The sequence below is a fragment of the Amaranthus tricolor genome, chromosome 9, assembly GCF_026212465.1.
Source record: "Amaranthus tricolor cultivar Red isolate AtriRed21 chromosome 9, ASM2621246v1, whole genome shotgun sequence".
Classification (NCBI taxonomy): Eukaryota; Viridiplantae; Streptophyta; class Magnoliopsida; order Caryophyllales; family Amaranthaceae; genus Amaranthus; species Amaranthus tricolor.
The window spans coordinates 21,088,325-21,220,600 of record NC_080055.1 but is presented as its reverse complement, the minus strand read 5'-3'; the positions used below and the strand labels follow the sequence as shown (position 1 = coordinate 21,220,600).

Here is a 132,276-nt window from a genome sequence, read left to right as displayed (position 1 = left end):
GTTTTTAACAATTTTTCTTTTTCTTATTTACAACAATGCTAAAGTATTTATTCCAAAAGATTGACGTCAACTTGATGAATCCATAGAGATCATTTCAAGTAGTCCTCCACATGAATTATTCTTCTCTGTTTATTTTTCTTTTATATCATCTTAACCTATAAGTCTTAATCTTTCATTGAAGTATTATTTTCCTCTCATACCCTCTAGGGCATCTTCGATCTTCTTCGCTCTCTTGTAATGTCCTTCGAGCTCCAACTTTTTATCTACTTATCTGTTCACTAATATTTCATCTTTACACATGTCCAAACCATAATAAACGATTCTATTTCTAATTTCCTCAAAATAAATTTTTGATTAAGTGACTAAATTTTACTGAGTTAGTTGTCACAAACCTATCAATCACCCTGCTTTTTTGTTGGGCTAGGGATAGGTATTGAGAGATCATATATCATATACTTCTATTAAATCAAGTATCAAAAGATTTGGATCAAACTTGATAAGATAACCAAAAGAAAAAGAGAGATTTTTATAAGAATGTGATAATAAATAAAAAGAGAGAATGAATTGTGTTGATGAAATTAAAAGAGAGTTAAAGTGTAGGGATGAGATTAAAAGAAAGTGGTGAACCATCATTCAAAAATAAAAATAATGCAAATTAAGTGGAACAGTTTAAAATGAAAAATGCTACAAATTCAATGGGACGGAGGGAGTAGTTATGTTTATTAGATATATTGATATTAATGTTATCAATAATTATTTATACTTCCTCCGTTCCAAATTAGTTACAACATTGGTAAAAATGTCACTATTCATTCATCAATCTTAATTTGTGATTAGTTTTTAATCTATAGGTTAAAATATAGTCAAATGAGATCTTGTTTTATTCGTCTCATTGCAAAGATTATTAATATCAAATTTTCATAATTTTTTGTTATACACAATTAGAAATACTAAGGATTGAATTAGTGCATTAGACTGCGTGAAAAAGCAAATATTACAAGTAAATTGGAACACATGAAGTATAACTCAGCTATAATTATCTATATTTGTCAGGTAAAATTGTACTCCCTCCATTCTTTAAATTTTTCTACTTTGGGTTTTTCACACATATTAAGAAAAAGAAAATCTTTGGTTATAGTGAGTATTATTTTAATTAAATACCAGTGTAAAGTAATGATTGTATTGAAAGTATGAGAGAAAAAATAATTATATATAAAGAAAATGGGTACATTAAAAGAAAATGGGAGGTTTTAAGGGGTAAAAGTGGGATAAAAACTTTCTAAAAATAGAAAGTATTCTAAAATGGAAGAACTTATAAAACTATCCGTTATAGTAAGGTGGAAGAATTTAAAAGAACGGAGAGAGTAATAAAATAATTTTTGAGTTGTATCAATTTGGGATTCGATAATGTTAAAGATCGATTAACTAAACGTGTAATCTCACAAAAAAATTAATGAAAATCGTAGTTTTAGTTACTACTTCGTATGGTTAACCCCAACTTTAAAATAAATTTTAGTAGAAAATAGATATCAAATGAGGATTCTAATATCATTAATTACGGCTACTCTTAAATATATGATATAAATATAGTAGTGTAATATATTTTATGTATTACACTTTAATATAGATATATATCAAGCTAATAGATAATATTTATCTACTTTTTATTGAGACCAAACCAATAATTTACAAGATTATGTTTTTTTTATTAAAGAGGATTTATTGAAAATCCCACATACTTATAATTTTTGTTGAAACTGTTTATTAATCGAGACGAGTCTTTAATATTGACATTGTATATAAATTAATCTTTAATATTGACATTATATATTGAAGGCAAATCTAAACAAAATGATATATGATTATATTTTTTGTTAAGGCAATTCATTAAAAATATTAAAATATAAATATAAATAATGTAAAAGTTAAAATGTAACAAGGAAAAGAAAATGAAAAAATGTAACTTATTGGCAATGGCAAAATTTCAACCAAATATTGAGAGGGGCGAAATTGAGATAAAAAAAGGGGCAGTGTTTGAACCCATAACCGTATTTCTTTGTTATTATTATAATAAAAATTTTACCACTAAGCTAATCAATCTTACTTGAATTTAGATAGTGTACGTCATTATGTATATATTATTTTGAGTGAAACTTAGTTACAATTGATGTTATGTGAGGAAAAAGAATTGTCTATTGTTGAATATTGTATATTTTATATATATATATTGCTTTGTAATTTTGGTAATTTTCATTTTCATAATACAAAAGAAAGTAAAAGAGCTTTTCTCTCTCTTCTCTGGATCCTTCCTCTTCTTCTTTGTTCTCTTCTTTTCCCTTTTCCATGGCTGCGTCATGGCTTCTGCATCTTCCTCTTTGATTGCTTTCCTTGCATATTTTCATGGTATCAGAGCCACGATTTCTCTAAGATCGATAACTGATTTTTTTTTTCTCTTGATAAACATGGAATCTGAAAATTCCCCAACTTTCATCCCAGATTACAATCACGAATTATTTCTAGGTCATGGTGATAATACCAACCATTCTCTCTCTACCAAACCTTTGAATGGTTTGAACTTTGAACAACGGGAACGCTCCGTTCAGATCTCTTTAGTGGCGAAGAATAAAATGGGCTTTGCTGATGGTTCTTGCAGAAAATCGACAGATCCTACAATGGCAAAGCAATGGGAAAGATGCGATAAAATGGTAATTTCTTGGCTTCTACATTCTTGTGAAGAAAACATTAGTTCAAGTGTTCTTTACTGCAATTCCGCTGCTGATATATGGAATGAATTAAAGAATAGGTTCTCTCAATCAAATGGACCTAAAATTTTACAAATTGATAAAGAATTAAATTCCTTTGAACAAGGAAATTTGTCTATTGCTGAATACTTTACCAAATTAAAGAGTTTATGGGATGCATATGACAGTCTTGTGAAAATCCCCAAATGTTCTTGTGGTTTTTGTACTTGTGACGTTAATGGATCGATTGTTGAGTTGATTAAGAATCAAAGATTATATAAGTTCTTAATGGGTTTGAATGGAGCATATAAAAATGTTAGAGGCAATATTCTCATGATCAAACCTTTACCAGATGTAAACACTGCCTACAGTATCTTAATTCAAGATGAAACCCAGAGGGAGTTTTCTGATAATTTGTCTTCTGTAAATGAACACTCTGCTTTTGCTGTAAATAGATATCAATTCAATTCCAATGGAAACAGGAATTCCTTTCAACATCTGAATAATTATCAGAATAAAGGGAGATCTGGGTCTATTCCATATCAATCTACATCCAATAATAGTTCTGCTTCTAACAAGACACATCGAAGCAATTATTATTGTGACCATTGTAAAATGCAAGGTCACAGTATAGATAGATGCTTCAAACTTCATCCTGAATTGAGGAACAAGCCAAGAAGAGTTACTATGTTCTCTGAAAGACAGCTTCCATCCCCAGATTTTGATAACAATTCAACAATCAAGCCAGACATTTCTATCACACCTGAAATATATCAACAATTTGTCAACATGCTGGCACAACAATTTGCTCCAAATAAAGACTCTGATACTTCTCCTCCATCCAAATCCACTCTTCTAGCAGGTAACAATTTTTGTTTTTTATCATCTACAAAGAATTCTTCTTGGATTCTTGACAGTGGTGCTACTGACCACATTTCTCCTTCTTTGGATCTTTTTCTACACTATGAACCTCTTCATAAGCCATATTTCATCACTCAACCAAATGGTCAACAAGCCAAAGTCATGAACATAGGCTCTGTCCAAATATCAGAAGATTTAATTCTTGATAATGTGCTTCATGTTCCTGTTTTTCAATTCAATCTCATTTCAATCTATAAATTAATCACTCAGTTTCATAAATATGTTCTATTCACACCAATAAATTGCTTACTCATTCCCTTTACCTCTCTTTCTCAGGACCATTTGATGAAGCATGCTCAGGTCCTTGGTAATGCTCACACCAGTCTGTACCATGTTAACAATTCTCTCACATACAATCAATTTTTCTCTCCTACTTCTGCTTCATCAAAAGAATGCTTGACATCTTCAAATTCCAGCAACACTCTCTATCAACTATGGCACTGCAGACTTGGTCATTTTCCTTTTATGCAAATGAAACATCTTCAAATTCCTTTTTGTAATTCTTTTCATTTAGTTGATTGCATTTGTCATATATGTCCCCAAGCTCGACAAAACTATAATTCTTTTCCTCTTAGCAACAACAGAGCAAATAAACTTTTTGAATTGCTTCATGTAGACTTATGGGGTCCATATGCTACTCCCACATATAATGGGCACAAATATTTTCTTACCATTGTTGATGATTTCTCTAGAGCTACTTGGACTTACCTTTTGAGCACTAAATCTAATGCTTTTCCAATCTTAGCAAATCACATAAAATTACTCCATACACAATTTCACACATCTGTTCAAATTGTTAGATCTGATAATGGCATGGAGTTTTGTGATGCAAATGCCATTCAATTTTATAAAGACATGGGCATTATTCATCAGACCAGCCTTGTTGCTACACCCCAACAAAATGGGAGAGTTAAACGAAAACATAGACATTTATTGGAAATAGCAAGATCTCTGTTTTTTCAATCCAAAATTCCTCTCAAATATTGGGGTGAATGCATTTTACATGCCACTTTTCTTATTAACAGACTTCCCTTATCTGTTTTACATTACAAAACACCCTATGAATTACTTTACAACAAATTACCTGATTATGATGCCTTAAAATGTTTTGGAAGTCTCTGTTTTGTAGCAACAAGCAAAAGAAACAGAGATAAATTTGCTCCCAGATCACATCCTTCCATCTTCTTGGGTTTCTCTCCAACACAGAAAGGCTACAAAATTCTCGATCTTCACTCTAACAAGGTTCTTCTTACTAGAAACATTCATTTTCATGAGCATATTTTTCCTTTTCATCATATTTCTTCTTCAAACACTCAATCTGTTCTTCCTTCTTCTATATCTGATTTCAATACTTTCTTTTCTTACCCATCTTCTTCTACCCAAAACTCTTCTATATCCACCATCTCAAATACTCAATGCTCTACTTCTAATAATACTCCATCTTACAATACTATTACAGACACAGACTTACTCTCCAATATATCTCCTTCTCCTCCTCTACCTTCCACTGATCTCAGAAGATCCTAGACAAACTAAACCACCTATTCATCTACAGGATTATGTTTTACACACCACTACTCAATCTCCTTTATCTCAACAACCCCATTCTTGCAATCTTGTCACTTTCTCTTCCTTACCCTTTTCCCAACAACAAACTCTTGCTTTACAAGCCACATATACCGAACCACAAACATATTATGAAGCTATTCTTGACCCTGGCTGGACAGAAGCCATGAAGAAAGAAATTTCAGCTCTGTTGCAAAATGAAACATGGGAATACACTGATCTTCCACAAGGTAAAAAGGCTATTGGTTCCAAATGGGTTTACAAAGCAAAATACAATAAAGATGGTTCTTTAGAACGACTTAAAGCAAGACTTGTCATTCAAGGTAATCACCAAAAATATGGGATAGATTACTTAGAAACTTTCAGCCCTGTAGTCAAGATGACTACCATAAGAACTGTTATAGCTTTAGCAGCAGCAAGAAAATGGCCTATTTACCAACTTGATATAAACAATGCTTTTTTACATGGCAATTTAACAGAAGATGTATATATGAAAGTTCCTTTGGGTATTCCAAATCCTCACAATAAAGTTTGCAAAATCAAAAAATCCCTTTATGGTTTAAAACAAGCATCTAGACAATGGTTTCAAAAGCTTGCTGGTTTTTTGCACTCCAGGAATTATCAACAATCAAAACATGATCCATCTTTATTTTTAAAGAAGTCTGCTTTAGATATTACTATTCTTGCTATATATGTTGATGATATTTTGCTAACTGGTTCCAATTCCATTAAAATACATAGCATTAAACAGCATCTTGATAATGAATTCACCATTAAGGATCTTGGTTTGCTTCATTTTTTTCTTGGCATGGAGGTTTCTTATGTAAATGCAGGAATTGTTCTCACTCAGCATAAGTTCACCAAGGAGTTATTGCAGATACAACATTTCTCTAATAAGGAAGTTCACACTCCTTTGCCTCTACACTGTAAGCTAAGTACTGAAGACCCTCATGTTTTTTCTGATCCCACTTTGTACAGAACTTTGGTAGGAAAGTTGAATTTCTTGTCTCATACAAGACCTGATTTAGCCTTTGCTACTCAACTTCTCAGTCAGTTTATGCAAAACCCAAAACAATCTCACTTTGATGCTCTTCTTCATGTTCTTCAGTATATTAATACCACTGCAGGTCAAGGTATTCTTTTAAAAGGAGAAGCTAACATAACTCTTCAAGCCTTCTCAGACTCAGATTGGGCTTCTTGCCCTTTTTCACGAAGATCAGTCACTGGATACATTATCTTGTTGGGCAACTCTCCAATTAGCTGGAAAAGCAAGAAGCAATCAACTATATCCAAATCATCTTCTGAAGCAGAATATAGAGCAATGCAGCAGGCTACATCAGAAATCACCTGGCTTGTCAACTTGCTTGAAGAACTCAATGTCACTACTTTAAAGCCAGTTACCCTTCACTGTAATAATCAATCTGCAATTCAAATAGCCAAAAATCCAGTCTATCATGAACGGACAAAGCACATTGAGATCGATTGCCATTTCACAAGAGAAAAGCTAATGGAAGGGCTTATTCAATTGACTTACTTACCTACTCAAAACCAATTGGCTGATGTGCTCACCAAGATTTTGCCTCCAACACATTTCAAGTCTCTTTTATTCAAGCTGTGAATGATTCCACCTCCAGCTTGAGGGGGGTGTCGAATATTGTATATTTTATATATATATATTGCTTTGTAATTTTGGTAATTTTCATTTTCATAATACAAAAGAAAGTAAAAGAGCTTTTCTCTCTCTTCTCTGGATCCTTCCTCTTCTTCTTTGTTCTCTTCTTTTCCCTTTTCCATGGCTGCGTCATGGCTTCTGCATCTTCCTCTTTGATTGCTTTCCTTGCATATTTTCATCTATTATATGTCCAAGTAAAAGGTTCGCTCAATCTAGTTCCTTGAGCTTGATTGCCGGCAATTGAAGATGATCACAGGAGGTTCAATTATATTTAATTATATTTAATTCATGTTTCTTTTGGTTTGTATCACAACTTTAGGTGCTTTTATTCTGCTTTATTAAATAGATGAAGAAACTCCGGTAGCCAACTAAGATCCTTGGCATGATCTTGCATTGGGTAGTCCATAGTGACTACGAATTCATCATCATTATCATTCGTATCAAGTATAAATCATTCATAGAAACTATGATCGGATTCTTGAGAGGGATGGAAGACAGCAGCCCAAATCTATAAAGGAGAATGCAGTTAAAAAATCCATCAACTGGAGAAAAAATGATATAGTTGAGAAGCTATTATGATATTGCTACTGTTTAACATTGTGGGGACGAGTTTCAGAAAATTTTCAGTGGTTGAATAGTAGTACTCGGATCCATGTGCGGTGCAGTAAAAGAGCTGAATTAGTGAACCGCAATGAAATTGTACGTTTATACAAGTACTTAGTTTTTTGATCAGAAATTGTGGTGATGGGGTCCTCTTGAGTCTTGACCGCATTTTGAGCAGAGTACTAAGTACTAACTCATTCATTTAGTTTGATTTGATATATGGCATCATTACTTACCTCAATTTGGTCATGTGGGGTTGAACTTGAACCCACCTAAACTCGTCAGATACTCGGAATTCTAGCACTTTATAGGTGCCCAAAACTACGCCTAAAAATACAAATTTTTGTAAGAGACGGTTTCTCTATGAGATGCTCTTTATACATCGGCACCTAAGAATAGCATATCTATTATTTTCACTATGAAAACTCATACAATATATGAATTTATTATTGTGAAATATATAAAAATATAACTTCTATGAATAATGTAAGTATATATATTATCATGATTAAATTTATCGAATACATGATTTTTAACAAAAATTAAATACAGACTTTTTTAAAAATTAATCTAATATTGAATAAATCACTTTTTCAAACGTATCAAATTCTAGGTTAGGAATATAGAATTGTTATAATAAATTATATTAATATTTTACCTAATTTAGCTTCAATTCAAATTTTAAATTAGGTAAATATTTTCATATAATAAATTATTATTCACTAAAATAATTTTATTTGTCAAGGCTCCTAAAAATGATATTTGTTATTTTTCAACATATTTATTAGTATGTGTGATGTGATTGAGATCACTACAATTGATCTAAAAATCACCCATATAAAAAGTCAATTGTAGTTGATGGTTTTGCATTTGGACATACTCTTTTCATCCTTGCAACACTAATAATTGGTACAAATATTTAGAAATTACTAGGGACTATTAATAATTTGATTTTAAATTATCGCCCTTAATTCATTTCATTTCTCTATTTCTCTGGCTTTTCTCTAAAAGAATGCTCTCAACTAAAACTCAATATTAAAACAAGTATGACTAATGAATTTCATCCCTAATATATTAAGCAACACTCTCATCTAAAATATAAATTATTAATGTTAAAGTAAAAAAAAATCGAAAAATAGACCCAATCGCTCGCACGTTTTGTGCAACTGGGTCTATTTTCCGATATTTTAAAATCAATATTTATTTGATTAATTTTTATGTTTTTATTTCATTAAATTTTGAATTTTAGCTCGGTTGAAGATATTTTACAAAAAAGAGAAGCAAAAGAGAAGAAAAGTGTTTATAATGCAAAAGTTTTGTGCTAAAGTTTTATATATGTTCACTCTTTTGACCATAACTTTTGATAGGAAAATCTCATCAATGCAACATTTGTGGCATAGAAAACTAGACGTCAAGATCTTTCCAATGATATATTATATGCGCAATTCAACGAAAAATGACGATTGTTTAATGTTTGTTGCGATTTTCAATACACGAGTAAATGGACTCAGTCACACAAAATGTGCTTTGTGTATAGTAATACTCCACTTGCTCATCCTCATTTGATTAAGATACTTATTAATTGATTTTAGTTTTTTTTTTTGTGTATTTTTTTGAATTATAATTGTTGATGGTGATTGTAATGGTTCATGATTTTAGTACTTCCAATTAGTTTTGTTTAGTGAATTAGAACTTAATGCTTATGTTAAATGTACTTGTTTTTGGCCGTCAACTTAATAATGATGTTGATTTTATATGTACTTTTGTAGAAAATTGGACAACCATTGAGACATGTTGGTGGTGGTGCTAATGCTCCACCACAACAACCACCACTAGAGGCCCTTTATTGAGTGAGTTGGGGCTTCACAAAACGTAAATGGACTCACACCGAATGAGGTGTGGGATTCTTTAGTGACTAGCTAGATCTACTTTAACCCGACTTGATATATAATTTCCACTTGATCCTCATTAAAGTATTCTATTATCTTGAATACTATACCGATTTTTAATCATTTTGTAGTTTCTTTGGGACCCATAAATACCCTACCAAGGCATATATTGTGTTGCCTTAACACACGATTATACAAACAGGTGGGTGGAGCGTATCTGTAGTACTCATATGCTTTGAAATAGAATTCAATTGAAGAGGTATTGCAATACCTTAGTATTCAACTGAACGAACCTTGATTGTAACAATAACAAATCATGGCAATTTGGTCACCTTTTATGTAACCGCCTCGAATTATGAAGGCCAACACTAACTGGAATTAGTATTATTCAAGCGGAAGCTTAATTTTGCCAAAACAATTAAGGGGTTACTTAAAGGGTAAACCAATGTCCAAGTTGAATACTTGAACCAAAACCAAAGCAATATAACAGAAGTCTTAACTGTTTAAAATAAAGGAAAATTACAATCAAATCGAAATAAGTTCAAATTACATCCTTAAAATATTCCAACCCTAAACAACTAAACTATTAGTCTCTCAAATACAATAAAGAGATCTAAACAAAAGGGGAGTCATACTCCAACTTGGGTTCATCTTCCGCTCGCATATCCATTCTCCGTCGAGGTGCTATATGGGTTTACAACAATAACAAAACCATTGGAAAAACATACAAAGCATAGTATCAGCAAAAAGGCTGAGTATAAACACGTTAGTGTCCGTCAAACAAGTTATTAAAACCTTTTTGATTTGAGTAAATTCATTTTGAAATATGCTTTTTCATATGATAAATCATATTATCATTCAAACCCAGTTCAATGGTTCTATAGTCATTTCAAATTCTCATTTTTCATCATAAATCATGAGATCTCAATGGATCCAAATCAATTTCAAACTCATATCATAAGTTTACATGGGTAACCTGTGAGTCATCCTGTGACTCGTTTAGTAGTCGGTCTACCGTCCACAACATGTCCGGTAAGTGTAACACAATGGTATTGTGAACAATACGCGCTCAGCATTGGTGAATTGTTTAATTATGCACACAACATTTGTTGTGGCATATGTACCCGCCATTTAGACTAAAACATTTTTGTATATAATATATATCTTGTAATTTCAATAGCATTTGAAAAGTCAAAAGTATTAACTTTTTTCATATGATAAACATATTTTATTTACAACATAGCAAAATATACTTTATTTGTAACATAGCAAATTTAAATCATAATCTTTCCCACATGGGTAAATCATACTTTAGCATAATCATATCATCAAACATAACCTTTGTATTATATTGGGGCTTCACTAACATGTATGAAAATGTTTCTTTTGAAATCTTAAAATTCAATATGATTTTTCAAGGAAACCACTAAAATGTTTCGTTTCAATCCTTCTTAAAGTAAATATAACTTAAAAGAGTTTTGAAATTTATTCAAAACAACTAGAATATAGTTCATAAGTCTATAAAATCATTATCACAAAAGATTTCATAAAACACTATTTTCTTAAATACGAGATAGTTTTGCCGGTAATAAAATCGATAATTGGTTTACAAAATACATATTAATTCTCCAACAAGGCCCAAATTAATCAAGCCATTATAATACCTTATTTAAAATAAATTTAAGGTTGTCCCATCAGATTATAATTGGTTATGCCAATTTATAACGATTTTTACGATTATTTTCGACAATTAAGGTACTTACCATTATTTAAATGATCTCTTAAATTCGTAAAATTTATAAACCATCTAAATTAAACTTATTTTATACTACGAGGCAGTAGGTTATTAATGCATTTATAAATTTTTGATATAGGTTTATTTTTACTCAAATTTAATTAACAATATTACACCTTTTAAAAAATAAACAATTTCTATTAATTTGATAAATTAGTAAATAATTAATAATTAGCTTTTCAAAATTATACAAAAAGTTCTAGAAGTAATATAACACTTTTATTAGCCCATTTAAACTTATTTACGATATTTTATTATTTTGTATAGGCATTTTATCGATAAATAAAATAAAATTGGTTTAAAATTAATAACGTCTGAATAAAATAATATAAAAATTCTATAACATTCCAAAAACTATTGTAAGGGATATAAAATTTTAAATAACCATTAAAAATCACTTGGGGTATTTTTAGTAATTAATTTCGCTATTTTACCGATAAAACAAATAGAATTTATTTAAGTCCATATTTGGTGACGAAAATCTATATAAATTTTTGTACATGTATCTAATGCTTATATAAGTGTCTTTTAAAATTTTTATTTCCAAAAGACATCATTTAGTATTTATTTTATATTTTACCGTTTTATAACTTACCGATTATTAATAAGTGAGTAAAAATTATTAAGGTCTTTAAACGTCAATAAAATCTTCCCAAAATTTTACCAATTTTACTTAGTATTCATATGAGTATATGATAAAAATTTCAAGTCCATATGTCTTTATTTGGTAATTATTTTATATTTTACCATTTTACAATTTACCGATAAACAATTTAATAATTACTCAAAAATCATGAAAAATTCCAAACTAAATATATTCTGGCCAAATCTTGTTTGATACATTATAATATGTTTTTATTAATTATTTTTGATGATGAAGAGTTTATCTAATACCATGTTTTATAATAAAAGTATTTAACACCTTAAAATCCATTAAAATATCAATTCAATGAATAATTTCAATAAAAAATATCCAAGAGATTTTCTTAACATATAGCTACTGGAAATTACTTTTAAAATGAATTTCAAATATTTTCAAAGTTCATATAATCATTTCCATCACAATAATTTTCACAAAGTAGTGTTAAACATGCCTTTAAACATACAACAATTCATAAAATCAACATGCATGATGCCCACAATAATAATACATGTAATAAATTATTTCATACTCAAAATTATCATTTTGATATCATTTTCCAAGATTTAAGAACTTCTCTTTAGGAATTTTATTTTTAAAAACAAGTTTATACACAAACTTTCCCAACTTCTTCTTAAATCCGTTAAAAATCACACCATGTGACATACCTCGACTCCAAGCTTATATAAATATTCCGTAAGCTCCCACGTAAGCTCCTACACGTTCTTAGAAGTGGTTCCAACTTCGGGTCCTTGCCCTTCAAGTCTCAACTCCAACTCTTCAATTACTCTATACTTGATTAATTTCTTCAAGTTTGGTGTCTATGGAAAGCTCTTGAAATGAAGATTATTTTTTTGGGAGATTTGAGTTTATAAACATAAATTTTCAGAAGTTTTAGATGGATTTTTGAAAAAGATTTGTTGAGAAAAGAAGGTGTTTTAGTAGTTGAAAGTTTGAAGAATTCTAGTATTTGTTCATGGATGAACTTGGAAGCAATTTGTTGGGGATTATGGCTGAATAAAATGGTCTGAAAATGATATGTTTTTGCTTCCAATATTTGCCTCTTGCATGCTTGTAATGATGCACAAGCTTTGGGTAAAACAAAGGGGATTTTGAATAGAACAATTTGCTTGAGTATGTAAGTGTACAAAGAGCTAAAAGGGGGTAGGTGACAGCCATATGAGGCTGATTTGAGGTGGTTTTTGTCCTCAATTTAGTCTATTATGGTGTAAGAAAGGTTTATCTAAGATAGTTTAAGGTTTGCGTAAAAATTATTGTACATGTAACAAGTTATCTAACTTGTACTTCATGTTTAAAACTCATTTGTATATGTGTATGAATATTTAATTTATTTTCAACATGGGTAAATAAAGTTTTCGGGTAAGTATTATAATTATCCCGAAACGTTATGGGTAGTTGCTCAACTTTAAGTTTTACCTCCAAAGTTTACGTTACTTGTTACACTTAATAACTACGTTACGAGTTGACAAGTTTCTAATTATTGTAGAAAATTTTCAAATTACTACCATTACTAATTAAATTTTGATTAGTAATGAACAAATACATAAAAAAATTAGGCGCTAAAAACGACTAATGAAATCTCATTAATAATGCGGCTGTTTCATTTTATAAAGTCGAGAATATGCATGGTTGAGGTCAATCAGTGAAATTTACAAGGGTGTGGAATAAATTTAATTACAAATTAACTATAATAAATGAAGATAATACTATTTGCATTGCATAAAGGGCAATAAAATTAGCATTAGATGTTGTAACTCTTTGATTTTAAGGAAGCAGAATAGATCAACGTTAAACAAATTCAATCTAACGAAATCTTACAAGCTAATCAAAACTCTTCCATCAAAGAAATTTTTACAACTATTGTAAAATGTTAGTGCAAGTGCCAAAATTCATAACTTTGAACATATAGTCGAGCATGCTTTATCATGTACTAATTTGGAGAAGGATGGTGAGGATGTCTCAAGTGGTGATATTTTAAGGTTTGGAACGTTATATGAAGTGATTAATGAGGGGACAAATGAAGCTTTACTGAGCCTTGATTTTGATTAATCGGCGTGACTCAACTGGATTTATGTCCAGTTGATTTAGTAGTCCCCTAGGTGAGATCCGACGAGAACACCGTATGGGGGGTATGAGCATACTTTTGTCATTGGGCGCCAGGTGGCCGATACCGCCCCTTGACCGAGGTGTTACCATGTGGGCCTTGCAAACCCCAGTATGGTGGTCTCTTCACTGGTTTAGTACCCCCAGTGTGTTAGTTTTTCCCGAAGGTAGGACCCGAGAGGGTCAGCTGGAGGGGGTATGAGCTCATACTTTGCCATGGGCGCCGGGTGGCCGATAATGCCCTTGGCCGTATCGTTATTCCATGAATAGAGAAAAGATTCACTACCTTTGAATATAATTTGAGGGATTAGTAGTTTGAAAGAGAAATCATGAGTAAATAGAGGTGTTTACACAGATGAGTAGATTCGTTATTGTTGTGCTATGTCGTTGTCTATCCCTTTGTTCTATGGTTCTAATTGTTGTAAGTTCATTGATTACTGACGTGTATGTGTTTGTCGTTGTTTGTTCATGACTCTCTATGATGTTCTTGCTATGATACATTTGACTATGGTCATTATGTTGAGCACCAGAAGGATTATAGTTTGACATAACAGGTATAGGAGCTTCTTTTGCATTGCATTGGGGGAAAGAGCAGAGTACGATCGTAGCAATTATTTTACTAGTAGCCAATGCTTTGTGACTCTTATATTACTTGTAAAGTTTTTGGATGTATAATTCCCTTGTGTGGAGCCATGTGACTCCTTGTATGGTTTATAGTTCCGCTGCATGATTTTTAGATGTACGGTCGTAGGTATACTTCTTTTATTGCTATTAAACCGAAGCGTTAACACTAGAACCACGATCTGTGTTAGAATTGATGAATTGATGGGCCGACGATGATTCATTCCGTCGTGACATATTCAGGAGGGCTTTGATGCCTTCGATTAGTTTAGTTGAATTACTCTATTTATCGATCTACATTATATCCTCAATTTCAGTAGAGATGCTGCTGAAACTTTCCCCTCACTCATCCTTTTTAGCTAGTCATTAACGTTTATTTAAATTCTTTTCCCTTTCTTTTTATGTAACACCCGAATTTCCTCCCGTCCTTTACGATTTTGGTTTCGTTTAAGGGGTTGAAAATTCAGGGGTGTTACACTATGGGCGAGAAACCATGCCTTGAACAAGGCAAGGTAAAGGAAAGGTATTTCTCGAACAAGGCAACATGAAGAGAACAAACCGAAGGCAGCAGGAGGAGCTGCTCGTTTTGAGTAATATCTTGTTCGTCCAAGCAAAATGTTTAGACGCAGGCAGAAGGTTGGAAACATGGGCTGCTCGAACGAGCAGATGGGTGGCTCAAATGAGCAACCAACTTTGGATTCCTTTCTGGTCAGTTTTGGTATGTTGATGGCACTGAAAGGTTGCATTATTTTTTGTTTTGATTACTATGTTAATTGTATGGTATTAATGTGTATTGAATTATGAGTTAAGAAGGGTTCTAGAATGTTGTAGAAGTCTTTATATAAAGAATACATCATTCATAGAACCAACACCATAACAAGACATAAACTTTGTAATAAGGGCTAATTCAATAGTGAAAGCTAAGGTGTTTACTAAGAGAGTTTCTTACTTTGTTTTTAGTATTTGTGATCTTGAGAGGTTGTTCTCAAGTTAAGAAGAGTTATTTATATTGTATTATTGAATCATTATAAATAAATCATTGTTGAGGGATAGGTATCCAAGATACCTGATAAATCATTGTGTTTTTTCTTCCATTGTTTTTGTTTTTATTTCTCATCTTGTTTTTTTTATTGATATAACCTCTTCAAGCTTTCAATTTACACAAAATTAGGATGCATCGTCTTCAACACTTAAGTAGTTGTGTTTAAACCAAGAAAGAAATATACACAATACACTTTTTTTTCCTTCACTTAGATTTTTATTTCACTTGATTTTTTTATGAAAAAGGTTTAATGAGGCTATATAAAAAGATTTTATAGATTATATTATAATAGTTATACTTTTTCTGTAGCTATGAATTTTATCCCACTTGTTTATTTTCCTCAATATAGTTATATTCTACTCCCTCTTATTCTCTTTGGCACATTTGTCAATGCACGTTTTCAATCTTAAATATCTCTAGTTGTACTTGAGTAAAAATTTTAAAAGTTGATATTAATAAAATTTACGATAAAACGAATTAAACAAGATCCCACATGACTATGTTGTAACTTATAAATTAAGAACAAATCACATAATAAGAGTGATTAATGAACATTGTTGAAAAACCAAATGTAAAGCGAATATAAGGAAGTATTAAAGTAAGACATTCAAGATGGAAGGTTGAGAGTTATACATGAGAATGTCATGTTGAAAGTTAGGCATATGAATGCATGTATTGTCCAACAAGTACAATAAGCCAATTTCTCCTATTAACATTTTAAAATCGTAGGTGATCATTTTAATTAATAAGTAATTATTTTAACATTATATAAAAATTTTTACTTTAAAATAGTAAATAGTCACTTAAAATTTATTTTAAGTTTATAAGTGATCACTTTAATACCATAAAAATGATCATTTTAAAATTATAAGTAATCAATTTAAAGTTATAATTATTTCTTAGTTATTTTAAAATTATAATTAATCAAATTAAGACTTTAAGTGTATATTGAGTCGGTCAATAAAAACGGTCAACAATTAGATCATATCATTTGAGAATTTTTCTATGAATGTCACCCTTTTTTACATCAATACAACAACATAGTTTATTTTTATCTAACTTGCTCCATGTTATTTTATACATAATTTGAAATATTAAAACCTAAATATTGTATCATTTCAAAAAAAGAAAAAATACTCATACTTCATTAAAGGAGTACTTGGCACAAGAGAATGGGACTTGTGAAACTTTAAGATTAGACTTTTAAGTTGAGTGTTTGAAAATAAAAAAATCTTATCCCTTATTTGTCATGGTAGAGACTTCCAAAAAAGAGATAAAATAAAAGTCTCGACTCAAATACTTATCCTCCCCAAGACATTTTTCCTTGGTGACTTTCTTCCATTTTAGTCCCATTTTTTATTCTTATTCCCATTAACCAAATAAAAACATTGACTTATTTTTAAGAAAAAATCTCATTCTCTTTCTCAAATCCCTCATGCCAAACACGCCGTAAGATAACTCTTAAACTAAATAAAAGTCTTTTCCTTCTTTTAATCTCCCCATGTATCTAAATTATCCCTCAACCTTCTTCCTTTATTGCCCACCTTCCTCTTACTTTTTTAGTATTTTTTTTTCTTTTTTTATAATTTTCACTTTCTCAGCTTTTGACCGTTGCTTTCCTTTTTTTCATATCACAACGTCTATCTTTATCTCTCTTCTATTTCTTTCTCTCGCTTCTCTCTCTTCTCTCTCTTCTCTGTTCAATGTTCAGTTCACTTCACCATTCCTATTGAAGGTACACGCTCCTCTCAATTTAATTTAGGTTTTAGTTTCATTCTTCATGTCTTAATTTATATTTTATCATCTTTTTATTGTCCTATTTTTCTTTTTCAAAATTCGATAATCATAGCAGAGAGGAATTAGGCGTACTAAATTGAAGATTGGTAGGCTAAATTATGTAATTTTTCAAAAATGGGTATTGTTACTTTTTTTCAAGTTTAATTTGTAAATTTGAGCAAAATTTTCAGTTTTGTGTACCTAAAACCCTGTACTGGGTTTTACTGTTTGTACTTTTCAATAATATGAACTGGAATTTCTGTAATTAGGTCTGTATATTATACGATGGCATTTTTTCTTCATACTTCTACATATACATTGTACTTTTCTAATAATTATTAATTATAATAATAGTTTATTAGTTTTATTGAATTTTGAAACCCTGATATGATCTTCATGGGCTATTGTTCTTCATCTTGGAATGAACAGTACCAAATACAATTTTTCCTAAATTTATATTAAAGATTTGCAAATTGCAATTAATTTTTGGGTTTATTGTTTGAGGAATTGAGAGCAAATATTTCATGGTATTTGTTCTTTACAATGCATTTTTATACACAAAAAAGATTTTTGTGGGTTTTATTCTTTTGACAATTTGGATATGACAATGTGAATATCATCATCATACCTGGTATATCGCGCTCGTAGAAACTATGATCAACGTCAGGATGAGAATGAGAATATAAAGCTCTTTATCCAATTTTAACAGTTTAGCAAATGGCTTGAGAAGAAAGAAAAGTACTACTTCAAAAATCTATGTTTAGGTTTATTATAATATGATATGATTCTTTATTTAAAAATAAATATTACTTTCTTGGGTTTTTTAAGGTGTGAGTTTAGGATTTCTTCTTAGGTGTAGTTCTGCTTCTTGCTCTAGATGCAATCATGTCCTAAGTCTTTCCTTTCTTGATGCAACAGCTTAGAGAACCTTATGAATTTGGCTAAAGGCATTGAAGAATTGTATTATTCTGGTACCCATTTGGATTCCAGTATCAAAATTCTGTTGGATATAATAGAAATAAAGTGGAAAAAAACAAGGGATGGGATGTAATACATCAAAATTAGATGATGAGGAGGTTGTTCAAATATGCAAAGATCGAAAAAAATTCATCAAGCAAGCTCTTGAACATAGAACAAAGTTTGCTTCTGGTCATATTGCATATATTCAATCTTTAAAAAGGATCTCTGCTGCTCTTCGTGAATATATCGAAGTTGATGAGCCTCGCGAGTTCTCATTTATTACCCCTCCATTTACGCCCGTAAAGAAATTGAACCCAAAGCTCATAACCATTTCTCCAAAGTGTTTCTCAGCACCAGCTATTCAATCAGGAGAAAACTCCAATGTGAAGATTAACTACTATAGACCAAGTGGGACAGAGTCGGTTTCAGTCGAGGAGAGACCTCAATCTCCTGATACTTATCATGTTCAATCCTATTCACCAATGCACCAATATGGGTTTGATGGTTTTTTCACAATGCAGTCTCCACAAAGAAATTCTTCGTATGACTCGCATTCGTACTCCTCGGTGTATAATAGACCTGATATACCCCCGCCTTCGCCACAAAATCCTTCCCCATGGGATTTCTTTTGGAACCCATTTTCATCATTGGATTACTATGGATATCCCATGAGAAGTAGCCTCGAGCAATCTATAGTTGATGATGATATAGCAGGATTAAGGCAGGTTCGAGAAGAAGAAGGGATCCCGGATTTAGAAGAGGAGACTGAACATGAAGAAATCGATGAAAGGAGACATGAAAGAGAAGATATACCTAAAGAACAATCGCATGACGTGAGAGAGGAAATAACAGTGGAAGATGTTGATGAGGAAGAGGAAGATGATGAAACAGAAACTGATGATGGAAATCAACTTGAAGGAAATGGTATGCAGAAACATGTTCATAACAGCATTGCATCATCACACGTGCCTAATGCTGGACATATTGAAGTAAATCTTCATGAGACAACGGTTAGTGAACGAGAAAAGAAACAAGGGGAAGCACCAGGATTCACAGTTTATGTAAACAGAAGGCCCACGAGCATGGATGAAGTTATCAAAGATTTAGAATCTCAATTTATGATTGTTTGTGCTGCTGCAAATGAAATTTCTGCCATGTTAGAAGCCAATCGAGCTGATCGCCTACCAGCATCAAGTGAAGTAACAGGTAAAGAGTATGGATTCTATCTAGCTCCCAGTATTATATTCTGTGTATATGACTACATTAAACTTCAATTTGGAGCTCTTTATGTAAAAGGACCTGTTGTGTCTTCATGTAATCCTTCATTTATGTTAGAAACTTGAATCACATACAGTGTCACATGATTCGCTAATCTCCTCGCGAATCGCGAATCGGAAAAGCAAATTATGGTCTGTTTTGGGCTATTCTTGGGCAAATTTGAGCGAATTGCGAATTCAAAAAGCGCAGTTAGCGAATTATGTTAAATGACCACATGATTCGTCAATATTGCTTTCTGTATACTCTATAGTTGAGTAGATAACCTAAGCTTCCGTCTGAAGTTGCTGGCATGATTCGAGCTTCCGTCATGATCTCCTTTCCTGATTTCTTCCAAATTTTTCAAAACCACTAGAATGTGTGTGTAACTTTTAAGCTTCCCAAAAATGTGGTGAAAGGTTAGACGGGCGTGTCTATTAGTATCAACCGTTAGATTGGAAGGTTAGAAGAATAGTCTGGATAAATTGATATCTAGCTACATTATAAGTAGAAAAATTGCATCATTTTGTAGTTCAACTTCAACTTTGGGTCTCTGCTTGAACATGTAGCAAGAAAAAAGCTGGGCATATTATTTTTTTAGATAAGAGCCTAACATGTTTTTCCAACATTCATAGGAAGTTAGAAATGAACTTAGCTAGTTTGACTGCAAATATCTGTATACTCGAGAGTTTGTGAACTCATTTTGCTCTTAAACCAAAATTGAATCAGAATTACCATCCATTGCTGTAAGTCTAAAATGCGGAGTTCTCATTTGCAGCTATGAAAATGTTGAACCCAGTAGCACTGTTCCGGTCTGCCTCGTCGCGCTCCTCATCATCCAGATTTTTGGTCAATTCTTTGGAAGGTTCAATAGATGAAGGATCTGAAAGCAGCAGTTACTTATCAGATGGATCATGCATGTTCTCCGGTAGCCATCATTCTACATTAGACAGACTGTATGCTTGGGAGAAGAGATTGTATGAGGAAGTCAGGGTATGCTTTGAACTATTGATTTTGTATGGATTTCTATATCATAATGGCCATGTCTGTTAAGTTTTCTTTCTTTTGACAGTCTGGGGAAAGAGTTCGATTGGCATATGAGAAGAAGTGTACACAACTGCAGAATCAAGAATCAAAAGGAGACGATCCTTCAACGCTTGAAAAAACTAAGGCAACTCTTCGAGATTTGCATACCCAAATAAAGGTTTCAATACACTCAATTGAAGCTATTTCGAAGAGGATTGAGACTTTAAGGGATGAAGAGTTACATCCTCAGCTTTTGGAATTGGTTCAGGGGTATGTTACCTCCCTTTTATTTCCTTCCTTTTCTTTGGGTTATTTTGTTTTGAAAAGTGCTTATAGAACCGTCAACCTATATAATGAAACACCATTGCTTTTTCAATGAATTTTTACAGTAATCCGGCAACTGTTCTGAATGTTTTGTTTTTACAGTATGGATACATTTTGACAAAGAAGTTTAAATAGCTAAGCTTAGGGGGTGTTTGGCAAATTTAAATGGTTGAATGGTCAAACCAGCTAATACTAATGTTTGGTAAAGTAGTTGGTTGAAACAACTTATTGATATGAATAAGTAGTTACTGTTCAAAATAAGTAGTTTTTACCTTTTACCTTTTACCCATTAGAATTTTTTTTATGCCTTAGAGTTTTCACTTTCCCAAATCTCTGGGACACTGGGTGATCAAAAACGATGACCAAGTTGTAGATTAGTATCTTTTTTGGTTTTGTTTGATTGCTTTCAATGGGTTATCATAGTTTCTCTGAGATGATTAACATGGTCACATTGTTAAGATCGCATTTTCAATGAAATTGGTGCGTTGCAGGTTAGCAAGAATGTGGAAAGTGATGGCAGAGTGTCACCAAATGCAAAAGCATACTCTAGATGAAGCCAAACTTCTATTAGCCGGAACACCTTCAAAGCTAAATAGTTCAAAGAGACATCAAGCTACACTTTCTACTACCGACCCACATCGACTTGCTCGCTCATCCCAAATTCTAGAGACTGAGCTAAGAAACTGGAGAGCTTGTTTTACATCATGGATTGCTTCTCAACAATCGTACATACATGCATTGTCTAGCTGGCTCCTAAGATGTATGAGACGTGAACCCAAAACATCAGAACTACCTTTCTCTCCCCGTCGATCTCCTGGGGTTCATCCAATCTTTGGTATCTGCATCCACTGGACTAGACTTCTGGATGCAGTTTGTGACACCGCAGTTCTTGATGGGATGGACTTTTTCGCTGCAGGAATGGGATCAATTTACGCCCAGAGCCAAGCCCAAGCTCAAGCTCAAGCTCAAGCTCAATCCCAAACCCAAATTATCGGTGGGTCTCGGAGACACGAGAACACCGATGGAAGCATGGAAATGGTAGAAGTAGGAAAAGTCGAAGAAGTGATGACGCCAGAGAAAATGGCGGAAGTTGCAGTGAAAGTTTTGTGTGCAGGAATGTCAGTTGCTATGAGCTCTTTAGCAGAATTTGCTGTTAGTTCAGCTGAGGGATACGCCGAACTGGTAAAGCAATGGGAAAATGTCAAGTGCCCACCTAGTCCCAAATCTGAAGGAATGTAAACTCTTTCTTTCATTTATTGATTTTTTTTTCCTTAGGTAGGAATTTTCTGTTGATACAGATTGCTGCCATTGTAAGTACAACGTCGCTGAATTGTTTTAGCTTGGTCATGTAAAGATCGAAACCGGGCTTCTAGTAGTAGTAGTAGTTAGGTTGGTTAGCTCTCTTGCTGTGTGTTTTGCTGCTGTGTACTGTGTCACAAGAGAGAATTCCCAAATAACACTATTTGGTGTTTCCATTGGGAAAATTTTGGTATGGAAAAAAATGATTTGCGGAAACTATTTTCTCCAGAAAGATGAAAACGAAACGTGTAGTACTCTGCAGAAACTTGAATGCTGATGAGTTCATTCGGGTTTGATTCTCACCATAGTGGTAGTTGATAGGGGTTTGATTCTCACCGCTTATAAAAAAATCAGTTCCTCCCTCTTGCCTGTACGGAACTATCCTTACGACCTTACTCCAGAGTCAACATACCTCAAACTGCTCAATATAGAAATGCAATCTTACTCCAATTCGAAAACCCATCTTGGTTATCTGTTGAAGATGATGGGTGTCCTGAAAATGTTAAATTTTTCGGCCCTGTTTGTGTTGAACCATCAGTGCACAAGATTGCTGAAATTCAAAAGCTTGCTCATCTAAACATACTGGAGAGAAGAAACAACATGATACAAATCATCATTCGAATGAGTCCTGCGTAAGGCGGAGTTTGAGGAGGGTAGAAAAGAAGGCAGATCAATACCTTCATCACGAGAAGGTAGCGATCGAAAAGAGCCCCCCAACTTGAGTATCTCTTGGCATATGAGGTCTCTGCAAAGAAAAAGCCTGCAAAAGAAAACAGAAGACAAAAACTCAAAAACATACAAAAACAACACCGTCCAAGGAAACAAAACTAATCAGACTACAAGCAGAAAAAACGACTACGACCACACTAGAAATAAAAGGCCGCTTAGAAACTAATGAGTCTCACGTATACAAATTCGTATAATTCATATATATACTACTTGCACATTCAAAAGTTCCATATCATGAATCTAGGTACTTTTGAATTAAATAATCATCAAATTTTAATAAAAAAGAAACTGAAAATAGACAGTATAATTCATACACAGGCTACTTGCACACAGCACATTATTTTAGGACAAGCAATACTTTAATCCAAAACACGTTTACATGGCTCTAAAGAATAAACTAACTTATCATTTGCATTTTGAAATGAAAATAAGAAAAGCAAAGCTCCAGACCAATAACATGTCTAAGTGCTACTGCAATCTTATACCTAATGTGGAAAAGAAAAGTGGCAATTGGTGGGAAAATTCAAAAATGAAATTTTATGGAAAAGTAAGAAATATGTGGATGAGATGAAAATATAGGTGAAACATGTAAATGACAGAATGAGAATTAAAGAAAGCATATGGGTCATAGCAAAAAATATGGGACAAATTTGATAGGACAGACTAAAAAGAAAAGTGAAGTAAATCTCGTGTAATTGAGACAGTACTAAGTATGCAGGACTGGCCCTATAAGGGGGTAAGAGGGACTTGTGCCCCGAGTCCATCCAAAAATATTAGAAAAAGACACTTGAATATAGTTAATAGTTATGGACCCATAATAATACATTTAGTAATTAAGGGCTCATAATTAATATTTTGCTCGGACCTCAGTAAGTATGTATTACAATTCCATTTTCCTGTGCATGTTCGAATGATATACTTTTTGTATTATCCAGAAGGTACGCATACTCCTTCCTCGTATTAACCTAATAATGAAGAATGTCTTTTTTTCATAGCTTTTGCAATATGTGTACATATGTTTGAGGAAAGTTTTTATATTAACCATAAGAGAAATCAGTTTTCTTTAACTCAAAAATATTAATATTTGCAACTGATAGTGAAATATTTAGTAGAAAAATGTAATTATCAATAGTAAATATAATAAAACGGAGAAAGTTAATGAAGCAACCTTTGGTTTCAAAGGTGCATAATTAAACATAAAATGGAAAATATCCTAGTAAGTAGTAATCTATCAATGTCCCAAAAACAAAAACCTAGATCATACTTTAAAGGAGTTCCCTTTATACATCCTCTACATTGCTATTTTCTAATCATAAAATATACAAAGATGTCGGCACTTCAAAATGCTCAGTATTGATTAATCATGAAAAACCATAGTGTGGACAAATCAGACACAAACTTGATGAAGTTCATTTCCCAAAGCATATGGTATTAAAAGTACATTGCTATTAATTTTTCTTCACTTAAAATTCTGACTTCGATTCTCATCAACTACTTCTTTCTTTTAGCTTATCGTATGATAAATTAAATTTTTTTCAAAAAAATAATAAAATAAAAATTATTGGGACTTGGAAGCAAGATAATGCAAGGTTTTATGGTGGTTTTGAATTTACAAGCTGTTCTTTTTATAAAGAAATGATTTGTCAACTTTTATAAGCGAATACATTGGATATGATGAACGATGATATGATATTTGTATATTTTAATTGGATCGATGTTTTTAAAATTTGTGCTCTTAGGGCAAAATGCAGAGGGGTAGTGAATTGTAATGAAACTTAAATTTTTTTTTTGGTTTTAAGATAATGGACATAGAGAACAAGATTTGAGAACTTTTATGTCAGGAAAATTATTTTGAAGGGATATAGATATGAACCAGTTATGTTTGAGCATGCCAAGAGTAAGGCGAATCACATCGTGTTGATTACATTGATACCTTTGCTCCTATTGCCAAAATAATAGTTGTTTTGGCTTTTCTAGCCATAGCTGAAACAAAAAATGGTAAATGCATCAACTAAATGTTCATAATGTTTGAGATATTTCTGAGTAGAGATAGAGAAATTGATACGATACGAAAAGAAAATTTAACTCGAATTTGAAACGATAATGACTTTGGTTAAGGATTACAATTCATTTAAGTAAGAGGGTTTGCCTTTTGAAAAATATTAAGAATTAAATTGGGAATATCAAAAGGTGATAAACATTTCATTCATGGTTAATATGTTTAATAAATGGGATATTGGATAGAGGGGTTTTGTTATGTTTAAGTAAACATGATGCGTTAATTAGGTTAGCACCTGTTAACATGTAGATTGGGTTTAGCTTGGTTTGGTTTGGTGCGTTTGTCTTCACTTCTTTGTTGGTGAAGTTGAATATTATATGAGGCAAGCAATCAGACTAAAGAGATGCATGGTAAATCTTTTATGCATCGTTATCTAAATTTAGAAAATGAGCATATAATATGGTTTAGACGGGTACAAATGCTAATGTTTGTTGGCTAGGTTATCCATGGCAAACTCTACATTAATCAGGCTTTTATAAACATGGCCTCATAATCTCATACAATATTGATCGACACTACATACAAAACCAACAATAAAAGGTGGTCATTGTGTGAGATTGTTGATATGAAGAACAAATCATAATTTCTTGGTACTTTTTGGTCTTATGATAACTAAGGTGGTAATTTCTTATACTTGGATCTTAAAGAGATTTAGACATTTACTGGGAGATATTTAAGTTTCTGTTTCTGTTTGGTTTTGTAGGACAATTAATTAAGAACTTAATCCTCTGATTATGATTAATCAAGAATTAAGTGTTGGTGGAAGTCTGTCTTTGCTATCTTGCCAAGCTATGCAGTAAGATCACCTGAGAAGATGCTTATGCCTGTAAAATGCAACAAGGGGTTAGCAGGGCCCGAAATGTTTTTTCGGGGACCCACTCTGATGCCCAAGTCAGTATCAGTCTGAGACAAATTGCCTAATAGGTCCTTCCAGGAGCATAGTGGCTACTAGGTGGATTACTACTTAGGACTTATTTAGACATGAGGTCCTTATGATTTATATTTGACAAATGTTCTTTTGAAGATTAATTAGAACAATAGTAATTAATCTCTTAGATTTATGATTGTGCTATTAATGTTTTTCTGAAAATCAATGTGGGTCCTTGAAATTCAGTTGTAATAACTCTTTAACAATAAATTGCTTAGAGTTCGTTGTATCTCTCTCAATAGTAGAATTTTAGTTACCTCCTTTATGTGCTCCTAGAAGTGTATTTATAGTCTACCATTGTACATGTAGAACATTCCTTCTGTTATTCCATCAATCCCTAAATTCCATTGCATGTCACTGTTGTTGTCCTTGACGTGCCAAGTTCTCCTTTACTTTGTTATTTTTCCTTTATTTTATATGGTGCTCTTTGCTTCTTCTATTAACACGTGTCCCTCTAATTTGTAATCATCTTCAGCAATGGACAAGTATCTTCCAATCGCACGTGACCTTCCCATGCACTAACACTCCTAATGCACGTTCAACGCTTCTTCAATCCTCCCAGATAAATGCTGCCAGATTTCCTTCTAATCTTATTAATTCCTCCCATATTAACGTTAATTTGATCCTCCCAAATAGCTTTCTGTCAGAATTTCTTATGGCTAATATTATACATATAGAGTTTCCATTCCAATGCGCTTCTTACTGATTATGATAAGATCTTGTCATTGGCTATTCATAACCTTTATGTATGTATTTATCAAATTTTCATATTTGTGAGTTTGATATTTAAACTATTATTTCAAATTAACTTATAAAATAATTTTTTTGTCAGGAATGTTAGATATTTGTTATTATGTGTCTGATACAAAGGAAATAATGTTGAGAATATGGAAAAAAAATTTGCGATGGAAACCAAAACAAGCAGGGATTATTATTTATGAGCAAATAATGTAATCCATTGGTATACAGTTGCACAACTGAGAAATTTAATGACCATTGAAAAGACCATTCATGCAAATAGTGTTCTTGTCTGATTATGAAGAACAATTAATTAAGATGTTGATCTTCTGATTATTTGTTCAATCAGAATGATTATGCTAGTGGAAGCCCAGTTATGCAGTGAGATCATTGTAGATGAAGATGTCTGGATGCCTACGAAACACACCAAGGGGTTAGAAAGGCTCGGAATTCTTTTCCGGGGACCTACTCCGATGCCCAAGTCAGTATCAAATAATGGAATGAATTTGCCTAACAAGTCCTTCAAGATGCACAGTGGCTATCAAGTGGATTATTGCTTAGGACTTATCTGGACGTGAGGTCCTTATTATGAATAATCACAAGAAATATCAATAATGACCAATCTTTTCTTTATTTAAACGTTATTCTGAAAATCAATGTGAAATTATGAGAATCAGTTGAGTTTGTTTGTAATAAATCACTTTGAATGTTTTCGTACCTTTTTTTTCTGTGTTAGAGAAAGTTCCCCCCTTATTTATGGCGTTCAAATTTGCATTTATAGTTGATCATTGTGAGACAAACCTTCTTCCGATCCCTAGAAATATTCTTTGCATGTACTAATCTTCCTTTTAGACGTGTCAAACTCTTAAACTCAATCAAATACTTTATTTGTCTTTTTTGGCGTCTATAGCCAATACATGTCCTACTTTCTAAAAATGGCTATTAAATTAAGGACAAGTGTCCTTAATTCTCACGTGAGTTTCTCATGCATAATACCTACCACAGATAAGCAAAACCCTTTGTTCCTTGCCAGATAAAAGTTCCCAGATATCTGACAAATACGATTCAATCTTGCCAGATTTTAATAGATTTTACCTCCTTTGACCATCTCTTACCTTAATAACCTTTTGGTTAATAATTTTACCCATACAATTTGCCCCCCTAGACCTATAAATTCTTCCTTAAGAATTTGTGGGTCTGTCTTCAAAACTGAATTCTGGCAACATAACTTTCACTTCAAGAATTTTCATAATCTTCAAGTAAACTTTCCCTTATTATTCCTTCGTCTAATTTTCACTGGAATTGACTTTCTGGGACATTTGGATAAAACTCATAAAAATATGTCAAAAATTTTCAATTTCTGGCAACTTATACATGTTATCTGGGAACATATGTCTTTGGGAACATATGTTTCTCTGGGAGTTTATATTTCACCCTTTTTTTGGAAAAAATTAAAAGCTCTTTCTCTAATGTTTCTGAGTGTTCCTTCTTTGGTGAAACTTGTTGAACACACTTAACTTGCTATAGTACCTTTTCATCATTATCCCAACTTGGTTGTTTTAACATTAAATACCCATCCAACCACTGTTCCCTACACCTACTAATTTCAAAATTTGGCAGTTTTATCTCGACGGTTGATTTCCCTACTTCTAATTTCAACGTCTCTTGGCATTTTTACTTCTACTTCATCTGGTTTCTCAATGATATAAATATTTTAAGATTTACATTTACTCAATTTCTACGTTTCCCTGAATTTGCATTTACTCTCAAACATTCTCTGAATATTTTTCTCCGCAGTTAATTCCTTTCAAACCCTAAATTTTTTTAAACTTTCCTTCTTTCACACTTTCACAATGGTTACTGCTAAGACTACCTTGAACGAAATCAAATATGATTTTAGAAAAGAACTTACCGAGGTTTCAGTTGCCGAGTTCCCATTATATGCACATCCAGAGGCCTTACCACATGAACCTCCCAAGGATTGGGTTATGAAGCACAATGGCTGGGTACATCTACGTTGGAAAGATTCTATTATTCCCCCAACTGTAGAGGGTCTTGAGGGCGCTGCTTTTGTGCCATACGATTTTGATGCCCAAACTGATACAATGAACAAATTGGTGACTACTTCTCTGGATTCTAAGACCTTTAAATTACTGGTAGAGGGTAGGGTTCAATTTGTTCTGGAAGACTACTACCATATCCCTAAGGACAAGGGATATTGGTGCAGGATTGGTGAAGAGGGCATGATGGCCCATGAATATATTGTTTTTGAAGATAATGAAGAAGACATCTTCATCCCAGTCTGCATCTATCATTTTGCCTTCGGGCTTCGTTTTCCTCTTCACCCCTTCTTTATATTTTTGCTTTTCCTGGATAGATCTAACCTTTAATACATTGAACATGTGTCTGACTTAATAAAAACTGGCCTGACTTTAAAGAAATATCTAAGTCACATAACCCATACTTGACTTTTTCTTCTTACATGTTTTTCTTACTAGATAACTTTCAATAAAAACTTGTAAAATTTGGATCTTTACTCAAATGTGTGCTAGATCTTTACTCAAATGTGTACCTTTTCCATTATCCATTTCCTATTCCCTTCAACTTTAAAGTATTTTCATTCATGAAACATACTCAAAAGTCTTTGTTCTCTGGGGTGTTTCATCTTTTTCACTCTCATGTTTGATATCTTCTTCAAACACTTTCTGGGTTCCTTAGTTATGTTGGACTAGGGCTTCCCCATGACTCAGCTGGGCTCCTTAGTCATAAAACCAGGGCTTTCCCACTAGTCTCTTTTTGAACTCAGCTGGGTATCTTAACTGTAAAAAGTCAGTGTTTACCCACTGGCTCGTTTTTCTACCATTATACTTTTTAGAATATTAGAAAATAATTATTACAAGAATTTTTTGAAGTTTATACATAATACCTTTTTAACATTCTGATATTCCATTTATGTCGAAGTTGCTCGCCATTTGATGTTTTCAACTTATAAGTCCCATTGCCACAATCTTCTGACACAATGTAGGGGCCTTCCTATTTTTCTGAGAACTTTCTATGCTCATGCTTTTGGGTTGCCTTTGCATTTTTGAGAACCAAATCCCCCACTTGAAAAGATCTGTGTTTAACTTTTCTATTATAGAATCTGGCAATCCTGTTTTGATAAGCAGCCATTTTCCATGTTGCATTTTCTCTAAGTTCATCGATTACTTCCAGATCTAGAAGCCTAGACTCTTGATTCTCTAAGAAATGGAGCCCTCCTTCTAGCGCCAAATTGTTCTTGTCTGATTATGAAGAACAATTAATGAAGATGTTGATCTCTTGATTATTTGTTCAATCAGAATGATTATGCTGGTGGAAGCCTTAATTTAATTCCTTGCCATTTATGCAGTGAGATACTGAGATCTTTGTAGATGAAGATGTCTGGATGCCTACGAAACACACCAAGGGGTTAGAAAGGCCCGGAATTCTTTTCCGGGGACCTACTCCGACGCCTAAGTCAGTATCAGATAATGGGATGAATTTGCCTAACAAGTCCTTCAAGATGCACAACGGCTATCAAGTGGATTATTGCTTAGGACTTATCTGGACATGATGTCCTTATTATGAATAATCACAAGAAATATCAATAATGACCAATCTTTTCTTTATCTAAACGTTATTCTAAAAATCAATGTGAAATTATGAGATTCCGTTATGTTTGTTTGTAATAAATCACTTTGAATGCTTTCGTACCTTTTTTTCTGTGTTAGAGAAAGTTCCCCCCTTATTTATGGCGTCCGAACCTGCATTTATAGCTGATCATTGTAAGACAAACCTTCCTTTTTCCCGATCCCTAGAAACATTCTTTGCATGTACTAATCTCCCTTTTAGACGTGTCAAACTCTTAAACTCAATCAAATACTTCATTTGTCTTTTGTGGCGTCTATAGCCAACACATGTCCTACTTTCTAAAAATAGCTCTTAAATTAAGGACAAGTGTCCTTAATCCTCACGTGAGTTTCTCATCCATAATACCTACTACAGATAAGCAAAACCTTTTGTTCCTTGCCAGATAAAAGTTCCCAGATATCTGACAAATACGGTTCAATCTTGCTAGATTTTAATAGATTTGACCTCCTTTGACCATCTCTTACCTTAATAACCTTTTGATTAATAATTTTACCCATACAAATAGTCTTGGAGGAATGAGAAGGTTTTACAGTAAGTTATATCAATTTCGATCAAACATAAGAAACAATTTGTGCACGAATGGACAGACAATTGCTCACATAAGGGTAATTAGACCATTAGTAGAGTTATGGGTCAACATTCATCCTTTTAAGTACTACCTTAGTAGTGCATGCTCTTTTGATACTTTGTTTAGGAAGGCACATGCGTAAATAGAGAATCAATAAACTAATACTTTCTTAGTTCCATATTACTTACACCAAATAAATTATTGCGCAATTCAATATATTTATCAGATCACTTATATCTAAAGTTATACAAAACTAAAAATTATAAAAATTTGATATTATGAAAACATACGACGAAGCGAATAAAATAAGATCCCACATGATTATGTTTTTTTCTCGTATAATAGCCAAAATATGTAAATTCTTATAGAATGATAAATAGTGCAAAAGTTGGTTTGGTGCAAGTAATATGAAATGGAGGAAGTATATGAAAAGACAGTGTATCTTTGTAACAGGAATCAACAAGGGTGTTTGGTTTAGGGCTTTTTGCCTAACTTTTTAGTTGGTTTTTAGCTTTTGGCTTGTTGGTTGATCAAATAGCCTAAAAAGTGTTTGGTAAATGGCTTAGCTGGCTTTTAAGCCAAAATAAAAAAAAACTAATCCAATTAGCTTTTTTGGTTGACTTTTAGCTTTTGTATCCACTTTTTCTGATAAACAGTCAAGAGCCAATACCTAAATTTACCAAACATCTCTATAAACAACTGACCTTTTCAACTAGCTTAAAAGCCAACAAAAACAGCCTATATTTCCAACTGGTCAAACAAGTCAACTAAAAAAATAAATAGTCAATTACCAAACATCCTAATATATTAGGTTGTATTTGAGCTCTGAGCCAATAACGCCATTTTCGAAATTAGTAGTCAAATTTTGGACCAAAATCATAGGGACACTAGTTGGTCCGTTAGACTTGTATGTTACAATGCCTTTTCTTAGCATCGAAATTGCTTATCACACCGTAGGTGGAGGACAAAACACCAATTACAATGTGTTGGTTCTTTCCCTACGAGCACGTCTAAGTTTAGAAGGATTGAATTACTTGATACATATGTTTTTGGCAAACAATTATCACTTCATCTAATTGATAATTGAATGATGAAAATAATTTGTTACCATAATAGACAAAAATATTAAAAGTGTTACTTATTAGTGTTACCAATTTGATAAGTGTTACATATTAGTGTTACCAATATTAAAAGTGTTACATATTAGTATTACCAATTTTAAAAGTGTCACATACAAGTGTTACCAGTTTAAAAAGTGCCACATAATTATGATACTTAAAAAAAAGGTGTTATATAAGTGATGTCTAATATTTTCAAAAAAAATTAAATATTTAAAAGTGTTACCATTAATGTTACCTAAAGTCAAATTTGTAATAGTGCACCAATTAACACAAATGGAATAAAAGTTATAATAAATGAGAATGAGACATCCTCTACGACCACAAGAAAACTGAGTAATTAATGATTCACATAATTAGAGATACTCCATGGTGCTTATTTACATTGATAAATATGTCATCGAATCTAGTGTCATTGATAATTTTAATACACTATTAATCCACGATTCCTTAAACAAAAAATAATTGCTGCTATTTCAGGTAGTATTACATTATTAGTCCACAATTCCTATTAAACATATTTACTCCTCACTTTCCATCTTCTTCTCTCCAATCTCCAAAATACCAAGGCATGACAATCCAAAATACCAAGGCATGACATACAAAACAAGTTGAAGCTTAATGATGTATTTGATCAAGCATGGGATACATGTTTGTTTTAAAGAGCATATATATATATATATATATATATATGATTTGCGCTCAGGGCTCTTAAATTGTTCGAGACAGTCTTGATAATAATAATAATAATAATAATAATAATAATATTAAATATTGGTAAAAATGTTGCTAATAAATAATATTATCAATGATAATATTATCAATAATGATTAATTGTAAAAAAATATTGCTTGTGGAAACGCACTAATGGTGCGATTTGCACTTTTTTCCTAAAATAAATTTAAAAAAGGTGGATAAAAAAATAAAAAGGTGGCTAAAAAATAGGTAAAATTTTATGCCTTCAAAGCTATATTTGTTTTAAGGGATTTGAGATGGAAAACAAAAGACTTTTTTTTATTTATTTTCATGATAATGGATATAAAGAATATATAGAACTTGAATAATCTTAATTTGTAAGATATAGAGAATATTAATTACACATGTTAATGTTAATGGTGACTTGAGTGCACAAACCAATCTTTTTCGATGCACTTGTCTTCACTTATGCGCATTGCGCACAACTTGCAAGGAAGTTACCCATCCTAAGAATATTTCATAGCACTTATGCCTACTTATGGAGATTTAAACTCATTAATTTTCTCCAAAAGAAGATACACCTTGTTAGTATAAGTAGTATTATCAAATCCTAAAGTTATTTCCTTTTTTATCCTAACAATCCTGCACACATTTAAAAATATTTTTTCCTATCCATATCAGAAAGAAACACTTTGTAATAGCTCGAATTAAGATAAAAAAAATAAACTTTAAAAAATTAATGAACTAGCAATATCAATAAAGTATATCTTCTTTTTAAGAAAACTATTTGCTAAAAAATCTACGGTCAAACGTGTAAAATATAAACTAATCTTATAATAAATAATTTTTGAAGAAGTTTACAAGATGTGCACAAGTAACACCAATACATATCGACAAAGACTTGTGTTTGATTTATGCGATCAATCACCAACCTGCATAACTGGAGTTGGAAAGACTTTATTTGGTTCATGCAAAGATGACTAAATTAAATGGCTAAATTAGCTATGTTGACCAAAGTCCAAACACTATCCAAATTAAGGACAAAAGAGGCATTTGGCCAATTGGCCCCCAAGATTTTGGCTAAAATCTATAATAACTACCAACAAAACAAACAAGATAAGGGCCGAAAAGTATATTATATACTCACTTCATTTCCTTCTATAAAAAAAGTGATCTTATTAAAGCAAGAGGAAGTGTGATAAAGATGCAACTGGTACGTGTCAGCCATATTTGCACTATCCTTTCAACAAATACAACAATTGATGCCAATTTTCTACGTTAGTTTCCCCTTTACTTTGCGCTTGTCTTTTAGTGCTATTGCTCCATAGTCTAGATACACCAAACATTAAACTACCCTCTAAACTATAGGACTATCCCTATTCCCCTTCACATTCATCTGGGTATTTTGAGTCATTTTTGTACCAAAAATCTTGTCTTTAAATAGTCTTTTCTTCCTCATTTATGGGGACCCATAATTGTTGTTTATTCTATACTCACTTGATGTATAAATATATTCTAAATATATATAAATGATGTTTTATTAATGCAATTCAAAGACTTGGGTGTGCCCAATTATTGAATATTATTTTCTCTCTCTATTTCAGTCTCTCTCTCAGTGGACTTCTTCCATTACATATTTGTCATTGGAGTATAGAGGAAGAAGTCTAGGGTTTTGTTGAGAACTTTGAACTTCTCTGCACTTCTTTTTTACTTCTGGTGAGTTTGTGTAATCATTTAAGTTTATGGGTTCCTTTTGTTTTTCATGATTGATGCTTTAATTTGTGTTTAGGGTTTTGATTTTCTTGTTTTTCATATGCTCTGCTTCTTCTGATATGTGTTTGTTTACTTTAAAGATTGTATCTTTTTCGCAATATTTGATTTGAAAAGGGGTTATGTTGAAGTTGAAGTGGGTATTTGATTGAACTCTGTTTTAGTTGATTTTTATGCTTGTTGAATGGGTTTTTTGCTCTGTTTGGTTGAGGGATAAAAATGAGTGTTTGGGAGCCTGGGAATTTGGAAGTGAGTTGAAAAGTTATTTACTTTTATTTTGAATGAGAAATTAAGTATTGAGTTGGAAGATGGAAAGCTAAACTGGTGTATTTGTTTGCTTGCTAATCTTTTAGTGCAGTAAGTTTGTCTGTCTTTGTTTCTGCCCAGTAATACTATGCTTGTTTGAGGTTTTCTGTACCATTTGTAGTTTAGATATTCTTATATTGTTAGTATTTGACTTTGTAATCCTTTGGGTGTTGATCCGAAGTTTGGATAATAAGTCCGTACTTTCACTATATCTTTGTTTCAGTGGCCGAGGAGTTCAATCTTTTCTATATAGAAAACTCCACAATAAGTCCCTTTTCTTAAGTCCCTTTTCTAATGGTAGCATCTAACGTTAGATTTGTTTTTGAGGGGAAATGGGAAGAGATCTCGGTATGATAATTGCTTTGTGGGAAGAATTGAAGTTGTTATTACAATGAGAGGTGACTAATTATTTGGGTACCTAATTAATCTTGGAGTTGTGAAGGGAGAGAGGCTATACATTAGTTATGAATGAATACCCTTTCGTGGATGGCATCTAATCGGAGGACAATTGAGCTTAATTTAGTTCTTTTGGGTACTGGGACTCCCACCTTCTCTGCTGTTTTCTTGTGCCCTAATTGTGGAGCCAACTGAACTATGAATCAAAGAAACTAGTTGTGGCTCCATCTTTATCGAACATTTTGTCTGTTTTGCAGGAAGATGAAATTATTCAATTATTGGTATATTTCAAGAGTGAACTATTTGTTTGGGTAGGATGGCAACTGAGAGTCCTATTAGAATGCTTGAGACACGTCAAAAATGGGCTTCTCACAAGGGGGCCTCTGATTTTCCTTCGACTAAAATGGCTGTGGATGAGGAGGCGTTACTTGTTGAGGGTCACAAGTACTGCAGTAGTAGGGGTATTATTCCCAATCGAAGTGGTAGTGCACCCCCAACCATGGAAGGCTCCCTTGCAGCCATAGGAAATTTCATTCAAAGCTCTGGTTTTAGTCCTAATTTGACGAGTCTAAGTTATGACAGAGAATCCACAGGGCCCAGAGGGCTATTGGTTTCTTATTCATCTTCTGGTTCAAATTACGCGTCCAATGTCAGTTTGCATCCCCAGTTTCATCATTCTCATGCCTCAGGTTTTGATCAACATTTGGCATCCGGTCATGTCAGCAACACCGTGGGATTGATCCCACTTAGAGGCAGCAGTGATGACTTTTTGCGTTTATCTGTAGGCATCCTCTCAACACACAAGGAGGAGTCCGAGGATGATAGATCACCACAGAAGTCTTCTGATGCCGTCAGATACGGAAGCTCTGCTGTATTTTCAAGACAGGAACCATCTCTATCAGTAGGCGAGACTATAAAATTGGCTGATCTTGTGAAGGTGTAATCCTCTGTTTTTGACTCTTCTGTCTTCACGGTTTGAGATAAAGTAAAATGATGTGGTCTTTCCTGCTGAGGTTTTCCATCATGAGAGTTCTGCATCTCTCCTTTGTTCCTTAGATGATTTGTATTTCATCTGAATAGTGAACATTTATATGTCTGTTCTTTCTTATTATAGAACTTTTGACCAATTGGTGCTAAAATTTTGGGGTAATCATATGTTTTTTTTCCTTCTTTTTCCTTTCTAAATTGAATATGCTTACTTGTCGTATGATTTGCAGAATGTGAATGTATATGTAGTGTATTTAGTATTAACTCTGTATCTGATTGATTAAATTATATCATCACTTTCGCAATTGTTTCTTACAGACTTATGTTGTTCTCTTTTGGGACTAAAGCTTTGTCTTTGTTGTTGTAGACTTACGCTGTTCTACAATTTTACTTGTAACCGATTTTTTATAACATTACATTTTCTATTTCAGGACGAGCCTACATGTATGTCGTCACCTGCAAATGGAGCAGCAGGTGATGGAGCTGATAGCATTAATGCTGACAAGCCTTCCTTGCAGAGAGATGTAACAAGTGCGCCTATTGCAGTAGCATCAGGCATCTCTGCAGAGGACACGGCATCAGGAACGCCTGACTTGAGATCACCTTATGATTCTAGACAAGGCTCGTTGTTATCCACTAAAAATGATGATCCAAATAATATAGCCGCACTATCAGAAATTAACACTTCGGTTAGTGTTGATACAGAGTTAGCCAATTTACAAACAGGGATTAAGGCTTTAAATATATCTAGCTCTCCTAACTTAGAAATCCATGGAGGACGAGAAGAAAGGAAAAACAACTTCCAATCCATTTTATTGCCACCCCAGATGCAGCAGGGTGGTACTTTGCAATTTCAAGGCTCTATGCCTCATGTAGTATCCCAAGGCCCAAATAATTCATTTGCAGTAGCAAACCAATATTTCCATGGTGGGAAGTTTACCTCAACAGAAGTTCAACCTGTACTTGACTCATCAGGCTTTGCTCCTCCACTTTATGCTAATGCAGCTGCTAATTATATGCAATCAGCAAATCCATATTATGCTGGTGCCCAACCATCAGGAGTAATATATTCTTCGCAGTATGGCATGGGGGGCTATCCTTACAATCCGACTGCTGTCCCTCCTTTTATGGCTGGATATCCCCCACATAGCACTGTCCCTTTAGCATTTGATGGTGCTTCTACTGGTTCCGATGTTAACACTCACATTATTGGTTCATGGGGAAGTGGCGCACAGGGGGTTGACTTACAACATTTTAACAAGTTCTATGGCCAACTTGGATTTGGACAACCTTTTGTGGATCCCCATCTGCAATTTCCCCAGTCTTTAGGTGATATATACGGTCTTCCTGCTCAAGTTGATCAGTTGGCTTTGAGAGGGGGTGTAGTTGGAAACCAGATGAGTGCTTTCAATGTGCCTGCTGGAACTGATTTATCATCTGTTTCATCTGATCATAGACATCAATATCAGGGATCTGGTGGACAGAGTAATGTGAATCAGAGAAGGGGGCAAATTATGGGTACAAATTATGCTGGAAGCCCTGCTAATGTGGGTTTTTATATGCCAATTCCAAACTCTTCTCTTGCTAGTCCTGTATTTCCTGGATCTCCAATCGGTGGTGGCAGTTTGCCCGGGGGAAGAAGTGATTTGGGCTCACCTAATTCTGGTAAAAGTGGGACTTTTTATACTGGTTGGCAAGGTCAAAGAGGATTTGATAGCTTCAGTTATCAAAAGCCTTACTCCTTCCTTGAAGAGCTAAAATCTGGTAAAGGCAGAAGGTTTGAGCTATCTGATATAGTAGGTCATGTGGTTGAATTTAGGCAAGTTCATCTGCAGTACACCATCTTCAATTAAGATACTCTACGATTTAGCTCTGTTTTAGGATAATAAAAAGTTATTTTTACTCTTGTTTCAGTGTTGATCAACATGGGAGTCGCTTTATTCAGCAGAAATTAGAAAATTGTAGTATTGAGGACAAGGCATCGGTGTTTCAAGAAGTTCTCCCTCATGCTTCCAAATTGATGACTGACGTTTTTGGAAATTACGTTATTCAAAAGGTATGAATCATTACGTTGCAAATCCACTTTGCATGAAGGAAATGTACTTGCCCATATGCTTCAGCTTTATTTTTTTTTTACTTTAATACATTGCAGTTTTTTGAGTATGGAACTTCTGATCAGAGGAGGGACCTAGCTAAGGCCCTTGGGGGTCTGATATTACAATTGAGCTTGCAAATGTACGGTTGTCGTGTTATTCAAAAGGTATAATGCCTTAACTGATGTTCGTGCAGAATGCATTTTCGAAATTTAGTGCTTCTGTGCACGTGTTTATTCATCACTACTTCATGTATCATACTGTATGTTTTCTGTCATGTTTATTGCACTAATGTATTATCTGTTGGCCATTCAGTTTAGTTGTAAGTCTTTAATACAATTCCTTAGTTTTGTTTCGTTCTTGATATTCTGTGTCATTTCATATATATTTGATTGTGCTATCTTAGATGATGCTCTTTCCCAGGATTTCCTGGTTGCATATGTGACTGATCTGTGAATGCCATTTTCATTGACTTTTAATATCTGAGATTCCTACTTTGATTTTTTTGCTCACTCAAAGACAAAATAAGCATTGAAAATAAATGCTTGGTTTGATGAACGATCATGAGGTTTATCCATGTGTTTTGATCATGGTAGAGTTTGACATGTTTGAGCAACTGTTTCGTATTCCCTTTGTCCTATTCCAGCTTGTTAGACACTGTTTTGTGGAGTTCTAGCCTTCTAGATGATTTTTTAATGACAAATAGCAAAAACAGTAACTTACAACACATTTGAGTTTCTGATTTACTGAGGTGAACTGATTCTTACTTAAATGTGTATTGTTACTTTAGTGAGTTTGTTTTTGTTAGACTAATCTGAATCCTATTGAACTGAGTGTAACTGTACTCACCTGATCACTTTTTGGCTGAATAAATTTTTTATTGTACTGAACTAATTTAACTTTAAGTATCATTGTTTTACAGCAATGTCTATTCTTGATGGACCCAAAGATTTGTAGGTCATTGGTTTCAGATTAATGGACATAGTAAAATACATTAAGTCATTTGCACTTCCTATTTATGTGAAATTGTTGATGATGTTTGCATTTAAGGGTCAATCGAAAACAACCTCGTTGTACAAGGTTAAGGTGCGTACATTGGTTCCGCAATCCCCACCTAGACGAGAGCAACTTGTCATTGGAGTGATAGCATGTTGTTAATGACATCTCATTATTGTCTTAAATCAAGGAGACACTGTTTCCTAGATGGGCTTAAGTCTAAATCGTCTTCACCTTAATCGAGTTCAGTTTTCTGACAAAGTTGTACTATTTTTAGCATGTTGGTGCGTTAATTGTCTCCGTCTTAAAACTTTACACAATGTATTTAGGTGATGTTCATGTTTTGATCTTCATGATGTGCTTGGAGGCTCTTTCTATTTCTTTGGCCCTGGAATCATTAACCTTGTGACACAAACTCTTTGTAATAGTATAGAAAATGGATACAGCTAAACGATTATCATACTGTTGTATTAATGTCTATCTATCCTAGGCAGTAGGCAGGAGCCCGTTTGAGGTGTTGGGGTAAACTAATTGTACGATATTTCTTCATTAGACACAAGAATTAGAGAATCTTGTTGGAAATATCATGGGTGTGAGATATGATTTTGAATCTGACATGATTCTTTGAATGTCTGATTCAGGCACTTGATGTTATTGAGGTTGATCAGAAGACTGAACTTGTCCGTGAGCTGGATGGGCATGTCATGAGATGTGTCCGTGATCAAAATGGAAACCATGTGATCCAAAAGTGTATCGAATGTGTTCCTTCAGAAAAAATTGGTTTTATTATTTCTGCTTTCCGTGGTCAAGTTGCTAGCCTTTCAATGCACCCTTATGGGTGTCGTGTTATACAGGTGATAATCTTTTTTCAGCCGTTGGAACTTGTTGTTTTTTGTCTTACTTCTGTCAAACGTTTACATTGAACTTGATATTGTAGAGAGTCCTTGAGCATTGTACAGATGAGTTGCAGAGTCAGTTTATTGTGGATGAGATATTGGAGTCCGTTTGTACGCTTGCCCAAGATCAATATGGCAATTATGTTACCCAGGTTGGCTCTCTCTTTTCCAATGCGTTTTATCTTATTTAACAAGGTGAAAAGGCATCTTAAAATGATATTGTTATTAGTGATGACTGATGAGAACATGATAGTTTACACCTATAAATTTTGTTAGAAAATAGCAGACATTATTTATGGATATCGGATTTATAAGTATGAAAAGTGAACTTACTAGAGTTCTATGGCAGAAGATCTTAATAAAAGTGAACACTATATGGTGTTTAGTTCCATTAGCATTAATAATAGTCTTCCGCTTTTTCCTGGGCTGGGGTTGCAAGTTCAAGGCCTGGATATATATGTAATATGTGTGAGGAGGCCTTTATATTGCAATGACCTGATATTTAGTTTACGAATGGGTAATTTAGGGAATTACTATATTAGTGGTAACTTGAGGAATAAGTTAGTATTTAGAGGAGTTTTAATATAAATAAGGAGCCTTAGGAAGTTATTAATCATCATGAAAATTGTAAACAATTGGTGGGTGGGTAAATATTCATTTTAGGAGATCTCAAGCTTCTTGAAGTGCTTGATTTATCTTTTCTTACTTTATAATTAGGGCTGTATTTATCCTTTGATTATCCATTCTATAGTATAGTTTCACTTTTTGTCATTTTATTATTTTGTTTCTATTTACTGTTTTAGTTCAATTAATCAGTTCATAGCAAACAGGGTTAATACTCATTTTAGGTGATCTCAAGCTTCTCGAAGTGCTTGATTTAGCTTTTCTTACTATATAATTAGGGCTGTAATCATCTTTTGATTAATCGATAGTATATTTTCACTTTTGTCATTCTATTATTTTGTTTCTATTTTACTGTTTTAGTTCAATTAATCAGTTAATAGCACATATTCCCTCCTTTCTTTTTTGTTCTTCTCGTTTACATTTTGCATAGTTTTCAAAGCAAATTTTAAACTTCAGTATTTCTAAATACACATAATAAAAAATTATAAAAATACACACTAAAAAAGTATACATTAAGACGAATCTAACAAGATCTCACATGGATATATTTTATCTTCTAAATATATGTCAAAAACATTAATCAAATTTCTCTCTCCTTAAGTTGGAATATTCTAAATGGGACGAACATTTGAGAACAAAGGGAGTATGTTCTTGGTTCTCATAACATAAGTCTAGGTCTAGGTTTCTGTTTGACGTAGTCTGGCAAAATGGCACACTGCTAATTTGAAAAGACTGTAGTTGAAGTTAACATGCGATATGATGCTGTCAGCTGTAAAATTAATAAATGTGATATTTAGGGGTTGTTTGGCGTGAAAAAGGGTATCGAAATGGTAAGGAAAGCTTTGAAGAAAGGAAAAGGATATGATAAGGTTTAAGATAATAACTTGCTTGGTATGAGTAAAGTAACACGATGAATAAATATTAACCGTAATAATCCCCATAAGTGGAAAGAAAGAGAGAGAGACAAACGAAAATGGGGAAAAATTAGTTGACTACAAAAGGAAAGTGTCATACGTCATCATTAGGCAATGTACTCCTCCCTCCACATTTCAGGGTAATGTATCCGCTATCGTAAATGAAAAAGAGGTAACAAAACAAGGTTATTGTTACCGTTGTTGGCCATGAATTAAGGACTTTTACCACACATGCTTAAAATGCTTCTTGACCATATAGTTTCTTGTTCTATCATAAGTCAATATCTCAAAATAAATTCTCTAGTGGGATGCTAGGTATTTGTGAACAATAAAACCCAGGTGTGGCAATAATCATTTACGACCAACTTGATTTTCTCCACTTAGATTATAGCATTGATTGGCAATGTTTATTTATGCTCAAAGTGCTCATTGTTCTATTGTCATTAGGAACCAATTGGGGGCTTGAGGAACCTGATTTAATAGTCAAGACTCAATCGTTTGGGTTCTTGGAAATTGTTACCAAAGTTTGTATAGGTGATCAATAGAGCCATATTTGGGGTAGGGAAAGAGGGTCATTCGTCCTGGGCTAACGAAAAAATTAAGAAGCCTATTTTATACATAGAGAAAAATGAATTTTAGTATGTTTATGTAAATGACCTTTAGTGACTTTACATCTAGAAAAGCTCATGAAGATAATTTAAGTAAATATGAAATTGATATATTAAAAGATCATATGTATGAGAAGTACACCAAAGAACAATTTATGAATGTTGAACCTTTTCGTATCATTAAGAACCTACTATTTAAATTTTTAATTTATTTGTTAGTGAGAGCCTTCGCATTGGTGCAACTTGTAAGCCACTTCACGACTGTAGGATAATAGAATATCGTATTTTTTTAAAGTCCATATTAAGTATGTTTTTAGGTGACCAAAATTTTAGAAACGGCCTGTTTAGGATGCATCAAAATTATGGGTAAACTATTGCATATGCTTCTTGTGCAAATATTCCTTTAAGGCCTCTTATGTAGGGAAATTGATAGTACAAACTTTCACCTTTTGCTCAGTTCAATTAAGTCCTGTTCAATTCAGTGCAGCTTCATTTGGTTTTATAGCACAAAAACAAACCTTTAATTTGAAAAAGAACGAAGACATCTAGAATCTTGATATGCTTCTTTAATGGAGCGCATAGGAAGCCTTAAGTTTGTAGAGAAATAAATTGTCTGGTTGGTGATCTTTATACGCTACATCTGTCAATATATATTTAATGTTCTGAATAGGACTGGTTATTTTTTGCTACTTAAGTCATTTGAGGCTGCATGTTACTGTAATCAAGATCCTTCATGTTCACAAATTCACAACTCCTTTGATTGTGATTTTCCTATTATCATGATCTGCTATAGAACATGCTATGAGTAGCTTAAAATGTTTGCTGTGTATTTGGTTTCTCTTCTCTCAGCATGTTCTAGAGAGGGGAAGGCCTCAAGAGAGGAGCCAAATTGTAAAAAATATATCTGGGCAAGTTATACAAATGAGCCAGCACAAGTTCGCGTCAAATGTTGTTGAGAAATGCCTTGAATATTGCGATCCTACTTCGAGAGAACTCCTGATTAGTGAAGTCATTGGGAAAAACGAAGGAAATGATAACTTATTGGTAAGCCAATCAAGATTTAGATGGAAGGATTTTATTGTTATTGTTTTAGATTAAATATTATATACAGTATAACGTAACAACATGCCATTTGCTTATTTCTATTTTGTTACAGGTAATGATGAAGGACCAATATGCTAATTATGTGGTCCAAAAGATTCTTGAGAAGTGTACTGAAAATCAACGAGATCTGCTCATTGGTCGTATAAGAGTGCATCTCAATGCTTTGAAGAAATACACTTATGGAAAGCATATTGTGGCTCGTTTCGAGCAGCTGTTTGGAGGTATGATTCATTCATTATCCACTTTTCGTTTGCACTTCATGGCTGGATGCTGTTTACCTTAGAAGGTTATGCCTGACTCATTATTCAACTATGAAAACCCCATGGAGTAGATAGAACCTTTTCTATTGGCAACGCAATCTTGAGGTCCAGTGATACACTGGTTCTCATTTCAACCCACACTTCCTTTCCCTTTATAAGCCGCTACAGCACAGGGGAATGACTAGTTGTTGCTAAATTAGTACCTAAATCTTTCCATCTTGAGCAGACTTACTCCTAGTACCATTAGCCTCGGGACTTCATTACTTTATTTAATTCATCTTCTGTGATAACGAACGATGCCTATTACTTGTCTGTTTAGGTATGTAAGGAAGATCCTTTTCTAAATCATTGGATAGTGTCCTGGATTCGGCCAAGTGCAACTATTTGTGCTGAAAACATTCTGTTCCCGTAACCAACTGTTGTGTGAACATTGCTACTCCGACACATCACTCACCATGCGAGCTGAGTGTGAACATGGCCCCTAGTTGGACACTATATAATGTTCATTTCCATTAGAGCCGAAATAGAGTTTTTGGATTTTGTATTATAATGGATTGAAATAAAGTGACTCATTAAAACCTTGTGCACCTTTTATTTATGTGAAGCTTATGTGAAGCTGCATATGGTGTTTGAAAATCAAGGGTCAATTGGAAACCCCCTCTTTGATTTTGTATTAGAAAGCTGCTAAATTTCTTATTTCTTATCTTCTCCCAATTGATAGCGGAAACTTTCTGTGTTGCCATCAATCTCACCCCAAAAAGTCCATCTTTTCCTTATCAGTCATATGCACACTATATTTTCATTTTTGTAGCATTCTATGAAAAGCTTTTTCCTCACTCCATTATGAAATAACTTTGAGTTGCAGAAATTGAAGCCCAGGGATCCTGAATGGCGGTCGAAAGATTGTAGTGATGATGAGCAGAAGAAAAAGCGAAACGATATTGTGAATGGAAGTTGTTGAATGTTGTTGTATTTGAAAGAGTTGTGCAGTCCAACTCCAACAGCTTATGTTGTATTTTGTAAAGTTCTAGTACATTTGTGTATACAACAGAATTTGTGTAGTTACTTACAGGACCAGCTGAGATGAGAATGGAATTTGTTAGCCAAACCAAAATTAATCAAACTGTTGGAGAAAGTTCATTTCCTTTTTATTAAGAATAATTTGACAATTACAACCTTAAAGTATTAATGTCCACAGCGTTCAGGTTAAATCATAGAATTCCGATATGCTAAAATGTTTGTAGTATGTTCTTCACAGATACTAAAAAGTAGTATGTTTAGTAAAAGGTGTATTTGTAGTATGTTCTTCACAGATACTAAAATGTTCTTTATCCCCTCTGATTGGTAATTGGAAAAATATTTAGGATAAATTTTGCCTCAAAACCATAGGTTATATTGAACCAATTAAAAATTGTCACTTGGCCCCATTTATTTTGTTTAATCCGTTTTTGTTTGAAACATTATTCCAATTTATATAAATTCTTATATCAAAATAAAAATTATATCTAAAACTCATAATTTTTTTCCTTCATAAATAAACACCATTTTACGAGTATTAATCACAAAAATTACTTTATTTTCTCGTTTAAAACTTTGTTTATTTGCTTTCCCTAAAAATTATTTTTTTGATAAAATTAGTCTATTACTATTACACAAATTATTATAAAATACGATCTTTTCGAAAGACGCATTACATATATGGGCTAAATAGCCCATTTAATAAAACTTAAAGAGAATATAAGCATGTGAATTTCATGTTTCAAAACCGTCTCTCTGAAAACAATCTCTTACAAGAGTAGCCGTTACTATTATGGCAATAAGAATACTCCCAAAGAATGGTATTTAATATTGTAAACAAACTATCCGAATAGTAAGAGCTATATGATTTTCTTTTCAAAATTTGAAGATATTTTCTCTGTACATTTTCAACCATATAAACTTATTGCAATTGCAAATTATGTTTGCAATCAAAGGTTAATATTCGAGATTTTCAATATTTTTATTTTTGTACGTCTTTCAGTCTCATGTCGTTATCGTTAACAATGAACTTGTTGGTTCCGGAAGAACAATAGATAGGTCTCATCTGAAGGAAAAACTCCCAAAATTTGCATACATAAATCCCATTGTATCAATTCTGGGAGGTGTATTATACAGTGCAAAGCATTGATTCATTGCCGTTCTATTCATCCAAAATTGAGCTCGATAATTTCTATCGAAAAAAGATGTATAAAGATACCGCATAAACCTCAACTATAGCAATGCATTGAAATGAATTCTCAGAAACGAGTTTTACGTTTACGGGCTGTATATTTCGTATCAGCAGGAACCGTAACACCCTTTCTTCTCATCTGTTCTTTTTTCCAAATAACCCAATCTTTCCCTTTGCTTTTCTTGTCAAGCTTCTGCTTCTTTCGGGGTCTATGTCTGTCTGAAACAGAAACCTACGTATAGCAGCAACAATACTTTTCATGAGACAAGTGAACAAACAAATATGAAAAGCTATTTGATTGTATAGAACATAAAACAAGCACAACGCCATAATTTGCTACTTCATATTGACACTGACCGTTTTGTATTCTTCATCTTCACTACTCTCACCCGAGCAAAATTCTCCGTCTTCTCCTTTAGCTTTTGGAACAGCTGCGCTCAAGGATGGTGGACCACAAGTTAAGACAAGGTATTCTTTTCGACTTTTTGTACTGCAAATAACAATAAGGTTAAATATTAGCTTCCAAAGGGTATTGTTCAAATGGATATTCAATCAACTAATACTTGAGCAAGCCGAACCATTAATCGAGAGTTGTTCGAACTTGTAAAGGGAAGAGGTTTATTTATTTTCCGAATACCGCAAATCACCAAAATCAATGACCCCCCATACAAATATTGATAGGATCCAATCGGTTTTAATCAAAGATCATTTCATACCATTCGTAAAATCTAGTATATTTCAACATACAATGATAAATTGTCAAGACTTTTAATCATTATTCGACTTTAGGCCCAAATATTACAAGTAATAACATTTCTCTAATTCAAAAGTATATAAGGTATAAAAACAGTATTTAATTATTGTATCGAAATTATCATCACAAAATTCCACATACGTACCAAACTATCCGTAAGGTTCGATTTTCAATTTTGAACTCTACAAGTACCAACGACAACTTTGGTAACTAATTAGATCAAAAATGAAATGAAAGTTTGAGCCTTTTATACTATAAAAAAGAGAATTACTTGTAAATACGTTAGGTGGCTTGAGAATTTGTAAATTTTGTGATTAGTTGAGTAAATCTTGTATGAGACCATCTCATGTGAGACAGGTCCATATAAAGAACCCAAATTTATAAAATGCTTGCTTTAATATCCATATGGATGTTTAAATAAATTTAATTACACTTTTTAGCCTAATTTAAATCTGTCTCATAGTGACACCGTCTTTAATGAGACTTTGTGATTAGTTTTTATCTTGTGGGATGTTTAGAAGGGGTCCAACCTAGTTTGTTTGCCTTTTGTCATCTTGCTTAGTGTGTAAATCGTTTTTGTTAAATTATGCAACTTACATTTACCTAAAAAAAAGTTGTGCAGAAGATTCGCTTTACCTATGCGGATAGTCAACAACCACACCACCAGCAAATCCAGCACGCATTGCAAATCCTAGGATCAGCTCACGCTGAGCTACATTTTGAGGGTAAATTTGTAATACTGCTCTTGCTCCTCTTGCAAGACACCTATATAATGTTCCAAAGAATGCCCTGCAATCAATCAAACATTTATTGATCACGCCATGTGCAGCTAATCACTATTGACTATAGTGCTTCTTGAGCTAATTTAACTAAGCACACAGGTTAGCATGCTAAAATCTCAAAAAAGCAGAAACAACCCTTACTTCAGTCTTAGACGAGGCTCATGGGAAGACTTATCTGCATTGCACAACCACTGCCCATTTAAAACAACAAATATTATAATCAATCCTGAATCAAGATTTGGTAGGAACCTAGGAGGTCAGTAAGTGAAAACAGGAAATCTAATACTGCAAAATTATTTATGAAGTTTTATTTCAATGTGTTTTTAACTATACAGTAATTGAGTTGATCTCTATGCTTAGTTTTAAAAAGCTCCCTAGGAGCGCTTAAGTCCAGCCCCTTGGGTGGATGATGGATTGGGTGCCTTCATTAATAAGACTGGGCAAGGCAAGTCATTCAGGTGAACGCCTTATAGTGATAGCACCATTTGATAAGTCTCGGAAGCCCATTTGATGCATACACTCACCACATTTTATTCTTCTCTTCTTTGATTCTGTAATGTTCTTTATATCTCTTTTTCTAGATTTTTCTGGAAGTTTTAATTACCTTTTTTATGCTTTAAACACCTCACAGGCTCACACCCAAATGTTAGTACCTTCATTGACGCCTAGTGCGCGCCTCACGCCTTTCAAAACTAAGTCTCTATGACATGAATGAAAGATCAACATGTTGCACAACAATCCCGAGTTCAGTATCAATCGTAATTGAATGAAGCTAAGAATTTTTCCTTCAATTATCATAAACTTATACTGAAATTAAGATCCAATAAGAGTTGCCTATTAAATCAAACTAATAACATGTTTTTGATAAAGGCCAATAAGTTCATATTAAGAGTTTTGATGTGAAAGATTACAGGTTACGCATGCACATAATTGTTAGATTAATCAAAAAGGTGTAGGCTTCAGTTAAACACTATTAGATGCTCTAAAAAGCATCTATCAAAGACTATTCTTCCATATACTGGACATTAGAGCCTTAGATATGGGATTACTGGGTACTTTTTTTGAAGTGAGAGTAAGTCATAACCTACGAAGAAAACCTGATAATCTGGTCATCGCCACTTTATTTCGTGTCAGAGGATCTTTATAAAAAGAGAAAAGTAGGGGAAAAAACCTGGACAGCAGAGATACTAATTGCGCCATCAATAGTTCCAGGACGAAAACTGAGCCCCTAGATGATCAAATATAAAAAAGGTAAGTTTGCTCACATCATGTACAGGATATGTTTACACCATTTAAGTATCAAGTCTAACAGGAGATCACATTACACCCGTCTAACATAAAATTAATCTTAACAGATACTAAAGTACGCTTTATTTTTCAACTGTCATTTCCAATCAACATGACAATACAAACTACAAGTCCACAACTATTAACACAAAATATCATGCACATTGCCAATGTATAAATGTCATACTAATTAACACAGGTAATAAAAGGCCAAAGTTTCAATGAACTGTTAAGAGTTGTCTCTTAAAGAATAGATAGCAATCTTACCACATATCTGATCACCACAACAACATTGCATTATCCAAATTTACTGGCTCTCACCTAGGGTGGGGTTTGGGGATCGGATGAATGCAATAAGGTTGTTTCTGATTGACCCTTGGTAAAAAATATCATGTGCAACTTCACATAGATAGGAAGGGCACATGAGTTATTAAGTCATTTTACTTAAACTATAAATTTTTGACCCATCGAAATGAGGGACAAACAAATCTGATCACCAGATCAAAAAAAGGAAGACATCTAATTTCCACTCACTAAACCATAGATTTGCATTGATGTATGCTCAATTGGTCAATTGCTATACTCATAATAATACCAGAAAATAGTCAAGTGGTGTTCTATACTTCATCACATTTTTACACCCATTTTCCATCTATTCGAGGATGTTGCAACTATAGAGCCAGTTATAAAACAAACAGGTTTCCATATGCAAGTTTGATATGTTTCACTGTCATTCTAATAAGCATATGTATCTTTGTATTTTTCCATGTTATCTTTTGGAATGGCATCAAGATCAAACAGAGAAAGACTGAGGCAAGTAGGATGCTTCTAAGGCTATACCTAAGACAAAAAAGGTAGATAAAATTATAAAAAAACCTGCAGAGTAACACACAGTTATAAACCAAAGACCAGATCAATTCAGAATATACACTCAGTGACACAGGAAGATATAAAATGATGATAACCCCCACCCCCCCCCCCCCCCCGGTGGGGAAGACAATTATCAAAATGGAGAGTACAAAGCTACCTGACCCATGTCTGCAAGAAGAAGATCACCCTCAACCTCACGCTCCACAGCAACATCTGATAATAAGCACAAAAAAAAGAGTAAAAGAATGGTCAAAGCACCAATCTAAAACAATTAACATATAATAAAAAAGGAATAAGATAAATTTGAGATACCTAACATTGCTTGTGAAATATCTAAACCGATCCATTGATGCCCATTCTCAGACAATGTCTCTCCACTCAGCCCAGATCCACAGCCTAGACAGAAAAACATTAAACAAATTATTTATCTCAAGCCAGAGCTCTGCCCACTTAAACATGCATGAATGATGTAAATCGAGCCACTTCACAAACTCAGATTCCTTGCAAAAAGAAACCATTATATACATGTGTCACTTCCATCACATCAGAATATCAGATTAGCATGATAAAAGTATACATTATTCAACTAAAGTATAACTCTAACAAATAAAGCTATGGAATTAAATGAGTCCAAGATACTCAAATATCTCTATAATTGAAAGCAACATATTCTCAAAGAAAACGTAACCCCAAAAGAAAACAAAGAGAACGGAATCCTTGAACTCAAGCATCCATTGTGATTCTGGCATGCAGAAGGGAACCCTTCATCACTCTCCAATAGGTAATACAAGTTGCACTACTAAAACCACGTATTCGAATAAAACATATGTTTGTTGTATCGTCCAAAAGATAAAAAAAAAAAAAAAAAGAAAGAAACCAATTCAATTACAACAAATGATACATGTTAAATTCACTTTAATAAAAGTGGCATAAAAAATGAAATAAAAACTGAAACTCATTTTACCAATGTCAAGGAGCAATCTTGGAACTCCATCATCGGGCAAGGCAAGCAACTCTAGTGCTCTTTCGGAAAGCTTTGCCTACATAAAATTGTCCAGAAAATATCATTTGTGTCAAACTAAAATTCACATGCATAGTTTGTCAAGGTTCATAATGTACGACACAGAAGTCCAATAAAATGAATAAACATAATCTGACATTTCCCCCACTCCTCATAACTGTGAAAACATTCCCAAAAGGCATAGCATTTTAATCAAATTTACTACTACCTCTTATTTTTGCATAGCCTTCATCCTGATACAGGTCGGCTACTTGAACCATCACAGACGAGTTCTCCTAGACTTATTTTCAGGCTTAATAAGTTCCAGTTCAGTTCTAACCATTTTAATTCAAGTGTTGCCCATTCTTTAAATATCACATTTGCACTATTCAACAACTTCTAGTAAGTTTAGTTCAGTTCAGTCCAAACTAGTATTGTTTAATTATGTCCTGATAACTTTTACGGTATGTTTGGATAGAATGAAACTATGGAAAAGGAAGAGGAGGAAAATTTCCCTCCTTTGGATACCAAAAGAGGAGGGAGGGAAGGGAGAAGACTCTTACACTATGTTTGGATAGCAAATTAGTAGAGAAAAAAAGGAAGGGAAGGGAAGGGAAAGGAAGGTGAGGGGAAGAGAGGGGAAAGACTCTATTGTTTGTATAGGAAGGAAGGGAAGGGGAAAGAAAGGAATTTCATTCTTTCCAAATCTTTCCTCTTATAGAGAGATTTGATTGTTAACAAAATGAAGTGATATAATCCCACCAAATCCCTTCCCTCAAAAATCCTCTCCCTCCCTTTTTGCTATCCAAACAAAGGATTCTCCATCCCTCCAAATCCTTTCTTATTTTTCCCTTTATTTTCCTCTATCCAAAGGAAGATACACCATTAAGGTGACCTACCGGAACCCTCCTGATATTCCCAGCTTGGGACCGGAGCAAAATGTCAAATTCAAACCCCACAAAGATAATGAATTAAATGATTAAATCCATTCCAATTCTCAATAATCCAATTTCCTTGAATTGAACTCAAAAAAACACAGAATCCACCAAAAGCTAGTAATTTTAGTATACCAACAAAACAAGCAATACAAAGAACCACAGAAATTGAGATATTTCCATCCAAAAACGCATTACGCTAGCAGTAACCCATTCAAATTCCTCAAAAGTTAGCATCTTTCTATCAGAACAATTGATTGAACTATACTTCAACTTCAAAATTGAGCCAAAAGGCCAAATGAGTTTTCGAGATATGGGGGAAAAAAAATAAAAGGGTACAATTTAAAATCAAATTAAATTAAATCAAACTACTGAATACTAGTAAGAATAAAGTAAAGCGAAAAGACAATAAAAAAAGGCGTGAGAAAAAAGAGAAAACCTGAATGTCGATGATACGAGAAGAAGAAGTGTATTTACGAGCTTCAGTATGGTCATAGAAAATCTCTGGCGGTGCTAATAACTCTGGCCTTGACGCCATTCTTGTGTCTGCGGAGCGTATTAATGGAATCAAAGGAAGGGTTTTGGGTTTTTGCTTCTTTCACTAAACCCTTATTTCACACACACGAAGAATAAATTTTCAATTAAAGTTGCACATAGAGTACTATTACTTTATACGTAAATATAAAAAAATTGATAATTATAAATTTAAAATTATTTGTGATCACTCTCAAAATGTAAATTCGTTTAAATTTTAATAAATTAAAAATTGGCTTATTTCATATTAAGTCGTCTCATAATAAAACAATCTTAATAAAGAATTTGTCTAATATTTATTGGATAAGCTAATATAAATAGTCTTATTTGAGAGTTTATGATAAAATATACATCAAAAATTGAATAGAACGAGTTTAAGTTTAGAAAAAATAACATAAAATAATTCAATTTATTATTGATTTTCCTACAATAATTTCAATTGTTGATTAAGTATGAATAATTCCAATTTTAGGGTCACCTACCCAATAACATTTACATTATTGCCTAAACAGTGATCACTTTTTACGGTTAATTGCTACAAAAAATTAAATAAATAATCAAAAAATTAAAAATTAAACGTTAAAATCAAAAAAAGAATTTACTTGATTTTCTTTTTAATTTTTCAATCTTTTTATAAATTAATTTTGTATTTAGTTTTTTATTTTTTTTTATTCAAAATGACTTGTTGTATAGGTAGAAGGTTACCTTGGTGTAATTTCTTACCAAAAACCCCTTATAGTTGGAATTATTTATATTTAATCAAAAGTTGAAATTATCGTATGAAATACGATAAAAAAAATTAGATCATTTTGAGTAATTTTTCCTTAATTTATGCCATTAAACTTCTTTGGGTTGCACTTTCATTACTTCAATTTAGAGTTGTTTATGGACGGACCATCCACTAAGCTCAATCTATCCGGCTCAAAAAAAACGGGCTTAGACAATATTTTTTAACAAAAATTAAAATTTAGACGAATAATACCCGCAGTAATAACGGTCCCCCGGCTTAGTTGAACTCCTTTTTCGTCGTCATATTGATATTTGATGGTCTTCTCTTTCTTCTTCCTCCTTAATACCTAAAATGTTAGAATTCTTTTTTTTTCTTTTTCTCCACATTTTATTAGTTTGGGAAGCTAAATTAAAAAGCACAATATCAATAAAGGGTATCAATAATTATGAGAGATTTGTGGGTTTGGCTCCAAAAACAAAATTTTCTAATTAATAACCGTAATTTGTAAATTATCATAAAAAGACAAATAAATAATATTAAAATAAACGAAATAAAGAAAGATAATTAAAACAATAAACTCTCAACTTATCACATCCTACCACATAAGGTGATTTATTAATCTGACAAATAACCGTTATTTACTAAGATTTTTTTTTACAATAGCAAATCATTTTAATTCCTCGACCCACATTCCCTAAGTAGGCAACAATGGCAGTGGGGCCTATTGACGTGGTTGTTACTCATCATTGTTGCTGATGTGGCGGCTGACTTGTAGTGCGCCAATTAGTATTGTTTTGCCCCTTTTTCTTCTCGTTGGATTTCGATATTGAGCCTCTATTTTGAGCCCTTATTCGGCCCGTTTTTAGAAGGGCTATGTAAGGGTCGGATCGAAAATGGGCTTAACTATAAATAAAATGAAGCGCTCTATAAAAGGGCTCAATAAAAGTCGAAAATAGGTCTTGTAAATAGCATAATTAATGGATAATTTAAATATAATAAATGATAATGTCAATGAAAATTATTAATATTTTTTGAATTTAATTATTATAAATGATAATTTAATTGTTATAAATTGATAAATGACAAAAAAATTAATTTTTACTAATAAATAAGGGCCTGATTGGTGCGCGGCCCTTTTAAAGCCCATATTAAGTTTTAAGGGTCTTTATACAACCTGCGCTCATATTTACTTAAGCCCAGCCCTTATCCAGCCCATTGAACACCCTTACTTGTGACACATAAGACAAGACGACTAAGAGATTTGACATTAATAACAGTGAGGGCGAGATGAAATTTGGATGAATCTTCCATGGAGAAGATTGAAAGATAGGAGAATAAGAAAAATTGAGATGAATATGGCTAGTGTTAGGTTAATAGGATTGTAATCGTCTTTGATACCATGAAGGAAGTCAATTACGTGCCTTTGCATTAGAGCGTGGAGCCAAATATATATAAACTAAGGGAAAATTACTTTAAAAACTCCCAACTATTCGCGGTTTAAATATAAAACTCTCAACTATTGATTATTATTCAAAACTCTCAACTTTAGGCTCATTTTAAATTTAAAGCACTAATGCAATTTTATAACCTGTTTTAACTGGTTATCATTTTGTTAATTTTTTTTTAAAAAAACTTATATTACCTATGTTTGACCATCTTCAACTCCATTCACTGTCTTCTTCACAAATCCATTCCATTTTGTCATGCTCTTTCTCTCAATTTCAGTTTCTCTTTCTTCATTCTTCCTTTAACCTCACATCTTTATTCTTTCCTATTACTTTTTCTCTGGTCTGCAACACATGTGTTCTTAAAATAATCTTCACAAGTACACCACATAACTTTCATAATGTCATAACATCATAACAACACAATGTGTTGATGCAAAAAATGGTTTCTCTTTACAAGATAGCAAAAAATCATAACTTACATTCACAAATCATAACAAAAGATTATTATCATAACATCATAACTTACATGATAGTTTCATGTTCATAACATCATAACATCATAGATTCTAAGTTTAAGTTCTTAAATAATCATAAGTAGATATACACCAAAATGAAGACAAAATACTAGTCATTAGCCTTGATTTGGCAAGTTGATCTTCGTCAAGGGTTGGTGTTAGAATCAACAAGTCTTGCTCCACCCCGTTGTCCTGGCAACTGCATGTATAAGATCACCAAATTAGATTCAACCTTCCATTCAGTAATTATAGCAATATTTAAACATTAAGAGAATTTACATTTTCCACAAGTTCACCATCTTGTGTGGTGATGACACTAAAAACTTTGTGGCATCTGTGCAATATTAAGATAATTAATATTTAGTGGATGGTATTGAAATAGTGAGGTAATGAAAACATTGTAACTTTAATTATTCACCCTTCCTCTACCTATGTTCCTACCCCCTTTTCCTCCTCTAGAATCTACCCCACCTTTTATTGCCCTTTTATTTCTTCCAGTTCTGGTGGGTTATGCTGTAGCTTCTAGGTGTTGTTGTGATTGTGAAATTTGGACAGCAGGAGCTCCATGCTCTATTGTCATGTCTTGTGATGATTTTAGAGGTTGCCCATCCTTCCTACGTCTTCCCATTTTTCTTGGAGGTTGCTCTGGTAGTTTTTGCACAGTAATGGTGTCTTTATGGGGATATCCCATCTTGTTATGCCCCTTAGACATGCATAAGCTACAAGTCATTTCAACTCCATGTGTTGTTAATCTCCCTGGCTTCCTAGGGCTTTCATATGGATCCTTTTTCCTATTCAACCTTGGTCTTCTCGGACCTATTTTAATTGGTGGTGGAGTAGTGGGTTGTCTGATCTTGGCCAGAACCTTTGGCCACCAATTGGTGGGATTGAGCTTGAATAAGCTTTAAGGTAATTCTCTTTTTTTATACAGGGGAGCAATAAAGTCTTCAACTTCTTTATGTAAGAATGAAATGCATGAAATAACATGTCTACATGGTATCCCTATCATATCCCACTTTCTACAACTACACGTCCTAGCTTCAAGGTCCACAGTTATTACATCTCCAAAGAAGCCACTACACTGGAAAACGGTGTTTGTGGATGGAATTGCATCAACATGTTTTGTATTTTCCTTTTTCTAGAAGAGTTGTTTCAACTCATCACCCTTGAATGTTTTATGTCAATGAGCATATATGTGTCTTGCACAGTGTCTATGCTCAGCATTTGGGAAAACCTTAGCAACTCTACTAACAATAGCCTAACATAACAATAAGCAAGACCTTAGTAGTAATCAGTTTTTAACAAAAAAAAATGCAGTAAATAAGGGTAATTTATGTAATAATTAGTAATATAACAATAAAATGCAGTAGTAATCAGTAGTAGGTTTATGAGTAGGTTTTTGGGTTGGGCATTTAATTTAGGAGTAGGTTTTGTGAGCTCTGATGGGCCTTTACATTCCCCTATACTGACTTCAACAACTAAAACCGAAGAGGGCAATTGATGTAACACATACAAGACCAGTGATCTGTTTTCCATTGCTATTTTAGTCAGCTCAAAAGCCCCGGCCTCATCATCAACCTTCCTTAACCCATCCCTCAATGACTGTTCAGGAATCAAATAATTCACATTTTGCTATTTTCTTACCAAGACAACATTTTTCAGCTAACTCTCAAATAAAATCTCATCACAAATCATTAGGATCAAAAGAAAAAGTTCTTCCAAATCCTCCAACATATTCAATTTCACCATTAATTGACTCCTTAAACTTCCCACCATACCAGAATTTCAAGCAAATATTGGAACTCATCTTTAATCAACAAATATCATATGAAACCCTAAATTAATCAATGAAATTTAGAACACAATTAAAACACAAAGAACATACACAACAATTAACAAATGGCATAAACAACATTAAGTATCAAAATTTGAAAATTTTAACAATATAAAGTGGGTAAAAAGCTGTGTGACTTTGAAATTTAAAGAAATGGGTATTTTGCTTTGTTAATTTAGGAGGGAATAAGATTTATTTTAAAAAAAAATTACCTTGTCTTGATGGTGATTAAGCTGCAACATGCATCTACAAGTACTCCACAATAATGGAATTTTGACACTGTAGAAAGAAGTGGGTATTTTGCTTTGTTAATTTAGGAGGGAAGTGAATGGTCGTGTAATAAGGTCAAAGGGCTGAGTTGATTAAGTCATACAGCTGGGTCCCACTACTTCTCTACTAAAACCAATTTATCCGGTTATAAGTCATTTTGGACTTTAAATTTAAAATTGATCTTGTAACACCCTCAGAATAGGTCGAACTTTTGAAAACACTTTTAATGAAAAACATGAACCAAAATCTATTCATGGGAGTGTTACCGCCACATCTATTTCTAAGAAAATAAATGTAAGGCTTAACGACTAAGAAATAACTTAATAACTTTAAATCCAAAAAAGGGTTTTACAACACAAGAAAAGACTGAAACGTAATCTGTATCCATATAAAATTTAAACAATTTAAGGTAAAATTTAAACCGAAATAAGACTCCAATCAACGCTATGTTTCTAGGTGACCCTCACTCCATGATTCCCATGCAACCAATAACCTGCAACATAAGAATGCAAGAAAAACAAGGGAAAACTCCCAAAATCAGAAAATTGAGTAATTCCAACTCCATCCCGTAAAACGATTAAGTTTGAAAATGATTTAAGAAAATAAAATATAATCAAATTGGAGATAATTTTAGAAAATAATATATAGCTAAGTTTAAAAGAAAAACAATTTGAGAAAACAATATATATAATATCACATAAACCAATTTATTAATTTGATAATTAATAATGACAAACACATAATCAATTTTTAATATAAGGGAACGAGAACGCCAGTAGGCCGAGGCTTTACCCCTATACCTACTTCATCAAGAGGTCGTCACCCCAAATAATTCAAGGCCAACAGAATAGTCTCAGGGAACCCTAGTGTACACACCCCTCCTACTTGGATCACAACAAATAGAAGGAAGACCAAACATCGTATCAAGTATCAGAAATAATAATACCTGTCGGCAGCTATACTAACCAAACTGGACAACCTGTTCATCACCCTTATACTTAGATCACAAAAAATATAAGAGCTTCATTTCCCTCGTGTTACACTTTACGTGATTTAATAGATTTTAATAATTAGTTGCGAGCACACAAACATATAATCAAACATACATTATACATTTTATTTTATGATCATAAATTTTTCCCAATAAATATATGTCAGGAATATCCAACTGAAATCTCATTTTCCAAATGACCATTCTAACATCAATTGGTGGCAATAGGAATTAATATCATAAATATTTCTCTTTCAATTTAAACCGTATCTAATTTCGTTATCAAAATAATAATATAAATTTTATCGAAATAAAAATTATAAATTCAAGTTTGACAAAAAAAATAATAGTAAATATAATTTGAGAATATATAAAATATAACATCATATAAAATTATGTCATATAAAATCATGCATTCTATCTAAACACATTAATTATCACTTAGTACATAATACTAACGAGATAGTCTTAATTAGATGGACATTGAGAATTACCTTGTCACGCGCTCCTAGACAACGTAAGCTCCTAGTAATCTCTGTCTACGAATCCGGTGTCTACACGATAAAATAATATATCTCAAATTAATACCCCGATCAACCCATTCAAAATAAATTAAAAGACTCCTTTTTATTTTGTATACTTTATTTAAAAAGAATAATTTTAAACATGTAATTTAAAATTGTAAGAGTAGTATAAAAGAGCAAGGATTTAAATAACATAGTTAAAACTCATTTTATTATAAGATTTAAAAATTGTAAGGGTTAAAAGAAAAGAGAAAATAAAAAAATATAAAGAAATCATGATTATAAAAAAAAAAAAACAAAGGTGGGTTTTGATCCCATGATACCCACGGAAAGAAAGAAGAAAGGGAAGGAAGAGAGAGAAGGAGAAAGGGAGAAGGAAGAAGGAGAAGGTGCCGGCCGGCGGTGGCCGCCGTCACATGCCGATGGTATCCCGGTGACCGCCGTATCGCTGGAAAAGCTAAGGTCAGAATTATTTTTTTTTTCAAATACAAAATGTGTAATTTGGATTGAAATTGGTAGAACAATATTATAAAGAGATGAAATTTCATACCTTTAATATCAATATCTTGTGTTTTCTTGACTGAATTTTAAGCAAATGGGAGATGGAGGAAATAGTTTGTAGGAGAAGAAGGAAGTGTGAGTAATAATGTGAATGAAATTAAGGGTAATTGGTTTAATTTATAGTAGGTAAGTGAGGTTAGTTATAAGATTTATAGGGAGAAGTGGGAAATTATTTGTTAATGGGGAGTTTTTTTTTTTATAATTTAAATTTCTGAAATTTATTTATTTATTTTATTTTATTTTTATATTTTTTTTTAAAAAGAAAACGGATGTTACAGGTCTAAAGTTGGAAGTTTTTAATAATAATCAATAGTTGAGAGTTTTATATTTAAAAATAGTTGGGAGTTTTTAAAGTAATTTTCCCATTAGCTAAAAGTAAGAAAAGTAGCTTAAACTAACTAAATTTTTGACATTTAAGAAACGATATCAACAATAAAAACTAATTATATACAAAATAAACAATTTTCTGGAATATATTTGTGATATATTTTTCTTGTTATGAATTCATGACGAATCATAAATGATGAATGTAAAAGAAATAAGCACGTCGGAGAGACCCTACAATACAATAATAAGAATTAAAATAATGAGTCAGATAAAAAAATATGTATTTTCACAGAAATATTGTATCTACGTTACTTCTACTGTCACATTCACATTATTATTCTTTGTCTTCTTCATGTGAGATTTTATGACTTATATAAGATCCAATAAATACATATATTCAATATTATTTTCTTTAAAAACTAGGTTCCAATATGTTTCCTTCTGTAGAAATGTATAATTCTCCTTGCTATTGGAGTATTCTCATTGCATCATATATAGGAATAATTACAACCTAAATATAGGAGAGAATATCTATATTACCTAAATACAAAAAAAAAATATTACATAATATTCACAAGATAATAGAATGATTATGAGATAATGTTGACATATTATCTATCACATCCCCGCAGTCGAAGCAGGAGGAGGTCAAACACTTAAACTGGATCTGAAGTCTAAAAATAGTTGCCGTGGCAATCCTTTTGTGAAAAAATCTGCATATTGGTATGAAGATGGAACATGAAGAACCTTGATGTGGCCGAGAGCAACTTTATCACAGACAAAATGAATATCCATCTAAATGTGTTTGGTACGTTGATGTTGAACCGGATTACATGACAAGTACACAGCAAATATATTATCACAATATACTAAGGAAGCCCGTTGAACAATGCAATGTAACTCAAGCAATAAAAATTTTGTAACCAACAAATTTCAGCGACCACACTAGCAACACCCCTATATTCGGCTTCGACATTGGATCTAGAAAGAGTAGCGTATCGTTTAGCAGACCAAGAGATAATGTTATCACCCAAATAAATACAGTACCCAGAAGTGGAACGAAGAGTATGAAACTAGTCTCGTAGGAGTAGATCTGTATAAATGAAGGCCATGATCCAAGGTGCCTTTAATATATCGGATAACGCGCTTAAGAGTGTTTAAGTGAGGTTCCCTCGGAACATGCATGAATAGACAGACCTGCTGAACAGCATAAGCGATATCAGGTCTTGTGAAGGTGAGGTACTGAAGTGCACCAGCAAGACTCCGGTAAAGAGATGGATTACTCATAGGTTCACCATTCAAAGCCCCAAGTTTGGACTTAGTATCAACAGGTGTGACAACGGGCTTACATGTTTCCATCTTGGCCCTATGAATAATTTCCCGTGCATATTTTCTCTGACTTAGAAACATAGAATTTTTGTTGCGACTCACAGAGATGCCCAAGAAGTAGCTAAGTTTGCCCAGGTCAGACATTGCAAATTCGAACTTCAAGAGTGCAATTATATCACACTTTAGTTTCTCGGACGAGGCTGTGAGGATTATGTCATTAATCAACATAGAGTAATAGATATGCAACACTTTCATTTTGACGAAAAATAAATAGAGAATTGTCACTATTGCTACATACAAATCCAACCTGTAAGAGATAGTTAGCAAACCGGTGATGCCAAGCTCGAGGAGCTTGTTTAAGACCATAGAGAGACTTACGTAGCTGGCAAACATGTGTAGGAGCGTTGGGGTTGACAAATCCTGGAGGTTGATGCATAAAGACTATTTCTTTAAAATCACCATGAAGAAACACATTTTTCACGTCTAGTTGTTGAATGGGCCAATCCCTCCCCATAGCAATACTCAAAACAGTGCGTATAGTGGCCGGTTTTTACCACAGGGCTAAAAGTCTCATCACAATCAACACCAACCTGTTGCGACTTGCCATTAACAACAAGTCATGCCTTATGTCGCTCCAAATCACCATTTTCTCTATACTTATGTTTAAACACCCACATGCAACGAATGACATTCACCCCATCCGGTCTTGGAACAAGATCCCAGGTGTGCTGTTTAGTAAAAGCATCATGTTCCTCATGCATGGCAGTATTCCAATTATGGTCAAGCATACCTAATTTTGGAATTTTGGGTAAGGGTGAATTAGATTGAACAGATTGGCTTGGTATTTGGGGTTTGGCTTGTAAATCCCACACTTAGCACGAGTGACCATATGGTGAGATGGTTGTGAAGGTGGTCGAGAGGGGATTGATGAAGCCGGACTAGGAGCAGGTGGTGTAATTGGGATCAAGGGAGAAGAAGGTGGACTAGTAGTAGAAGGTGGGCTTGAATTTTCTAATGGGCTAGTAGGTGTTGAGGGTGTTGGATTGTTTAAGGTGGTTGGGCTTGTAGGGGAGATGAGTTGAGTGTTTGAAAGGGTTTGGGTAAGATGTGGTATAAAAAATAATGGATTAATATCAATTTCCATAAAAGTATAATAGGTGTCCCCAAACTGTTGGATGTTTTTGAAGGGGAAGTGTTCTTCAACAAAAGTGACATGTCGGGATATAATTATATTGTTGGAGGATAGGTCGTAGCACAAATAATCCCGATAATTAGAAGGAAAACCTAGGAACACACACTGTTTGGACCTTGGTGCAAGCTTATGGGGGCAACCGAACTTAAATTTGTGTAGCAAAGGCAACCAAAAATACGAAGATGGTCATATGTAGGAGTTCTACGGAATAAAATGTAGGTTGGGGTGCGATTTTGTATGGTGGTTAAAGGCAAAATGTTTAGAATATATGCAACCATATGTACCGCATAAACCCAAAAGGTGGATGGAAGCGAGGCATGAAAAAGCATGGTACGAAACATATTATAAATAGTGCGAATGATTCTTTCGGCTTTGCCATTTTGTGGTGAAGTATTTGGGCAAGAGAAACGAAAGACCATACTATTAGTAGCACAAAATTTGTGAACAGGAGTATTAATTCGCGACCATTATTGCTTTGAAAAGTTTTAATGTTCTTTTCAAATTGAGTTTTAACATATGCTTGGAAAGAGAGAAAAACATCATAGACTTGAGATTTATATTTGGTAGGAAACACCCAAAGAAAATGAGTGAAATCATCAACCAACACAAGATAGTATTTATGACCCAATTTGCTAGAGATAGGAGATGTCCATAAATCCGCATGTATAATGTCAAACAGAGCAAAAGTACTAGTAGTAGATGACTTAAAAGGAAGTCGTACATGTTTTCTTAGTGGACAAGAATAGCAAAATGAGAACTATTTCTCTTATTACAACGAATTTAATTTTTGTTTCGAAGAATATCAAAAACTAGTTCGCCGGGATGTCCAAGTCTATGATGCCAAACAGAAGGAGAAATTGTGGCAAGAGACAGTTGACTATTGCTATGATGACCGGAATAAGGTGATGAAAAGGATAGAGGTCCCCCACACTATTGCACCGAGTTAGAGTAGTCCCCGAAAGAAGGTCCTTTACAGAAAAACCAAGAGGCTCAAACTCAACAGATACAGAATTGTCAGGTGTAAATTTTCTAACAGATATTAAATTTTTAATAATGTTAGGAGCATATAGGACATTCTTAAGGTTGAAAGGTGGGTTAGGTGAGGGAGTGGTTGTAGTACCATAGCCATATATTGGAATATGTTTACCATCACCAACATAAGTAAATTGAGGAGTGCTCAAATTAAACAGTTTAGAGAATACCCGAGTCACGAGTCACGTGGAAAGTCGCACTGATATCAATGTACCAACCATTGTCAAGGGGTTGATACTCACAGAACTATATTCTTCACTAAGCTCCGTAGGAGACATAAAAGGGCTGTGTTGAGAAGGAAGGGTACCCCGCATTATAGGAGTGGTGTTGTTGCTGCTGGGCTTTCTGTTAGGATGACCATGGACCTAGAATGGAGCCTTGCTGTGGGCCGCGGTATATGGGTTGAAGGGCTATTGGTCCAATTGGATGCGGACATGGTGGTGAAGCCTACTATCCCTGTGGGATTGGTGCCCATCCATAAGCCCATTGAAGAGCATGATGCTTCTCATTATTCTTCCCTCTTCCACGTGGTTTACCATATTTAGCACCGTTGTGATTGCCTTTGCTTCTCCCACGAGTGCCATCGTGGTTGCTACCCCGTTATTGAATGGGTGGCTGTGTTGAGGTGGAAGAGGTGGTAGAGCCATCAAAATGTTGGGTGACAAGAGCATGTGCCCAATTTTCTTCTTGTTTATTGAGTCGAGTCTCCTCTAGTAGGAACATTGAGCGGGCTTTATTGAATCTTGGAGTGGGTTCAGATTGCGAGATTATAGCGGCCACAGTATCAAATTGACCCGGTGGGAGTCCTGTAGTTATTTGCATAATCATCTTGCGTTCGGATACTAGGCAATCAACGTTGACTAATTGATCTGCAAGAAGCTTGATATGTTTGCAAAAACAGACATATATGCAAAGTGTTCAAGTTTTGGCTCATTAAATTGTTTTTCCAGTATGGCCCTAGTGTGCTTATTTTCGCGGAAGACCTCTTGGAGCCGAGTCCATAATTCAAGAGTCGTGGCACTTGGTTTTATGATAGTATGTATGAGATCTTTAGAAATAGTGCAGTAAATATATTATTTCACAACAACATTTAATCTCTTCCATATTGTCTTATCAATGTTGGATGGTTGAGAAGCTTTAGGATCGATGTGATCGATCACATTGAAGGCACAAGCAGTGATTTGAAAAAGTTCAACCCATGTAGCATAATGGCCTTCCTCTTGATTGAGATTAACACTAACATGGTTTTTGATGTTGGAGACGGCGAAGGCCAGGTGGAATGTGGTGGAGGAAGGAGGGGTAGCATGTTCAGTAGCCATGAAAATGGGTATGTGAAGAAGAAGAAAGCTGGAAAGGAGATGGTGCGCACGACTAGATTCCAAAAAGGATTATAGGGTTTGAAAAAGAGAGGAAAAGAAACCCTAGAGAGAATCTGATACCATGTAGAAATGTGTAATTCTCCTTGCCATTGGAGTATTCTCATTGCATCATATATAGGAATAATTACAATCTAAATATAGGAGAGAATATCTCTATTACCTAAAATACACAAAGAATATATTACATAATATTCACAAGATAATATAATGATTATGAGATGATATTGACATGGAGTATTATCTATCACCTTCTATCATTTTGTATTTCTTGTTGCATATGGGTGTTAGATGATAGGTTCCAATAACGTTTTTTTCATATTAGTTTTGTTAATCGTAAAGGCAATACTCTAGCTCATCCTCTTGCTAGATGGGAGTCCGAGGATGCTTATGAACGAATTTGTATGACTTCATTTCTCCATGGTCTTAGCAACTTGGCGAACATTGATTTAATATAATTTACAATTTCTCCTTAAAAAAGTAAAAATACATATTCTTAATACATGAGGACATTTTGTATTTTCTTCCATCATTTTAGGTTCCAATATGTTTCCTTGTATCTTTTTGTATTTCTTATTGTTCTTTGTATTTTGACTATCTTAAAATATTTTCACATTATGTGTTAAAAGTGTTTATAGATTATTTGATTCAAAATATTTTTTATTAAGTGACTTCTTAAATTTATATATGAATGGATATGATGAAAACCAAAATTGTTAAGTTTAATAAGAATCAAAGTGTTAAGAAAAGAAATAAAATGAATACAAATGAATCAATCTAATTTATCAAGTCTTATATAATTATGTAGCGCTAAAGTAACACTTTTGAATGTTAAACCAAATTATTTTTATAAAATGATAAAAGATAAAATTTTTTAAAAGTAAATAATCAAAAATGTAAAGGTGCAATACCTTTGTATTCTCCAATAGAAGTCACTAAAATCTCAATATAATTCTAATAATTAATTAGTCATCGTCTAAGTAAGAAAACATGTTGATATATAAAAAAATTATATAATTCTAATTAGACACTCAAATCTCAATTAATTGATGAGTCGAGGTAGAAAGACAACTTTTGCAATTATGCGTAGCTGTGGGAGAACAAGAGTTAGTCCAGTTTTAGTGTGTGAACGATTTTTATCTTAATTGAAAAGTAAATATTATTTTTTAAAAAAAAATTAAAATTGATTTTCATCCCATCTTCTTCTCTTACCCTACTATATATATATATATATATATATATATATATATATATATATATATATATATATATATATATATATATATATATATATATATATCACCATGACCATTTCTTGTAGGTAAAGCATTATTAATAAAGTCAAAAATTCACATGCAATTCAACAAATAGTCCATTTATTATATTTGACTTTTAGACTTTAAACTAACTTTTTATGTCCATGAGGTAACTTTAAAAACTCAATGTTTTATTATTTTAAATAAATTATTTTTGAAGAAGCAAAATATGTGCTCTCTTCATCTCCATGAATTTGTTAACATTTTTTTTTTCTAATTTGTTCCTTTTACTTTACAATATTTTTATTTTTTTTAATATTTTCACTACTTTCTTTAATTATTATGGATATAATTTTTTTTCTTTTTTTTCACTTGTAATTTTATCTGCACAATTTAATTGATCCAACTATTTTTAATATTTTGTGCAGAAGATCAGTGTTGCTTAATATAGAAGGCACATTAAGTAATAAAAGTAGTACTTAAAAGATCTAATTTATAAATAATATATATTGGAATACAAGATTTTCTATAAAAAAGGAAGAAAATGTGAAACCTAATTTTCAGCAGTCAAATAGACTATAATAAAATCATCAATCAGCACATGATTTTGCAATATCATAAATTAATAAAGGGTTCTTGACTCTTGTATATCAAAATTCAGAAAATCACATAATCATATCGTATCCATACTTTATTTTAAGTGAATTATTTAGCATTATGTTTGAATAAAACGATATTTACATTTAGCCTTTGGTATGAGCAAGTATAATAAAGGATATTCTCACCAATTCAAATTTTCCATTTGATTTTATTGCCACTATCTATCGACTATTTATTATTTTTATTTTATTCTTAATCTAAATGTCAAAATATAAATATGTTCAATAAAAATCATGTTTAATTTGTTTCAAAGTAATTTTATTAATATTTATTTTTTATAATTTTTTTTACACACAATTGGAGATATTTAGGATTAATTAGTGCATTGGATAGAGTGTAGATCAAATGAAACAATTAGCGTGAATTGGAGGGAGTTCTATATTTTGGAGTTTAAACCACCAACTTAAATCATTGTTTTAATTGGTCACTTACAAAGTATAAAATTTAATAAGCAACTATGGAATTTTCAAAATAAAATATTCATTTTTTTTATGTGGATATAAGAATAATGGTTAATTTATTGCGTAAGACTAATTATTAATTAATTAATTCAGCAAGTGTGATAAAGAAATCCAATTTATGGATAGTTTTCTTTCACAAATTAAAGAAAAGACAAAAAAACCTAAAAAAAAAAATAAAAATAAATTAAGGCTTCTTAAAAACACCACCAGCAAGCAAAGCAGCATCCATGACAAGTTGAATGATATGAATAACATCGTTAGCATCACATGTACTGCCCTTAAAGCTATGTGCTCCTGCTGCCTTGAAGCTTTCCATGCATTTTAATAGCTTTTGGCTGCACTCTTGGCTTAGATAATTATCTGCATTAATTAAATTTATTCACCATTACTTTTAACACTAATTATAACATTTTATATTTTTTAAATAAGTGTAGATCGAAGGAAGGAGAAGACTAGAAAAAAGATAGTGAAAATCGAAATTATAACTTTACATGATGAGAAAAAAAATATATAATTTAACAGAAATAAGATCTGATTTTCTACTTTCTCTATTCGTTCAACTGAAACTAATAAAATATATTGATATAACTATAATAATAATAATAATAATATTAATAATAGGGAAACAAGTTTAGGTATGCCAAACCCAAGCTTTTCATTATAATTTTTATACTAGGATATTCAAAGGTCATGATTTGCTTGTCAAAGACAAAGTACCAATTGCTTTGTCATCCTTACTTGCTTCTTATGAAAGAAAAAAATAAAAATCAAAAATAGCCAATATTCGCCATTTTTTTATTAGAATTACAAAATTGCCCTTGATTACATTTTCCATATAATACTCTATACCACTACTATATCTACAAATATATATATATATATATATATATATATATATATATATATATATATATATATATATATATATATATATATATATAAAACCACTTACATTAAAAAATGTTGTGGATTCAAAGCTTATGAACAAGAAACTCAGTCTAAAAATGACAATTTGAGTTAAATTATGATATTTTTGGTTTATATATATATATATATATATATATATATATATATATATATATATATATATATATATATATATATATATATATATATATATATATATATATATATTTTAATTAATAATTAGTTGTAATCAATAATGATTTTAGTTTAACTAATAATAATTTATTTTAGCATGAAATAATTGATAGAAATTAATTAATAATATTAGTTTAATTAATTATAATATTTATATTAGTTGAGTAATTATTTATTAAATAATTAGGTTCTTATGTTGTTATATTATTATGAAATTATGTAGTAATATGATTGGTAACTAAGACAGAGTCAAGGGTTTCTTTAGAGATCTAATATCTGGCAACAGCTCTAGATCTACGTTTTTGAGAAGGGACCCTCAGAGAGGGGCGCTAATGTGTCAGCCTGCCGTGCTAGGTAGGAGCAGGCAGTCAGACATAGTCAGGCCCAACGGTATTGCACCTTACACCAGGTGCATAAACTTTTGGATGGCTTAATGAGCGCATATAGTTATTTTGGGTCCAATTCTGAAGTGTCGTACTAGAAAAAAGACGTCGGAAGCCAACATCAGAGAAAGATATATCTAATGGGTAGTACAAAGTGTTGTTAGCTATTGCTTTGGACTAGTTGCCATGTATTATGGATCTTCACATTATTTCAAATTCTCGTTTATAGACTGAAATCCTTGTTTCTAAGCTTTGAATCTACAAAGTTTTTGAAAGTACGTTTTTTTATATTTGGAGAGTAGTGTGATAGAGTGGTATGAAAGTATTTATAAGAAAAATTATAGCTTAAAACATTTTCGTAATTTCAATAAAAAAAAGTAGCGACACAATAAAAAGGTAGCGACATTTAAAAAGCAGAAAAATTAATAGTTTTAGTCATTAATATATATAGTTGGCATTTTCTAACATGTACTAAAGAACTACATATAGTCTATAAATACATGGTTATGTCATGTATATGTAAAATAAATTCACAACGTAGAAATTTAAATTGGGCCTCAATTGAATCTATTAATACACATGAGACATAACCTCCCATCCCCACATGCCTTTCTTTATAAATTTGGCCGATTCCCTTCATTATTTTTCCTCTATTATATATCTTAAAATTTTAACAATCAGCTTTTTTTAATATGATGAAAATTCAGATATTTAACTTTTTTTTTTTTTACTTCTTTTTCAAACAACTTCAAACATAAGATTAAGAAATAGGCTATCTATTTCTTTTATAAAAATATAATAAAGAGAAACCTAATTCGTTTGACCTATACATCTAAGAAAACTCCTCCATTTAAACTAATTACCGTCTCACATTTTACTTAAATATACTTTCTATTTGATATTTTTATTTTTCATTTTAGTTGGTTTCATTTGTTCCTGAAAATTATTTTTATTTATATCATATTTTTTGGACATAATTAGTCTTAGTTACTCTAATTTTAATATTTTATTAATGCTTATTGTCCCTATATATTTTCCAATATTTTTATTTTAACATATTTATAATGCATATTGTCCTCACATATTTTTTATTAACTATATCTTAACGTTTTTAATATTTATGATTCCCGTATTAATTATTTCCACTAATTTTTTAAAAAATATTTTTTAATTCTTATGATCTCCACTTTATCTCTAACTTTAATATTCATAAAATAATACCTACCGTCAAAAATATTTAACACTTCTTAATTTACGTAAATTTTCTTTATGAGATCAGCAAATAGAAATGGAGCAAGTAGTAGCTAGTGTTATACCACACATTATAGTAACCATATTGACCGGATGAGGGAGATTCATTCTTTTTATATAACCAGGTTCTATACAGCTTAGGCCTTTTAGAGTATTTCAAAATATAACCTCTTAATTCCATAGCTATTGCCGGATATTGCGGCTCTGCATTGGAGATCCACTGCTACAGTGTTACAACTCCAACTGTTAAGCAAACGACTCAAACGAAAACTTAAATTATTGATTGAGACGTCAAAATATGTTATATATTTTAACATGAACCTCACATAAAATGATAAAAACCCTTGGGTTAGAAGTATGGATTCAGCACAGACCCTCCTAATTTTTAGGGTGAAATATTACACATGAATTTAAGTGGTGGTTGATGAGTTTTGAACCAATGACCTCTTGTCACGGTGACTCTGACCGAAAGCTTAAGATGATGGTTGAAACCTAAAATAAATCATATACTCTAAGAATACTCATTATACTTAGTGTAGGAAAGTATATATTTAGAGAATATTTGTAATTATTCTTTAGTATCCTTTTTTATTTGTTTCCTAGATTAGCTCTCGTACTCTTTTATAAATAGGAGCTTAGTCTCTCATCATCACTTAATACAAATAGTATTCATAAATCCAAAATTTCGCATTCGTAAAATCTTCATGGTATCAAAGCTGACGGTTTAAATCTAGGATTCGACAACCAATCTCGGTTCTCATTATCTACCTAGTTATCTCATTTACAATGGAGAAGATCGAGAGTTCTTCTGCAGAAACTAAACCAAAACCAGTGTTGCGACCACAAAGGTTTGACAACAAGTGGCTCCGATCATATACCGGACTTATGTTTTCGGCACCAAAACTTAAACAAAACCCAAGAACCACAGAACCACAGAACCCTCAAACAGATCTCACCACGAAAATAGTGGCTTACTATGTATCCTTACTATTGGTCGGAAATAATTTATGCACTCCGGCGTGATTGGTGGAGTGAGTTAGAGAAGCAAACTACTGCAAACAAGGCTCCGGTTAACCGAGCTGGCAGCCAATCAACACTCGCCGGTGCACCATTACCACCAAGAAAGGGGTATCTTGCTTGGAATGGGCAAGAGACAATGATCGAAAAAACATCAGCAAGTTAGAGGAAACATGCGAAAAAGAAAAGTCTAAATTAAGGGAGCCTTATTTGACTCAATTCCATCTAATTCTTTTTATAAGGAGGCAGCGGGAGGTATCTTAAAAGGAGTGGGTCACTCAAACCTAATAACCCACAACAACTTAATACCCGCAAGCCTTCCCTAACCGGATCTCCGTATGACCCGTGAACAAATTTCGCTCTCAACCCAAGGATTGCGTGATAATTCAAAGATATTCACACCTTTTTTTCGCCTAATTTCATAAAAAAATTGGGCCTTAAATGTAACCGAACCCAATCCCCTTGGATTTTCGATTGCGGGGCAACCGACACCATGACTTATGACCCTTTCGATATTTTTTCTCCTACTCTTGCAAATAGAACTCATATTCAAACGACCAATGGGGAGTGTTGGTGTTACTCAAGCTGGGAGTGTTAATATTTCTTTCTCTATTCATTTAAAAAATTGTCTCCACATTCCTAGTCTATCTCATAAATTACTATCTATTAGCCAATTGACTAAAGAACTTAATTGTACTGTTTTGTTGACTTCTGATAGTTGTATTGTGCAGGATACTCAGACTGGGAAAATCATTGGACGTGGTATTGAACGAGGAGGTTTGTACTATGTGGATGAGACAACTCAACAAAGTCAAGCTATGCTTACTCATGGGTCCCCGGCTCATCAACTCTGGACATGGCACCGCGCTTAGGTCATCCTTCTCTACCTTATTTAAAACATTTATTCCCTTCACTTAAAAATACAGTTATGTCCTTAGATTGTGAATCTTGTGTCTTAGCGAAAAGCCATAAACACTCATACTTGCCTAGTGTTTCTCGTTCTACTAGTCCGTTTTCTTTAATACATTCTGATGTGTGGGGGCCTGCTTCTGTTTCTGCTACTCATAATTTTTCTTATTATGTTTTGTTTATGGATGACTGTACTCGTATGAATCGGGTGTATTTTCTGAAACACAAATATGAAGTTTTTTCAGTTTTTGTTACCTTTTATAATATGCTTCAAACTCAATTTCATGCTAAACCACAAATACTACGTTCTGATTATGGGGTGAATACATTAATTCAGCCATAAAACAATTTCTATCAGACCATGGGATGCTCCAACAAACTTCTTGCCCTGACACACCACAACAAAAGGGAATTGCTAAACGCAAAAACCGAACCTTACTTGAAATCACCCATGCTCTTTTGATAGAGTCCCATGCTCCAACTTATTTTTGGCCGGAAGCAAGTGCTACAGCCACTTATCTCACCAACTGTCTCCCTTCAAAACCTTTAAAATACAAAACTCCCCTTGAAACCTTGGGATCCTTTGTATCTCTTCCCTCTTCTCATTCCTTACCACCTCGGATCTTTGGGTGTGTTGTTTATGTTCATCTTTCCAAACAAAACAGAACCAAACTTAAACCTCGGGTAATCAAATGTGTTTCTCTGGGATATGGGGTAAATCAAAAGGGATATCGATGTTTTGATCCTCTACAAAATCAGATGTATACTACCATGGATTGCAACTTCTTTGAACAATCCTACTACTATACCCAGGCTGGTCCTCAGGGGGATGCCGTTAGTGATGACCTGAGCTGGATAATACACCCAGTTATGATTGATTCGGATCCAAAAGAGCACGTAGGTGAGACTACCGATGTAGTCTCTGAAGTCATAGTATCTCCTCTTCAGTCAACTCCAGTCCCTTCTGATGAGCATCCAACTGAACAAGAGGTAACACCTGAACCCTTGATTGATATATCTAATGATGATGTGCCTAGTGTTAATATTCCCAACATATATGAGCTACCTCCCAGAAGCATAAGAGGTGTCCCTCCTAAGAGGTATGATCCGGAGTTTGAGTCTTAACGATCTCGGCATCCTCCTAACCGAAGAAGTAATGAAAACTTATTGCAGACAACAATTGCCTTTAACACCTCCTTGTATTCCAATGTTCTTCCAAAAACCACCGAAAAGGCTCTCCAAGATCCAAAGTGGAAGAAAGCCATGGAAGAAGAAATCACTACTCTCGAAAAGAATAAAACATAGGAATTATGCACTCCACCAAGAGGAAAGAAAATATTTGGATGTAAATGGGTGTTTACAATCAAATATCATGCAGATGGCACTGTTGAGAGATACAAAGCTCTACTTGTAGCCAAAGGCTACACACAAAGTTATGGGGTTGACTACTCCAAAACCATCTCTTCTGTTGCCAAGATTGACACCATCCATGTCTTTTTCTCTATAGCAACAAACAAAGATTGGTCACTATACCAGTTTGGAGTGAAGAATGCCTTTCTACATGGGCAGATTGTGGAGGAAGTTTACATGAAAGCTCCACCTGGGTTCTTAGAAGGGTATGGTCAAGGTGAGGGGCGCAAGGTCAAGAAAACATTATATGGTCTGAAACAATCACCTAGGGCATGGTTTGGAAGATTCACTACAACTATGAAAAGGTTTGGCTATGAACAGTGTAACTCCGACCACACTCTATTCCTCAAGAAGAATAATGGTCGAATCACATGTCTCATTATCTATGTAGACGATATGGTCATCACTGAAGATGATGCAATGGAGATTAGTAATCTTAAGAGACAGTTGTTCCTTGAATTCGAGATGAAAGATTTGGGTAATTTGGAGTACTTCCTTGGGATAGAATTCCTCAGGTCAAAGACAGGGATCTTTATCAACCAACAAAAGTATATTTTTGATCTCCTAGCTAAAATAGGAATGCTAGATTGCAAGCCGGCAGAGAAACCTATTGTGACTAATCACAGGCTTCAAATGATTGATGGAGCTAAAATGACAGACAAAGATCAATACCGGAGGATGGTGAGAAAGCTCATTTACCTTTCATACACTAGCCAAACATTGTCTATGCTATGAGTGTAGTTAGTAGATTCATGTATCTCTCACAAATGCAACACATGACATCAGTTATAAGGATATTGAGATACTTAAAGGGAACCAGTAGTAGGGGGATTCTCTTTAAGGCAAATAAGCACTTAGATCTTGTGGCCTTTACTGATGCAGACTGGGCTGGAGATCAGGATGACAGGAAGTCTACTTCTGGGTACTTTACTCTACTAGGTGGTAATCTGGTCACTTGGAAGAGTAAAAAGCAAAAGGTGGTTGCCTTATCCGGTGTCGAAGCTGAATTCAGAGGAATAGCCAAAGGAGTTATCGAAATTCTCTAGGTCAGGAAACTTCTACGTGAACTAAACTTAGGGCAAAGAGAGGCATGTAACCTATATTATGACAATAAAGCAGCCACTAGCATCTCTGAGAATCCAGTTCAACATGACCGAACTAAGCATGTCGAGATTGACAGACATTTCATAAAGGAGAAGTTGGAAAAGAAGATCATCATGTCTTCCTTTTATCAGATCAAAAGATCAACTTGCTGATATTCTCACAAAAGTTGTGGATCTGAAACTTTTAGTACTGCTCTGTGCAAGTTAGGCATTGGTGACCCTACGACCTAACTTGAGGGGGAATGTAGGAAAGTGTATATTTAGAGCATATTTGTAATGATTCTTTATTACCCTTTTTTATTTGTTTCTTAGATTAGCTCTAGTACTCTTGTATAAATAGGAGCTTAGTCTCTCATTATCAGTTAATACAAACAGTATTCATAAACCCTAAATTCTGCATTCTTAAAATCTTCACTTAGAAGCTGGGCTATCTCTTCGAAAAATTAATTAAAGGACTTCTAAAAACTTAAGGTGTATGAACAATATAAACACTCCTTTTATTTTTTTATTGTTGATATTTGAACAAGTATATAAAAAACACTATAGCTCATATTACTTAGCAAAAAAGTAAATTATATATGATTTTAATTTAAGTTAATATCCTTGAACATAAAAATAACTTTTTTAATTCCTACAAATTTAAGATTCTAAACAGTAGCCCGCTTAACCCTTGGCAATCAACTGCCATGCTTAAACATATACATTAGAGCCTTTCGCAGATTTCAAGTATGATATTTTCTACCAAATTTTGTCGCCAAGCTAATTGCTTTTATAGATCAAAATCACCTAAGACAAAAAAAATTTCGTGCATCATGCATATTGCGCATATAACTTTGAAGAAAACGTTTGCCTGACACAGCTACACAAGACTAAGTAGGCCCCTTTTTGTGAAAAATACACAGCACTAAAAATAATGGATCGCCTAGCACATTAGCCCATAAGGCTTAATTTTTATTTGACACGATACTACACGATACAATACGATACGTTCTAAGTTCAAGTATAATATGATACAATACGATACGTTCTAAGTTCAAGTACAATAGTGCCTTATTGCCTAACCTTATATATACCAATGTATACAAATAATTTGCAAATAAAATTAGTAAGTCAAGTTATTTTTGAATCATGCAATTAAGATGAAAGATTCTTGATTTCCATTACCAAAAAGTATTGAATATAGATGCATCATGCATGAGTGCATGACAGGATGAGTAGGTAGTACACTTATTCAAGACTTAAAAAATAATGCAAGAATGCTTTCACTTTATGAAGAATCCCATTTTGAGGAGTGACTAGAATTGCAATAGATAAGTGCTTATAAAAAAAATGTATTTAATTTATATTTAAGAGATTGCAACATTTTTATTTTAGGTAGTGTTCTTTTACTTATTTTTTAGTTTTTAATTATATATCTTTTTTTACTCTAATTTTTAATTCTATTTAGACAATTGAATAGTCTATACCAATTTCATAATACTCATCAAAATCATAATTTTTTACCCTAATTATGATGTAAATTATTGAAAATAGTCATTGAACCTACCCCTTAAAATCTTGTTAACAAAATTGCATAGATAAAATAAAAATCATAATGTGTACCCTAATTATGATGTAAATTATTGAAAATAGTCATTGAAACTACCCTTTAAAATCTTGTAAACTAAATTTTAGTAATTTATATAATTACCACAACTAGAATTATACATTCAAATGTTAGACGGATAATTTTAAATATAATATCTCTTATATAATTAATTTAAATTTTTATATGCACATAAATATCTTTTTGAGATTAGTTGAGTCATGGTCAATTTCATTGAAAATTAAAAATTCTAACTTTATTAATTAATATTATAAATATTAAAATTAAAGGTTAAATTTGATGAAAACAATGAACTTACTGCCTTTAGCTTGAACACACATGTCATGCTTCATACAACAAGCATCAAGCCCATCACATGGTAGCTCACCAGGACACCCACTGTACAGAAGTCCACAATATTTTCCATACCTCAAAAATGGTGGCACTGTAATTTTTCAAAGCATACAATTCTCATAATTAATAATATTTCACTACCTATCATAAAATTAAATTACCTAAAATCATACTTCCTCTGAAATACTCATACTTTATTTTGACATGTATAAAAATGTCACTATCAGTAGCAATCAGTGTCACATGGTTCACTAATCGCGAATCGAAATAAGCGAATAATAATCGATTTAGCGAATCGTGAATTCAAAAGACGCACTAGCTATCGAATTATGTTTCACTGGTAGCAAGTATAATATAACGTCGTAATTAGTAAAATATAAAAACAAATAATTCACCTGAACAAAATTCAGATTCACATTTCCTACTGCATTCTTTACCCTGCAATAACAAATTTAGCCAATTTCAACACATTTGTAGGATCAGATCCAAATTTTCTTTACAAAAATGCTATCATAAATTATTGGGCCGATTAACCGAAATCAAATATGATCTAACCTCGACTTGATCCAAAAATTACCCATATATAAAAATAAAATAATTTGTTGAATTGAGATACCCAAAACCCACCCAAACAACCCGAAAGTACATTATGTTAAATCTATCCGGCTATTATATGTCACACAATTTAATATTAACGAGTAATTTGTATATAAATTATGAAAGAGAGATATAGAAAAATGAAAAAAAAGGAGGGATTTACCAGTTGGAGGCTAACACCTGTTTTCTGAACACCAATATTAAGAGCATTAACTGAGATGCCAAGGAAATTGATGAGAGAAATAATAAAAATAAAAAGAAAAGGAAAAGAAACTAATTTCAAGGTAGGCATAATTGCTAACAGGAATGAAAGAGGAAGAATGAAAGAAATTGAGGGAAGCTCTAACTTTAAACCAACTGAAAAGAGGTGTGGTTCTTCATGAATGGCTCTGATTTATTGGTACTGCGTTAAGTCAGGAAGAGAGAATTACTTACTCTATTTGTCTTTGTGTTGCTCGTGACATGATTTTGGGAGCATTAAAATAAAGCCATTTAAACTTAACACCCAACTGTGTTTCAAATTTAGTCCTTTGGTAATCGACTTTTATATTTGTTTTTTTTGGTTGTTTTTGATTTTTATTTTGTGAAATAGTTAAAAAGGTGTTTGGTAAATAGTTATTAAATTGGCTAAAAAATTAAGTTTTAAGCTAAAATAGAAAAGCTATATTTCAGTAAGCTTTTTTGTTGATTTTTGACTTGTTAGTTTACTTTTTCTTTAATAAACAACCAACAACCATATTTACCAAATATCTCAATAAACAACTGGCTTTTTCAGCTTGCTTAAAAGCCAACAAAAACGACCAATATTTTCAATTGGTCAAATAAGCCAATTTAAAAAGCCAATAGCCAATTGTCAAACACCCCTAGTGTTCATTCGGGCCATCAGAACGATTTTAGATCACATGTTTCGGGACAGTTTAAAATTGTGTCTTATGCTCATGTTGATTTTTATATTATTTTAGATTCATTGTGAAGTCGGGTCAATTCGAGTTCAGTTAGTATTTATCTCAATCATTTTTAAGTAGTATTTTTATTTTTAATCTACAAGCTATAACATGGTTAAGTTAGATTTTGTTTGATTTGTCTCAATAAAAAGATTATTGATATCAATTTTTTATAATTTTTAATTATATGCTGTTACAGATATTAATAATAGAAATAATGTATTGATAAAAATGTGCACAGTTAATTAAAACACCCAGGTTAAATAGGAGAGAGTACTATCTTTGTTTTCTAAAGCTATTCTCATTTGTTATTGAGTTGTTTTATTTGTTGTTTCCTAAATGAATATTTCTATTTATATTACAAATTTTGGACATAATTATCCCTGTTTGTTCTATTTTAATAAAAATATTTTATTAATGTTTATGGTCTCTACATATTTTCTACTAACTTTATTTTAACATTTTTATATCGCTTATGGTCCCCATATATTTTTCACTAACTTCATTTCAATATATTTTTAAAATGTTGTGATTCTCATTTTTTTTTTACTAACTTTATTATAATATTTTTTCAATGTTTTATAGTCTCCACTTTTCCTCCGTTATATTTATTATTCAATAAAATAATAAATTTACATCTAAAAGATATTATTTTTTAATTCTCGTAATTATTTGTTTTGAGAATAAATTATAAATTGGGAAGTATTAATTAATGTTGCAGTTTCATAATAGTAATAAATCTTTGAAGAAGATATGAAGAACAAACCACCTGTTAAAATATTGAAAGAAAAATATTATTTAATATGTAAAACAACAAATGGACACACAACTTTTCAACACAAGAGTTAAATATTGTGAAAATTAGTTTTCACATAAAATTGGGTTATAAATCATATATATATTTTTATTTGTTCTTCTTATTTTACTTTACATTTAAAAGTCAAGTAATTTTAATTGTGAGTTTTTAAAATTAGAATATATATATATATATATATATATATATATATATATATATATATATATATATATATATATATATTGAGACGAAATCTGTCAAGATCCCACACGAATATGTTTTTCATATAGATCGATCATAAATCATAGTCAACGTTTGACTTAATTCGTAAATTCCATTTGAAAAAAACATATGAAAACGGAGGGAATATAAAGTTAAAAGAGACATCAGAATCTTCCTAAACTTAGCCAATTTCTAATCTTTGCCCTCGTACTAAGTCACATTTTCACTCATTTAATTTTTACCGAAAAAACAAGTGGAGACACAAATTTTTAACCATGTATATAAAGTACTTGATGAAATTGAGTACATAAAATGACATAGAAACACATTAATTAAGCACAATAAATAGGGAATAATCATATTAGGAGTATAATTTATGGACTTATCGAGGTAATGACATTTTGCAGAAGCTTGATCATAATAAGTCAAATTTGTTATTTTTTTTAATTAATTTGATTCTTGTTGGATAAAAACTCTATTTAAATCTACTATTTATATTTTGAATAGTAAATATGTTTATATTGTCAATTATTATCATATGGTTAAGAATATTATAAAATTAATGGTAGTTGTAAAGTCCTTATTGGATGATTATGATTCTACACCTTTTAGAATATAATTGATGTTAAAGAATAATTACAATCATTTTGTACCTTTGTTTCTCTCTATACAAGTTTACATGTGCATATTGACATTCACATACAAGGTGGCCTAAAGCTGAGGAATGTATATTTATTGTTTTAAAGTGAGTTTGAGTGAATGTAGATCATTAACATGGTATTAAAATAAAAGAAGTGAGTTTGAGCAGACACTATTCAGGACAATTTAAATATAGATAATTTTATTGTGGATGATGATTTTACTAATTTATTATTTAACGCATGACGATGCAAGTATTGTGCGACAGCGGAAGCAAAGTCGATGAACAACAATGAAACAACAAGAAATTCAATGCAAACAACAAGAAAATGACACAAGAAATTAACGTGGTTCACTATCAACGTGATAGATACGTCCACCGGCACCGAGAACAAATAATTTCACTATGATCGCAAAGAATACAAGATGAATTACAATCACGCTCACAAATTACGATGGCTCTCTTGTGATCTCTCTTTCAATTTGTGAATCATACCACCCTAGGCTAACAAGGAGGTGTATTTATAATAAAACGACTTGAAAGACGGTTTTAGGGACTAAGTAACCACAAATAACCGACCACAAATAAAGGTAACCGTCCCAAAAGATGGTTCCCGTGAAAATAAACTTCAATTGCGCGACCCGCGTAAAATTACGCTAGCCGTGAAGCAGGACCAGAAGCAACTCCACACCCCGCGTAGCATGATCTGTACAGGCTCCGCGCCCCACGAAGTTCTCTGCGCCCCGCGGAGATCAATCTGTCCCAAAATTCATCTTCTTCCTGTTTTGCTAGTTTGAGTCATTACTTCGCAACAATCTCCACCTTGACGAAAACTCGTATTCAGCAAACGACCTCATCAACACATAGTGAACATATCTCAAGCCAAAACCCGATATAAAGCTCATGCATAAACCGTACATCCCGGTAAGTCCTCATCCAAGACTTATCCCGACAAGTCTTCAACCAAGACCTATCACATACTTGTCACCAAGTATAACAACTCATAACGCTCCACCTGCATTACAAGCCCCGGGAAAGCTCCACCTTAAGGCCAACATGCCTGCAACTGGAGCTCCCCAACACCGCCCCTAAGGGCCTACAATATCACATAGTAATCAATATTTAGTAAGTTCAAGCAATGTTTAAACTTACTAAATGGAACAGACTTAGTAAAGAAATCAGCTGGGTTGTCAGCGGTCCCGATCTTCTTTACCTTTACCCTCTTGTCAGTACGCAAGAAATGATACCTGACGTCAATGTGCTTGGTCCGATCATGGTGTACTTGGTCTTTAGCTAAGCAAATGGCACTTAGACTATCACAATACACCGTAGCAAAATCCTGTGCGATACCCAGTTCACCTACAAGGCCTTTGAGCCATATAGACTCCTTAGCTGCAGAAGTTAAAACCATGTACTCAGCTTCAGTAGTAAACAACGTAACCGAAGACTGCAATGTAGACTTCCAACTCACCACAGAACCACCCAAAGTAAACACATATCCGGTCACCAACCTCCTGGTATCCACATCAGCTGCATAATCAGAATCACTATATCCAGTTACCAAATACTCCTTACCATTTTCATACACAAGACCAATATCAGTTGTTCCTCTCAAGTAGCGAAAAATCTTTTTCACCCCCTGCCAGTGCTCTCTCCCAGGTCGAGCCATGAACCTACTCACAACACTGACAGCGTGCGCAATATCCGGTCTAGTGCAGACCATAGCATATATCAAACAGCCAACAGCGTTGGCATAAGGAACTCTAGACATATACGCCAACTCCTCCTCAGTTTGAGGTGACATAGACAAAGACAATTTACAGCTCACAGATGTTGGTGTACTTATAGGCTTCGATTTCTCCATCACAAAATGAGACAAAATCCTTTCGATGTAACTTTTTTGAGTCAAGAAAAGCTTACCTCTAGCCCGATCCCTATAGATCTCCATACCCAAAATCTTCTTAGCTGGACCCAAATCTTTCATGTCAAATTCCGAGTTAAGCAACTTTTTAAGTCTAGCAATGTCCGATTTAATCTTTGTGGCAACAAGCATGTCATCAACATATAATAACAAATAAATCATGGAACCGTCATCCAGCTTACTATGATACACACAGCAATCATACGAATTCCTATCAAAACCATGCGAAACCATAAAAAAATCAAACCTCTTGTACCACTGCCGAGGGGATTGCTTAAGTCCATACAACGACTTTAGCAATCTGCATGCATAGTGCTCTTTCCCTGGAATCTCAAATCCCTCGGGCTGCTTCATCAAAATCTCCTCCTCCAAATCGCCATGAAGGAAAGCCGTCTTAACATCCAGCTGCTCCAGCTCAAGGTCATAATGTGCTACAATTGACAATAGCACACAAATAGAAGTATGTCGAACCACCGGTGAGAATATCTCCACAAAGTCAACCCTTTCTACCTGACTGAACCCCTTTGCAACTAGCCTAGCCTTAAAACGAACTTTCTCAGATTCAGATGACCCTTCTTTCTTCTTAAAGATCCACTTACACCCTACAAGTTTTCTCCCCTCTGGTACCTTCACAAGTTCCCACACTCTGTTCTTGTAAAGAGATTGCATCTCTTCACCCATTGCAACAAGCCATTGCGCAGACTCACTACAACTAATTGCTTATTTATACGTGGCAGGTTCATATGACTCTACATCATCAGCTACACTCAATGCATAACTTGTCAGATTCTTAACAAAGCAATTCCTTCCTTCCATCTCTTCAATCAACCTAACAGGCTTCTTGATAACTCGTCTAGGTCTCTCAAGAATGGTGTCAGATTGACTAGATGATCTCTGATTAGACTGCCCCACCTCCTCCCCAAAGTTAGGAAAAGATGGAACAACCTCAGGTTCAGGAGTACTCTGCACTGGAACCTCAGCATCATCATCAATAAATTGCACTCGAGGTAAATCAGCAATGGATGACTGGTGTACCTCAAGCACCCCATCTGTCTGTAGTATGTTCTCCCTTTCCTTCCCCAAATCAGAAGACTCCGAGCGCTTCTTGGAATACATGGTGCTCTCATCAAAAGTGACATCCCTACTAAGAATGACCCGACCCTCCGAAGGCGAATAGATCCTAAACCCCTTCACACAATCACCGTACCCAACAAAACACCCCATCTTGGCTCGTGGATCCAGCTTACCCTCACTAACATGATAATAAGCAACACAACCAAAGATCTTCAAATTAGAGAAACTAGGCAACTTACCACTCCAGATTTCAAACGGGATTTTGAAGTCAATTCCCGAATGAGGACCCCTATTGATGATATAACAAGCTGTCATCACAGCTTCACTCCAATACCTCCTCCCAAGCCCTGCATTAGAGAGCATGCATCGAACTCTCTCAAGCAGTGTCTGATTAACTCGCTCTGCAACACCGTTCTGCTGTGGTGTCATCCTGACGGTATGATGCTGACCAATACCCTCATCTGCACAGAACTGATTAAACTCCTCTTTGCAAAACTCTAGCCCATTGTCTGTTCATAGCTTCTTGATCTTCTTACCCTGCCGATTCTCCACCAAAGCTTTCCATTGCTTAAAAGCTTTGAAGGCCTCATCCTTTGACTTAAGCAACCTAAGCCATGTGTATCGGGATTTGTCATCTACAAATGACACAAAATAGCAAAAACCTCCCATACCTTCAACCCTAGATGGACCCCAACAATCTGAATGGACGTAATCGAGCACTTCATCAGTAATGTGAGCACCCTTGCTGAACTTTGACCTGTGTTTCTTTCCAAACACACAATGCTCACAAAATTCAAGGTTGGCAACCTTGATCCCGGATAGTAGACCCCTCTTAGACAAAGCTGCATCCCCTTCTCCCCCATATGACCAAGCCTCATGTGCCAAACCTTGGTCATCTCCTGGTGAGATACTGATGCGCAAACTACAGAACTAGACAGTGTAACACCCTCAAAGACATAGAGGGTGTTCCTCTTGAATGGACAACTCCCCATCTGAAAACGCTCCATTGTACCCCAAATCATCCAAGGCACCCAATGAAATCATATTCTTCCCCAAAGCAGGGACATGCCGCACCCTAGTCAATGCCAACTTTCGCCCATCACTAGTCCTCAATCTCATGGATCCAATACCCGTAACCTTACAAGGTGCGTTGTTACCTACAATAACATTAACCCCATTGCAAGGCTCATACGTGTCAAACCAATCTCGACGTGGACTTATATGGAACGAACACCCCAAATCTAGAACCCAATCATCAGAAAGATCCCCAGACTTAGAAGAACTCACTAATGCCAAGTCTTCCTCCGAATTATAATTCTCCTTCGGTTTTACTTCAACTACAGCAGCTTGGGACTTGTCCTTCCTCACCGGGAAATTAACCCTAAAGTGACCCGGTTCTTTACAGTAATAACAGGTTTTCCCCGCAGTCTTACCAGATCCCTCATTGCCGTTTCCAGCACCCGACCCAGTATTGTTGTCCTTGTTAACCCCCTTCTTCTTTTTAGACTTCCCGGACTTAACAAACAACCCACTGCCACTATCCCCGTTATCACATATAGCCTTTTGACGAAGTTCCCTAGTATGAAGTGCTGCCTTCACTTCTTATAGGGTTAGGGAGTCTTTACCAACAACAAATGACTCCACAAAATTCTCATAGCTAGACGGTAGAGACACAAGTAAAATCAACGCAGCATCCTCATCATCTACTTTAACATCTAAGTTACGCAAATCTAGTAAAATAGAGTTAAGTTTTTCAAGATGTTCCCGTAAGGGAGTACCTGACTGCATTCGGAGGCTGAACAACCGCTGCTTCAGTAATAATTTGTTGGTCAGCGACTTAGTCATAAACTTCATCCAAAGTTCCGCCGCTGTCGCCTGATCAGCGACCTCCGTGATGATGTGATCATCCAAACTTAGCAAAATGGTAGAATGAGCCTTTTCCTACATTACTGCTAATAGCCCGTCGGTTAATCCATCATCCGACCCCGCAGTGGTACTCCATAAAGCCAACGGACGCCAGATTTGCTGTTGTTTCAACAGAGCCTTCATCTTGATTTGCCATAGCCCGAAGCTATTTTTCCCGGTAAATTTCTCAATTCTTATTGTCGAATCTCCGGCCATTGTTTCACTCAAAAAACTTTCCAAGGAATTAAAACCTGAGCTCTTGATGCCAATTGTTTTGCGACAGCGGAAGCAAAGTCGATGAACAACAATGAAACAACAAGAAATTCAATGCAAACAACAAGAAAATGACACAAGAAATTAACGTGGTTCACTATCAACGTGATAGCTATGTCCACCGGCACTGAGAACAAACAATATCACTATGATCGCAAAGAATACAAGATGAATTACAATCACGCTCACAAATTACGATGGCTCTCTTGTGATCTCTCTTTCAATTTGTGAATCATACCACCCTAGGCTAACAAGGAGGTGTATTTATAATAAAACGACTTGAAAGACGGTTTTAGGGACTAAGTAACCACAAATAACCGACCACAAATAAAGGTAACCGTCCCAAAAGACGGTTCCCGTGAAAATAAACTTCAATTGCGCGACCCGCGTAAAATATTACGCTAGCCGTGAAGCAGGACCAGAAGCAACTCTGCGCCTCGCATATCATGATCTGTACAGGCTCCGCGCCCCGCGGAGATCAATCTGTCCCAAAAGTCATCTTCTTCCTGTTTTGCTAGTTTGAGTCATTACTTAGCAACAGCAAGGTTCCATACTAACAATGACATACTACCTCATAGTATAGGGTTATTTCCTAAAAAAAACAATTAAATTAAATAATGATATTGAAAAATCAAATTCCCACCCTTTCGGCCCTTCCCTTTCTTCCTATATTCAACCACTGTAACCGTTCCACATTCATTCCATCCGTACAAGCAGCAACCCGCAACCCTACTCTTTCCAATCCCAGCAATGTAACATTTCCCCTCCACAAACCCAGTGCATATATGCTCACCAACTCCAACGACACCACCTCAAACCAATCTCAAAGATAGATAGATGAGCCAGCCATTCAACCTTCCAAGTTGAAAGTAGCAAATTTGGTTGCTTATCACAGCTATTAGCTTCACTACATACCTCTTTAACCTTTGACTTCTTTTTGCTGCTAACTTACATCCAGGGTCGAAGCCAGGATTTAACATTAGGGGCAAAATAGTAGATGTACTAGCAAATTATTTAGTATATAAAAACTAGTTAAATTATGAAAAATCTATAGACTATAATGAACTTGAACCATAACAAAAGTTATATTCAACAAATGAAATCGAAGCTTCTCTATAAATATCTCTTTAGAAAAAAATCGAGCGTTTTTGACTTTATTATTTGTTTAGTAAGTATCCAAAAAATTACTATTTAAATTAAAATTGTAAAAATATAAAGATGAATGTAAATTTCTAAAAGATAAAAAGTAATGACATTTAAATATAAATTTAGTAGTTTATTAAAAAATAATTGTTTACATTAGGACTTGATCCTTTAACCTTAGGTTTCAAATGTACTACTTTCAACCATTAAACTATAGTAATTTTTGGTTACATTTTTGCACGGTTTAAACTATATATCATATAATAGTAAAAGGTGCCAAATTTAAAAATACAAAAGATCGCATTTTCGACAAGGGGGCTGAGCTTCCCACAGCCTCCAATGTAGCTTCGCGCCCAGCTTAGATCTATTCCCCTTCTACATTGGAAGTATCCCCTAATGATCTCCCACCGACTACTCTAGTACCCACTTTCTGTTCAATAGACTTGATTTCCATTAATTTTTACTTTGGATGTTTCGGCGTTAAGTTGCATGTTATCAATCTATTCTCTCCGTCTCACTCAATTTGCATTATTTGTCATTTTGGTCTGTTCCACTTAATTTGCATCATTTCTATTTTTGGACAATGACCCACCATTTTCTTTTAATCTCATCTATATACTATAACTCTCTTTTAATCTAATCCACACAATTCATTCTTCTCATTATTTATTATCAATATCCAATTTTTTTTGGGTTTTTCTCACTTATACCCACGTACTTTTAAAAATTTTCAGTTGTACCTAATAAATTTACCAATTCTCAATTGTACCCAATAATTAGTGTTAATTTAGCAACAATAACCATTTTTTACCCACAACTTAACAACAGTTATCTTTGGGTTTTGGTGGAAAATTTCCCTCCAAATGTCACGTGACTATAATCCCCAACACTTCATTTCCACCTTCCTTCATCATTTTCAATTTCCTTCTTCACTGAGCAATTATTCATCTGATTTCTCATTAACTTCATATAAATACCATTTACAAAATGTTCAAAGAGTAATTCATAGCAATATCCTAAAATAAAGATCAGAGTAGCAAAAAAAGATCAAACACTACAGTTAAGGGAATGAAAGGGTTTTTCCTTTAACCCTTACTTTCCTTTTTTTTAAAAAAATTCAAAAAAATATTACTAACGCCTTAAATAAATCTAACTAACTGTTGTTAAGTTGTCATTTAAAAATGGTTATTGTTGCTAAATTAATACTAATTATTGGGTATAATTAAGAATTGGTAAATTTATTAGGTACAATTGAGAATTTTTAAAAGTATGTGGATATAAGTGAGAAAAACCCAAAAATTTTTCTTAAAAATCTCCATATTCCATTTGATGCAATTTTATTAGGGCAAATTAGTACATTACTATGTTAAAATCCCGGCAAGATTTTGATCTAGAGAATTCTAGAAAGCAACCGAGGCTTTTCCTTGCACTCCTTTTTACTGAAACATAACTACATCTTCGCTTTTCCGCTTTCTTCATTCTTTTCGCGATTGTCCTTGTGATCACTGTTTGTTCTAGAACATCCAATTAAGGTTTCTCTATTTCCCCGCATTCTGCACTTTTGCGTCGATTTAATTTCCGCGGATTTAAAAGGAAACAAATGGAGAATTACACTGAAATTAAACTCAAACGTAAGGATTTGGAAGAATTTAATTACGATTTTTCCGATTTCAGTCTCTCCGCTCCTGCTCGTAAAATACGTCGTCTGGTATACTTTTAGCTCGATGTCTCTTCTTTTCAGTAATTATGGAATTTCTGTTAATTAATCTATGTATGTGTCAACAAAAATATGTAACTTGATTGATGAAATTATATACTTCATATATTTTTCAATTTTTCTTTTGTTTGTAATTTGAGTTAGGTAAGTTTATTTATTTAATTTAGCGTTATTCTAGTTTTAATTGAAGGAGTTTGGGGATTCTGTTGATTAGATGAATACTTAATTGAGTTCTGAACTCAACTCGTTTTGGTTTAACAATTGTGGTTATTATGATGGTCGATTGAATTGTTGTCTATGTGAAGTTTCTTATGCTGGATTTGGTGATGATTAGGATGTGGATTTGTCACCGTTGATGGAAGAGGAGGCAGATGTTCAGATGGGGTTAGAACAAGGGTTACCGGAAAGGACAGTGATCAATGGTTTGGGAAACCGATTGAAGCCGGTGATTGTTGAGGAACTGCCGTCTGTTCCGGAGAACGATGAGAAAGCCATTGTTTTGTTCCAACCGACGAACAATAACCCTCTTGTATGCTCTCAGGGAATGTTTTCTGTTGATGCAAATCTGATATCCTGTTTTAAAAGTGAGCCCTATGTTTCTTACTTAACCTGGTTCTGTTTTTTGTTTATATCAGTTGGTTATTGTACACTTGTTTCAAATTTTTGTACGTCTGTATCGGTAATTTGCTATGCCTCTCGTCGTTGTATCTTTAGTTCTGATGCTGCCTGTTATAGTTGTTGTCTCGTGTTGTACCAAGATTGGAATTATGTACCTTATACCATAAGGTACTAGTGCTTATGCTGCATATAGGGGGATCCATAATTTTATGTTGGTGTGTGTTTTCTGTTCTCTTCTCAAGTTCGTTCAAAATAAGACGGAAAAATAATAGAATACGAGTCAGCTAATTTGTATGTTATATCTTAAGGTAAGTACTATGCTGCATATAGTGGGATCCGTAATTCTATATTGGTGTATTTTTGCTGTTCTCTTCTTGAGTTTGTTCAAAATAAGACGGAAAAGTATTAGAATACGAGGTAGCTAATTAAGTATGTTATTTCATGAGTTATGTACTATGCTTATGTGCTGCATATAGTGGGATCCATAATTGTGTATTGGTGTATGTTTGCTGTTCTCTTTTCGAGTTTGTCCAAAATAAGACTAAAAAAATAATAGAATATGAGGTAGCTAATAAGTTAAGACCATTTGAGCTCTCTTACAGGTCATTAGTTTTATGGGTTAGTTTGAAGGGGGGCTTCAACAAAGTACTTAACATGTTTATTGCTCGGAGAGTTTTGAATGGATGTTTTGCTTATTTTGCGGTATATGATGCAATAGTGCATTCACCTTAGGATATATATTGATGATAGGACGGGTTTCGTTTGATTGCTTAGTGGTTTTACATGAGGTACCATCCAGCAATGTAGTTTTCTCCTTGTTTCCAATATGGTGCTTTGATGCTACAATTTCGAAAATCTTAGCTGTAGCTTTAAATTTGCTACGTGCAGCAAAGATTTCTTTTACTACACTAGGCGCAGCAGTTGAACATCTTATGCGTCTTATTTTATGTATTCTTTGGTAGTAGTGCTTTTAAGACAGCTGATTGAGATGTAAACATGAATCTCGTTGCAGATCAAGTTTTTTGGGGTAGCAAGCTCAACTCTTCAAGACTTAAAGATGAGGATGATGATAACGTTCAGGATGATGTATGCAAAGCAGTCATCCCTTGGGTACCTTCTCATACACTCAACCCATTACCAGAAATACAAACGGAGGTGTCAGATTCAATGGAAGCAGATGAAATTGAGGCATCAACTATGGAGATTGAGAATGCAAATGCAACAAATGTTGGATACAACAATCTTTATAGGCATAACGACGGAATGCAACATCAAATGCATCAACAACTTCATTGCATGTTTCCTCAACCTCCTCAAAATATCACAACTCCTATTGTGTGGTACAGGTGATCGATACTGTCAACTAACAATGTAGGTTGAAATTTGTAGGTTAGAAGAAGTTTTGTGTGCTCTGCCTGGATGAATTGATGGACCTTCCGTAGTGTAAATGTTTCACAGAACAGCAGCTGTTCTGCTTCAAGTACAGAATTTTCAGATGATCTGGTTCTTCTTGTCAAGTGTGGATGATTCTGGAGGGAATGTAGGCCGTTAATATTTTGTTAAATTTTGGCAATCTCTTAGAAAAGATGGAGTATTGCCAATAAATAGCTGACTAAGAGAAAACTCTGAAAATGGGATTTTTTTTCTCACTGGGAGAAGTAATCGCCTTTTAGTTGAAGTTTGATCTTTACTTAGCCCTATCTTCTTTTGTGAGTCTATTAAAAAAAAGTATATTATGATTGTGCATTATTGTTTATGTCTCTTTAATTTGATACTCATAAGTTAACATTTGAAGTGATAGCTTTCTGTTACTGTTATAACAAATTTAAATGGATAGCTAAATATTTAATTTTGTTATATGTAGAGCTGTTCAAAACAAACCCGACCCGGAATCGAAAATTATCCGACCTGAAAAAATGGAAGTTTTTTAGGTTTACCGAACCGCAATTACCCGAACCGATACTTCACTCGAACCGTTTGATAACCGAAAAGGGCAAAATCGAACTCGAACTGCAACCGAATTTTATAACCGACATATAAACCTTAACCGATGTTACCCGAACTGAACAGTGATCGACCCGAGTCAAATCCGACCCGAATTATGCACGTAACCGAATGTAACCTGACTAAAACCGATTAAGATCGAACTGTTTTTAACCAGAACTGATACAAACCCGAACCGATTGTAAATCGAAATGTTATAAATCCGAATCAAATTTTCACCTAATTTTAGCAAATTAAGTCCAATTTCAGTTTTCTAATAATACGGAAAAAGAAAGAACACAAGTTCTATACAGAAGAGATTGCATACAGAATATATATATATATATATATATATATATATATATATATATATATATATATATATATATATATATATATATAAACTAATTGAAATAAATTGATCTGCCTAATATTAGGGCTGGCAAAAGCTGACCCGACCTGCTAACCTGATCTGAAACCGACTCGAAATTAGCGGGTTTGGGTTTAGATTTTTGACCCAATTAATTAAATGGGTCAACCCGACCTGATCTGTTTAGTAAATGGGTTAGGTTCAGGTTGAATATTTAAACCCAAAAAAAACCTATTTAACCCATTTATTAAATTTAAGACGGATCAACATTTGCCAAATACTTCGTAAAACTAAGAGAATACCAATTACCATGTATTGAGGGATTTGTCAGCTGAAGATGACTTTCAATAAGAAAGGAAGTTGTCAGTGGGATTTGTCAGCTGAAGATGACTTTCAATAACAAAGGAAGTTGTCCCACATCGGCTATGAAAGATACTAATAATAGAAAAATCCTTTAAATCACTTCCACAGTTCTCATACCAACTTACGCAGTCACGTCGTGAGCACAAAGCGAACTATTCTTTTGCCTTTTACTAAAGAATACCGTGTGCTCGCTGCATTAAGTGGCATACGTTTATTTTTGGAGGAAGCCTTTAATTAAGGTTAAATGGGTCAAATGACCTGAAATATATGAATTTAATGACCTAAAAAAAAGTAGGTTAAATTGGTCATTAGCAGGTTGATCCGATCTGCTATAGATCAGGTCGGGGTTTCAATTTTTGACCCATTAATTAAATGGGTCAGGTTCAGGTTAAGGGTTTATTGATCCATTTTTATATGATCCGAACCTGAAAATGACCCAACCCGACCTGTTTGACACCCCTATCTGTTATATCTGATAAAACAATCGATAATTATTTTTTGTAAGTAAATGAGCATACATCAATTAAAAACATGACTATTAACTTATTTCGATATTGACCCGATTAATAGTTATCCGTAACCGATAACTACTCGAAAAATAAAGCTCGAACCCGATCTGTACCCGAAAAAACCGAACCAATTAGTAATCGATGACAACCCGAGACCGATTGACACTCGACACGAACTTCAACCGACACCGAACTGATGCTAACCCGATAGCTTGAATAACCGATCTCTAACCGAACCGTGACTAACCGACTCGACCCGAGTGTGACCCGTTGTAACACACAGCCGAAAAATAACCGATCCGAAATGCAACCGAACAACAGACATTTCAGTTAATATTTCTAACTGACCAAAAGTTTTAGCTAACCTATTAGCCTTATCATCTTCATTATTACTAAATACGATTCTTGGATTGCAAAGTAGAATACTTAGATGGACAACATCAAACTGAACCACCATTTGGATGGAAATTAATTTAAACGTTGTTATTAGAAGCATCAAGATTCAATCACACAGCCCTTTACATAAATCCAATTTTCCAAGAATGAATCATGCAAACGCACATTAAAAATATTACAAATAAACTAAAAACATTATGCTAAATCTCTCATAAAATTCAAAAAATTACTCCCTTTATCCCCTAAGAAAGCATCATTTAATACAAAAACCTCTCACATATTCGAGTCAAATGGTGCTTTTCTTAGTGGAATTGAGGGAGTACAAATTTCCTAAACTTTTTTTAGAAAAAAAACTATAGAAAAGAAAATAGACAATACACCACAACAAAACTTCCTCCTACAGGGTAGATGTTCACGGTTTTGGTATAAACACGAGCGCAGCATACGCTGCTAATGAAATAATTTAGGATGTACTCCATTACGATTGACGACCAAGGCAACGAGAGAGAACTTCAGGCAACACAGGATTCTCGAACGATGTCTCGGCTAACTTCTCTTCACCTTCTCGTAAACATTGAGACCGCCAACAAGTATCTCTATCTGCAAAAATCTACATGTATCCACTAAAGCCTGTTAACGGGGAGGCTGAAATCAATCGGGATTGCCATTTCGCTTTCAAGGATTCTCAGTCTCCTGATACATATGTCTTCTCTTCATAATATTTCTTCTCGCTTTCGACTTTCTTAGCATTTCGTTTCTGAACAGAAAGGTGTATCAGCATTTGAATTAGAGATGAACGGATTTCTAAATTTATCATGTACAATGTAACATAATTCGCTAGCTAATTCGCTTTTTGAATTCGCGATTCGCCCAAATTTGCCAAGAATTACCAAAACCGATCCATAATTTGCTTTTTTCGATTCGCAATTCGCAAGGAGAATCATGATTCGATCATGTATGAAAATGTCTTACCTTGTAGACTTCATGATTGCTGATAATCCTTTTGGCCACAGAGGATGTGGTTATGTTCTTGGGGCTTTCAATCATCTTGAAAATCCCCATACTCTTCGGAACTCTATAAGGGTCGGAATCCCCCTGAATTTATGCAAAAGATTCGTAAGGCTCGTGTGTTTTCTTTGAAATAATGTTCTGGAAAAAGTACTGTACAGAGAGCTGTTATGAACTTACATTGACCAGAGGATTCAACTCCGATTTTGTCCCGTGTACGACTAAGCATATATTGAAGGTCTTTATCTGCATACCATAGCACAAAGATAACGTTGGCAAGCTCTCTGAGTAATTAGTAAGTTAACTTCAGTAGAAAAATCATTACAAGCTAGTTTTTTAATAATGTCCATCACATTCAATAGGCTGTCTGTATGAATTGTCTATAGAGCTATTGTACAGCATACCAAATTAGCAATTATCTCATCAAATCACAGTTTACAATTTTCAATTTTCTGTTTTTACTTTCTCCACAACTATGAAATAACAATTAGGCGGAGACAGTTAGAGGTGTTCATTCGGGTCATTGAGTCAATTCGGGACAAATGTTTCGGGTTAGTTCAAACTTAGGTTTTGTGTCCACATTGATTTTTACATAGTTTTAAATTAATTTTGAAATCGGGTCAAACCGGGTTCGATAACAAGATCGGGTAAATGTCGGGTTATCGGGTCTGTTTTAAACGCCTCTACACGGAGCTTTCACGATTAACCAAGGAGTTGTTAATCAAGAATCCGGTTCAGAAATTAGATCGTCCTACAAAAATTCTTCTATGACTTAAAGGCATCACCAGTTGGCTATTACAGCACAATACACTACATTCCATTATCTCAATGTCAAGTAAAGGCGGGTTTTGAGCCAATTGGTTATCATGAATCATAAATAATATTATCTTTTTAGAGAAACCTACTTGGAAATTTTCTTTAAAATCTTGTCAAAAAAAGAACCAAGTCAAAAACCACAAACAATATAGAAAAAGAAAAGAGCTGTTAAGAAGTTTCCGAAAGTTGAGATCGAACTCAAACTTCCTCAAAAACTGAAAATCTTCAGCTAAAGATGAAGAGTGAGGACTAACCATGTCCTTGGTGACCTCCCATGGTGCACCCATGATAATTTCATCAACATAACGACAACCCAATACACTGAGACTGCGTTCGTGTAAATTCATTAATGGATACTCAGCACCACGAATTTCACTGCAAGGGAAACATTCAATCATTGAAGTGAAACTAAATCCAATAAAAATACAGTATTTATTTAGTCAAGATAGAAAATTACATACCTAACAGTTTGGTCTGTGTAAATGCCAACAAGTAAGAAATCTCCAAGCTGTCGAGCAGCTCGAAGTATCTGTACATGTATCAGAAGTAACATTAAGTGCTTGCAATTAATGAGAAAGTCCAGCTGATAAGATCAGATAAAGACGAAAAAAGAGGTGTCTATGAATGTATATACACATTTTATCTTCCAAAGAGCAACAACACTAGAACATGTAGCTGTCTCGCAATTATTGATTAACATAACATTCATAAAATTCGACGATAATGAAGAAGTAGCAAAGAACAAAAACATTTCGGAAAGTACAACTAGGAACAGGCAATTAAAATTAGCAAGCTCCAAGATACTACTCCTTCTGTCCCTATGAGATCGCACCAACTGGCCCAAATATGTGAGCTTTTTGAGTCAAATGGTGCTATTTTAGAGGGACAGAAAGAATACTACATATCCTCAAGTTACTTAAATGGTTTCATTTAAAAAATTTGCAAGAAGCCCTAAAGAAGTTTAGGGTGCCCATAATCAAGCCTAAAGCTCTGTTCGTCTCATACAAAATGCTTGTTTTAGGACTAAAGTAATCCGGTTTTCAAGAATTATATAATCAAGCTCACATATTAGTAAATTACTGCAGTATTCTAACACTCAGCAAGTCAATCAAGTCTCTTTGAAATAATAATTAACATTAGATAAGCGCAGAAAAAGGGTTTCTTCATATTCACCTCAACATGTCCGGCATGAAAAAGATCAAATGCTCCATCAATATACACAACACGTGCATTTGGTCCAGGCCCCTGCAATGGTAAATCAGTTGAGAGTGCAGTAGTTTAACCAAGACCATTCGAAAACAAATAATCAATGAAGATTTAATGCTTTTTTAGGTGGAAATACAAATCAACATAACAATTAGTTCAACACATCAGCTATAACAATCTCTTCAAGGTAAAATTAGGATTGAAATTCAACACAAAAATCAATATCTGCCAAAAGATAATGAAGATTTAAATCTTCCATGAGTAGACAGCATACACAAACAGAGTTTAGCAGAGAAGTCTCTAATTGACCAGCAGCATAGTGTAAAAATGTGGTAACGTTCGCAATCACGGTAACGGAACATAGATGCAGTAACAGGAGTGATGCGGTCATCGAATGCTTAAATATCAGTCGAAACCATAACATATCCCTTGATCAGGCCCAATACGCGACTTTTTTACAGCTTTACAATGCGGGAAATATCATTTCGTTTACTTTGAAAACCTTTCCAATGTAGCCGATGCGATGGCCTTGTTTTTAGACTATGACCAGGAGAATATAGGAGGCGTCCTTTATTGATCAGGATGGAATTAGGCAATTTTCCATAATGGTATAAAAGAAATAGTACAAATATTTGCCTTTGCTTTCGGATTATTCAACAAGTAGGATTAAGCCACACCCTTCTCATGCGAGGTCTTTAAAGTTGAAAAACCTTTCCAATCAGATTTACTTTCCTCTGGGGGGAGGGTATGAATAAATATTCTAAGAACGGGATAGCATATGGAGAAAAGAAAGAAAAATCAAAATTACATACCTTCCCATTCGAGAACTGTACAATGCGCCTAGAGGTGGGCAAAAAATGAGATAAATGACTAGCTTTGGGCTGCTTAGTAGTAGAGACTTGCTTTACGCCATAGGACTCCTCAAATGAAGTTGCATCATCACCATCTTTGTGAGCATTTTTACCATGACCACTTAGAAGTATCCTTCCTACAAACAAGTCAACCATCAAGCATTATATCCAACACCAATGGAGATAAACCATTGTATCTAGTATCACAACAGAAGACAACTATCATGCATACAGATGTATGGACAGCATATGGAAAGCGAAACACAGAAGTTCCAGATAATCCATTCCACATAATCCGTCGTTGATGTCAAATAAAACCAAGACAAGCTTATGTAGTGATTTCTATTTTCTACCAATATTTAGATTCTCTTTATTCCGACAAAAGTTGCACACCTACTAGCTAGGCAGAGAGAAAAAAAAAAGAAATATACCTACAATGTCTGTGCTTGAAACTCCTTCTGTACGTTTGATCTGCTTGTAGCGGCCTGCTTTCTTTGCCGCAGCATAAGCATCAGTTCCATCTGGAAGTAAGCAAGGATCGTCACCATGTATGATGTAGTCAATTTTGTACTCTTTAAATAGAGTTTTCATGAACTGCTCAGTGATTGCATAAGGGGCATTAGGAATGACTTCATCGACCCACTTTAAACCACCAACCAGAGCTAGCCTGAAAATAAACTCAAATTTGAGCACTACAGAGGCAGCAAATACTAACAACCAATGACCCTTCATATGTTCCTCGAACTCTTCATTTTGCTTCACATACCCGTGTCCGATCCTTGATGCTCGGACATTGGTATGACACTTAGACACTTCATTTTAGGCGTAACATTAAATATTTAGACGTATTTGAAACTTGGACACGTACCAGTATCCAACGTCAATACCCGAGTCCAAGTAACATAGCCCTTACGCAACAACAATCGTGAGATATAACTCATAAAAATCACTCGTAACTTCAAATGATAAATAATAACATTTTAAAATAAATAAGTCTTCTATTAGCAAGAGTAAAAAGGATTGATAGGAAATGAAAAGATCTGATACATGTTTACCTTATGAGGCTTCATCTCATAGCATCTAGGTCTAAAATACTTATTAAGATATAATCAAATTTATTCAATGGATCAATTGCTTCTTCTCTCAACAAAAAATTAATAAATGAGATAAATTGTAAATAAAGTTTTTCTTATTACCTTTCTTCCATAGACAACACCGGAGGTCCTTTGTTAGCCAAAATTTCTTCATCACTAACGACACCTACTACTAGTTCATCTCCTAAAGCCTTAGCCTGCCTCAAAGCATTTGCATGACCGTAATGCATCAAATCAAAGCATCCATCCATGTATACTCTCACACGTTTTTTCTCAGGTGCTTGCTTTTTCAAAATTCCAAAACCAGGCCCCAAATAAGGAAGATACTGAACTCCTACACCGCCAAAGTAGCTCGTTGACAGACCAAGTAGGGCGGCTGTGACCATTATTCCTCCGAATAAATGTGGATAGTAGCAAACTCCATCCCAAATCCATCTATGACTTTCATATTCCATCCTTACAAACCCAGATCCCCACAGGACCCCTGGGTCTAATGACTAACAACTAACAACTGCAACACCAAATCCATTCATATTAGAATACTACAACTCAAATAAAATCAATACGAAGATGATTCATCATAATAAGGCAAAAACCGAAAGCATTATGCTCTCCATGATATTTTGCCACACATGGAAACACCATCACAAAGTCACTTCCACCTATTACTATCTAAGGACAACTGAATCTGAAGAAGTAATCAACTAGTCTAGAAGAGTTATGGTAATACAGATTCATGAGAATTGTGCAACCTGAGTGAGCATGGATTCAGGAAGTATTCAAAATTCACATATTTATGGAGAAATTTAAACAGAATGATCAATTTCAGGTTCAATTTCTCAAAATATATCAAATTTAGCAGAAGAAATCTGCAAATTCAGCACAATATGAATAAGTTTATCACATTCCTAGACAACCCAGAATCAAATTTCCAAGAAAAAGTTCCTCAATCAAGCAAAACTGAAATTGAAAACCCAGCAGCCAGGTTTTCATCTTATAACCTAAACCTGAATTATAGCCAAAATGTTCTCAAAAACTTTTCTAATCATAGATTTTCATTGCCAAAAAAAAATCAATAAATGGGAAAACTCAGCAACAAACAAAATAAACCATCCATAACTGTTGGCATTTGACAATCAAACCCTCCTTACAACAAAATTCAACATGCAAAAACAAAGATCAAAAGATATCCTCCATTAAGTAAAAAAATTTACAATCTTTTCTACAAAAACAAATCAACAAATACCTTTCAGGATCAGATCGATAATACCCAAGAACGCAAAGCACAAATCGAAAAGAAAACAGAACTACCCACAAAAATTAACGATCTGGGTACAATGGAATCAAACTAAAAACAAAAGCTTTAACCTCTTTTGAAGCAAAAATTAGAAAAGGTGGAAACTTTCATGAAATAGAATATATTCTTTACCTTTATTTTTCCCGCTTTGAGCAAATTGCTGAATCTTTTTTTTTCTTTTTCTGTTGTTAATAATGTTTTTATGCAGAAAAATATCTTGAAACAAAGACGTTTCTTTTTGAGATTGGAGAAATGGAAAATAGGGAAAAGGGAGGCCAATAATAATAAGTATATACGTCCACAGCTGGTGTATAATACTCCCTTCAATTCATCACTAATGTCTCATTTACCTTTTAAACTCTATTCATTTTTTACTCTTAATTTGTATTTTATTAATAATTTATAAGTTAAAATATAGTCACGTGGGATTTTGTTTGATTCGTCTTAAAGTAAGGATTATTTATATCGACTTTCTATAATTTTTAATAATACACAATTAAAAATATTAAAAATTAAATAAGTGTATTGAATAAAGTGCATAAAGTAAATGGAACATTAGTACCCCATTACGAAAATCAAGTGATATTAACTTTTTTAACGTTTTGGATTCAATTATAAGTGTCCGTTCCATCCATAAGTCCATCATAGACTTAAAAAAATTCATTTTCATATATGGGATAAAATGTAATATTTTTCTGTTCTAAAATACTTGTAATTATCGGCATTATTTATTATTTAAGCTTATTTTATATATAGTACTTAATGTGCAAGAAAAAATATAGTTAAGTAGGATTTTTGTTTAAATTATCTAATCACATATTTTCATAATTTTAATTTTTACAATTTTTTGTTATACATAATTCAACATTTAAATAATCAAATTAGCTCATTGAGCTGCCTAAAAGCCAAACGTAACAAGTAATCAAGTAATAAGGATGAGGAAGTATAGGAGAAAAAGTGACTTTTCAAATATACCCACTATCTTGTAATAGTCAATTTACAATTCAACGTGAAAAATCGATTAAAATTCACTTAGCCCGTTATCGGTTTTCTTAAAATTTGGTAAACATTGTACTTCCTCTGATTCATTACAAATGTCCTATTTGCTTTATATCTTTATCCAATATACTTATTAAATTTTTAATATCTCTAATTATATATAATTAAAAATTATTAAAAATTAATATAAATAATTCTGAGAGGAATTAATATAAAGTATTTGAGAGGAATTAAAAGTATTTTTATCAACAATTAACAATTTTTAAGTTGAGACTTAGAGAGATTGGATCACGGTGGATGCGTCAACTTGCGTATCAACTCATCAAGAATCTTCTATTAACATAAAGTAGTTGATAACTTGCAAGACTAAAACTAATTTCAAAATTAACCAACATGTAATTAAACTAAGATTAATTAGACTTGACTGATTCTTGTCACAAAATATTTGATAAATAGATGAAGTAAATGATAAGACTTTTCAAATTGGTTAGTTTGAAGTAGATTCAAATGAATTCATCTATATATTAATAATTGTAATGTTTCATAAAGGGTCTTAAACCATGACCTTCCCTTGTGCCAAGTACACAATAGATTCACTTCAAAGCTCGCCAATAATCATAAATACATCATTAAAATTACTTAATTTATAATAGGAAAAATTACTGTGAATAATACAATTTTTCGTTAATTTCCCTATAATAATATCAACTATTGATTAATAATAGATAATACCAACTTAGGAGGGTTTTTTCTTAGAATAATACCAACTTTAGTTTATTATCTAATTTACCAATTTTTTTGTCATATAATTTCCTATAGTTTGATGTTTAATATGTTATGTATATTTTAGGAAAACACCCTCATAAATTGGTATTATTTATGAATAATCAACAATTAATATTATTGTAGGAAAATAAGCAAAAAGTTATATTATGCATCGTAATTTTTCCTTTATATATAAATGGTATTATTTATGATTAATCTAATTGACCACATATCTCTTATGAGGGGGCACAAGTAATTTGCAAGTTATTAACCCCGGATAATTGGAATTTACAAAGAATGCATGTATGATATGACAACTATACATAGCTTTATAGCAATAATGATATGGTATCAACTATTTTACAATTAATGATTTAGGTGTAAATGTAAAATATTTTATATAGCAATTCATATCTATTATAATTTTTATCTAATTTAAAGAATTTTAACATTATAAATATTATAATTTTGTTGAAAAATAACAAATGATATACTATAAGAGTTTTACCCAATATTTAACTTTATTGGGATGAGTGAATTACTAGATTATATTGACAAAATTTTTTCAAGCATGTCAATGTCTACATAATTTTGCAAAATACTAGCTAAATATATATTAATTACATTTAATGCAATCATTATGTTGTTATATACTTTCTCTGATCTATTATACTTGTTAGATTTGATTTTTTATGCATTTTAATGTGTTATTTAATGATTTATGCATTAAACTATATGCATTTAAAATTTATAAAAAAAGTTAATATTATAAAAATATACGACTAAACGATTCAAATAAGATCTCTCTTACTCTATTTTTTTCTTACAGATTAGCTATAATATATTCCAACAATCGTAATATAACAAGTATTTCCGAACAGAAGAAGTATAGAGTCAATAGATTAAGTGGACAAAAATAGCTAAAGTAAGGCAATATATATGATCAATAGTTAATTATTCAGTAATGCAATCATTATATTGTCATAAAAAATTTATATTAATTATATTTTATTAAAATATTATAATTTGATAATAATAATATGCAATTGCATCTTTTTTTTAAAATTATATTTATATATACTTTTATATTAAAAAACTCAATGCAGCAAAAGTTTATATAGTAGCTTTAACATAAATATGAGTTGAACACTTGCACTTGACAGAAACCACACATTCAAAGGTTTAGATGTGGACACAAAACAACCCATGAATGATAGCTGCATTTATGGCCTTGGAAACCAATAAAAAGAACACATTCTAAATAATAAAAATCCATCATTTGGAATACAAACATAACTAACACTCAAATGGCTCGTTTGGTAGGTGGTAATGAAAATGAAAAATTACTGTGATTTTAGTTGAAAACTCTCTTGGCTATCTTGATGACCATGCTTGCCAACTTCAATCATTTCATTTTCCTCATAAAATTCATTCCAATGAATTACCATTGAAGGGGTGGTATTAAATGGCAATGGAAATTTATAAATAAAAAAAACTTTTTTATGATCAAATTTCATTACCATGGGAATGATATGAAACTTTTGATGAAACTTTATACTATAAATCATTCTCATTACCACCATTTAGTACCACTAACTAAATAGGCCGAAAATGTACATCACTTTCAAATTTACTCCTAAACATTGAAGGTGCCTATCTTTTCTGTTTGTTATTCAGATAAATGTGACTCATCTTCCCAAATAACAATCAAATATTTTCACCACTTTAACGACGTTTAATCAGCAGTATAAGTATTCGAACCATGATTATACGCCTCAAGTACAATATGATCACGAGCATTCGGTAGATTTCAGTGACAACCAACAAACTTGTCGTATGGCAGTTGTTTCCGGATATCAGTTCAGCTGACTCGAGTCTATCACAATCTTCTCTCCACTGGCCGGGCTGGGTTCAGTTAAGGCGGAAGCTTATATTAACCCTTTCCTAGAAAGGAAAAATCAAGCGTTTTCTTACTTTATACTTTAAACGAAAACATTAGGCACGCATAGATATAGTAGAGACAGGATTTACCAACAAGATTAGGTACGGGTAGATTTTGGCTATGATGTACGAACATCTTTCTCCATATCAGGGACTTTACGAACAAAATGTAAATCATGAGCCATAACCTAGCATAGTAGAGAGTAGAGACGGGATTAAAGCAAATATATTATTTAAGAATAAGAATAAGAATGCAATTGATACAAACTGGAATACATTATGATAGAATTTACCGGACTAAACTACATCAAAAGCTAATTTGGTGAAACTACCGTGAATTCTTAGCATATGAGGGGTTTGAAATCGGTATCAATTATTTATAAAATATGCGTCAATTTCAATGCGATTGTTGCCTATGTTTAGGACTTTGATTCCTTCTTGTTGAGATCGTTAGCAAGTCCCAATCAAAGTAGAAAATAATAGGCTAACCTAAACTCTTTGATGAAGAGTGATATCAAGAATCTTTACTATGCTACTTCAGTTACCAGGGGGTTTGGGGGTCAGATGTACGCAACTTTACCCTTGTTAGATAACACTAACAAACAGGTTATTTTCGATTGACCCTTGGTAGCAAACACCATGAGCAACTTCATATCAATAAGAAGTGCACATGATTTAATCCAATAATAGCATAAGATTTAGATAAATAACATTGACCAGAAAGAAGGATAACACTACCTGGACCTTAACTTGGTCATTAGTCAAATTGATTGGTAAGTAATCAGGACTTAGGTGCCCAGCTACATATACAGTATCATTTTCCTTCAGGTGGGTAGCAGCGGTGATCGCCAAGTCACCTTCAAAGATTACAGAAATCCTAGTGAAAGTAGACAAATGGAAAGATAGATCAGCCTGAATTCCAAATTACACTTGCATCGTAAATGTACAACAATACTTCAAACTCATACAAATTAACGACCACAATGATGTGATTGTGGACACACCCCTACACACACGCCCACACGCAAGAGTGTATGGTTCATGGGATTAAGAAAAACAAAACCATGAGCTCATTTTATATGAACATGATATGATATTGGGCACACCCCACACATGTTAGTGTGAGTGTGCAAGCCACCACTGTATCACATTATTTCAGCAGTGTACACTAACACAGTCATCATCATCAACAAGTAACCCAATCACTCGAAAAATGTAATCATGGTAACACCTTTCGAAAGTGCAGATAGCAATAAGGGCACACACTCACAAGGTCTGAAGACCTTAGACCCAGTCACCCCGACCCATTAATTTTTTTTGGCTCAAAACGAAACTCAGACCCGTTGATCTCAATAAATTGGACCCAAACCCCAAAAATAAGGGCAGGTCCAATAGGGCCTTGGACCCATGACCATCCATAGTCCTAATACACGAGGTAGGCAACAGTCGCAACACAATTTAACAAATCCAGTTTATTCTAAGCTTTGACTTGAAAATAGTCGTCAATGCCCCCAAAACTTCATCTCTTGCGCTTCTCGAACCCTTCCATTGCTAAAACTATGAGTTAAAAAGCAGAAACGACTTCAAATTCAGTGATGGAGACACTCCATAATCATTTTTATGAGACTAGTTAATAATCACGTCTTAGGGGCACAAAAGATTTTTCAGTTTATTAGAATCTTTACATGGAATCTTAAGAGCATTACATTCTTTGCTTTAGTAAATTTATTTATGTGCATGGCCAAATACAATACTAATACCTCCATGATGAAAACAATAACAATACCAAGGCATAATTCTATCAGATTAGATGAGGTCATGGGTATCATTCACAATTTCGCTCTCATGATGGTCCACAAGGAACCATTTGTTCCATTTACTTCTATGAATCTATCTAGTGTTATATGCTCCTTCATGACACCTAAACATTTCATATATACTATACCCAAAAAAAGAAATTCAAAAAATTTTGTCTTCAAAAAATGAAAAAGGGAATACTCGACCATCAAAAAAAGTATACCAATAGTTTTTGAGATCAAAATGAATTTGCATACTTTCAATGCTAGCCACAATTAGGTGATAGATTATTGTAGACCAAATATTAGCAATGGCATGCCTCACATATCTCTTTTGCATTTTGGGCAAATGGAAATTGAAACAACAACATTGGTTTGATACAACAAGGATCCAAGACTCATTGCACATCTAACAGAAATAACACTAGAAAAAATATCCTTCGTAGTTACCATTATTTATAAAAAACTGAGCTTGTCTAAAATCAAACAAGGAATATATGGATTAATTAACAATTATCCACCTACTATTATATCTACGAAGGGCTAAGGTTTCAAGGTCTAGAGTCTATTCCCTAACTAGAGCAAACTAGTATACAGGAAGCTAAAATTTGAATCAACACCACAACTTATCAAGAAATGTGTCACCGGGAAAGAGTGTAAAATTAGAATGAAATATATGTTTTGTCTTCTCTTGAAAAGAAAACTTCTATTCCCAAAGATTATACTCTACAAACTCCTTGTTCAACCCTTTAAAACACATAGTATATCAAACACATCACAAAAAAGTAAACCTTATTTTGCTAATTTATGCTTCCGGCCATCCCATTCTCTAAAGTATATCCTCTAGCAATTTTCAGCATTCTACAATACATTTCTTAAGATCTATCAGCCACTCACATTCATCTCCCTCAAAGCCTGAAGTTTATAAAACTCGAATCTTATAAAAAAGCCATAACCCCAAGGCAATGACAACACCAAATAACTAACAAGAACACATTTCTTACTACAATGTCCTTCTCAAGTCAAAATTTCATAACATTTTGTATCACCACAACCCAAAACAAGGTCAAATTCCTGCAATGCATAATGTCTAACCATATTTTCCTAACAAATTCCTTTCTCACAAATACTTATATGAGACGGTCTCAGCATGAGACATGCCTCATACTTGGGTTAAATAGCCCATTAATAGAAACTTTTAGTTTATGGGCTTCTTGTTTTGAGGTCGTCTCACCGTGAGACAGTCTCATACATGACGGGTTGTTTCTTTTTAGGTGTAGTCCAAGTACATTCCAAAACCTTCAAAATCCAATCAATTGCAATTTGCAACACTTCTTCCCCAGAGATTAATCATAGACAACACAAGACTCGAAATTAAACAACTGACATAAAACATCATATTAAACCAACACAACAATACACACATAAAACATAAACCCACAAAACAAGTAATGTAGACAATAACAATTGCAACACAACACTCTATGTAAACCAAGAACACACGAAATTCAACACAACAATACTCACATAAAACACCATATTAATCCAATTAATCACATCAGAAATAAACCCACAAAAAAAATAACAAAAAAGAAACAAATTTGAACATGGGTAATATGTAAAATCGATGATATACCAAGGAATGTTCTTGTAAGTAGAGCCTGAACGCCCTTCCTGAGAAATAATAGTACCAGCCCATGATTTCCCATCAATTGCAGTGCAGGATTCGACTGGAATTTTAACAGTCCCAATCAAACTCAACCAATTAGCGACTTTTGGTTGAAACAGAATTTCGCTTGGTCTCTCCAAATTTTTGCTCTTTTTTGGAGAGAGAGCTTGAGTTTGTGATTCATTATTGGAGAGTTTGGTGGAGTATGGAGAGGAGGCAGAAAATGGATGGAGATGAATGGGGATTGAAGGAAGGAAAATGTTTGATTTTGAGGTTTTAGTTAGGGTTTTGCTCAGTATGTTCATGGCTTATTCTCACTTTCTGCAGATCACCAAGTCATGTTTCCTTAAGTTTGCTTATTTGGATTTTGGCATAAATATTTTATATAGGGTTTTGGCATAAATATTGTATATAGTGTAGGAGAAAAATACTAGCGGCAAATACAGATGTACTGCTTATGCTTTTGAATACATTAAGGGACCGTTTGGTTCGCACGAGGGAATCGGAATGGAAATAAAGGAGAAAAGAATGGATTCCCCCTAATTTAGTCTAGTCGTTTGGCTGTGTTCAGGAAACGGAATGAACTGTTCATTGATTCCCTTTGTGACTGTTTGGTTCAAGTTAAGGAATCAAATTATGAGTTTTTAAATTCTTTTATATTTTTTCCAAAAATAACTAGTTATTATACGATAAACTTGAAAAACTTATTTCTTAAAAAAATATCATTAACCTGTATCAAAAAACATAACTCTAAATAATATCTTTCTAGCTCCATTGATTACAAATAATAATAATGACAACAACAACAACGACGACGACGACAACAACAACAACAATAATAATAATAATAATAATAGCAATAATATTATAAATAAAATTAATAACAATTTTTTTTTTTAAAATTACCAGTCGCACAAAAAGTGCGACTGTACCTAGGTACTGACGCACTTTTTGTGCGACTGGTATTTTTTTTTTTAATTTCGAATTATGAAATTTTTTTGTTTAATTAATTTATTTTTTAAGGTATTGTTCTTTAAATAAATGTTGTAATAAATTATTTTATTTTAATATAATATTATATTATGATAATGTTATTATAATAATTAGTTTTGAATTTAAATAATTTATTTGAATGTTTAATTATTTTTTAACATAATAATAATATATTAATTAAAATTTAGTATTTAATTAATTTTTAATTTTTTATTAATAATTTTTTTATTAATTTAGTTGATAATAGTGTTATTAAGTCCAACAGGCAAATTCGTAATTTTTTAAAATTCAGGGGCAAATTCATAATTTAATTAGGAGGTGGCGATAAAATGAAAAGAGTGGCGAATATAACAATACCCATAAATCAAAGTTCAAATTTTAAGTGATGGGTAATGAAGTGGGGAATGGAAATGGAAAAGTCTTGGGGAGGGTGGGGAATGAGTGTGGGCCAATTTTAGGTAAACCCAAAAATAAAAAAGGAAAAAAAGAATGATAAAAAGTGGCAAATAAACAACAATAAAGAGAATTGGGTTTGTCAATTCCCTTTCCCTTTGATTATTACACCCAACCAAAGAGCCTTTTAAGAAAAATTGCAATTAAACTTACAAAGAAATGCACATTAGATAAATGTTGCTCATTTCAAGAAGATATTTATCTATATCTATTCCTAACATATATCATTAGTTAACTCATAAAGTTTTTTGAGTCAAATGGTGTTATTCTAATTGGATTGAGAGAGTAAATGAATGCCAAATACATTCTCGTACGAATCACGATTTATCAATGTATTTTTAACAAAATTGATTAATCATATACTATTATATAACTGATTTATGATGCATTTTTTTAAAAAGGTGAAATTTGTTCTCCAACTGGTATAAAATACGATTTTCTATAAAGCACTTTTTAAATCAAAATAAATGATAAATTAATTTGATTTGCAAATAGTTAACATATTTAATAAGATTAACATTACTATTAAATCATATAAAGTATTAGTATTATAGTATTATATATGCTCCTTTTTTTTGTCAATTACAAGATAATCACATATATAATGTGAATAGAAACATTGAGTAAGTAGAGTATTTTTAGACTACAAAATGTAAAGGGATATTAATGATATTGAAAAAAATAGATATAAACACTGGATAATCTATGAAACATCATTCAATACACAATTAAAATTAAAATATTTACACAAATATGATAGAAAATATCAAAAATATCTACTATTATTATAATCAATTAACACAATAAAAAATATTTATTATTATTATTATTATTATTATTATTATTATTATTATTATTATTATTATTATTATTATTATTATTACTAATTGCCACAAATATACTCAAATAGATTATCTATGAAAAGATTATTACCAAAAAAATCAAAGGAACAAATAATAGTAGAAAAGTAGACAATTTCTAATATTAAATTACTAAAGTAAAATGTGAATTTTTTAGATGACATAAAAAAAGAAAAATTATACAGTTGAAAGAAAGAGAAAGAACAATAATCATTTTCACAAAACAAAATAAAAGTAGAAAAGTAGGTCGTATGGCTTAGAAGAGTCATGAGCTCTTCATTTGCTCGAACGAGCCACTAATCTTTAATTTGTGTTCAATCATAAGGGTCTTAAGGGCATGTGTAACATCAGTAGTTGCTTAAGGTCTCTAATTTTACAGGGTCAATTACATATATAATTGATATATTTTTATATTGTTAGTGTTTTTATTTAAAAAAATTTTAAATGATATTATTGAAATATTTTTCAAATAATATTTTTCTTTTCAATCATTTTTCATGAAATCTAAACTAGTGATTAGAATATAACATTATGGAACTTTTTTCATATTTTCATAAGGTGGGTGTTATTATATTCCCCGTCATTATTGTCGTCATCATTATTAACTCAATATCCCGTTTAAAAATAAAATTTGGATGAGAAAAAGTGACGAACAATCCATACTTGTACTTCCTTTAAAGAGAGAGCATTTGGAGTCACAATTTTTCACCTTAAATTCATATGCGTGCCTTTTCGACTAGGATTAGATAGTGGAATCAAGGAGTGATTATTGTGTATAATTTATTATATTACATCCGTTTTAAAATACGTGCAACTAATTGTGACAGATTATGTGAGAAAATATTAATATCAATCGCAAGTATAATATAACGGAGAAAGTATACGCTAAGCATTCATCACCGCAATTGACTTTTTCCTTATTAGTTGGGTAATTATTCAATTGATTTATTTTAGGATTTTTTCACCTTAGAATTGGGTTATACCTTTCATCGATCTTTAGTTTCAATTTGTTGTTCATGTTCATTACTTTACAATCGTTCATAAACACTAAACTACTTGTTCTTTTGATGCTTCATCAAAATGCTAATGTGATCTAATCTCGTTCATCAACAATACATGCTAAGCGTTTATAAATATCATAAATTTATCTTTTTAATTAACCTGTAAAATTTATTTCTAATTTTTTATCCCTATTTTCTTTGATACTAGGCGAGACCTTATTCTAACAAAATTTTGCATAAAATAATAAAATATAACAAAAAATATATGAGACAGAACAAAAGTTGATTTCGAATTTAAAACAATAGTGGCAATAACATAAAAAGTATTGACAATCTAAAAGCACCGGTCCACCAATATTTTGCCTTTCAACAATCACATCACCTCGTACCGTAGTAATATAAACTATAGCTAGATTCATTAGACCTTTGTAAAGGAGTGATAGCGAAAAACTTAGAAATCTTGAGTGCATGTGACAAATTATTGAAGTTTAAATAAAGTCCAGACAACTCATATAAATAACTCATATACACATCAAGAGCATGTAGCTAACACATGTACAAATAAACATTATTTTCTAAATTCTTGTAATTTTTTGCAAAAGCATATAATAAGTCGTTAAGTTTCATTAGTTTTAACAAAAGAAAACAATAAGTTATATATTTTTCCCTTTTAAGAATTGCACTTAATTAATTACTTCCTAAATCATCACAATCTCAGCTTAAGAGTACAAGAGTAAACAAAGAAACAAATAAAAGAGAACAACACTAGTGTAGTTCATATTTACTCCAACGCTCTTCACGCAGTATCAATCGTTGGATCATGTTGAAATTTGGTTAGCTTATTGAGGCTACATGTGACTTTATTTTAAACAATTAAATTGTCATTTTAAGCTTTGGTTTTATCTATGGTCACAACTAAATCATAAGATCCCTTATATAGAATTGTACCGCGTATGCGGCGAAAAAGCTCATGAAAATGATTCTCTTTATTTCAATATCAATCAACCAAATGCCATATTAGGCTTGTAAACTCACTAGTCACTACACTTTGTCTTCCACTAATTTGATTTTTTTACCTCAACTTTTCCCCAAATAATGCCTAATAAATCTACATTCTTGTTGTCATGCTATAAAAAATTTAAACATGATAAATTAATATGTAAAATAGGTATGTTGTTTGCGATTTTTTTTTTTTAAAAGTTAGGGTATTAAAAAGTTAAGTGGTTTATTTTGAAGGAATAAATATCTTATTTTAAAGTAATTTATAAAAATTTTAATATGTAAATCCATTATGGACTAGAATAGCCCTAAGAGTCAAAATAAGTCAAACATACGTTAAACTAATTAAAAATTAATGTCAAAAAGTCTAATCAGTGACACAAAACCCCTTAAACTTGAGTTATTTGCCCAATTTGTAACAAAAGGTGTGATAACCCGTCAAAATAATTCATTATTATCAGTCATATAAAAGTTCATCGTTTAATTAGGCACATATACTAGCAAGGAATTTATTGATTGCCTCACCATTACATTTTCTACTGTACTCCCTCTCTACTATCATATCCTATACTCAACATATTAGCTATATATGCTTGACTAGAGATGATAAAATAGGCGAATAAGTGCGGATACCCCAACCTCCCCCATACCATGCTTACTTAAAATTTTTATATTTACGCTTGTCCACCTAATGTCTTTAAACCCATCCATATGCACTATAGCCAACTAGGTTTATTGGTTATTAGGGTTGAACAAAGTTTGATCAAAACTACAAACCAAACCAGATCAAATCGTAGTTTTAGCATTTGGTCTAGTTCACGGTGCTAAACGATTTGGTCCAGTTTTTTTTAAAAATATATGGTTTTTTGTTGGTCCCTATTTTTATTTTTTAGACTAGACCAAACCGAAAATCATATTAGGATCGAAAACTGAATTTTTACTTTTTAAAATAGGTCACTACTTGAATTATCTTGATCGAAAACTATTTAATATTTGGTGATTATTGGTGCAAAATATTTGCAGAAACAAACTATATATAAATTTTTTAAAATTTAAAAGCAAAAACCGTTGACCAAACCAGATCAGACTCTTGTAGAACATTTTATTCAGTCTAGTATGGAGGTTTAAGGGTCAAGTCTGATCTAAAAAATTTTTGGATCGAAAATTTTGGTTTGATCTGATTCTAGATTTTACTGTTAGACCAAATAAAATGGGACATTGTGCATCCTTATCCATCATAATTTTATTCACCTTATACCTTCCTCACATGCATCCTATATACCATCATATTTCCTTATATATTGATTTGTATTTCTAATTTCATCTAAAACATAAAATGTTAATAATATTTTATTTATGAGCCAAAAATATAAAATACTTTATTAAAGTAAAATATAATCCTTATAATGTGGAAAAGATTTTATTTATAAGTCAAAAATATAAATACTTTTGTTTAGACTACTTTAGAAAAAGAGTGGTCTTTAAATCTTTATATAAAGGTATTACAATAATAATATATTATGAATAAGGGATGGATGGATATGGGATTGGGCGGATGGGTATGAAACGAGTAAATATAAAGCAAGTAAGATCTATGCGGTTGGGTATGAAACGAGTAAATATAAAGCAAGTAAGATCTCTTTTCTACCACGACCTCTTGGCGGGTTAGACTTTTCGTACATGATTACATGTACCCACTTACTATCTACTAAATTTATACTCATATTCACCCCAACTAACACGAATATAGTCCAAAACCCACGAAATCACACCCACCTGCCATCCATAACCCTAACAACTCACTTCCTATCCTTTTATTTACTTTATGTTCACCTTATTATTGTTAGATTCTTTAACCTGACTTGGAAATGAAAGAGGCCTTACAAGATATCATCCCCATGCAATATTTCTTGCGGTTGTAGGACACAAGGCATACATTGGGCTTGGGCACTTGAACAATATATGGAAGCCCCATGTTGCCCAAACCTTTGTTCTCATTCTCCATCGGTTACTTTTGTGATCTGTACTTATATATTATCTCGTTTCATATTCGAAATAAAATCATTTGTAAATAAGTTTTATTTTTAGTTATATAGTCAACTAAAAAGTTAGAAGTCAAAAAATAAACAACAAGCTGGTCAAAAATCTATCGGGAAAAATTGCAAAAGTAGGGTTGAGCCTTTAAACTTTTGATATTGGGTGACATAAATTTTACCTCTTGGCTAGTGGATGCATATGTGTATCTAAAATGTAAATATGAATTTCTTTTTAAATATTCAGTTACTTTTGGAATTTTCATATGATTTCAGCTGAATTAATTGTACACATACTAAAATTATCACTACACATATTCAATTATCAAATAAGGTTTAAATATTATTTTGTAGAACGTGTGGGATTATATAAACTTTCAATTGAATTTACTGGAATAGTTGTGTTATTTTTTTATTTATCTATATTTATAAGTTTGATTGTTAACTGTGATAACATGAATTTATAAGAAGCTATATTCAATGTACTAATTTATTAAAAATGTAATTGCATAAAAATAATATTTTCTACACAAATCTGTTGTACGTTGAAAAAAATCATTATCAGCAACCCTCATTTTCATAATAGAAGGTATATGTAGCTAAACACGAGTTGTAAATTACTCCAAGCAATGCTGCAAGAATAGACGGTAAAAGTAGGTTGTAGGGTCAGGTCTTTATCAGCCTTCAATGTGACTTCGCCCTACTTTTTAATTTATTATTCCCTTAAAAACTCATAAATTATAATTAACGAATATATTTGGAAATTTTTTTTTTTTACCTAAAGAAAACACAAGAACTTAAATTAAAAATTAATTTGTCTTTCTCTTTGTTTTTTCGATAGAAGATTAAAAATCGTATTCCAAATAAAAAAAACAAAGGACACATATTGCCCTAGGTGCACTTTATAATGGTTGAAGGATTGGCTAGCTATATGTTAAGACAAGTGACCTTTGATGAAGCGCAAACAGAATAGCGACTATTTAACACTCGTTTTGATTAGTTGATTAGGGTAACTTTTTGCAAGTTTGGGTGCAATCCAACAGTGTTCGCATTACTTTTACTATATTTATGTCCAATCAATTCCTTCAGGTTTCCTAGAATCTAATTCTTGTGTTTGGTTTGTAATTACTTCCTCCCTGCCACAACACAAGGTGTTGATTTAAGTCAGGGTTGGTTTCAAATCAGGTGTTTTGAATTGATTTTAAATCGGGTTTTGTATTTATATTGGTTTATATATGATTATGAATTTATTTTTGAAGTTGGGTTAAATCGAATTCGATTACTAGATCGAGTAACTATCAAATCATCGGATCTGTTTTGTATGCCTCTACTTGCTAAATTATATATCCTACACATTTCTTATTTGATCGTTTTAATACTTTTATAGAAGTATTAGAGTACTATATTTAGCAAAGATTATTGTGTAGATGTCTACTTTACCCTTATTATTTTTCTATCTTATACCTTATTAACTTTCATACCAATCTCTTTAAAGATTATAATGGTCATTTAACACAAAAATACCCATTCTTAGCTTTGGGCAAATTTCTTATATAGTGAATAAAACAGAATAGAGGAAATACTTTCTTAATTTCTTTCTATTTCTTAATTAGCACTACTTTTCATTTTAATTAATTTTTTTTTTTGTATTTTTTTAACAATAGTCTCACCTTTTTCCTTTCCTTTATTTTTAAGAACACAAATTCTTGTGAGAGACGGTCTCTTTGAGAGATCATTTCTGATTGGATGGGCCCATTATGTATTTTTTAAAATATTGTAAGTAGGCACTAAGAATTATGTAAGTAGACATTTAAAATATTAAAAGTAGACATTAAGCATACGGTAAGTAAGCATTAAGGATAGTGTAAGTAGGCATTAAGAATGCGACAAATAGTCATTAATCTTTAATGAGTTGGACTTGAGATATGTCTGTCCAGAGACTAGTTGTTTTAAGAAAACTCGGACCATTGCCAAAAACGAAAAGGGTGAGTATTTCTCATGTAATTGGTGGAGAAATATTTCAGTATGTTCCATCATAATTCATACAACAAACGGCAATGGGCGATAATCAAATATCAACTTCTGCATTGAGGGGGGTTTCAGGTAGAAACGTAAAATGCGTTAATTTAACGGAAATAGGCAAGAATTCGATTGATAATGCTACGTGAGTTAGATATTGCATAAATGTAATGCTACCATGTGGAGGAATCTTACAAAAATGCTACCATTCGCATTACATGAAAGTTCGATGCTATCATGTAAAATTTCCCTTATATAATTTATTATAGCAATTCTATATACCTAACCTATAATTTGATATATTTGATGGAATGAAAAAGTGATGTATTTTGTAAATAGTTTTTAAAAAATCGGTATTTAATTTTTACTCTAAAGAAGATATGTATTCGATTGATCACGATAATATATAGTTGCATTATTTTTTGAAGTTATATTTTTATATATTTTATACTAATAAATTCGTACATTGCACGAGTTTCTGTACTCGTATTATAATAAAAGAACTGTAAAATTCTAAACGTCAGCATTACAATACATGATGATTTGGTGGAAATCTATTAACTACTTATTGCTGAGGTGTTTTTAATAAATGTCAACTAATTTATGTTGTATATTAAATCTATTGTTTTAGATAACTTCTCTTGTAAGCTTAACTCAAAATTGCCATCGTTAGATAATAGGAAAATATTTTATAATTGAATGTTTTTCATTATTAGAACATACTAATTTTATCCCACTTTTAGCCTTTTTTTCTTTATCATTTCTCGTTATTAATATTTTTTTTCCAATTAGAAATGGATATACATAATTAATTCATGTAAATTATTTTTATTTTTTAAAATTATTTTTTCAATGTGTAGTAGTTTTTCAATTAAAAATTATAAGAATTAAAGGTTTTTTCTTTTAACTCAAATTTCTGAGCTCAAAAATAATGATTTTTTTTAATATCTTCACCTTAGATTTTATCAATCGCATGTTATCATTTTTTGTTCATATCTATTATTACATTTTATCCAAACTTAATAACTTTTGTAACGAATATATATATATATATATATATATATATATATATATATATATATATATATATATATATATATATATATATATATATATATATATGCTATCGCTTAGAAATTAAATTTGCATGCATTTACATACTTACATATCCATGCATTGTATTGAAAATATTAGTAGTTATTGATATTATCGTTAGTTTATCCTGCAATGGGTTCTTAAAAAATATGTTCTCCTATCCCCACTACCTATCCCATGTAAAATTGTAAGATTGTCGATACGTTAATTTAAATCTTAATATTATTAATTGTATTAATTTAATGCTATAAAAAGTTAATATTAATAAAATTTATATTACGATGAATTAAATAAGATTTCATTTGCATATATGTTGACTTATATACTAAAAATAATACAAACTACTAATAATTGATTAATAGTTGCAAATTCCAAATAGGACAAAGAGTGAGGTTAAGACTTAAGTTGGATTATAATAATAATAATAATAATAATAATAATAATAATTATTACTATTATTATTATTATTTGGAGAAATAAAGATTTATATTGATCCAAAACAAAACTGTATAAAAACAAAGACCTAATCCAGTCTTCTGGAACTCAATTTGCATCAGACGTGAGAAAAGGGTGTACCTTTTAGGTTTTTCCCTTCCACACTGTTCATAAGCATAGAAGAAAGAGAAAGCGGAGATCAGGGCTCAAAAGAAAACCTGATACAAACAAAAACAGCAGTCATAAGGCCAATAAAAGAATAGAACAATAAAAAATCAGCAGCTAGCAAAAATACTAGCAAGCCAATTTTCCTCAAGGCTTCTACCCTTCAAGTGGAATAGAAGAGATCCGCATCTTGATACACACTGCACTTTTTTCACAACATCCTGGATATTATTATTATTATTATTATTATTATTATTATTATTATTATTATTATTACTTTTTGAACTTGTTATAATAACTATCCACCATATGTGAAAGTGATTTTGACAATGTATTGTAAGTATTAATATTCTTATAATTATTACTCACCAAATATGTAATTAATCTTGCAATTTTTAATATTTCATCATATCATATCATATAACACTCTAATTCAACAACCACCTTACCACATGACAATTGGAGAATTATTAGAGTTAAAATTGCATATAATCTTGCCACATGGCTTCTTTACAAAGCGTTTTTAAAAAGTCTAAAATTTCCATAGGAAGCTAAAATGCTCCTAGTTATTAAGTATTGTATTAAACACATTTTTCTTAAAAGTCTAAAACTTTTTCAGAAGCTAAAATACTTTTGGTTATTAAGTATTGTATTAAACACATTTTGCTTTTATATAGAGGAGTACTAGATACTTTATCATCTTCTAAATCAATTTATTCGTATTCAATTCTCATTTTTGCCTTCCAAACATACAGTTTTTCAATTCCTTTATGTAGTGTTTGGGAACAAATATTTCATTTTAAATTATGGATTTCAATTATAAAATCTTAAATGAAGAATTTGAGAATGACAAGGTTTGAGTTGTCATTATTCTCAAATCTTCAACTTCAACTACTTTGAAAACAATGGTGAAATTTGATCTAAATTCAAATTTGAAAATGTTTGATTTGTCAAACAATAGATTTGAGCCAATTTTAAATTTTCAAATAAAATCATAATTCCCAAAAATAACGTTATATATTTTCAATGACTTTGGAAGATGTGAACAAAATTTCTGCTAATATGTCTTCAAATTGGTAAAAGTTTGTTTTGCAGATGAATTAGATGTTGTCCTCTTCATATACGTAATTTAAATGGACTTTTTATAAAATGTAATATCTTTATAAATTTAATTTATTTTTGCTATTGTTGCATTAAGAGGTAACCTGTCAATAACTTACATTAAAATATTTAATATCAGCTTTGATTGAGTATACTAATTTTTATAATATGATTATTAAAAGCTTTTTTATTTGTCTAATTATTAATTATGCTAAAAAAAAATTATCAACAAAGTTAAATTATTTTATATAAAAAGTTAAAAAAAAATTTGTGCAGTGCATAGGAATTATACTAGTATAGTTTTATTTCCCTTTATAAGAGTGTCTCACACCATTCAACATATTAGTTTTAAAAAAATATCTCAATCTTTTAACAAAATTCCTTCTTTTTTTTAACGTTGCAATAGTAATATTTTTTCTACTATTGCTTACTTAAAAATCTTTCTACAAATCTTTCTATTTTCATTATCTCATCATATTATTCAAAAGTTCTCTTGTTTGGATGAAGATATCTACTTAATGTTTAACTTTGGAATAAGATTTTTTTCTACTACTGTTATTTTGCACGATGATTAGAAAAAAATAATTACTTATAATATTTTTTACTTTATGTTTTATAATTGAAATTAGATATTAGAGTTTAACTTTGAAAAAAGATTATTTATTTTTGATTTTATTATTTGAGTAAACAATAATTAAGAGACTTTTAATATTCTTTCAATTTCAATTAAAATAATGGATCAATGAAATTGCTTTATTTATTTTCTTAACTAATTAGAATAATGTTCAATAAAAGAAAACACCCAAAACTAAAAAAATGTAACCATAATTCTAACAAAATTCTCTATCAAGTAAAAGCCACGTACATTCATTATAGGTGAAATAGTACAATGCAAGCATACAATTTAAGCATTATGCAGTTGAATTCTTAGCTGGATTCCATTCTTTTTCCACCCACATTGATAATTTACTTAATTAATGCTTGTATTACTCTCTTATTTGAGTTATTTAAATTCTCATATATTTATTACTATGATCTTGTCATGAAAAATATAGAAAGAAAGTTGATAAACTTTATTAGTCATTGGCATTAGTTGAATTATTGTATATCAATATGGGATTTTATCATACAATCTAATAAAATATTGTGAAATTTTACGTGTCATTTTCATAGTAATTTGTCATACTTACTAAAATTAACATCAACTTATTATTTACATATGATTAGTTTATATTATAATAAGATATGCTCTTTTAAATTTTCTTGCAATATTATATCTTTGAATTTAAAAGTTATCTAAGTTTTAAATTAAAGTTTCCTAGAATATATATTTGTTTTTTTTATGTTGTAGCATTTACTAATTAATAAAGTTTTTCTATTAAAATTTTAATTTCTAAAATATTTCATCAAGAAACAAAAGATACATGACATGATAATCAAAAATTATTTTGAGAATGACAAATAATCACAAAGATAACATTAAAAAGATTCCTCTAATTTGTCTTAATAAGTATGAGAACTTTAATTGATTATTATTAACAACCTTATTTTTTTCATTAAAAGCGCTATATATTCTAAATTCCTCTATCTATTTTATAAGAAATATTATAGAAGTAATTTTATACTGATAGCATGTAATTACACCCCAATTTAAAATTTATATTTATATATACTTTTATATTAATAATTTCGTGCATAACACGAGTTTCTATACTAGTACTCTATATAACAAGAGCATAAAATAAGTGGATTAATATTTTATATTGAAAATTGACCATTAAATTTAAATTTTATTTTATATTTGTGAATTATAGTTTTTAAGTTTAGTGTATTTGTGAATTATAATCTTAAAGTTTACTGTATTTGCGAACTATATCCACCAAAGTATTAATTTCTACATTATTTAGGTCAAATTACAGAATTCTACCATTTTAGTGGTCAAAATTTAGGCTAAGTGCTTGTAATCCTGTGATTGGCCTGAATTTGTAAATATTGATAATTTGGTACTTATAATTTGCAAAATTAAGATTAGGAGTTATCATCAAAAGGATTTTGTATTTTGAAGCAGAAGGGTAGGTATTAATTTGTTAAAGAGTTATCACTTATCAACCAATATTTACAAAGTATTGTAATAAATTAGAAAAGAAGTTTGGTTACCTTGCAAAACTAATTTTAAGAATAAGGCCCAAGTCCACTTAAGATTATTATAAATTGGTTTTGGAATCACTTAATTCATAGGGGATAACTTAAAATGAATGAAGTGCTTATGGCTTTCATTATTTGGATCGTCTAAATAAATTAAGCTATATTTTGATAAACATAAAAAATTTAGCATATTTTATGTTATAGATACACTAGTTGAAAAAAATGTATCTGCTGCGTGTCATTTGCTGTGATTTTCCTTAGACGCAGCATTAAATAGCAAAAAAAAAAAGCAAAAAAAATATATTATACAAATGCTGCGGTTCACCTGATGCCCGCAGCATATAAGCACTTATATGTTGCGGTTTTAATAAGCCCGAAGCATATAAGCCCTTATATGCTGCGGTTTTTGATAGCCCGTAGCAAATAGTCAGTCCAAAAAATTTAAAACCTGCGTTTCAACGTTCAATTGCTTTAAACCCTCAAATAACTATTGTATTCCTTAAACCCACGACGACGACTGTCTTGTTCTTCTTCAAGCTCTTCCATTTCAGAAAATTTCTTCAAAAATTTCTTCAAAAATCCACGAAAAATCTCTTCAAGTTCTTCAAGTTCTTCAAAAACCCACGACTCTACTTGTTTATATTCTTCAATTAGTCACATATGTAAAAGACACTTGAATATATCTATTTATGTTTAAAAGTAGAGTGTAAATTCTTAATTAACTTCGGATTGGTGTTACATAAAATATCCAAAGTATTTAATAACATTCAATTGGTTTGTCAAATATGTGATTTGATGAATGAAACCTATTAAGTGAACGAAGTTATTTAAAATATGTTATTTTCCCTAGTCCGAATCATTAAGGTGGACATAAATTATTTATTTATGGACTAGTTTTAAAGTTGACTGGTAGCACAATTTCATGGGCTATAAGGACATAAAGATATCGAGTCATTTACATGGATATGTAATAGTGATTCATATTGAACAAACTTTCCCAATATGCTTCAAAAATTGTTTGAAAATTTGTATTTTTATATTTAGTGGATTCATTTAACATGAGTATGACACTATTCTCATTAAGTGATTAATATGCCTTTGACAACTTTAAATGCCGCGCCGTAAAAAGGAGGCAATAAAGGGAATGCTCGGGGTTGCTAAATGTTAAGTGGGAGCTTTAGTTATAAAACATTGAATAAATCCTCCTACTTATTAGGATTGGTGTCATTATGTTGTAAAGTTTAAGTTATAAAACATTGAATAAAACTTGAAGAGTAAGAACTAAAAATTTCATGGGCGTGCGCAAATGAATTAAGTGCTAATCATTTGTTTCGACAGTTTAAGTTCAGATTTCAAGAAATAAATTTGAATCTTTGTATGAATGACTGATGTCATTATGTTGTAAAGTTTGACAATAAGTGACTTAAGAAATTTGTGGTTACACACTTGTTCTAGGGCAAGTGGGAGATCGAAGGAATTGATGTCCTTTGATCAAGCGTGAACACTAAATATAAATATAATAAATTATGGATATAAAAATACTTACAATTATTTTAGATGATTATTGGTAGAAACCAACTTTTATTTATATACTAATTAAATTAGTTTAATACTAATTATAATTAGGTCCCATAAGGTCATACATATAAGCATTGATATGATAAAGGTATACCAAATAATATAAGCATGCTTATTGGTATTATGGTGGTAGTATATTGCAAAGTAAGACATAAAAAGAGATATTAATCTTCATAATGTTACTATAAAACTTAAGTAATGCATTTGAAGATATATGTATCTTCATCGTGTCATTTGCTTAAAGTAAGATGAATGAAGTGACATGAACATTTTGTATATAATATACGCATGGTCTAAAATAATTTTTATGTCATTTTTCTCGATCACATTTGCATTTTCTCTACAACCACCATTTCTACACCATAAAAGCAATTAGAAAATAGTTTTCTTATTCCACACTAGTATACATGGTAATCTGGTCTATGCTTATGGACTAACACTAGAGGAACGATATTTGACGTTCGATTATTTCTGTTTCAGTATAATAAACATACTCAAGTATATAATGTGGAATTCACGCATCAAGGGTATGTTATTCTACAATATGTAAAAATTTTTATTAGGATATACATGCAATTCTGTTTAGATTTTAAGAAATAGTTTCTTGAAATTCTGCTTTACGCATCTGTATTTCTAAAATTTTTATGAAATTGAATATTTAGTTAATAATTTTACCTATTTTAAAAACGATAAACTTTAAAAATAAAAAATCTAAAGCAAATAATATAAGGTCATTGCTTATATATAGGGCCTTTGAATTTCATTCATTAAGATGCTAATATTTATAATTCACAACTACATTTAAGTTACATAACTTATCAATTATTAATTTAAACATTTAAACATCTAATCATATTGCATTTCAAATTTGAAATTCTTTTATGATTAAAATACAGTGGATTTAAATATTTTTGTGTACAAAAGCTGAAAATAAAAATCGAATATTTGGTGTAAAAATTGGATATTTGGATCGGAAATGAATCACCATTTTCACTATTTAGAAAATCGAATATTCAACTATCTAGATCTTAAATACTAACATCCCTATTAATACTCTCTAAGATGGAGAGAAATAAATGCAAAATAAGATCCACGTAAAAAAATTGTTAAAAGTGGTTGTATCATACTTTCGTCCCCATCCGAGTGGTTTGAGCCACAAACTGGGAAGTCATGGAAAAATAATGAACAACTATGAACAATGCTCACCCAACCGGGTTAGAACAAAATGGCAAAGTAGATTAGCCCAACATATGTTGTTGTTGGAAAGATACACTTGAGTGGTTTGGGCTAGCTTGCCCAAGTGGGTCGGCCCACTAGATACCCGCACGCATTGTCTATTCAAAACTATTAAATCACTTTCGATATAAATTAGAATTTGACATGCAATCAGACGATTTGAAGCTTACGAATCCAATTTCTATCTCCAACCATCAAATTCACCAAAAGATGAACTTTACTAGGCGGAATGAGGTTGGATAGCGGCAATGGAATAGATTCTTGCTTATACTGCACTTCCTTAAGTGATTCATTGGCTCTATAGGCATCCAAGATCTCATTCATAGTGGCAATGGAATAGGTTAACATGTATTATAAATAATTGCTATTTTATTTGTCCTCGTTATTTGACTAAATTTTTTGCATCGTTGCACTTATTTTATAACAATTTCAAAGTTTGCAATGGAGACCACAATCTATCTTTTAAAATCTAATCCATAAATTTGTTTTTTATTTTAATCTTATCAATTGCATTCTACTACTTTCTGTCAATAAATAATTAATAATTATTTTAAAACTAAACGATTTTTCGAGTAAAATAACTTTTGAGGTAATTAAATTTTAATGTCAACCAAATGAATTGTTTATGACTTTGGAATTGTTGGCTGGCCTATCAAATAAATTGAATCAAATCGGGTTTATTAGGTTGATAATTACAACCATGACCTGATTTCAATCCACTTAACTTGTTCAAAGTCTTTTATTCCCATTTTCGGATTATAAACATAGGCTACATCTTATTTTTAGACCCTGGTTTTAAACTTTTAATTTATGAGTTATTTATTTATTATAACTAAAAGATATTTCAAAATGTAAATTCAGTTTATACTAATTAATTTTATTCGTAATTAACTCGTTTAATCAGAAATTTCAAATTTAAAAGTTTCAAATTAAATATCTCAAATTAAATTCAGCTATTACGGGTTGGGTTCATATTTGATTAATGAATCCGTTGGATCCATAATGTTTCGTATGGTGTCATCTCACATTTCTTATGCTTTATAGCACCACCTGCCTTCCTCTGTTTTCTTGCTGGTTTTCCACCTTATTTTGCACCAATCTCATCATGTATTAAGCTTCGCTTCCCACAAACACATTTGTGAAAATATTGCTTCCTCTTTCTCTCAAGGTTGGTCCAACTTTCATGCAACTTTCCATTTTTCTCTTGCATTTAATTTTTTAATTTTTTAAAAACAAATGTTGTAGATCGAAAAGAGGAAAGAGCTAAGTGAGAATTAAGCCGAATACCTTAACAGCGGCAAGTAATAATTGCTGAAACCGAAACAAGAACCAATTCTCGCTTAACCTTTGTTTTCTAATATATCGATCATAGTGTAAAAATGTAATAACGGTCATAATTGCTGTAACGAAATAGTGACGCAGTAACATGAGTGATGCGGTTATCATAACGCTTAAATATCGGTTGAAATCAAAAAATATCCCTTGATAGGACGCTAGACCCGATTTATTTATTTATACCGTTACATTGCGGAAGATATCGATTTGTTTATTTTGTAAACGTTTTAAATGCGGCCGATGCGATGCAATGCAACCTTATTTTTAAACTGATAATTTTTCAATGATTTGAATCCCCAAAATGAGGAAAATTTTGATATTTTACTCATTATCAAAGAAAAAAATATCTACATACCCAAGTACTAAAAACAATTTCATATTAAAAATGTGTAAAATCCCATTAATTTATTGTCATAACATTAATTATTTTGTTTGAATTTACAGAGAAAAAAATAAAAATGGAAGCAGAAAAGTATGGTGCTAAAAGCAGTAAAAGAAACAGAAGCATTGAGAAGAGTTACTTGGATGTATTGCGATTGTGCTGTTCATCAGAAGTTCCATTGATCGTGAACATTCTAAAGCCAATAGAAGGAGTTATAGAAGTAACGGTAATAGTTCCTTCAAGGACTGTTATTGTTGTTCATGATACTCTTCTTGTTTCTCAACTTCAAATTGGTTAGTTTTCTTTTAGAGCCATCTGAAAAATTTGGAGATACTGTGCAGAATTTTTATTTTGAGTCTTATTAATGTAGTAAATATATTTATTTTATTAATAAATTTAATATATTTTTTTTTGTTAACTTTTTCTTATACGGGAAAAAGAGAAGGTCCTATGCGGTTGATCACCTGACACACCTTCAAAAACCCCTCTGTCTATTAGTACTATTCTTCATCTTACAAGTTCTACAAAAGTTTGATATTCACGATATAAAAATGCTTATGCGGCAATAGAACGTCCAAATACGAGTGAATTATAAAATATCCCTTGATTCGACTAAAAATGCTATTTTTTTACACCTTTATGATACGAAAAATATCGATTCATTTGCTTTGAAAACTTTTACTACACGGCCGATACCGACACAATGTTGCCTTGTTTTGTTGGCTTTTGAGTATATCCAATTATGATTACATTAACTTAAAAATTTATAAAAAAATGATATTTAACTTTAGTTGATTTTTTATTATATGTAGTTAGACACTTTACATGTATTCTGATTTGTAAATTTTAAATTAACTGCAAGCGTAAGGTGTAGGTGTAGCTATACGGGTCGAACTCAGGGAAGCGAGTTAACTAATTTGTTCGATTTATGACTACGAGACATGGATCAAACGGTAGTTGGGTTGAGAAACTAATACTACTATAATAGGTACTTCAGAAAGTTTGCGACGAGTCGTGGCATATGTGGGACGACTCGTCGCATTGGCTCTGGAATGCTCTGATGACTTCAGTAGATATGCGACGAGTCGTGGCATCCTGGGGACGACTCGTCGTTTTGTCTCTGGACTAATATCCTCAGATCAGTAGATATGCGACGAGTCGTGACATCTTGGGGACGACTCGTCGTTTTTGTTCTGGACTCCAGTAGCTGAGCGATGGGTCGTGGCTTTTTGATACACTTTAGCTACGGCTCGTTTCTTTCCCTTGGGACTTGTTTGGCTCGATCTCTTCACTTCCCTAGGGGTCTTAGGCCATTTCTTCAAACCTTCATCCTCTTATCAGCCCCGGAACCTAATAAAACTCCAATTTTTCGCCTCAAAATTACATAAAATACAATATTAAACATGTGAGACAAAAATATCAAACAATACTATCAACATTACCTAAAACCCACTAAAACATCACATAAGGAGCATAAAAGTGACATGAATAAGTGCAAATAATTGCACTTATCATATTTACAAATCACCTTTACGTACTCAATAAGTTTTAGGAAAAATTATCCAGAACAATTCAATATTTTATTGATTTTCCTACAATAATCCATATTTTTGATTAACTATGAATAATTCTAATTTTAGGATTACTTACCCAATAACATTGTTGCTCAAACAGTGATCGGTTTTTACACTTTAATTGCTACCAAAAAAAGAAAAATAAAAAAATCAAAAATATTAAAAATTAAAAGCTAAAATAAAAAAATAGACTTGTTTGATTTCTCTTTTTAATTTTTTATAATTTTATAATTTTTTAATAATTTAATTTTGTATTTACTATTTTATTTTTTTTTTATGAAAAATAACTTGTATAGGTATGAGATTATCTTGGTGCATTCTTAGCAAACATTTTTTATAGTTGGAATTATTCATATTTAATTAAAAATTGAGATTATTATAGAAAAAATCAGTAAAAAAAATGGCTAATTTTTGTCTAAGTTTCAAAGTGTAATGGGGTGTTTGGTATGATATCTTAGGTTCAAGAACAACATTTACATAACTAATTTTGTTGGTGTTTGTTATGAGATTGGGTTAATCTAATTTGTTTCATGAGGATAATGGAGACCTTTTAACATCTATTTATAACAAACAATTATTGTTGATGATAACACTTAACATTATCTTTAATTCTCTTCATACATTATTATTTTTCCATTACATTTTCATTCATATCAAACACTCCCTTAAATGTATGACACTTTGGTGTAATTTGGCTGAATTTGGTTCACTTAGAAACAGCCTATCTGTTGAGTTTTACTCTAAAATTTACTATAATTTGATGCAATTTGGTTTAGATATGAACTACCCATTGGGTTATATAAAAATTTTCATTTGTAATTTGGGAATTTCATTGTTCTCCTTAAGATTTTTTTTAATTTATAAACATAATAATTAATCTTAGTAACTCTGATAGAAGTATTAATATTTTTTAATGTTTATGATCTCTATATATTTTTACTAATTTTAAATCTACATTTGTATAATGCTTATGGTTTCTACTTATCTTCCACTAAGTTTATTTAATATTTTTTAATGTCTGTGTTCCCTATATTTTTTCAACTAACATTATTTTATATATTTTTTGATGCCTATAATCCTCACTTTTTCTCCATCAACTTTATTAACCAATAAAATAATATCATCATTTGTTAGAGTATATAACATATCTTGGCCGGTGCCTTAATTATTAACTTATACTTTTGGTTGAGTTGCTTTCTTGACTTTGTATCACAGCCACCGTGACAAGTGCTTGGAGGTTCAAATTTTAACTTTCCTTCATTTAAAATGAAATATTCAACGCCAGGTATGAGGAGGACATGTACTGCATTCACACTTCTAACACAAAGGGCTCTTGTGTTAAGTAGCGTGTTAGAGAATTTAACATATATCCAGGGGCCTTAACTATCAACTTAAGTTTTTAGTTGAGTTAGTTATTTGACCCCACCATCTAAGAGATACAATTTTTTAAAAATTTCAGTGAATATTCCTTACGAGAATTTTTAAGCTAGAGATAAAGTTATGATTTTCATGAATCTAAGAAATAACTTATCAATGAAAAAATTAATTTATTAGCAAAATCTTTGTATTATCTGGCTTAGATCATGTTAATTTCCCAATACGGTAAATTTCAGAATATACTTCTCTTCTTTCACCAGCCTCCAGTCAGTGGACCATAATACTTGTTGTACTCGGGTGCACATAATTACCATTAAACAAATTCAACTAAAAGCGAATTTCAAGAATTCATCTAACTCCCATATGAACTCTATATTAAAGGCCATATATATATATATATATATATATATATATATATATATATATATATATATATATATATATATATATATATATATAATAACATATAATAGTCATACATAAATAAAAACTAAAACTAAAACTATAGAAACAATTAATTTATAAACATACCTTATATTTTTAGAGAATTTTTCTCTTTATGCAAAGAAATATTAATTTTTGAGGAAACCAATTTCAAAAATAGTAATAAAATTGAGAAGCATTTGAATTTATATTGGTTGGGTATAACCGAAATTTCCCTCCTACAGAAAGTCAAATATGATCTTTTTTCATGCTTCCTATATTTTGGTGAAAATATTGGCGACAAAAAAGTAACTATGAAATTCGGAATTGTTTTTTTGCTGCCTATATAATTAGCGACAAACATTTTTTTAGTCATTTTTGTTACCAATGTTGGACCGAAACTTTTTTTATAGCCGAATCTGATTTTTTTTTGTAGTGATTGTATTACAAGTTTTTGAAAAATAGCTGGTACATAACATTATAAAATAGCCAAAAAAAGTATGCAGTAAATTTTCTTTTCGGAAATGAAAGTATGGAGTTGATAATATTGCTATGATTTTTAAATTAATTGAAATGATACTCCATGTGATTAATCATACAAAATGTTAGAATCTATCCATAGTATATACTAAAGCTGTAAATTTTATGATATGTGTCACAATTATATTTCTTTTTGCCCATAAAAACTCTAATAATAAAAAGATGAATATTCAACAAATTAATAAATATTTGTTTTTATTATTATAAGCAATATATTTTTCATGATAAACATAAAATTATATCACAATAATACATTCAAATATAATATAGAATTTAAATAAATAATATAATATTAACTTATTTTTTTTGAAGTAGATATTACTAATAATTGGATTAATAGAAGTATATTTCGTACATTTACCCATAAAGTTGGTTAGTTAATCATAAGTTGATATGAAAACAAGTTAAATTGATGTGAATGGTATCGACTAATAAATTAGCTATAGTGCATTAAACTGCATGAAAAAACAAATATTGCAAGTATTTTGATATTAATAAACTTTCAAAAAACACAAATAAAACAAGACGATCTAAGGAGTACATGACTATGTTTTAAGTTATATATTAAAATTAATCACAAATTAAGAGTGATAGATGAATAGTGTCATTTTTCAATATTGCAGGTAATTTAGAACGCAAGATGTATTAGTTTTTGCTCATCAAAATTGAAATAATGATCCTTGTTATTAACAGTGAAGGCATTGAACCAAGCTCGGCAAGAAGCAAATGTAAGAGCAATAGGGAAAGCAAACTACAGGGGAAAATGGCCAAGCCCTTATGTAATTTTATGTGGGTTATTGTTTGCACTCTCAATTCTGAAGTATGTATACCACCCTCTTCAATGGCTGTCACTTGCTGCTTTTGGCTGTTGCTGATGGGGTTTGGCCTATTCTTTTCAGAGCCTCTTTTGCTTTTAGGAATTTCAGCGTTGACGTCAGCATTCTTATGCTTATAGCAGGTACGTATTTTATCATCAACATGCGGTTATCCCATTGGTGGTGAAGTGGGTCATTTAATGCAAAGTGCAAATTTTTTCCAAAATATGGAAGCTTGTTGCTTTTGTCCATTCATACAATTCGACGTTGCATTGTAGGCTGTAGCTTACTGTTCCATTGCTTCAAGCATTTAAGGCCACTAATTTAGGAGATTGGGAAAGATTTTGCTGCATCGCGAATGAACGAAATTGCATAGTAAACTACATAATGTTGGATAATTCTTTTCGGTTTATTTGCTTTCTTATTAGATTAAGCTTTTCTAATTAGAACTTAAGTAAATTCTCAAAGATGGTTGATGAAAGTGGTTAACTAGAGCATTTTCTTCTAGTTTCTAACATAATATGTAACCTGGTTTTTGGCAGTGGTAGGCACACTTGTGTTACAAGATTACTTAGAGTCTGGTACTTTAGTTTTCCTTTTCACCATCGCCGAGTGGCTCGAATCAAGGGCTAGCCAAAAGGTTCATAATCCTAAATCTTCAACTATTATGACATCTAAATGAAGTTTATAACAAAATATCTTTCCTGCCATGTTTGTGTGTTTCAGGCAACCGCGGTTATGTCATCACTCGTAAGCATGACACCAGAACAGGCAACTATAGCACAAACAGGAGAAGTTGTAAATGCCAAAGATGTAAATTTAGATACCATTTTTGCTGTTAAGGCAGGCCAACTCATACCCATTGATGGGATTGTTGTAGATGGAACTTGTGAAGTTGATGAGAAACTTTAACTGGGGAGTCATATCCTGTTCCCAAGCATAAGGGTTCTATTGTTTGGGCTGGAACTGTTAATGTAAATGGCAAATTTTTATTCCCCATTTATTCAAACTTCTTCGACAACAATATTTCATTCCCCAATGTTATTAAGTAGCTTCTAGAGGTCTGATATACACAATCTTATCCTAGTTAGTGATAACGAAAAAGTTGTTTCTAATTGACCTTGGTAGCAAACATCATGTCGAACCTAACATACATAAGTACACATTTGATGAGCGATTTTGATATAATCCATTATAATCTGAAACTAAAGAACATGAAATCTTTAGCCTAATTGAAAAAAAGGCATTTTCAAGCTAAGACTTATCATTTTTTTTAATCAAATTCTTACATATTGTTGATTACATTTTCAATCCGTTGGTTATACATAGCTTATTATGTACAAGTAATAGCCGTTAGTTTTTAGTTAGATGTTTTAGCTGTTAGTTTGTTTCTCTTGAAGCTAGTTATCTCTTATATATAAGATGTATTCTTAGCTTGTAACATAGACATAATAAGAATAATAATAATAATTCAGTTTTTCATTTCTTTCTTTTCTCATGTTCTCTCTAAGTTCATTTTCTCCATATTAGCTTATACTCAATCTTGCTCATTTTTCCAATGGATTCTTTCATGATATCAGAGCTTTGTTCGAGGAAGGGCAGTAGGAGACTCACAAACAATCAACTCAAACAGAGGATCGAAGAGTTTCTGAAATTTCTGAAATTTCAAGATTGGTGAGATTTTTCCAATTTTCGTTGATTACAGCCTTACGTAATCATAGTGTGAGTCTTTGGTGTATTTTTTGTTAAAAGAAAGATTGGTTTTAAAGAGATTAAACAACGTGTGTATTGCAAAATTGGGCATACAACAGATTTCTGTAATTGCTGTCAGAAATCAGCATCTGTATTCTGTATTGCTGCTCTTTGTGCATTGCTGATTTCTTTGTTGTTTTTGTTAAATAATGTCAGAAAGTTTGTTAAATAATCAGAGCCAGCAATAATGTTCATCATCTTCTTCGCATTTCTTATGCATTTCTGGATTTCAATCTTGAGGCATCAACGAGATCATCACATTTTTCTTATGCACTTCTTGATGATTTTCATACAGTATGTGCAATTTTGTTGAGAATTTGGGTTAATTCTTTTTTCCATTGATCTTATACTCGATTCTTTACTTCATCTTTCGATTTCAATTTCATATTTCAATTCATTACATTACTAATTATCTTTTTCATCACAGTTTTCTTTTTCAATCTCTATTCAAGATCGGTTTTCTTTGACAAATTACACAAAATGCTTTTAGATTTTGTTTTTGTATTTCCACTCACTTCTGATCCTTCTTCCATATACTATATTCATCCTTCTGACACAAGTTCTCAACTAGTTTCTGTAAAATTTAATGGAGATGGTTATGGTGACTGGAGGAGATGTATGTTGATTGCACTTTCTGCAAAGAACAAGGTTGCGTTTGTTGATGGTTCCTTGCCTAAACCTAGTTCTGATTCTGTTGAGTGCAAACCATGGGAGAGATGTAATGATTTGATCATCTCTTGGCTTTTTTTCAACTTGGATACAACCATTGCCAAGTCTGTCTTATATTACAATACAGCCAGGGAAATCTGGAAGGACCTAGAGGATAGGTATGGGCAAACCTCAGGGCCACAATTATATGCTCTAGAACATCAATTGTCTGAAATTGCTCAAGGGGCACAGAATATTGTAGAATTTTACACTAATATCAAGAGAATTTGGGATGAGATCCACTCCGTCTATCCACTTCCTTCTTGCACTTGCAATCAATGCACTTGCAATCTTACTCAAAAAATACACAAGATGCAACAAGAACAAAGGTTGATACAATTTCTCATGAAGTTGAGTGATGACTTCAGTAATGTCAGGAGCAATGTGCTAATGATGCAGTCATTGCCCTCAGTGAACCAAGCCTATAGGCTTCTTGTTCAAGAACAACAACACAGGAGCATCTCAGCTATGCAAAACTCTGAGAACATGGCATTTGCAGCAGATAAAAGGAAATACACTGATTTCAAGCCTTACCACAAACCATACAAGAATAGTTGTAGTGGTTCTAGGTCATTTGCTACAGCTACTAGCAGAGATAACAAAGGTTACAATGGTGGTACAAGGCAATATGATGGTGGTGTAAGTAATGCTAGAGGTGGTTTCAGACAAAACAATGAAAAAAGGCCTTATTACTTCTGCACACATTGTCAAATTCCAGGCCATAGCAATTAAAGGTGCTATGAGCTACATGGTTATCCACCAAACTTCAAAGTTTTCAAAGAAAGAAAGGCTAATGCTACATTCTCTGACTCAAATGAAATTGCTGGAACACAGTATGAAATTGGAAGCAGTAGTGAGGCAGACAAGGGTATCACACAGTCTCAGTATCATCATCTCATTTCTTTGGTAGAGAAGATGCAATCCAATGACTCTAAACAAATCAATCATGATGCACCACATGCCATGCTAGCAGGTAAATTTTGTTTTCTATCATCCGTAAATGGTAGATGGTTTATAGACAGTAGGGCTACAGATCACATGGCTTGTGATTTGAGCTTGTTTAGTGAGTATGTTGTGTTCTCTGGTGACAGGAACTATATTAGGGTTCCTGATGGGAGGAAAGTTCCTGTTAAACACATTGGTACAGTGAGACTTCAGTCTAACCCAATCATTGAATTAAAGCATGTTTTACATGTACCAGACTTTCAGTTCAATCTAATTTCTGTTCCAAAACTCTGTGAGGATATGGACTGTCAAGTTGTTTTCAATTCTAACACCTGTCATATTCAGGGCCATTCAGTGAAAGAGAGGCCAACAGTACTTGGTAAACTACAAGCAGGCTTATACAGTTTTACACCAAGCTCAGTCACAGAAGTTCAAGCAGGAAATTTTGAAGATTTAGGAATCAATCAATCCAATAAAAAATGTCTTTCAGTTTCTAGCAATGTAATAAATAAAGAAAAACTTTGGCATCTCAGATTAGGTCATGTTCCTTTTCTTCAATTACAGTCAATGTTGCCATATTGTAATGTCAAATCTGTTGTTCATGATAGCATCTGTAAGATTTGTTCTAAGGACAAACAGACTAAATTGTCTTTTCCTCAAAGTAGCATCAGGACTAAGTTTCTATTTGCATTGTTACACATGGATTTGTGGGGACCATATATCAATAAAACATATACTGGTTGTAATCAGTTTTTGACGATTGAGGATGATTATAGCAGGTTTACTTGGGTACATTTGCTAAAATCCAAATCTGAAGTCCCTAAGATTTTCGCAAATTTCTGTAGTTATGTCAACACTCAATTTGGTGTAAAAGTTTTGAGTATTAGGACTGATAATGCTCAAGAACTTGTTGAAGGAGATTTGAAGCCTTATTGTCAATTACATGGCATCATTCAACAAAGTAGTTGTCCTTACACGCCACAGCAAAATGGTGTGGTGGAAAGGAAGCATAGACATCTTCTGGAGGTTGGGAGAGCTTTGTATTTTCAAGCTAATTTGCCTATCAGATTCTGGGGTGACTGTATTCTATGTGCTACTTATTTAATCAACAAAACACCATTGAAGAGCATTAATCTTGACACACCCTACTACAGATTATACAAGCATAAGCCAGATATTTCACATCTCAAGGTTTTTGGTTGTTTATGTTTTGCAACCAACATAGCTCCAGGCAAGAAGAAATTTCATTCAAGAACAGCATCATGTGTATTCATCGGTTATTCTAGTTCACAGAAGGGTTATAAATTACTGGATATGGAGACAAATCAAGTTTTCATTTCAAGACATGTTGTGTTCTATGAGAACCATCTTCCTTTACATTATTCAAACACAGAAAAACAAAGTCACAATCCTATTTTTCTACCCATGTTTACACCTCTTACAAATACCTTTATTGAAACATCCATTCCTTTTTCTTCTGACATCAAATTCTCAAATTTCAAATAATACAAATTCCTCATCATCTATAGAACAGTCTTCTACTGATACATCTATGTCAGATATTTCCTCAGATACACCACCAATTCCAGCTAGGAAATCTACAAGAGTTTCAAAACCACCCTCATATCTGAAAGACTATAAGTGCAATAGTATACAGAGTTCTACAACTCTTTCATCACATTGGTGTAATCTCGTTT

At 32.4% G+C, this 132,276-nt stretch overlaps 8 protein-coding genes and 1 non-coding gene across 14 annotated transcripts; 4 read left to right on the top strand and 5 right to left on the bottom strand.

The window, feature by feature from the left end:
* The first annotated feature begins 17,191 nt into the window (after nucleotides 1-17,191).
* On the top strand, nucleotides 17,192-22,919 carry LOC130824475 (nitrate regulatory gene2 protein-like). Its single transcript, XM_057689504.1, has 5 exons — nucleotides 17,192-17,349; nucleotides 18,309-19,556; nucleotides 20,383-20,597; nucleotides 20,677-20,900; nucleotides 21,446-22,919. The coding sequence occupies exons 2-5, from the start codon at nucleotides 18,431-18,433 to the stop codon at nucleotides 22,191-22,193; spliced, it is 2,313 nt and encodes a 770-aa protein (XP_057545487.1). The 5' UTR covers nucleotides 17,192-17,349; nucleotides 18,309-18,430; the 3' UTR covers nucleotides 22,194-22,919.
* Nucleotides 22,920-33,937: 11,018 nt separating this feature from the next.
* Nucleotides 33,938-44,897, top strand: LOC130824473 (pumilio homolog 5-like). 4 transcript variants are annotated; one of them, XM_057689501.1, is made up of 11 exons: nucleotides 33,938-34,474; nucleotides 35,488-35,919; nucleotides 36,016-36,167; nucleotides 36,649-38,036; nucleotides 38,132-38,273; nucleotides 38,370-38,477; nucleotides 39,948-40,160; nucleotides 40,244-40,354; nucleotides 43,198-43,392; nucleotides 43,505-43,673; nucleotides 44,578-44,897. In XM_057689501.1, the coding sequence occupies exons 2-11, from the start codon at nucleotides 35,547-35,549 to the stop codon at nucleotides 44,598-44,600; spliced, it is 2,874 nt and encodes a 957-aa protein (XP_057545484.1). In that variant the 5' UTR covers nucleotides 33,938-34,474; nucleotides 35,488-35,546; the 3' UTR covers nucleotides 44,601-44,897. The 4 variants fall into 4 exon arrangements, with proteins under 4 accessions (XP_057545484.1, XP_057545483.1, XP_057545486.1 ...); XM_057689500.1 differs by having other exon boundaries at nucleotides 35,488-36,167; XM_057689503.1 differs by lacking the exon at nucleotides 35,488-35,919 and having other exon boundaries at nucleotides 34,187-34,474.
* Nucleotides 44,898-45,471: 574 nt separating this feature from the next.
* Nucleotides 45,472-52,187, bottom strand: LOC130824472 (18S rRNA (guanine-N(7))-methyltransferase RID2-like). The gene is made up of 9 exons (XM_057689499.1): nucleotides 51,989-52,187; nucleotides 50,579-50,654; nucleotides 49,927-50,010; nucleotides 49,772-49,827; nucleotides 48,629-48,685; nucleotides 47,599-47,648; nucleotides 47,312-47,464; nucleotides 46,279-46,411; nucleotides 45,472-46,153 (listed from the first exon to the last, which is right to left on the bottom strand). The coding sequence occupies exons 1-9, from the start codon at nucleotides 52,085-52,087 to the stop codon at nucleotides 45,989-45,991; spliced, it is 873 nt and encodes a 290-aa protein (XP_057545482.1). The 5' UTR covers nucleotides 52,088-52,187; the 3' UTR covers nucleotides 45,472-45,988.
* Nucleotides 52,188-63,436: 11,249 nt separating this feature from the next.
* On the bottom strand, nucleotides 63,437-64,155 carry LOC130823371 (uncharacterized). Its single transcript, XM_057687991.1, has 2 exons — nucleotides 63,925-64,155; nucleotides 63,437-63,715 (listed from the first exon to the last, which is right to left on the bottom strand). The coding sequence occupies exons 1-2, from the start codon at nucleotides 64,153-64,155 to the stop codon at nucleotides 63,437-63,439; spliced, it is 510 nt and encodes a 169-aa protein (XP_057543974.1).
* Nucleotides 64,156-66,659: 2,504 nt separating this feature from the next.
* LOC130824471 (phospholipase A2-alpha) lies at nucleotides 66,660-76,831 on the bottom strand. The gene is made up of 4 exons (XM_057689498.1): nucleotides 76,463-76,831; nucleotides 76,098-76,140; nucleotides 75,668-75,793; nucleotides 66,660-66,949 (listed from the first exon to the last, which is right to left on the bottom strand). The coding sequence occupies exons 1-4, from the start codon at nucleotides 76,589-76,591 to the stop codon at nucleotides 66,774-66,776; spliced, it is 474 nt and encodes a 157-aa protein (XP_057545481.1). The 5' UTR covers nucleotides 76,592-76,831; the 3' UTR covers nucleotides 66,660-66,773.
* A 9,759-nt stretch (nucleotides 76,832-86,590) lies between these two features.
* On the top strand, nucleotides 86,591-89,691 carry LOC130824470 (uncharacterized). Of its 2 annotated transcripts, XM_057689497.1 has the most exons (4): nucleotides 86,610-86,925; nucleotides 87,269-87,518; nucleotides 88,565-88,846; nucleotides 88,942-89,691. In XM_057689497.1, the coding sequence occupies exons 1-4, from the start codon at nucleotides 86,818-86,820 to the stop codon at nucleotides 88,944-88,946; spliced, it is 645 nt and encodes a 214-aa protein (XP_057545480.1). In that variant the 5' UTR covers nucleotides 86,610-86,817; the 3' UTR covers nucleotides 88,947-89,691. The 2 variants fall into 2 exon arrangements, with proteins under 2 accessions (XP_057545478.1, XP_057545480.1); XM_057689495.1 differs by having other exon boundaries at nucleotides 86,591-86,925; nucleotides 88,565-89,689.
* A 704-nt stretch (nucleotides 89,692-90,395) lies between these two features.
* On the top strand, nucleotides 90,396-90,511 carry LOC130824675 (U5 spliceosomal RNA). Its single transcript, XR_009046767.1, has one exon. It is a non-coding gene; the product is annotated as a U5 spliceosomal RNA (small nuclear RNA).
* A 722-nt stretch (nucleotides 90,512-91,233) lies between these two features.
* Nucleotides 91,234-97,711, bottom strand: LOC130824469 (ethanolamine-phosphate cytidylyltransferase-like). Of its 2 annotated transcripts, none has more exons than XM_057689494.1 (10): nucleotides 97,395-97,711; nucleotides 96,251-96,659; nucleotides 95,486-95,721; nucleotides 95,016-95,191; nucleotides 94,171-94,242; nucleotides 93,459-93,526; nucleotides 93,252-93,372; nucleotides 92,362-92,427; nucleotides 92,146-92,268; nucleotides 91,234-91,930 (listed from the first exon to the last, which is right to left on the bottom strand). In XM_057689494.1, exons 2-10 carry the CDS (start codon nucleotides 96,601-96,603, stop codon nucleotides 91,859-91,861), a joined length of 1,287 nt encoding a protein of 428 aa, XP_057545477.1. In that variant the 5' UTR covers nucleotides 96,604-96,659; nucleotides 97,395-97,711; the 3' UTR covers nucleotides 91,234-91,858. The 2 variants fall into 2 exon arrangements, with proteins under 2 accessions (XP_057545477.1, XP_057545476.1); XM_057689493.1 differs by having other exon boundaries at nucleotides 97,578-97,711.
* A 2,654-nt stretch (nucleotides 97,712-100,365) lies between these two features.
* LOC130824467 (protein OSB3, chloroplastic/mitochondrial-like) lies at nucleotides 100,366-105,004 on the bottom strand. The gene is made up of 4 exons (XM_057689492.1): nucleotides 104,583-105,004; nucleotides 101,889-102,027; nucleotides 101,241-101,338; nucleotides 100,366-101,153 (listed from the first exon to the last, which is right to left on the bottom strand). The coding sequence occupies exons 1-3, from the start codon at nucleotides 104,918-104,920 to the stop codon at nucleotides 101,270-101,272; spliced, it is 546 nt and encodes a 181-aa protein (XP_057545475.1). The 5' UTR covers nucleotides 104,921-105,004; the 3' UTR covers nucleotides 100,366-101,153; nucleotides 101,241-101,269.
* Between the last annotated feature and the right edge of the window lie 27,272 nt (nucleotides 105,005-132,276).

Coding starts and splice junctions, on each gene's coding strand:
- LOC130824475 (XM_057689504.1), top strand. CDS start 18,431: ATGGGATGTAATACATCAAAATTAGATGATGAGGAGGTTGTTCAAATA. Junction 19,557..20,382: donor AGCATCAAGTGAAGTAACAG/GTAAAGAGTATG, acceptor TCTCATTTGCAG/CTATGAAAATGTTGAACCCA. Junction 20,901..21,445: donor CTTTTGGAATTGGTTCAGGG/GTATGTTACCTC, acceptor GGTGCGTTGCAG/GTTAGCAAGAATGTGGAAAG.
- LOC130823371 (XM_057687991.1), bottom strand. CDS start 64,155: ATGGCTACTGAACATGCTACCCCTCCTTCCTCCACCACATTCCACCTG. Junction 63,716..63,924: donor CAATATGGAAGAGATTAAAT/GTTGTTGTGAAA, acceptor AAACATATCAAG/CTTCTTGCAGATCAATTAGT.
- LOC130824471 (XM_057689498.1), bottom strand. CDS start 76,591: ATGCCTACCTTGAAATTAGTTTCTTTTCCTTTTCTTTTTATTTTTATT. Junction 75,794..76,097: donor TGAATCTGAATTTTGTTCAG/GTGAATTATTTG, acceptor GAAAAATTACAG/TGCCACCATTTTTGAGGTAT. Junction 66,950..75,667: donor GTGTGTTCAAGCTAAAGGCA/GTAAGTTCATTG, acceptor TAATTAATGCAG/ATAATTATCTAAGCCAAGAG.
- LOC130824472 (XM_057689499.1), bottom strand. CDS start 52,087: ATGGCGTCAAGGCCAGAGTTATTAGCACCGCCAGAGATTTTCTATGAC. Junction 50,011..50,578: donor AAGATTGCTCCTTGACATTG/GTAAAATGAGTT, acceptor TTTTCTGTCTAG/GCTGTGGATCTGGGCTGAGT. Junction 47,465..47,598: donor GAGCCTCGTCTAAGACTGAA/GTAAGGGTTGTT, acceptor GATTGATTGCAG/GGCATTCTTTGGAACATTAT.
- LOC130824469 (XM_057689494.1), bottom strand. CDS start 96,603: ATGGAATATGAAAGTCATAGATGGATTTGGGATGGAGTTTGCTACTAT. Junction 95,722..96,250: donor GTGTTGTCTATGGAAGAAAG/GTAATAAGAAAA, acceptor GTTTATTTTCAG/GCTAGCTCTGGTTGGTGGTT. Junction 93,527..94,170: donor TTCATGCCGGACATGTTGAG/GTGAATATGAAG, acceptor ATACATGTACAG/ATACTTCGAGCTGCTCGACA.
- LOC130824473 (XM_057689500.1), top strand. CDS start 35,547: ATGGCAACTGAGAGTCCTATTAGAATGCTTGAGACACGTCAAAAATGG. Junction 36,168..36,648: donor AATTGGCTGATCTTGTGAAG/GTGTAATCCTCT, acceptor TTTCTATTTCAG/GACGAGCCTACATGTATGTC. Junction 40,355..43,197: donor ATGGCAATTATGTTACCCAG/GTTGGCTCTCTC, acceptor CTCTTCTCTCAG/CATGTTCTAGAGAGGGGAAG.
- LOC130824470 (XM_057689495.1), top strand. CDS start 86,818: ATGGAGAATTACACTGAAATTAAACTCAAACGTAAGGATTTGGAAGAA. Junction 86,926..87,268: donor CTCGTAAAATACGTCGTCTG/GTATACTTTTAG, acceptor GGTGATGATTAG/GATGTGGATTTGTCACCGTT. Junction 87,519..88,564: donor TCTGATATCCTGTTTTAAAA/GTGAGCCCTATG, acceptor ATCTCGTTGCAG/ATCAAGTTTTTTGGGGTAGC.
- LOC130824467 (XM_057689492.1), bottom strand. CDS start 104,920: ATGAACATACTGAGCAAAACCCTAACTAAAACCTCAAAATCAAACATT. Junction 102,028..104,582: donor ACTTACAAGAACATTCCTTG/GTATATCATCGA, acceptor TACTTTCACTAG/GATTTCTGTAATCTTTGAAG. Junction 101,339..101,888: donor ATGACCAAGTTAAGGTCCAG/GTAGTGTTATCC, acceptor CTACTATGCTAG/GTTATGGCTCATGATTTACA.